This window comes from Dromaius novaehollandiae, chromosome 1 (genome assembly GCF_036370855.1).
Source record: "Dromaius novaehollandiae isolate bDroNov1 chromosome 1, bDroNov1.hap1, whole genome shotgun sequence".
Classification (NCBI taxonomy): domain Eukaryota; kingdom Metazoa; phylum Chordata; class Aves; order Casuariiformes; family Dromaiidae; genus Dromaius; species Dromaius novaehollandiae.
The window spans coordinates 43,304,670-43,448,848 of record NC_088098.1 but is presented as its reverse complement, the minus strand read 5'-3'; the positions used below and the strand labels follow the sequence as shown (position 1 = coordinate 43,448,848).

General features: G+C 35.7%; 1 long non-coding RNA gene across 2 annotated transcripts; it reads left to right on the top strand.

The window, feature by feature from the left end:
• The first annotated feature begins 59,291 nt into the window (after positions 1-59,291).
• LOC112981453 (uncharacterized) lies at positions 59,292-125,792 on the top strand. Of its 2 annotated transcripts, none has more exons than XR_010389403.1 (4): positions 59,292-59,439; positions 70,912-71,001; positions 93,426-93,609; positions 125,189-125,792. It is a non-coding gene; the product is annotated as an uncharacterized LOC112981453 (long non-coding RNA). The 2 variants fall into 2 exon arrangements; XR_003258715.2 differs by lacking the exon at positions 125,189-125,792 and adding an exon at positions 94,249-95,736.
• Positions 125,793-144,179: the final 18,387 nt, after the last annotated feature.

Sequence of the window (144,179 nt, the reverse complement as noted above, 5' to 3'; positions counted from 1 at the left end):
CCTCATCATACTTCCAGTTACTGAGGTGCAGCATAGGAAGATCTGTTTTTACTATCATATTTTAATGATCAAAAGGGTTTTTTTTCCTTGTCTATGTAAAACTGGAAATTTGTCAGCAAATACGTGTGTCAGACATGTTTTATATGTTGTTGGTTAGAAGCTTAACTTATATGCAGAGATACTGGGAAGGCAAGTGTCACCTCTCATTTTCTGGATGTGTTGTAAACCTGAAGTTTTCTCATTAAAAACTTTTTTGGAACAGCTATATCCTTGTAAAATATTTCTGATTTGATAAAAACCTATATTTCACCAAAGCTTCCTTCCACAAAATGTTCCAGATGGTTTTAATTAGGTATCACTTTTGGCTTCTTGTAGGCACTCACATTTTTTTCTGTAGGGTAATATTACTTGACCTGAAAATGTCAACTCAACAATAGAAGATATGATATCACCTGTAGGTAACAAGTGTTACCAGTTGACAAAAATCTTTCCTAATCAGAATCAAACAGGTACCTCTTATATTTGGGAATGTGCCCATTTTTAACTTAAATATTTTAAACTTCTGAAATAAGATCTTAAAAGACTCCTAAGTAAAGTCTGAAGCAAAACAACCAACTCAACAGATGATCCTCAAAAATTCTGGAGAGCAATCAAGTCTTCCTGGATATAATTTCATTGGAATGAAGTGATAAGATTTGACAGAAATATTTATATCCTTTACACTTTTTAAAAGGGCTAAATGCTGGCCTACTTTCATTTGTTGAAACTTGGAAACACTGAGACACAGGGCCCAGTGGCTGTCACTTTTAAGCTATTAGTCTACTCCAGTAATCTAATGAGACACACTGTAATCTGCCAGATGTTTAAAAATTGTAGTTTAAACCCACAGAATGGATAAGAATCAAGTAAACAAGGACTCTTCCAATCTGACATTTAAAATCTGTCCCAGAACCTAGGGCTGTTCAGCAGTTAGCCATTGGCACAAACTCAGATTCAACAGGAAAGGTAAAAAGAAGGCATGAACTAAATGAAAGATGGCAGAATTTTTAAATCTATCTGTTCTTAGTCCACTGTATATGTATTATTTACTGTATGTTTTGCTTGACAAAGTGCAGGAGGTATGGAGAAACTACACCGGCTCTGAGGATGACTGAGTATTCTGAGATGGGAAAATCTGCTGCAATGCAGCAAAAACTGAGAGACATAGCAAGGAGGGATATTCTAGCATGAGATGAGACTCCAAAAAGGAGCAGGGGCACTGCTTGCGACAAATGGTAGAAATGTTGGAAGGAAGATTAACTGCAAGGAGGACAAAGACAAAGTAGTCGGGGAGGGAGAGTGAGAATTGTTTCAAATCTCCAGTCTTGTCCCAAGCTGCAGATCAAAGTTCTTCCTATTTATATGGTCTAGTTAAATTTGTGTGTGTATTTTCTACAGAAGAATAGCCATTGCGATTGGAAACCTTATGGTGCCTTTTGGCTGGTCGCTTCAAGGAAACTGGGGTGAAAAAAGAATTTCACTGCAAAGAAATGGTCGACTCTGGATCTATCATGTTCTGATGGCATCTCAGTGCCTCTATAGGCAGCAGGCTATATAATCGGACACTCATTCTGTTCTTATCTCCAAAACAAACAGCAGCAGGTCAAGCCTATACTCTAAAAAGAGTGTACAACCTTCTCATAATTTGCAACATCCAGAAAGAAGCAATAACATTCTGCAAAGGCCAGAGCAACCCCTGCAATCTGAAGAGCAATGTGAAAACTGATGGGAAGATAACTGATGTGATCCCCGCTCGGTTTTTCTCCACTTTTCTGTGCTCTTCCTGGATCTATCAATGCTTCATGCAGCTTGGAATGAAGCATAAGTGTTAAGAGAGAAATGTTATTATTCTTTGCCTGAATGAGTTTGACTTTTTTTTTAGAAAATCTTGTCGTGAAAGTAACTGCATGACAGTCAGACATTTTTCTCCTGCAATGATCCTATAAAAAAGCTGAATAACTGTGGTAAATATGAAATATGGTTCCTATTCTTGTCTTGACATTCTCAACCTGCAACATGTACAAGGTGCAAAAGACTCAATAGGGACATAATTTGCCACCATGCAAAATATATTGATGGCCTGAAGGATTTCATGGCTGTATATGAAGCTAATTGGTGAGTTAAAGTATTGAAAATACATCTAATACAGAATTTCTGGTAAATAAGAATACCCAAGGACTACATTACTAAGTGGATAGACCCAACTGATCCTAATTCTTTGCTTCCCGTTCAATACTACATTAGTTATGCAAAGAACAGGTCAAAGGGGCAGACAACTGTTCCTTTTAGTTTTCCAAATAGAGTTAAAACACGAATGCAATTAGAAAGAATCTTGTCTTCTTAACATTATTTTTTTTCTCAAATATATCACATTATCAAAATAAAATTCATAAAAAGATAGTCTGAGTTCTACTACTGTGTTTCATTACTAAATCATTTCTGTTTGTACATATTTTTCCCATTAACATCTTATGGAAGCACTATGTTAAGGAAGTTTAGTGAAAAAGCTAACACAAATGTCAAATCAAACAGCATTTATCTCTGCTATCATTCATTGAATTTAAAGTAGAGTAGTACGTAAATTTCAGGTACTTTTACCAGTGTCGTATTTTGTTAAAACCCAGCTGTAATATGATGCTGGAAAGCTGGTGTACACATATCAATATCCATAATATGAGGATTAAGCAGTAATATTAAAATAATTGGAGAATAATGTCTGGGAAATTCAAGCAGTATGAAAAAGATCGGCACGAGATGAAAAACTGTGGCTAAACCACAACTTCACATTATTAATCCTCTAATTCAGGAGGTGTTCTTAGAAGGATGAGTCAAGGACTTTAGCAATCAAAATTAAGGTGAACAAGACATTCTCTAAACTGGCTATTTCTTCATCAGTATTAAGTACTGTTATCAAGCCATAGCATGAAAGGGTGTGGAAAATATAGCAGAAAAGGGACAGATATGATGAGAAAAATCTAGTGATTCCAAATTCCACAGAAGTATGTAAATGAGAATGTAATTTGTTTCACTCCCAACATACACTTAAGCATCTGTTACTGGCACTTGGAAGAATGACTTATTAAATCTATTTTAACTGAAAGAACATTTGGTATTCCTGATTTTCAGTGGTTTCAAAAGGATTCAAAGTTGCAATCACATTTTCTTCATCCTCATTCTTGTCCTGTGAAGAGAATGATTTTTGAAAAATAGATCTTTGTTTCTGTCCTAATACCTTTCCTTCAAAGTTCTTGATATGTCAAGCCAAATTCGTAAATTTGGAAAGGCCTACTCTTTTAATGTTAACATTCTGGAAATTCTTTCTTCTGCTTCTTTGCTGGTGTATACCATTTTTGAATGCTGTGGAGTCCTGACTGACTTATCCTAGGGCAGAATGCTGAAAAGGATGAGAAAAATGAGCATTAGACACTGTGACTGTTGTTATTGATCCAGCAGAGCTTCTTGAAAATAAGAAATAATAGTCCAATATTAAAACAAATCTCCAAACCGGCTCACATGCTTTCCATCTTCTGTTTGAAAGTGTTTATCTTTTTTAAGGTTTGGAAAGGCACTTGTGTTATACTGTGGCTCATTTCTCAGCCGCATGAATTTAGCTGGCAGCTGCCGTTGGCTGGTGAGTTTACTGGTACACAGGGGGAAGGAGGGAGCTATTTTACTGGAATTTGAGATGGTTGTGATGAACATTGATACACCACCAGGAGAAGTGGAATTCCTGAGATAACGAATGAGCCTGTGATGTAGCAAATTGCATCAGAGTTTTCTTTGCTGAACTTGAACTTTTTATAGTCACATCTCAACTACTCTTGAAAATAATTTAGCTCTTTGTGAACTTTCAGGCCATCTTTTGATTTATTTACTGTCTCTTGACAGATGAAAGACTACTGATGCAATCTTTAGAGTGTCTGTGTGTGTCTATATGTATACGCGTATATGCGTATATGTCATCCTTCAAAATAAGCAGCAAAAGCAGAATCTTAGACAATATGAATAACTACAAACGTATTTGATGCTCAGTGTGAACTGGGGATATCTGAATAATAAACAAGTTTCCTGAACACATGCTTGGCGTGCATACAAATGTGTGGAATGCTCAGTTTCATTACCAATCATCTTAATAAAAATCAACCAGATGTAACATCAGCACATTAAAATGAAAAGTAGAGAAATATGTAATACATTTTTAATCTTAACCATATTCTTTATTACTACAGTACTACAGTTCAGGATGCCTATTCTCACTTACATGGTCCCAATAAATTTCAAGAGACTACCAAAACCTGTATAGATAATTCATAGATTCCCTTTATCCTCTAGGCAATGGTCACATCAAGTTTCTCTTCAGCTGTGATTATGGACCTATTAAAAACTGTCTGCCTAAGCAGCTCTGTAAAAATGCTACAGAGATGAATCTGTAATGTTATACGATACGAACTACATTATCATAAAGGAAAAATAAGAAGTAAACAGATAGGATATCATATGAATCATGCAATCAACCTGAGAAAGTAGTTTAAGTAACCAAAACTCATCTGGGTCATTCCTTTGCCCAGTGCTAGATTTTTCTCTGAAGTGAATTTCCAAGTTTTAAATCACTGAAATGAAAGTGCTTTATCCTCTCCAACTGGGAGTTCTGGTTATTTCTTCACCATTCATTTGTTCTGATGCTCAGCCTAAATTTACTTTGTCTTAGTTTCATACCATTATTCTCAGTTATCCTGACAGGGCTTATAAAAGAAAACTTTAGGAAGAATAAACTTTTTTTTAATATGTTCATGCTGAAAATGTCTGATCTTCAGAACTTCACAGTATTTCCCTAGAAAAGAACTTTGAAATTTCTTCTTAAATACATTAAATTACTTGAAAGCAAAAATACTCCAGCTTCACACATATACAAACACATACACACATATACATGCATACATACATATATATTCAGAAACCCAAGTACCTCTAGTATCTAGTGGTTTTAAGGGAAATACAGCTTTCCTAGAAGAACTCACCATAATGTATGCTTTTGTTCTACCTATAGAGGAGTAAACACACATTTTTTCATACGTGCAGAACTAATACAAAAATATCTTTATTTATTCACAATGCAACAAGAAATCTGTAATGTTGTTCCTCCCTTCACCATATTCATGCAAGCACATTTGGTGAACACAGACATGAATATTGGTTGCTGTCTCTTTGTGATGCTGAAGACATATAGGGAGGTCACAAACAACGAAAGTGGCCTCTTAGGAGCTCAGACACAAGAAGGTGAAGTGGATTTAATGTGCCTGTGATATTCTCCTATCCACTGTAATAGATGTAGCCATCATACACAATATGCCAGAATTACTTTGTTGGTGCAGAAACCCAGGGGCAGTCATTGCAAGGTTGCTCAATTTAGATTATATTTGGGGCTGTTTTGGTATGCTGAGACTCGAAATAGAAACAAAAACAGCTTACCACTGTCATTTTCTGCCTGATCTTGAGAAAACATGAAAAGTGACTTGCAGTTTTGAATAGCCTCAGATGTTTTAACATTGGTCCCAATGTGCTTGCCTACCTTTTTTTTTTCTTTTAAGACTCTGTTTATCATAACATGCCCTGATATTTATGTTATGCAGAGTAATTTATTTCTCTTGCATTGTCTGCTATTGTATACATATGACTTGAGTTTGTGTGGAATTCATGGGTGGAATCCCATATTTTATATTGTCTATGCCAAACTTCATATTAATTTACAAAGAGACAAACTCTGTTGCATGAAAACACATTTAATCAATTATACTGTTCCATTTTGTTGAAATAATAACTTTGTGCTGGTATAACTAAAACAGGCTTTGGATGATGGGAGTATATACATACTCAAGAAGAGAATTTGAAATGTGCTGTTCATGTTGAAGATGGAAGAATGCTTTTTTTTTTTAATCAAACAAAACTAAATGAATTTTGTGAAGCATATGCATAGGCTTTTGGAAACAGAGCCAGGATAGTCTAAATATTCTTCAAAATTGTCTTTTATTTTTGTTACAAGGTCAAAGGACAAAAGACAGTTCTATTTTTTTGAAGTTATAAGGAAGTTAGTAAATGAGAAAAAATAAAAAAAGACTTCCTATTTAGAATAAAACAAAAAACTGAAAGAAATTCACAACTGGAAATAATCACAAAAATATTGAATTAGTTAAGAGAATGCAATCAAAATTTATCAAATCCTTATACAAAAACAGTAAGGAACATGAAGTCAATATGGCATCGTTTCTGAAGCATTCAGCTGTTCGGGCTGTTTCTATCCTGATACGTCTTTCCTCTGGACTAGCCATGAAGGGCCTGGGCTCGAGAATGGACCTTTTGTCAGAACAGAAAGTTGGAAACTCTGTTAAATGCCTCTGCTGGTAGTGCTTGCAGGGCATCTGTGCTCATTACTTGAGTATAATGGAATTATAAGGGATAACTCCACAGACATTGTTTCCCCACCCCTCTTTAATGTACCAGCTGTGGTAGATGGCCCTATGTTTCTGAGGCCTATTTTGAACCCAAGTGTGAGTACTTCTTACAATAACAGAATTTCTTTAAAAACATAGCTCTTTTAGGACAAAAAAAAAGATTTCTAGAACAAACTGTTTGCACTCCAGTTACATGAAAGATCATTTTGCCCTCAGCAGCAAAGGTGAATCACCAAGCTATCTATTAGATGTTAACATATATGCCCCTACAGGTAAAGCAAATTAAAACTAGCACATCCCACAATGCACTCAAAGGGCTCTTTTCACTTACAAGTTCCTACTAAACAAAAATTTGTCAAAAAAATAAAAAGTGGGTCGGTTCCTTTCCAGCTGCGCGGTTGTTGTTCGCATGGCTCTGTGCTCAAGGGAACAGGGGGCCCTGCAGGCCAGCATCAAGGGGAAGGTAGTGCCTCTGCTTGTGGAGCACCCCAAGACCCGTGGGCCTCGGTGGCACTCAGCACACGGCAGGCAGGCACTGCACCGCACCGCTGCTGCACTGGGCGAGGGCTTCCCTGTTTTGCCGCCTCTGTGCAGCAGTGTCAAGAGCTCAGAGCCCCGGGGATGAGTCACATGTACCCCGAGATCAGGGCGGCAGGTTAAAATAGTGCCCTGAAGTAAACTCACATGACAAGTTACATCAGAAAGGGAGTATAAACAGTTTAACAGATTAAAAAGTAAGGAGGTAAAATAGGGACCTAAGCAGACTTGTACACTAGCACATGCTTATGTCAAAGTTTTAGTTCCCAAAATAGTTGGCTTCACTCCTATATTCCTTTTATGCTGACTATAAGCTTAATAGGGCAGTGGAATTTAGTGCAGTATTACCCTGAGTGGAGCCTGCGATACCAGAATCCCAGAATAGCAGAAGAAGGGACCTCTGGAGGTGACCTAGGCCAACCCCAACTCGATAGGGTTACCAGGGCCTTGTCTACCCTAACTCTATTGACATTAGTGTCTCAGTGTTACAATATAGGGCAAAAGCCAAATAAACTTTGTGTAGTCTTCTGTTTAAAGAATTTTTCCACTTAAGAATTAACCTTGCTTTAGATGCAGTCTGCTAATAGCTAGTGGATGTACTAATATATGATAAAACTAATGTTTTATTGATTGTATTGCTTCTAGCGTTCATGCTCACGTATGTATGATGTGGCTGGTGTGGGAGATGGGATTTTTTGCAGCTACCTTCACATTACATTCTTAGGGTTTTATCTTACTAAAAATCTTTGTTTACTTAAAATGCACAGGATGCAAAGTTATTGGGAGGTTATATGTAATTTATACCAGAGTAAAGAGCCTCTGAATGGGATTCTCCAAAGCCAACAGGCAGAACAGGGTTGCCTCAAAGACTGTTCATACATGTTCTTCTGCTGCTCAATGCGTAGAGGTGTCCTCATGGGTTGTCAGAAATACTTAGGAAGCACAACACCAGGAGATAAAATTGAAACAAACATCTTCACACAGATACGTATTTTCTGTCTAGGTTTTCAGGGAGCTATGCGGCTTGCATATTGGGCCATGCCTCGTGCTTTTAGGAAAAAGGGCAAGCCCTACCTCTGATGCATGGATACAGAAGTCTACAAGTTTCATGTTTCCAATATTTGCTGCCTATGTAGAAAGCATTAATAATGTGCAAATTTTGTGATAGAAGGGGTATTTCTTGTCAATCATATGATAGTGGGGGATTTTTTAGGAGGGGAGGGTGTTGTTTTCTATATTTGTTTTGTTGCTTGAAACTTGAACTGCTGAGAACAGACTATTACCTACAGAACCTCAGCCTTCGTGCAAAACAGAAAGTTTATAGTCTTCCAGACCAAAAATAATAGTTGGAGGATAAACATTCTCAAGGAGGTACAAAAATAAACAAACTCACTAACCACTACTTGTGCTGTTTTCCAAATCTCATCGTTTGGGTGGGGTGGGTTCAAGGTGTGGTGCTAAAATAATTTTTGAGTGCCTTTGGCTGGCAATACTGAATTAAAACCTCACAAGAAGCGTTTACCCGCATAATGTATCCAACCTTATTTGTGAACAAAAAATATTTTAAATTAGCACATATACTTTAGGGTAATTATGCCTACTAAGCTGCAGCATGCTAAGTTTGTTAGTCATCTTTCCAGACAGCTCACTAGCTTCTGTTTTTCTTTCTGGCTTATATGGAAAATTCTGAATTTTGCAGATGGGATCATCAGGGACCTCACTCACACCTTGCACTTTACTAATATTGCAGGTACTTTGATTCTTACTGGAATGAAAGAATAAGCAAAATATGTCCATCATTCACACATTTCTTCTCACTTATATAATTTCGAACAACAATCCTACTTTCTGAAAACTCAGACCTGACTCCAGGAAAGTCAAATCAGGCTTCTGGGATATAGTAGTGTGTTTCCTTATGCCTCGCCTTCTCTGAGGTAACTTCCTTCCTGTGGGATAGTTATCAGGGCTGTGCATGCTGTTCCTGATGGGGCGTTATCAAGCATTTTAGACCTGTGATAGTACTGTTGTTTGTTTTATAGAGCTATTCCCCTGTTAATGCAGTCTTGAATATCTTTCCTGATTCCTTCCTTGCCGTTAAGATTAGAAACTGAAAGGTAATATCATTTCTATCATACAATTAATTGACTGCAATACTTGAAATGGCTGATACAGGATGAGAAGAGAATATGAACTACTAATGAAAACTCATAAGCTGAAACTGAAGAAAAAATGGATGTACATAGCACACTGTATATATTAATGTGTGTTTCTCTTACTTTTTGGATTATCAAATGCCCTCAAGATTACCCACTTAAATTATAATGCATACTTCTGAGGATTATCAGGACATTTTTGATCTTCAGACAACATATTAAACATAGATTTTTGTTTTCTTTGCTCTGTGAACTTTTAATTAAAACCTATCATAGAACTTTGCTAAGCATTTAATCACATAAGTAATAAAATTGCTAACAACTATATCAAAATTAAGTTAATTTTGATTTTCATCACTTCAATTTACAGATTACTTTTTGTTTAAAATAGATAGATCTCAAGAAAGCTCAGCAAAATTGATTTCTTATTTGGGATGAATCTGTGTACAGATTTCAAACAGAACTCCATTTTCTATCATCAGTTTTCAGCTAAGAACACAAAATTTCTAAAAGATTTTTAGTGTCTCACTCAGAAAACCTGATTTTTAAGAGCAATCTGAATGTCTCATAAAGCTTCCTAAAAAGCTTTCCAAACATCTGTACTTGACAACCAATATCTCAATACAAGAAAAAAATAGGAGTTCAGTAAGATATCAGTTTGCTAAGAAAAAGCTGATTCTTCACTTCATTGATTGTAATCTTAAATAGTGAGGACAAACATAAGAATAATACAAGCACGGGGAACAATATCAGAAAGGACATAATGGGGAGTAAATAATGCTGAGGAGGTCAAAGAGTTTTATGCCTGTTTTGAAACAGTCTTCACTAAAACAAGATTGATTATAGTGAAGTGGCTAATGCGATTAATGGTAAATCGAAAGGATGTTATTTCCACCTAGCATAGGAAAAGAATGAATTTAAATTTTTATAAAGGTATTGACGTTGTACCTCCTGACTTATTAAAAAAAGAGAGAAAAAACCACTGACACCTGACAAGATTTATAATGAGAAGAACATGTCTAAATGAAATTACTAGAAGGTAGGTTCATAATTAGCTGGACGATCACAATTAGAAGTATTAACAGCAGTTCAAAACAGAATAATATATAAGGTGGGTCAACCTTCACCAGAGGTGAGTCCTGGAGATATGTTAGTTAATATTTTAATTAATGATAACTACTTTTATTACTTATATAGAGAGTATTTTATATTATTTATATAGAGAGTAATTTTATTATTTATGTAGAGAGTAAACGTGCAGATAAACTTCTGGAGGCCAAGCTACACTTTGTAGTACAAGTGCAAGGATCTACATTTAGGTGGTAATTGACAGCAGAAGTACAGGTTGAGGAGCATGGTATTAGCTCCTAACAGGTTGGCTGTTTAGATTCATATGCTAAATGTAGATCAGCAATTTCATGCACTTGCAAAAAAGGAGTTAGATTCAAAACATTCAAATAATCTATCTTCTGTGTCATATGTAATATGTCATTTGTAATATTTGAGCTGCAGTCTTTGCATGTCAAGCATAAAGCAAACCAATTGGAAAAAAAGTGGAAAAGATCCACAAGAATGATTGAAGGCTTGAAAAAAACATGATTTATTAGAAAAGACTGGACTAATTGGGTTGTTTAGAGTCTACAAATAAAGACAAAAGGGAAACATGCTAATGGAATTCAAGTACATAAAGACTGCTTAAAAAAAGAGAAAGTGAATAATCTGTTTCTCGTGTTCATGGTCAACAGAAGAAAAAAAAAGAGCTTAAATTGCAGCAAGAGAGATTTGCATTACACTTTGGAAAGCAAAAGCTTAGACAAACGTTTCAAGCTAGCTATAGATATAATTGGCTGAGAGAGAAAAAGAATGACTAAGTGACCTCTAGAAGTCCCTTCACGCATTTTTTCCATGAATGGAAAGTTTATACCCCTCTTCTGAAGAACAGAAGCTCTGGGGGTCAAAAAGCATTTCTTTTCTACCTGAGAATATTCCAGGCTCTCCCTACACGGAGGTGTTACATACAAAACAGGTCTGTGCTGAAATAGTGCAGTACTAGCACAGAGGAATAGTACACACAGGCTATACAAGGACTGAATGATTAAATGGAATATTTGATTTACAAAATAGAGGAAATACAGAAAAGCTTTTTTCTAAAAAAAAAAAAGTTTATTTTTCCTGATATTTTTGATTATCCTTCTTACGAAAAACAATTCTCTAAGTCACAGCTCTAATTTAATATGAATATAACGAGTGGATGAATGACAGCTAGTAGTAAGGAAAACAGCCTAACTTTCAATAGTCTTAAGAATAAATTTTGTAAAAAGCAGACAATTCCTATCTTCATCTGGAATTTGATATCATTCATCAGCTTCATCAGATATGTCCAACAACATAAATGGAAGGCTATAATGTAGATAGCAGTAATAATTCCATATGCAAAAAAAACCCATAAAAACGGAGGCAGTGAAAACATGCATTAAACAGGTTTTTTTACATATTTGTGTCCACAATGTATAGAGCACAATTTGATGAAGAAAGTACTGAAATCTGGTCTACTGGTCTGGTCTACTAATGAAGACTTATTTAAATTTATGAATTTGAATAGTCTAATTAAGATTAAAGATATTTTATATTTATAAAATGGTCCAGGTACATGAAACTTTCCAAAAACAAAGGCTGGAAAAGGAAAAGGAGTGTAGTAGACAAAGTGATTGGAACATCTTGATAAAATTGTTTTGGAGGATAACATGTTTCATAATAAAGAGTTTGTTTGGCTTTTGGCAATGTTAGTAGTCAATAGTCAGTTGCTTTTCAGTCTTTGAAGCTTCTGTTTTCAACATGGAGAAGTGCAACCTATCTAAGATTTTTTAAGGGGCTAGAGGCCTTTCTGGGAGTTTCAAAGATTTAGCAGTCCTTAGGAAGGACGATTTCTTGCAACATGTATCCTGGTAATCTGGGCCTCTCACTGAACTTGGAACACCTGAAAATTGAGAAATCCAGAATCACAACTTCCTTTTCAAAATTTTGGATTAATGAGCTGTTTCTTAGAAACCTTCTTTTTTCATCTGTGATCCAACGATCATATGGTAAATGGTAAATAGAGCATAGAATGGCAAATTTTAAATGGTAAGAGACAGATGGGAGGAATAGTTTATATGTTTAAGTAGTGTGTCTAAGACACACACCCAATGATATATCCTGCTCACACAGGTTGGTCACTGAAGCTTTATTTATAAAACTAGTTTTGTATTTCGCAAGCAAAATTGTTAAATACTTAGTGTATGTTAATTATGCACTTATAAAAGTGTCTGGGAAAAGAAAGAAAATGTAACTGGTTTCTAAAACCACAGAGCTTAAACCGTTTTTACAACCATAGCAGGTTATATTCTCTCACAAAAATGAAGGTACTGCAAATAATAAACACAAAGCATTAACAGGATTAGGGATTATATTTTTACTACGGAGAGATATTATTGGTCTAAGTTGCAGATTTCATGGCTACTTTATGTCAGATTAGTCTCTTAGCATTAATGGAGCTATCCACACTGCCTGGCATGTGATGGAGATCAAAGACTACAATATTAAATCTGTCATAATTTCACCGGGTATCAGTTATTGTAATAATTTCCTCTATCTTTTTTGTATTCCTTTTATCTTACTTGTGTGAAAAGGGGAATATCTTTTAAGGAGTAGTTCTTTTCCCAAAATTCTTTATGCTCAAAGGTTGTTTCTTTTTTCTTAATCTGGAATTAAAAATAAATAAATAAATATTTTTCTTTTTTTTTTTCTTTAGTCAGAAGGATACCTGAGATATTTAGTTCTCATTTGCAATAAATACAGAAGAGAATGAATGTTTTTGAAGCTGATATTGTATGCTTCTATTTGTCCATGTGCTTGGAAAGGAGATATAGGATTACAAATCATAGATATCATTATCTGGTTTCCCTTCAGCACGTACAGTTCTGTGCTCATCTTCAGTCTAGACTCCAACTCAATCACAGTGGGGGCTGTTGCAGCTGCTGAACAGCAGCAGGAGGGTGAGGAACTACTACAGTTGTTTCAGTGGAACTGTCCATCATTTAAAGGGAAAGTCCATTTAAATAGTATATATTTTCACGTAACTCAAAAGGTGCTTTTTTTACATACTACACTATGTTTTGAGGACAGATATATAGCTCAATATCCTTTTCACCAAATGTTAATAAACTGAAATAGAATTAATAAGTTGAAAGAATTCTTTGCAAATAATTGCATACTTCAGAGTTAATAATTCAGTGTTAATAATTCATAAAATGATTATAGATAATAAATAGAATAACTTGAAATTACTCAGAATAATTGGATGTTGCTCCAGGAACAAGAGTATGATATGGAGAACTACTGGTGAAAATCTGTACCTCAGAGGCAATACTTTCCCTATAGGAATCAGTTAGGAACTGCTTCATTAAAGCAAGCGAAGAAAAAGAAAAAGCTGATACAAATTAACACACTGCAGAACAAAAGATTTGTCAAGGACATAGGACACTGGAGGTTCATCAGTCTGGGATGTAATGATGTGATATTGTATGTCCATGAAAATATTTTTTAATGTATTCCTTTTTCTGCTTTAATGTATTCTTTTTTCTCCTTGCTCCTGTAGGTAAAACCTTTGGAAGCAGGAGCTGGTTTCTAGTCTGGTTTTACTCCATGATCATTTGCTCCGTCAGGCAGAAATTATTTATAAATAAGCAGCTGAGCCCACTGTTATGGCTAAGGAATATTTAGAAGCAGTCACGCGTACAGCGAATGAGCAAAGTTCACCTTCGCAAGGGTTCCCCTCTCAAAGCTGTGTTTGACTTGTTCAGGCCTGCTGCGAAAAGCTGTTCTGAATTACTCTAAAGCTAAATATGTCCTCCAGGGCTAGAACAGCAGCTGGCAACCAGTTGCATGTTGGGGAACGCTGTCTGTATTCCTCGTACATTGGTCACCCCTTTGGTCTTGGCAGGAAGAAGTGCACTACGAAGAGTAGCTGGGTCATTAGCGAGTTTAGCTGTGCCGGCTCTTCGGTGCTCCGTTCTGCCGGCAGCGTGGCTCGCAACCAGCAGCATTTTGTGTGCAACCCGTGTGCAGCCTCCCGAGGCGGCGGGATGACTTCTATTTCGGTAACGCACTGCTGCTCCGATTCCCTGCACAGTAGCTTCTTATGGGAAAGTTCTTCAAAGGAAATTGTCAGAATTTCTCAAAAGGAAAGCATTACTGCTGTCAAGTAAGTGTCTAAAAAGACAAAACAAGACCATAAGGAGTGGATAATGAAAGCTCATCACTGGCATATGTGTAATCCAAGCTCATGTTTGAAACTATTTCTGCATTACTAATCAGCTAATTACATAATGTCTTCCAAATATGTGTTTTAATAAAGACCCTAGGGAGGTAAACAAAAGAAATTATTCCCTTTCTTTTGCCCAAGAGAGGCAAGCTTGCAGCAGAACCATTGTAATTCTGTTGCGCTTTAGCGAGGGAGGAAGAAGATCCAGTGAAACTGCAATCTGCATCCTCATTCTCTCTGCTCTTATGGCTCAGGATCTGAAGTCATCCCTCAGTTGCACAAGCATTTTAAGTAAAGAGCAATGGTGATTGCTCATCACTGTATTTCAGTTGACATAATTCTCTGGTGTGTGCTAGACCAGAGGTCAAACAGCATGATTCATGATGGCCCTTTGTATCCTTCTTAATCTATGGGCTTATGAAATCACTGGTTATTGTTTATCTTAGAACCTGGGTCATGCAGTATTCTTAATACTAGTGCAGAATAAACAACAACGGAAGGATCCCTGTTCAAATCCCATTTGAAACATTTCTAGGAACATGGCATGTTTGAATTCTAAAATGTAAAGCTGAGATCATACTCTGTAAGCTAAAACATAACTTTAGCAACAATTAATTGGAATAGCACTGCTGAATCAGTAAAATCATGCTTGGTATCCTCTTGCTTGGTATCATGCTTGACATCCTCTTCCAAGCTTGTTTGGAACCTGTTTATGTAGCCTTCCTTCAGGCAAAACTCCCATCTAAAAGGTTTATTTATTTTTCTGACTTAGTTTACTTATTAGCTACAAAAATTATCCTTCCAGTAAGGGGTGCTAGAAGGTTTCAAATAATTGTCATTAATGAAAGTCTTTATTCTCTTTAACACAGTTGATTTTAAGCCTGCCTTTCATTAAATAGATATTTTTAATGAAGTGGCTTGCTCCAAATTTAGTTCTTCCATACTTTCATTCAGTTATGCTGAGCATTTTCCCTAGGGTAAATACTCACCAGAGATGTAAACTGTCAATGCCAATCATTATAATTAAATTACTCTAGAGGTATTCTGTCTCTAGAAATATTACTCTTCATTTAAATTGTGCTCATTGAATACATATATTTCTGCTCAAAAATCCTGAGGTGCTTTTTTCACCCCAAAATGTGGATAATTAGAAATCCTAATTTTTGGTCTTTATGATAGGATGAACATTCAATCTTTAGCATTTCAGCAGCAGCATTGTTTTTACAAGGATTCGATTTCAAGCTGTCTGGAGCAGTGCTGTCCAAGATGTGCTTAGAATATTCCAATAACTATTGCAAAAACAGATTAGTCAGAATGTACCAAGTCCATAATGGATCAAATCTTTTTTTTTTTTTTTTTTTTTTTTTTACTATTAAAATTCATTAACACCTTTTACCACTGTATGTAATTTTGTAGTTCAGTTTCTTGAGTCAGAAGATCATGGCTAAACCTCATTTTAGGGGAAAGATCATTATAGGAAGTCAAAAATATCTCTGCTTGAGATTTAGTTATTAGATACAGTCTTCAGTGAAAACAACAGAAGCACTCGGATAGGAATAGATTTGATTTGTCTTTAACAGGACGATAGAGTAAATAGAGTATTTCAGATAGTTGTCTGAAATACTTGATATTCAGGGGCAAATCTGGAAAGCTGGTGGAAAGTAGAAAGTTAGGAATGAGTAGGGAAGAAACAGAGATCAAACTGAATCCCTTTTTATGGTACTGTATAAATCCATAGTTCCTGTATTTTATGCAGGAGTGGCCGTCCTATTCACATGTTATATAACAAAATAGGAAAAGATGTAAGGAAAGTGAATCCGAAGATTTACAGGTCATGTAATATACACCTGCAGAGCATGCAATCTACATGAATTTAATTGAGTGTATCAAATTCATACAGATACAAAGGTGTGTAACTTGTTTATTGGTGACTAATTTTAAATCTGAAGGAATCTAGTATCATTCCTTTAGTTGTTATTTTACTTTTAACATCATATTCAAAATATTATAAAGAAGATATCTTAATATGATATTTGGCCTACTCTCAGTGAAAAAAAAAAATCTGAACGTGAAGGTGCATACTGTTATTGAGGTTTACAAAGTCAGTCTGCGTCATGAGGTAAACATTTAAGTAAATATTTTAAATATACTCCAGTAATACATTTGTTGCAAATTTAAAGCTAATAAATTATGTCAAAATAATAGACAAAAATTCTTTATTCTGTCTAATTCATTTGATCATAAGACTCTTCACCTGACAACATGAAGAGTCCGGATAACTAGGAGGATATGTTAAGATGTCTGACAGATTGTTGTCATAAGTATGGGCAAATCATTTGATGCCTGCATCATGTTCTGTCTGTTAAATGGAGCATGCTGAATATATAAATGGTGCTTGTCCTTTTTACGCAATTTGATGCAAAAATTTTCAAACTGTGTGACACTGGAACACTAAACTACCTACTTCTGATGCCTGTCCTCAGAGACAGACCCGGAGCCTTTATATTGGCTTTATCGTGGGTGTAGGGAAAGTTAAGCACCCAGAAGTGGGGGCCCAAATCTTCAGCTAAGCTAGCCAGTAGGAAATACTGAGGGCAAAATTGTTCCTTAAAAGCTGCAGCAGAAATAGCTTAGTCAAAAAGTAGGATTCTGTGGTATAGTGATTGCAGCACTTAAAAGGCTCAGAAAACAGGCTTCTGGTTCCTGCTTCAGTATCCCTTACATTGAACTGTCTCTGAAAATAGATTTTTATTAAAATTGCAAATTATTGGTTTCCCATCTAATATGATGCAGAATCATTCTGCTCTCTCTCTCTCTCTCTCTCTCTCTGTTCCTTGCTTAGTGTTTCTTGCATGTTTGCTTAGAATGAGACAGTTTTAGCAGAAAAGGAGCTCAGAAAGGTGAGGAGCATCTCATATCAGGATACCAGTCAGGCTTAGATGTGAAATTCACACAGTCTGTTAAGTCCTACAAAAATGAGGCATTTCTGGGCATGTACAGAAGCAGAACTTCAGGAGCCTGAGGAAATTTCAGATAGAAATCTGTGTCTCCTACAGAGTTTAAGTTCCTCCAGGGCTCAGTGCAGAAGAACAGGGATTTTCAGGATCACAATTCCAGTTATGACCATTTAAACTCTGCCCAAACCTTTAATTTGATTTAGTGAAAAAGGTTGATTCACATTTTCCATAGAGCAAAAGGCCCATAAAACAAGACATTTTACTATATTAATAACTTTCTCGGCCAAAAGGCAATTCCAGAATGATTTACGTAGTGAATAATGCTTAGATACACTCATCCTCATATGGAACAGTATAGTGCACCATCTCAGACACTGACGAGGTCCCGAATATTAGTGATAATACAGTCAGTATGAATATCAGTGAGCTAGCTAAGCTGAAGCATGGTTGCCAGTAGCATGATGAAGTTGTGTCAGTTCTACAGATATTTCACCATTTATATTGAAGGAACATTCAAGAAAAAAATATATTTTCTTCCACTAAAAAGTCTTTTTCTCATGCAAGTAGGAGGGAAATAGTAATTCAAAACCATACTGTTATACATTTGTGTTCCACTGTGGTCTTTCATATGTTTGCTTCTCTCTGTATATATGTATATATGTGTGTATATATGTATCATAATATATAATATATATCTATATAGCACAAATGATCTTACATGTGTATATGTGTAGGTGTGACACTTTATATCATATCTGTATCTTTTACTGACTATTTAGCTACTATTTCTTCCATTGAGACCTAAAAATTGTTTTTTCTGGTGTGATTTATTTGGGGCAGAACATTTAAGCAGACAGTAGATTTCCACCTTTCTCTTCAGGATAACTGCCCGGTGTGGCTGAACCTTCCTAATCACACAATGCCCCGTGCCCACATACATTTCTCTCCTTACCCTATTCGAATTAGAGCTATGTCCTGTTCTGCATTTTAAATTGCATATTATAATGCCATATTATAATGAAGTGGACCACCCAGCATATTTTGAATGGAATCAGAACTGCCTGTTGGTGTTTGATATGGCCTAGCTATTGTTCACTCATGGAAGCGTTGCCTTTAGTTTGAGATCTGGTGGCCTTACATTTTGGAACACAGAGGTCTGCTATTGTGAAGTTCAGTCGGTGCTGCGTGTAATTATAAACTTCTTGTTTTGTTAAACAGAGAGAACAAGCCTATCATGCAATGTCATTAATATAGAATACCTTCTGATTTGAGGATTCATATTACAATGTTAATTTTTGAAAATATTACTATATGATTTCTGGTTTTCTGTGCTTATAAATAAATAACTATTAATTCATTTAAAATAAGGTTCTTTACATACCACCCTCACCTAAAATCTATGCTGATAAAATCCATATCATATATTGATCATAGTTTTGACTTATGCAATGCCTTAGGCAATGATCCAGGTATGATGCAGGCTTACTGTTTAATTTAACATTCCCAGTTTTCTTTCAATTGCTGCTAAGAAGTGAAATATTAATCAATCAGCAAACATAATAAAAATAGGTCTGAAAACAACCTTCAGTAAAAGCTGATATAGAAGCACTGAAGCATGAATAGCCATTTGCACATTAACTTAAATAGGCAGTTTAGAGAACAAGTTGCTCAGAAACCCCAAACAATGGCACCTAGAATTAGTTTTAAAAAAATTTTAAAAGCGCAGATACTGGGGTTCATACTATACTTTTATAATGTAATTTTAGAAGTATTCTTAATTAATTACATTAATCTCACTACTTTTTTCTTTTTTTTCTTTTTAACCACCGAGATACAGGCCATCTCTTTTGCTTGCATTAGGTCTTTTGTATGATATTAGTAAGTGAAGAATAAGACTTGTGTTGAAAATGTTACCATGAAAGATTCAAACTTGGTGATCACATATGCATGGCTTTTTAAAACAACAGATTTAGACAAGCAAATGAGAAATGAGAAAAATATACACGATTATAAATAAAGAAAGCTAACCTATCTTTCTCTACCAAAGAACCCTGAACAGAAAACTACAGAATCCACCTCAACTGCAAATAGGGGCACAGGCCATCTGTCATCCTTACAACTTCCATACTATTCAATAACAGTAACAACAAAAAATAGGGATACTAATCATTTGCTATTAGGAAAAGGTGTATATATATATGTATATATTTATGTGCATATATATATATATGTTTCTGCTTGTAGCTAAGCAAGCAAGACAAGTATTTTGCAGGCTAGAAGTATATTGACAACAGCAGCAGATAATTTGGGGAGCACTTCAGCCTTTGAAAACGTGCCATAAGAAACATGCTGATTTAGAAGAGCACAGTTCTTACATAATTTGCTCTACAAATAATTCTTTACTGACAAATTTTCTTAGATGTTTATTTTAATATTTCCCTTTCCAAATTTGTCTTCATAAGCATTGCCCTAATCATGTGAACATAGTCACATATGTAATTCATTCACGGATTTGATAAAATTAGTATGCTCTATTTTTCACCAATTAAAAATAACATTTACTCTTGGGAAGAAAACTCCGAGACTGTGTTTTTCCATTTCTTTTTAATGTCCCTTTCATCTGAGGACATGACCTTGTTTGAGCCAAACTGTCTTGGAGGTGACCAGAACAGTTAAGATGATCTTATTGTAAGGGACAACCTTGCTTCTTTGCTATGTTTTCTTATTCTTTGATCAACTGTAGCAGTTTTGTTAGCATGTGTGTGAACATGTGTACATGTATGCCTCCAGAATACGAGACCAAACATAGGAATGGAGTCAGTAGATTACCAGATATCTAAAACAATTCTAACAAATTTGCCAACAATTTTTTACATAGCCTTGGCAGCTTGTCGGCTGATATTTTTGCTGACTTCAGAATACTGATAAATGATCCTCTAATCTCTTCTAGTACTTCAGTTATTTCTACCTGTCCTGCAGGCTTTCTGCCACAATATGCAAAACAATAACAGAAGTCTATGTATCATGTGTCAGGGATTCCAAGAATGTATACTTTGCATAGTATTAGCATATATAGAGGTTATACTAAAGATCTTTTCATTCTGTTATGCAGATATAGCCCTAATTTACCTTGTAGTAAAACTGCACTGTCTTTTTTTCCCCTCTTTTTTTTCATACTAAGGTAAAGCTTATGCAAATCAGTGTCCTGCAGAAAGAAATATTTTTTTCACTATTTGTTACTTATAGAAAGATAAATATAAATTCTTTGCTATGTATGTCAGCCACGGGCTTGAAAGAATTAAATTTCTAATAATAATGTTACATAATGTACCCCATTAATAGGTGTTTTAAGCACAGACAGTTAAGTTAGCCCGCTTTTACCTCATATTGCAACTGGCTAGGATCTTTATATATAGTTACTTGTGTCTCTGTTGGGAATGGAGGAAAATAGCCTCATAAAGATATTTAATTTTTATGGAGCATGAACAATTTGTTGACAGAATGAAAATATGGACTTTTGTTATTACTTCCTTGAGACAGTTTTGCTAAGTTAAAATGGATGATGTTCATATGAAATATGTTTACTGAGTCTTGAGACTTTGAAAGTAGGCCATTCAAAATTTAAAGCGGTCGTGAACCATAATCATAAGATGTTGCTTAGCAGCATTAGGAGGTTATTATCTCAGAAAGATACAAGTGTTGTGGAGCTCACTGTGTCTAGTATCCTATTATGTCAGGAAAACATGTCATATGATTATATCATAAACAGACTAGAATCCAACTTAAAATCAATTAAATTTCCTCCCTCCCTCCCATTCTACTAAAGAATACTCTAGGAAAGCTGTTCCAAAATCTCATTCTTCTTTTTATAATTCTCAGATTGAACTGATTTACGTTAATGTTGTTGTCATAGAAAATGTTATCCTGTAGTGTGGCAAAAACCTTAACTCTTTGTAACTTTTAACCATGTCTGGCATATTTATATATAGAAGTCATACCTTCTAGTCCTTGTTGACAAGTTTAGTGAAAAAAGCTCTTTTAGTTTCCTCCTAGAAATATATCCTTCTTTGCGATCACTACTTTAAAGGGCTCCTTTTTATGTTCTGGTTCCATTTCACACTCATACTTCTTGAAGAGAACAGACTGTGCCAGGTCAAATCCCATCGGTGCCTTTTACAACATACACTTCTCTGTTTCTACACTCTAACTAACAATTGACATCTCTCCTTTCCTTTGCCTTTTCAACTGAAGATCAACCTAGTTTTAGAATAAATCTTATTAGTTCCTCCTTAAATGACTCAGTGTGTTACACTGCTGTAGTTCATCCCATTTTTCTCAGGTTTAGAGGCCATTAAGTGTATACTAATTAATCTATTCAGTGCTGGTTGCCTGAAACATTCTGTAGATTAGCAGCCATGCTCATCCCTCCTAATTATTCTGCAAAGCCATATTGCTAAATGTGTAATATGAAAGACAACTGGTTTCAAGAGGAAGAAAGCTGGAATTTATTTGTATCTATCATCTATGGTGTAATTCAACCACTCTCTTATATAAACAGGTGGAATTGAGAAACTAAGAAGAGCTGTATCAAAATAATTCTTAATAAATGTAGGTGATTCTTATTTAATCATTAATCTTCATGAAAGATAACAAGGAAGTAAACCCAAGAAATATTATATAAACAGGTGTGTGTATGTGTATTTTATATGTATATATGTGTGTGTGCGTGTGTATGTATGTGTCTGTGTGTGTGCGTGTACATGTATTCAATATGCATGCATATATAAATAACATATATATACATATAGACAAATAATATATGTATCTATAAGTGTTTATTCATTTAAATATATATATAAAAACAAACATTTTTCACCTTCAGATTTGTGTTAAATGTCATATATTGGCTCAAAATAACAATAACAGCTTTATTAATGCCAGAGGGATATTGGGATGATGTTCCCCAACCTGTGAGAAACAACAAGGTAAAATTTATCTTTTACTGCTATACGTCCTGATTCAACTCAGGATAATTATAAGCTTTTTATCACCTGAGGAGGAGAGGTGAGATTGTTTGAAGCACTTATCTTCCCATACCGCTAGCAAGCAATCCTTTAGAAAAGGATTTAAAGCTTTTGAATACTATGAATACTTATTAACCCTTTCATTTCCCATTCCTATTTCCCAACAGAAACTCTTCTGGCTCAAACCTTAGTCGAAACTCCATTTTCAAACAAACAAACAAGAAACTATGAAAGTATGAAGACTGCACTATCAGAGTTGAATAAAAGAAGAGACAGCGATACTTCTTCCTTATATCATGAGTCTAGTCATCTCACTTTTTCCCCTAGAAGCCACAGCATACTAAAATTATGAGTGTCAGGTTAGAAATTCAGTGGACTCCTATAGGCCAGAGTCCCAGCAATTGCCCAATATTACCTTCTGGAATATTTTTAAAGGCAAGAAGAAGCACTCTAGTCTACACCTGCCTGGGTCTATGGGTGAGGCAACAAAACATCAAGGTCATTGCTGACTGATGGTGGGAACTATATTTGCTAATCAAAAGTTGATGATAGGAATTATAAACCAATAGAAATAATACTCTGTACATCTTATCCTTTAGTCCTTGAGATCACAACAAAGAGAAAAGGAAATGGCAATGATCTAAAATACTACTTTTAATTCTCTAGTTACTGAAAAGAATGAGCTTTGTTTTCTGTTACACCACCTTATCCCCCTCTAAATAATTGTTATATGTTGACTCATGTCTGATTCAGATATAGAGCAATATTCTTAGTGGGTGGTGCATTAGCTTAGGAAATTATTGCATTGTTATGGCTTGTCAAGCTTGTATTTTCATGAAAACCATGATCAAGTTTATAAAAGAAAAAAATTGGTTTCATAATTACAGCTTGAAACAGTAAGCTCAGCATAAATTAAAAAAAAAAAAAAAAAAAAAAAAAAAGATATTCTCATTTATAAGAGATAGCCAGTGTAAAAGTGACCTCTCTGTTGACCTAGACTCCTGCTGCCGAAACTCCTAATCCTGGGTACAGGCATCAAGGTCTACCTCTTGAATAATCTGTATTATTTAGACACTGTAATGTGGCAGAGCACTGGCTGGAAGCAAAGTGGAATTCATCTCCTCAGCAGCTGGTCTGCTCTGGAAACTATTTATATGTATTTTTTATAGAAATCCCTATAATACCAATGACAATAGTATATATTTCTACTCAAAATATATACATTTGTGGCATGTATCAATGCTATCACTTAACATATTATTGTTATTATTAAAACACAATTCAACATTTATACCTTATACAACCCAGAACTTCAGATTCTGAGTTCTGGATTCCCCCCCGCCCTCCAAATTATTTTCAGTCATCGAAATAGTCCACCAACTTTTCTAATGAAAGCTACAACTCTCAAGAAGAGTGGACAGCAATATTTTCTTTCCTCATAATGTCACTCTGCAGGATACCAATATGAGATTGGCACAAAATAGGCAAGGCAGCACTTTGGCATATGTCGATTCTCCACAGCAGAAGCGCTCGTGAGGTATGTGCTAAAGCCTTTCTTTATACTGATTTTAGATAGTACAAGGCAGTTGGAATAGGATTTAAAAAGGTTGACCAAGACAATTTCTTTGATCCTTTTTTCAAGAATAAAACATCTGACCTTCCAAGAACAGTATTCTGATCTGTGGCAAATGCAGAGGTGACACAAAACAATTAATAAGGAAAGAGGTAACATATACTTACAAGCTGAAGCTCAATTAGGAAAATATCAGGACTATTTTTGAGTGGTATAATTGCACTCAGTAATTACAGTCTCACAATTCAACGTTTTGAACCAAGCATTGTCTGCACGCATTCTGCATTGATATGGTCCATGGGTTATAATCCTATTCTTCTGATTTGAAAATAAATTTATCTTTTTTTTAACCTGAAGCTAAATATGTGATTGGTTGTATGGATTGATGAAGTTATATGAAGCATTTCTAAGATTAAATTTCTCATTCTTCACTAAATTGATCCAGTGGGAGACAAACTTAACTTTTCCAAGAAAAAAACATCTAAATAGCCAGAAAAGGGAGATGAAACTGGATTCTACAAAATCATAAAGAGGGTAGGGGAAAAATGTTTAAGTATGTTGCATCTCAAAAATACTTCTGTAAATGGAAGCCTATAAAACTGCTTCTATTAAATTTGATTTTATCTATTCTCAGGCTTCTATATGTTTTCTCTGTATGATATCGGAAAGCTATAAAGACACTTGGATACAGAAGGCTGAAAATGCACCAAGTGCATTACATCATAAAATATATTGCACTTTCAAGAACTGCCATTGATGCTTAAAATTATCTATTGTATTTAAAAATGTGCAATAAAATGTGTTTTAAAAGTGCATAAGTCTTACTTTCAGAAGATATGCACTGAAAGTCAATTGATTTTTCTCAGCTTTTACTCATGCTCTGTAATCATGAAAGTAATTGTTCCCAGTATATTATTTATCTGTACTAATCACTCTTGATCTTTAATATCAGTGATCCAAATGAAAAGATAATGGGTATAAAAAACAATTATCCAGAAAGTCTACTTGAGTTAAATGGAAGCTGAATTGAAATTGAAGACTTTGCCCGTTTGAACAAGAGTAAACTTTTAAAAATGTTATCAAGAAAGAGCATGTTCTTACAGTGATTTGGTTTAAGATGGGACATAAAGGTGTAGAAAAATCAGAACCTGCTCTTTCACCCTGAAGCACAATGAATATTTTCCAGATATAGGATACTTAGTGCAAAATATTTTTATGTACAGTATTGTTTTCACTAACATCATGTTGTTTAAAATGAATCATCTCTTTTTAAAGAAACGTAGCAGATAATAAAGACTTTCTGTTAAAAAAAAGTAAAAATAAAATCTTTCATTGACAGATAAGGAGTTTTTGATCCGTTGATTAAGCTCTATTTGGACTGTGTATTCCTTGTGGTCTCCATGGGGATCCAGGTAGTTGCATATTATGTACGGTGCCGAACCACAGAATTAACCTAATTCTAGTATATTTTGTGCACTTTGGAAGTTATTAAAACAGGTTGCTATGGTAATAGATGTTGAACTCCAGAATAATCAAGACAGTTACAGACTAAATTGGTTCTAACAATCAGAGCTAGGAACAATTGTTCCCTGTTTATTTGTGCAGTGTGACAGAGTCGCAATTGCCAGAAAGCCAGCCAGCCTCATAATCTTTAACAATACTCCTGGGAAGAAAGGGAAGTGCCACTTTGTGGGTGCGAGACTGGAACACGGAGAGGTTAAGCGGTTTGATGGTGTCACAGGAAGTCTCGTGGAGCAGGGGATTAAACACAAGCCTGCTGAGCACAAAGGTTAGTGTCCAAAGCACTGCATTATCCCTCCTCTCATTTAGAGAAAGCATGTGTAAAGCCAATGTCTTCAATTTCAGGGCAGCTCAAAATGTTTTAAAATTTGTGGCTCTGAACGCATCTAAAAGCAAAAAAGATTTAATTTGCTGCATTGATTACAGCTACACTAGTAAACTAAACTGGGCCAGAGAACAGCCTTGAGTTCTTGCACACAATTAACTGCATTTATTAACAGCACCGATGCAGAATAAACTATTAATGTCCTGCTTTGTTATTTGACTGTACAGCCCCTGGCATGGTTTGGCCCAGCCCATAAGCTCTCTCCCAGGCAATGTCCAAGCATGATTCAGGGCACCACAAGGTCCAGGGATTGTTCCCAGCACAGAAGAGAAGAGGCCACCCTGTTTTAGAGGAGTTTCACCATTTGAATACAAGCTCAGCCATTGTGCTTGGCCTCAGGACCACAGGACTGGTCCTGGACTGTTTTATTCATGAAAGTAGGCATAGGCATTTGCACCAGTAAGCCTGAATTTTAAATGGCATTTCTATTCAAGAGTCTAAGCACATTTTTATAAGCCTAACTTCAGACACTCAAATACGAAAAGTTTGGTGTTTGTGCCTCACCTATATTAAGATGGTTTTACTTTGAAATGCCAGCTGAACTCTGTAAAGATCATTAGAAAAAATATCTAATGATCCCATTCCTGTCATGATACATGAAAACCATTGCCAGATAATAAGATTTCATACAATCAGAAGGTACAATTTACCAGTGCAAGTGAAATAGGGAACTCCCAAGAAGGCTTTGTTTTTACTAAAATGAAAAAAGAAAGAAAACTTGTGGTGAAAACCTCTCTGTTGGTAAAGCAAACAAACAGACTGTTACATGCAAAACCTCTCCATCTCGTGAGGTGGTGGTGGTTCAGTGCAGCCAGGTTCTTTGGGCTATATCTATATTCTTTCTGAATGTAGTAGAGAAACACTGTCTATACCCCATTCAGATTTTAAATCAATAGTGATGTTGGGTGCCCTTGGTTCAGAGGCCCTAAGGGTCCAACATCCAAAGAGTCCTTCTGCTCACATGGTGTTCAGCAAAGACCTTTTGAAAATTAGACCCTTTTAGCATGCTCTTAAATTTGGACATGCAAAACCACTAGTAACTTCAGAAATTTTGGCTGCAGTGCAAAACAGTAAGCATGGAAACACCTCTTTCATTTGTCAGCATAGTCCATTTTTCTTTTGTTTCTTGTGTGTAAGAAGAAGCAACCTTAGAGCATATTACATTTGCAAAATCAAGAACACAGAAAAGAGAAAATACCTGAAATGAAGTATCATGGGCCTGTTCGACCTCTTTGTTGAGATGCATAAATATATACTGCCATTATAAACTTCATAATTATAGATTTTAATTACTTGAACTTATTTTTTCCCACAGGAACCCCAAAGTACCCACACCCACACAAACTTGTTAGCTTAGCAACTAAACAGTATAAAAGATAACTCCCTGAATATGTGAAGACTGAAAGTATTTTGTAGATGGATTGCTTAGGATAGTTCCAGGGCAAAAAGAGAAGTATCATATTGATAAATGACTGAGCTATCATTTGGGAAAGGGAAAAAAAAGATCTATATATATACGTAAAAGAAGACTTCCTGACAATGGTATTGATTGGACTGAAGAACTCTCTGACTATATGCAGTTACTATTCAGTTATCAAGGTTAAAACTAAATCAGTCAAAAATAAAATATAGGATAAGCCTGCCAATTTGGAAATGGCATGCCACACAATAGGTTTTACAATTGTCCTTCCTGAGATTCTCAGAAATTTTCACATCTTCTTCTGAGTATTGGATTTGTGTTTCTTAATGAAGAATTTCTAACAAAAAATACTGCTATTAAGTACCCTTCATGGATTTCAAAACAGGGTCAGATTTTGTGGTGATTTTAGTCTACTTGTTTGTTCTCTGAACAGGACAGATGCATTTCATAAAACACTGGCTCACCAGGTCTGCACAGTGGCTGCAGATAAGGCACCACAGAAGTATGATAGAAGTCACCTTGTGAAGCAAAGTTCTTATGACAAAAAGAGTTTTATATTATTGCCATGGCACAGAAGAGTAGAACTGAGAAAAGACAAAATATTGCATGTGCTGCAGATGTATTTAGTGTGTGCTGTACCTGCATTTATACTGAAAATTATTTATACAGTATGAGATCTGGTGAAAATATTCTTTCTGGGAAAACAAAATTCCTGAAAAAGGCTTTTTGTGCAAATTTCATTTTAGTTTAGTTCTTTTAGTTCTAGAGAAGGAAACTTTCTCTTTGACCAAACAAGGGTTTTCGCCTTGATTGCTAAACTCACAGTGAAAAGACATTGCTCAAAGTTGCTGACAGTGTATCAACAGTGGATTTCACGAAAACTCTTAAAGTGTGCTTTGTAGTCCTAAAGTACTGTCCATCTACAGCATCATTAATACTAGGAAATAGATCCTGAAAATCAGTGCTATGCCAATCATTTTCTCTGTTGTTGCAAAATAAAAATAAAAGAGTAAAAACTCCCCAGACCTTAAAAACTCCAAAAGCAGTACCTGCTTATCAGCTGGCTGATGTGAGTGCTACTTTTATTTAAATAGAGATTTTTTTCAGTCTTTTCTTGCTCAGACTGCACCCTCGAAGATTTTTTCAATAGCAGGAAGAGGACTCTAAAATATCATTTGCTCTACAGCAAATAACATTTTGCTTTTCCTTTTGACTTGTAACAGCAGAAATTTTTAAAGTTCAGAATTAAGCTGATTGATTGACTCAGTATTGTAAATTATTCGTGAACAATACAATTTGTTACTATGTTAAAAGTCTCTGACTCTTAAGATGAGTTTTTCTTCACTGATGCTATTAAGGACAAGCACAGGGCAATATTTTGTCTGCCTAAGATGGAGTCCAGGAAAAGAAAAAGATTTCTTATGGGATCAATAGACTGGTTTAGGACTGCAGGTCGCTTCCAGCAGCAGCCCTTTCTGTTGGCCTAGGCAAGGAGGAGGTGACAGACTTTGCCAGTTGCATGAACCCTACGGAGATCTCTTGACTCAAGAGCCTCCTCCCTCCCGTTGCACTGCTAGAAGGAGCAGTGTGTTGGCACCCTCCGAAAGCAAAGGGGGAGCAGGGAGGGAGGTCCACTGACTGCAGCAGCTGGCTCCATCCCAGCACTGGCATTTGGATACCGCCTGCACAACTGTACTTTGTTGTCCTTTCCTACGTAAGTGATTCCTGACCATCATGATCACAGACATGCCAGAAGCCAGACGGATTAGTGAAGAAGTTCTCCTTTTTCATTTTTCATTATGGCCATGGGCAAGTCACAAAGAAATTTGTAAATTTGTAATTTGGAAATTTGGAAATTTGTAAAATAAGAATCTGTGGTTTGAGCAGTTTTCTGTTTGGAAACAGAGCTGCGAGACCAGGGACAACAAGCAGAAGAAGTCGTTTTATAAAGAACTATGTATATTCATACCCCCTACTAGAATCTGGAACAAAAGTGTAGTTTTACATTCTCCTTCTTACCCTGATCATCTAGTTGCAAAGTTTTAGATCCGTATTTTAAAATGAACTTTGCAGGGCGGGATGAGAGGAATGAGGAAAGGCATTGATTTGGTTATTTTATTTTATTTTATTTTATTTTATTATTTTTTATTATTATTATTTTTAACTTTCATGACTTTCTCAAGACTGTGCCCATCAAAATCATTTCAGCTCCTCTTTGACTCAAATGAAACAGGAGGGAGGTGAAAATGGGTTGAACACTGGACCATTAATGGGAATTTGAATTTACTCTGGAGAACATGGAGAAAAAGAGTGAAGGAAGTTTAAGGCTCTGCATCGAGGACTCCAGAGTAAATTTTATGTGCAGCATTACAACTGGTTAAATGGGCAAGTAGATAAGAAAATCTAGATTTTATATGTTAGGGCTACAAAAAATGTGGAGTATTTCTCTTCAGGGTAAAATTTCAGGGTGTTTGGACAGGCTGTCTTACTCAAAGATTTTACCTAGTTGATGGTTTCTTCTTCCTCTAAATTCTGTTCAATCCCCCAATTTTCCACTGTAACAGCATATTACAGAAATATATTTTTAGCATTCTGTTAATTTAATCTATAGCATAAAGAGCAAATAAGTTGTGTTTTCAGCATATGAGCCTGTTTTAGCCAGGGATGAAGCTAGAGAATGAGTACACGAAGCTTATGGGGGTTTATATGCATTGTACTGAAAGTGGGCTCTTGAAAGCAATAAAAGCAGTAAGTATTCCTCTGTTTTTCAGGTGTGAGATAAGCAGCAGACTTGCTGACTTAATCTAGAGCATAGTGCTAGAACGAAGAATGCTGTGACTTAACTAGTTATAGAGTAGAATATCCATGAAAATTAATACCTTGTAAAACTTTTGTCACTCAAACTCTGTTTAAAAATGGTATACTAAGACTGCGTTATTTTGATTATTTTCATATGCAAATTGGCAAGACTGGGTTGCACTTATTACATCATGGTGGCCTAACTATTGCTATTCTATAATTTCATCAAACCCAAATTTCACACATCTTCATGAAATTGTTTTTGTTCTATCCAAGTTGTGTTTGAAAGGAAAGTAGATTTCAGAAGAATAGTTCATAAGAGCTCACAGTCCTATCTGTGAACTACTGAAAATTTATCATCCATGAAGACCCATCAGAAATGATTCTGAACAAAGCAGCACACTGAAAAACTTCATATTAGCACAGTTCTTAGGGGCACTGTTCCTTAAAACCACAAATACCTTCAGGCTTTTCAGCTTACTTGGAGATCAGTGTTCTAATGAATGTCAGCGTTCACAAGGCTGTCCTCTACAGCAGCAAGTGTCACTAGAGGACATTTTGTTAGCTGTATCTTCTACCCAGAGAATGAGAAGGAGGGTCTCCAGATTAACGGAAAAATCATTGCAGGCACCCTCTTTTTCTTTGACATTGCAGAAAATGGGTCATCCTTTTGATCTCCTAGGACACACAACCATAGAAGAATGTTACCATATGATTAACCTAATAAATCTGACTAAATTTTCTGTTATCTCATGAAATGCCTATTAAGGTTTGAATATTATCTAGATAATACAAACAGTTAGGGGGAAAAATGTTTACAGATGGCTTATAGACAGACAAGCTACTAATGTATCACTGTAGTTGTCAGGAAATGGATAGAACTAGCAAATTTTGATTACTTATGTAAGCTGAGTCAAAAAGCAGTTACCAATTTATGTATATACAGCTGTCTGAGCATGCCAAATGGTAGGTAATGCTTTTTGAAATAGAAATCTAATGTTCTACATCGCTGGGAACATTGATCTAACGGTCCAATAGTCTTTAGTGCTTGTAAAACCCTTTAATGCATGCTGTAAGGACATACAGTTAGATATTGCAAGTCAAATACATAGAACAGTTGGATATCTTAGAGTCAAAATGGATTTAGTTATTGTTCTGTATCTTGACTATCCTCAATTAACCTACTTAAAAAAAAAAAAGGAAGAAAGAAAAAAGGGAGGAAGGAAGGGAGGAAGAGAAGGAGGGAGAAAAGGAGCAAGGGAGGGTCGAAGGAAGGAAAGAAGGCTGGAGGAAGGAGGGAGGGATGGAGGGAGGAAGGAAGGAAGGAAGGAAGGAAAGAAATTCTTCAGCTATTCTATACAAACTGAGAAGAAAAAAATTCTGAATGGTGGAGGGGACTAAATATTCACAGCAGCACCACACGATTTGGACCATGCACATAAGGCTGAGTGGAATTAATGGAATGACTATAACCCTCTTAGCATTTCTTAAATCCGTCCCATTTCCTCCCTACCAGTGCCCCTACTTGCGACTTAGAATATTAGCAATATGTTGATTTTTACCTCCATCACCCCTGTGAGGTCACACAAATATCTCCTTTTTCTGATGCTGGCTCTTTTTACAAAAAGATCAACGCATAAAAGCTCAGTAAATTTATATCATACAGATCCCTTGTGTTTTTAGAATATCAAGTAGTGATATTCCACCCATATTTTAGGTTCTAATAAACTTCTGTGGATTTACATCATTTGCTTGCCTATATCTGACCATGTTCAAAATTCCTTGAATTCATAGTCCTGCTCACTGTAAAATACTGTTCTTACTCAGTTAAGAAAAATTAGCTAGCCTGTGTTACCTAAATGTTCTAAAATTAAATTCCAGTTTTAAAATTGGACACCAGATTTTCTCAAAGTTTTTCTAGTTCTATATTTCCATCAAGGTGCCATGTTGTTTACATGATGTTTTCCCTAGACTTCTACTTTTAGATACATAAAAACATAATGAATATCTGTAATGTGAAAATATAATAGGTACAAATAAATAAAAAATGCATCCTTAAACAAAAACCAAATATCTCTAAACTTGGTATTGAGGTGTTGCTGTTAACACTTCACATACTATGGATATCTCATCATGCCATCTTTTTCTATCAATTGGTTTCTCCAGAGTGATTAAATTTACCACAAAGTTCAGTATAATCTAACCAGGAGAGGAAATGAGGGGAAAAGAGTTGTGACATTTTCAAAGCACATAGAGGTACGATGACACTGACACTAGAGTGGCTTTAGAATATTGCCCTTACAATAAAGTTTTCAGCAATAATGTTTCTGTTTGTTTTACTCAGCCTTATCCATGTTTATGAGAAGATGATATGATTGTCCCTGAGATCCCAAACAAACACAGAAATCATTGTCTAAGAAGATGAAGCACCCCATCCCTCTAAGACAGGGAGACAGTACAAGGGACAAAACATCTAAGCAGCCACATCTGGGACATAACAGGAAATTAGAAACGTTGAGATGCAACATATAGGTCACAGAGATAGAAGTTATACTGATGTATGCACTACAACTTGTGTGAAGCTTTAACAGTTGAGAATATGTATGAAGACACTAGAAATAAAAATAGCTTGATGAAAAGTTTTGGGTTTTTCTTTTTTTTTTCAGGGACTAAGTAATTAAATGCCTCCATTATGTAAGCATTATAAATATATTTCTTTTCAAAGTCTTATAGTCTGAATCAGGTATATTTCCTCAGTGGTATGACTATTTAATATTTAAAATTTGAGAAATTTTAATTATTCCCTGTAATTCTTATTCTATTCCCTGAAAAATAAAATATTAATGATAGCTGAAGATGTAGATGTTGTAAATTTCTTGGAGAGAATGAATAATTCTCATCTCATAAAAGATACACATAAAATCAGGCAAAAATGCTTAATCTTTGCTTCCTTTGCTATGAACGCAAAAGACTGTGCCTATTCTTTCTTTCAGCACAGCCAAAATAATTTTGTAGGGATGTGCAGTTCCCATTGCAACGGGTGTGGTCTAGCATTTTCTGGCTTAACTAGCTCTGTGCCAGGGCTCTGGCAACTTACTTTGGGAACCCTGCTCCTCCTTATGTCCCATCCCATATAAAATATATAGAGTTCATTGCAATTACCTCGCTGTAATTATCTGTCATCACTTCAGCCTATACTAAGAAATGACTTGCTCAGCCTTAAATGTGTGGACAAGATCAATCTGTGGCTCATTTAAGTGTCTATCTAACAATATGCTAAGTGCTCTGGACTCAATCCAGCAGAGCAAGTAGCTTTGGACTCAGAGTTAAACATTTGAGTTGTCCAGCTGAATTCAATGAGACATCCCTCTCATCCTTGAGGCTAAACAGTTGTTGTAATTGCTGGGCCTAATTATTTTGCTGGATCAGTGACAGCATGCTCAGCATTTTGTAAGATCAAGATTTGGCCCAGGAAATTTTAGAACTCAGTCCTGTAGTTTGTTTTCTTTTCCAGTTTTTCAGTACAACTCCAGGAAGAATGCCAGCCTTCATGCGAGGAAATAGGTATACTCAAATTTTCTTCAAAATGGATATAATTGGGTGCATGAACCTTTCTAAAGCAAATTAGATTTTAAATTTGAACAGGACTTTACAGAAAACATTCATTTCTGTAGCTGTAATTCCTCTCTGCAAAGGTACACACATGCATTGTAGAGATGTAAACACAACACCATGTGTGATATTTCTACACGGGAGTCTGAAAGGGACGTACTTCAAAAGAAGCTATGTCTCGTCAAGATTAATCCAGTTCTGACCCTAATACCTGTTGCTTTGCCTGACAATTTTGTAAATACAAATAATGGAAGATTCAGGAGAAGAATAAAAGGCTTAGTTCAAAGCAAATCTCAGAGTGCTGAACACAGAAAAAACTGGTTAGAGCAACTGCGGGAAGCATCTGGTCTTTGTGAACTTAAAATTATGTGGAAAATACATCTGCCCAAATATTAAAATGCTGGCAGCTGTTCTGGCCAGCTGTTACTTTGTCCATTTAAAGAAAGAAAAAAAGAAAAGGCTGTTACTTTTAATTAACCATTCTTTACTCCTACTTTATCTCCACAGTGGAGAGTGCAGTAACTCAATCATGTTAAGAAAACTGTATTGTAGATAATTTCTAACATGAAAAACATATTAAATCCAACTTAGGTCAATTCTGTAGTGAACATTAGTTTGACAGATAAAGATTAATTTATCAGGTTATTAATAATTAAGGGACATATGCTGTAAGTGTAATTACAAGGGCTACAGAGATCAGATTTGAAATTCTTCTTAACTGAGGACTGTTCACAAGTTTTCTCAGCCAAACTGTAGGAAACAGCCTGAGCAATTGCTGGCTCCTAGAAATTATGTTAGCACATCTGCTTCTTTGCTGTGCAGCATAAACTATAGACCTGCAATGAGCTCTCTGGATTGCAGAGTAAACTGAAGTCTTTTAATCATGCAGCTCAGGCAGGTTCAATCTACAGAAGAGCGTATCGTGTCCAGAAAGGCAGTATTCTTTGTTCGAAGGCAAAAAAGCTCGGCAAAATGGGGTCTCACAGCATCTTAGCTTTTTCCTAATATCTCTTCCATATCCCTAGAGACTCACACTTAAATGTCTTCTCCAAAACTATACCATTTATGTAGCAAAGTGAAGATGATTATAGACTTTCTTCTCTTTATCTCTGTTACAAACAGCAGAAGGAGGTAGTAGGAATATGTAATCAATCCTGCATTTATATTCTCAGTGACTGTTTTAATTCATGTTTTTCCGTTAAGATAAGAAGTACTGTAGTTTTATTGTGTTTTAATGTCAAAGATCCTCAGTTCTCAGGTACAACTTGTCCAACTATGAAAGGATACAGTTGTGCTCTTCAGATAAATGAAAGTAACATGGAGAAAGGTAGAGGAAGTCAGAGGAGAAGAAAAATAGAGATGATCTAACTTGAAAGTACTAGTTTTCCAAAAATCCAATATTCAACACCAAAGAAAATTCCCTAACATTCACTTTCAAACTTAAAATTTGTAACTGAATCATATATCTAGGATATATACTTTTTGTATTTGATATTTTTCCAGTATTTTTGAAGTGTTAATTTAGTATGATTTTTTTCATTCTAAAACCCATTTTTGTTTTAGCTCTCTCAGATAACTAGGACAGAACTAAGACATAATTTTATTTTTCCATAAGGAAGTGAAATTAAATGATGTTATTCTTTTTTTTTTTTTTTTTTACAGTCAGCTAGCTACGTGTTAATCATCATACAAAAGATACTACATCTTCCTTACTAGTGAGATGATAGTAGCCCTGGCACGACTCTATAAAGGTGGATCAATATTAATTTTTACCTAGTGACCACTTTGTAATACTATTGCCATGTAAAAGTTATTAATGCCATTTATCAAATTTATTTATTATTCCTTTATATATCAAATTAGAACACAAAGCTGTGTAATTTTTGGCAGATATTTTTAATTATTGTATTTCTCTTGAGGAAAAGTTTTCTTTCATGGCCGTAGCTGTTTTCAATGTCAATTCACTGGTGATCTAACCCATTTTGAAGCTTTAAAACAGAAAACTCAAAATGCATATGGAAGGGGTCTTTTGAGAAAGACATTCATAAGACTACCACTGTTTTGAAACCCCATTGAACCTCCATTGTCAATTAAGGACAAAAAAGTGTTTTGCTGGATCGAGTTCCTTGTTGGTCTACACACATCTATTTCAGTGTAATTGCATGTTTTTTTCATAACTTGAACCCAATTTCATGCTGCAGGATGAAAAAATTGTCTAGCGCCAACAAGGGCTAGAGGCAAAGACAGCTGCAAATTAAGATACTTCAAGGCCTTTATTGATTTGAACTTCACAGCAGAATCCAGGGCTCAATATTAAGGTTGGATACAGTACACAGGAAAAACTAGAGGCCTCATGGAGGTGGGGTGGGGGGTCCAAAAACCTGTACAGTGCTTGGAGAGTAGCTTAGAACCAGTCACAGAAAAATGCATGCATATAGCTGAATTCCCTGTCTGGAGTTTAGGAGCTTGACTCCAGGCTATTTAGTTCTACCCAGACCAGTTTTTGAGCCCTAAATACTGTCCTTAAAGCACATATGCCTACAAATATTCTTCCAAAGAACTTAAGTAGACCTTGTTTTTTATTTAATCTTGGCCCCTGAAGAACGAAGTGCCACCACCTGCTTTTTATACAGTATTCTCATTAGACTACTTGACCTGAAGGAGTTCAAATCCCAGCCCAGCTAGCAGGAGAATATCCAGATTACCAGGATAGAAGGTATGTTGATTATCTTCTCTTTTGCATGAAAGCACAATTTTTAAGTAAGGCCACTCAAGAGAGACCTAGAATGGATACCTCAGTATCAGTTGCATTTAAACAAGGTGGGGGGGGGGGGGGGGGAAGCCTTAGAGTAGAGAATTAAATCCAGACTTTCCAATTCAAGAACAATGCTCTAACTAGATACCTACCAATCTAGGGTCTTTTTATAGTCCTATGTATAGTGCTATTAAGGGGTGATTAATGAGTACTCTGAATTGGAGCACATAGCCCTGATAAGCCACTACTATTACAAGTAGACTAAGACATATTAGGGGAAAGAACATAGGTTGGGGGGGGGGGGGGAGGGGGCACTAATAGGCCTTAATGGCCTTGACCAGCCTCACCTGGCCTTCCACGCACAGCCTCTGCCCATGGGTCCAGGAGCCCTATCTCTGCCTGGGTTATGTTTTAGGTGTGTCTGTCTGTAACTCTGCTTCTGTCTCCTGGAAGGACCCCTCAGACTTGTGCTGTAGGTAGCTTGTCCCCTAGATGGACATCTGGGTGTGTGTTGCAGCTTGTCTCTAGTCCAATCTCTGGCCTTGTCTCTTTGCTCCTGACTGGACTCACTAGATGGCCTTTGCACTGGATTTGTTGCTGTCTGGGTGTGGGGCTGTCTGTAGAGCCTGTTACCAGCACCTGGCTCTGCCTGTGGTACTCGGACCTGTGGGACTGTGCCCAATTGATGAAGGCACTGCCTTTCTCCTGGCTCACCTTTCCTTAGGGAATAACTGGTCCTTGCTGCTCCCTGGTACTTAGAGAGGTTAGGAAGAAAGAAAGAGCAATGATCTGCTCACCACCTAACAACGAGGGACTGAGGGACCATCAGTTAATCTATTAAGTGAGTAGTTAGCTTTGCACAATTTGTTTTTTTGTGTTTGGTTTTTTTGTGTGGGGGAGAGAGGGGTGCAATGTCACAGTTTTATCAGGAGGGATGAAGGGCAGTACCATCATATAGCAAGGAGACTTGCGTGGAGATGTGAGATGTGCTTTTCAGCCCTCTCAGAATGACTGGGAAAATGGGTTAGTGTTGTCTTTTTTGGACAACCGAAATTATGTAAAACGTGGTCACCATCGTCCTTTCTTTGGGGGCTTTCTCTTATTCAAAAAACAGTGGTTACACAAACGTTTTGTAATGGTCCTGATGATACCAGTTTGTTCTCTAGTTCCATCTTTTAATATGAGGGTCCTGACTCCCTTTAGAAGAGGACAGAAACAAAGCTATTAGCATGAGAAATCCCTCTGTGTAGAGAAATCCAAAGTACCTCACACACAGAATAGAACAAGGCAATGCCTGAGAAGCTCAGTGTTTATGTGGAAAGAAATATACACAGGAAGAACTTAAACTCTTCATTTTCACCTAAGCCATGCTTTAGGTGTCTATTTTCTTTGTTTGGTCTAGCTCAGGACAGTATACCAAGTTGTACTTAGGGTGAAGTTCTATAACCTCTCTAATGCCTAAATACCTGGATTCTGGCATGTAGACTTTGCCCTTCTCCTCCAACAACAACAACAAAAGAGGATCAGCTGCTTTTTATTTAAATATGTTGCTCTGAATTTATAGACAATAATTTGTCTATCACACTCATGGTCTAATGATCTGAATATAAATGCAGTAGTCTATATAATGAGCCATACAAAAACGGAAAATTATTTCTGGAAATAAACCATTTTCAAGAAAACTTATTGGGGTCCAGGATATAATCCATGCTAATTTAGGCACACAAATCACTTTTCTAAAAGCTCTGCAGCTAGTTTTGACATCTGTAATACACAAATAAGAAATCACAGCAATAGGTCGAGTATTTTGCAAATGAGCACTTTTACTATAACGTTTTCTGTTGACATTTTGTAGAAGTTTTCTTCTCATTAGAAATAAACATAATTGGAGATATTTTAAGTAGATTGAAATTAAAAACAACATATACATCATGTGCTTTGTGCTTCATACATGGCCCTTAGATTTAGAGAGACATATGCTTAGGGAGCACTTTGCATGCTTAAAGAATATATATCTTGTTTCAAATTCTAAAATAATGCTAACATCCATTGTACTTTCTTCATAGTAGTTGCCAATTGCTTTTGTAATTTTCTTTCCATAAAATTTTTCATGCACATAATGATTTCACCCAGGACCTACACTAGTGAAGCTGACCCTATTTTGTTTAGACATGCCTAGCATAATGTAACTTCTTTCTTTCTTTATTTTGAGTGTGTCTTACTAAAATTGAACTGTTAATTAAAACAAAAAAAGAAAAATGGTTCAACAAGGAAATACCAACAACTCATTAACAAAACAAAATGAAAACAAAAGTAGAAATCTTCATTCTCTCCCCAAGAAAATGGATTTCTTTCACTAGTAATTGGGGAATAACATTTTTAATGAAAGGTTAATTTCACAGAATCGAGATCCTCAAGTTTCTCTAATAGGCAGTCTTTTTGAAGCTGTAAAGACCTACTTTTCTGCAAATATCTTGTTTTATGTGGCTTACTGTGTAGTAAAAAGTTATTAACCTTTTCTAATTACATGGGCAGCACCTACTGAATAAACTTCACTTTTATTTTTCTCAGTAGGACAGACTAAATTCCTTTTATTGCTGGAAACCTGAGAAACTTTATAGGTACTAGGTTTATTTTAATAGGTCTGCTTTTATAGTTATAACTTCTAATAAGGTTTGCCTATTTTGGTTTCCAGTTCTGAGTTTTCAGTTCCTCACTTATGATCCCCCACCTGTAATTATGCTTATAAAAATGTTTTTCACTTCAGAATCTGCAACCATGTAGAACTTTTCAATTTTGTTTTCCTAAGAAATTTTAATTTTGGAAAAAGTGTAAAGTTAAAACTAGAAAACACTTGAACAGAAATATCTCCTGGAAAAGTTCAGTGTCTGCTATTTCCTTTCTCGCAGCAAAGTGAGTTGCAGTGTTCCTACTTGGCTTTCAGTGTTTTGTTTTTCTTGTTCCTCGTTTCCTCTTTGCTTTCTTGACTTGGTTCCATACACAGGTCTGCACACAATGAGCAGAGTTTTTCATTTATCATAAAATGAGTCCTCTCTGACAGGATCCTTTCTATCAGCAACATTCTTTTCCACTTCCTTCTTTGTACTTGAGTTGTCTCACTGGTAAAATGGAGATGATGGTGCTGTCTAACTGGCCCCATGTTTTATAGCTGGCAACAATGACATAAAACTAAAGAGTACTATTGAGAATATTATTCATGTCGTTAGTCCTATGCAGAAACAGAGTATTTATCTTGAGCATTAGATTAGCAAAGCTGATGTTGTATTCTCATCAACCACAGGTTTGTTGTGCACTTTGGCCTTGATCTTACTGTCTGAAGGCACTCGTTCAGAAAGACTTCTTTCACTTATCTGCTGAGATGTGGCATGACACGCTCTCCAGATTAGCCTTTGTTCAGCATGGTAGTGGTTTTCCTTTGGATGGGATGAGTGGAGGTGGACTGGTATGTGTTCAAACCTTCTTCGGTATTTCCTGCTAGCTAGCTTGGACAGATTTCTAAGTGTGTTTGGAAGCTGTGGAAGCTGTGAATCCCTTTCCAAGGAAATAAGAATTATTAGTGGTGAGGTAGGGAGCTTTGTGCTCTCAACGGCACTGTGCTACTTCAGAGACATAGATTTTCCTCTGGTGAAACAGTTACCGGTAAAAATGATGTGTTCTGATACTAACCGTACCACAATTGGAAGGATTTTTGTGCATCTGCTGCCACAGTTTTCTCTCAATTAACTAAACTCTGTAGCTACTCATTTCCATTAGCATATAGCTTCCAACAGGAGAGCAAAAGAAGGAAGGCAGGCCGTGGAGCATCTGTCAGCAAGGTGGCTTTTGAAATTTTGCAGTCTATGGGATGCTGATATAGAAAATGTCATCATTAGATTATTACTGTTTGCCCTTTCATTACTCATACTAGCGTCTTGCATTACCTCTCAACTATCAGATCATAAACATGGCACTAATTATCTTAATTACTTCTGTATGAGTAAAAACGTTCAGTGTATTCATCAGCAAAGGAAAAGTGACATTAACTAAAGTATTCATCTTTGATGAGGTCAATTCTATAGAATATCCCTCTGAGTAGCTCCAGTCCACACAACTAATTTCAAAGCTATCTAAGACTGGAGCACATTTTACTGGGAAATCTCTTCTAATTTTCATATTACTAACTTCAGATTATAATTCTCAGATATTTCAGATTTTTTTTTCTCCCCAATAAAAGTAGTCTAGGTAGTAGTAGGTAGTGGGGCTACTGTATAGAAATGAGGATTCAAGTATGTTCTCTGACGTTATTATGACAATGAAACAGAAATACCACCCTAGATCTGAAAAGTCTAAATCAAAACCAACCTGTTTCCAAAATAAACTAGTTTTGAAATTTTGGAAATGAATTTGAGACTTGAGAACTGAAATTAGTTTTGAACTAATCCGAGTAGCTGTTTTCATAACAACAGATTTCTTCTTAACTACAAGAGTAGCCATTAATTTACTTGTACAATACCATATGTTTGATCCAGTCTTAGGAGAGTCAACTGGAACTGAACATCCGTGAAAAAGGTTACAGCTCCTTTGAGGTTGATATTATTAGAAATAAAACTGTCATTGAAATTATTTACATGCTGTTTTGATGGCAAGGACATTCTAAATAGATAAATAGATAATAGATAAATAGATTCCATGCCAGGGCATGGAATAAGTTAGCTAAGTTGTATGACAAAATAAGTAAGTAGATGCTCTGTTAATGACATCAACTAACAATGCCTCACTGTGATTTTTTCCTTCCTAGTAAAGCTTGTGTAAAATTGGCCAATCATGAAAGGTTTTGTTGACTTCAGGTACCACTGACGATGGGAATGATGATGAGAAAAATGTAGAAATAAATATGGATTCTTTCTCCTCCAATCAAGTGTAGTAGTTTCCCCCCCCCCTTTTTTTTTTTTTTTTTTTTTTTGTAGAGCTTAACTTTTTTTCTATTGTTATTATTTCTATTTTGCTTTGAGGTTATGCAGTATTTGTAGCAGTATCCATAAATTTAACTTATAAGACACTATATAAGTAGGATTTTGGCCAAAATCATCAGTGTAGATGCTAGGCAGAGGCAGGTGTTCAGCAGACTGAAAAGGGAATGTTATATGACTATAAGAGCTCAATATAAAATTTGAAATTATCCTAAATTCAGTGTATGGAAAGCTATTTAAGAATACAATATTCTTACAGTCCTGGCTTAATAATATGAAAACTATTCTCACAACAACAAATTATGTATTTCTCTGTATATAACTACATAGATCATGGAAACAGGCTTATTTATATATATGTTTTCTTGATCTTTATGGTTTTGAAACACATCTGCTATATAAGTTTCCCACAATGGGAATGATTTTTTACTGGCCGCATCTAGGACAGTATGTTAAACAGGAGCACTTTGGTGCTTGTACTTTGCTTCATTCTCTATGGCACAAAATTTTTTTGAGTGTCCTTGTCCTCTGCTTGATTTTGGCCCTGGCCAGCTGGTGATTTCCCAAACAATTCTTAAATGGTTTGGAAGCTAGAACAACTCAGTGATGTTTTCAGGGTAAGTGAATTTAAAAGTATGATTCTCGTCAATATATTGAAGTTGACTTCAGTACCAGAGAAAAATCCCAAACATTTATTCTACCAATAAAATAGTATTAGAGGCTACAAAGATGTAGCCTCTAGGGAGACCATTCTTATTCTAAAGACTGTATGGAGCAAAATTTTTTTTTTTTTTATGTGTAGTCTTGACTTTAATGTGCTCAATATTGTTATATCTTGAGCTCAGTTTATGCACTCTAAACTATGCTACATATTTTTCTATTTAAAAGAGATGGTCTTAGGTGTAGCAAGCATAATATATTAGTGTATCAAAAAATTTTGGCAGTAGCAAAGTTATTCTCAATTTTCCTGAAATGATGTGGCTATACTACCCATATCTTAGCCATATCTTTAGTACCTACTGACGAGCTGATTTGGGGAACCTTTTTATGCAGGAAATCATTTTATGAATAGAATTTATTAAGCACTTTCTTAACATCCACCCATAATTTGGAAGAACTCCCTCTCACCTTGAGGTCTGGGAGACAAAAGACTATGATCGTGTTTTTCTGTAATAAATGTGTGCTTGTTCTGCCACTAGTTCATATCGTTATTTCTGGAAACTGTTCGTTTTGGCTTGGATTCACTTTACTAAAAATTGTAGTGACTTTGGTGGACCTGGTCTTGGTGAAGCATGCCGCACTCCTTCACTAGCCCCAGCACCTGGTTATTTAGATATTTAGCATTACTCCGATAAAATGCCTGGTAGTAAATCTTTTTAAGAGGTTATCTTTTATCCGATTATCTAGCATATTTATTAACATTATCTCAAAAAGAGACAATTAACTTCAGGTCTTTGTTGCCATAATAACAGTGAAGGTACTTAATGTAACCTTAACCTAAAGGCCCAACTTTAGTTATTTTTACTGATGCTTCCTCTTCTCTTCTCTTCTCTTCAAAAAGTGTTTTCAGCATGTTTGCAAGTCTACTGTGTATCATCCTGCCAGGATTTGTTTATACCTTTTCTGGGAGGTCGACATTGTGGTGAACATGGGGGAAAAAATAAATATTATTAGATAGAAGGGAGCAGTCAGCATAGATTCTGCTGGGAAAAATAAAATGAAAGAGAAGACAAGGCTTTTTAAATTGTCAGGGCAGGAAGATAGAAGCTTGTTGGTATTTGATATGTATTGTTCAAAAACATCTGATTTGAATGAAATATCATCCCTGTTAGTCTGTCAGAAGGTTTTAGCCTGAGTAAGTGTAATCCACTCAGGCTACTACTGTAGGATTCTGGGTGGCGAGAAATCATTCATCTGTAAATTTGTTTAATCCAAACTTTGCAAACAATTTAAAAGCAACAACTACCATTTAACCATGTGAATCTTTGGTGCCTTTGATTTTTCTGTCCCTGTGGTCAAGGAACTGCATCTTTCCCTATATCTATTTGAAGTTTTCCTATATGCAACATTCAAATATTTGATAAGGGAAACAGTAGACTTAAGTCAGAGACCATCAACACAGTTAAATGAGGAGGTAGTGTGTGGGGTTTTTTTTAAGATCTTTACTATAGAAAAGTTTCCACCAAAAACAATTTGGCTTTATTTAAGCAAATGTATAGTTATCATAGACTTAAACTAGATTAATCACACACCAAAAAACTAAGTTCCTTAAAGAAAGATTAGCTCCTGATCGAAAACAAAACAAACAGGTTAATTAGACATGAAAACTATTACATGATTTAATAGAAACACAGCAGGGAATCTTATACAAAAAAAATATATACAATAAGTCACTGTGTAGTTATCAGATATACTCAATATCATTTGCTAATATTCAGCTATTTTCCTTGAAAATATGGATAACTAATATGTAGAAAACACTAAAATTGTGTTGAATACGTACATGCAATCATTACACCAGTGATGTAAAACTAGCATTTTACATGTACTTTACTTTTCATGACATACCTCTTAAGAGTGGCTTTGTTTCTATGGTTACCACCTTGTCACATAATGGAGGTCTGAATCATTCAAGATTTTTAAGGCTGATCTTATAACACTTCAGAGAATTAAACTGTGATCTAAAGTAGATCATTAGCATTAACATCCATTATACGGGTGTTTAGCTTGCTTATTATATAATAACTTGGAACTCTTACCTCAAGAAATGTTAAGCACACATTGAATCAGTAATCCCAAGATAAAGACCTTGTTTCAACTAAAAACCAATAAGGATAACTGACTTGGTTTTAATGCTGAATGATAGTTTCAAATTAGAAGAGTCTTGTAATGTACTTTAATGTTAAAATTCTTAGACTATCAAAATTAAAGGAACAAATCTCTTCCTATTGGTAATATGTTATTGTTCAACTGGGCCTAACCCTATTTTGTTTAAACTAACAGTAAGCTCCAGGTTACTTTAGCAAAAGCAAGACTAGGACTTGAGACCTTCAGGTCAGCCCTGATCTTGTGGAAATAAACTGCTTTGATATTTCTTTAAAAAATATATATCTGGTGTGTGAGTGTGTTCACATGCAACCAAAAACAGGCTTAAGAAATCATGTACAAACAGTTTCAGGTGGTGATCCTTCTTAAGATGACAGTTGTTTTACTAGAAAGTAAAAAGGCATTACCCGCTACAAATTGTCCATCCTCAAAAAGGTTACACAGCATTTAAAATTCTCAGTTTTTCTTCGGAAAAATATTTGTAGTAGAATTACGACCATCTCATTCATCAGGAGTAATATATTACTGAACATTAAGTTCATCTATGTGGCAGGTGACTTTCTAATGCTTGGAACACTTGGGTGTTTAGGTGATCTACACAAGTTTGTATTAAGCCTCAGACAAACAAAAACTTTTCTTTTGGGAAGCAGGAAAGATCTCTAAATTTATTATACTCTGTCAGCTTTTCTAGATGGCTGCAGACAAGTAACTACGAGAGCTTTTTGAAGATACGTAAGTGCATCTTTCCCTATTCTTTCTGATAACTGGTCTTAGATGTTTTTTTAACATTCCATACTCTGAGGTCATTGGTGACATATGTATCTCAGAACAGGTTTTGACTCCATCCAGCAGGTACTTTAGCAATATTTTTCAAGCATGAAAATGCAGGTTTTCCTGGTCAGCCTCTAAGCATGATGAATGATGGTGAGATACTGTTTGTCATCAGAGGCTTTGTGGGTCTATTTGTGGAGTACAGTTTTAAAAGTAGATAATGTTTGTATTTTTAAGTTCTTCTTGGAACAGACAGAGGAAAAGAAAAGAGTTGTTAACAAAAGCAAGGTTAGAATAGATGAACAGGATCAGCAGATTCCTGGAAATAAGAAGTTTGCCTCATTTATAAGGTTGAATGAGGTAACGATTTGGGTTTCCTGAGCGGCTTCTTTTACATAACTTTGGTTTCACATGACTTTCATGTGAAAAAGGGAAGAGTGTGAATAGCACTGAGGTGAACCAATATGGGTCTAAAACAAATCAAGCAACTTGGCTTTCAGGTTAAGGTTGGTTTGTCTGTTTTACTTTTTATTTAGTGCATAGATTTAAAAAATGATCCTAACTAAATATAAATTTGAAAACAAATAATTTTATTTAAACATAAATTTGAAAAAGATGGGATAAAAATATTTCAAACATACCCAGCTGATGAGAGGTGAGAAAGAGATGGAAACTATTAAAAACCTTGGTTAAGTCAAATCCTCCATTGCCAACAGTGGTGGCATATATCTGTGATGTAACATGACTGTGGGTGCAAGTAAAAACCTGGTACCAAGTCTGGGTCTTGTAATATTCTAGATGCACACAAGGATTGTCTCAACCATTCATGGTCTCAATGAATTTTAACTTGACAAGTAAAACAACAGAAAATTTTGGATGAGAAAAACAGTTTAATACTGATGGCATTCTATAATGACACTTTATTTCTGAATATTTCCAAACCTTTTAAAGGTACTTGAGTGAATATTTCTTATCAAGTAATGTTTCATTAACTAGTGAAAGAATTTAATGACATCTGTTTATTGGCTCATTAGGGCAATAACTTTTTTTGTGACTGGTTTGCAAATTCAGATGAAAATCTCTTTTCGACTTGATGCTGTAATAATATCCAAGAACTCCATTTTAAATAGAAGCTGTTTCTACTTTGGATTATTTAGTGGAGTTCTGAAGAAATTTTAGGACAAAAGAAGTTTCCTGTGTTAAATTGTGATGAAGATCCCCTCTCTTCCCCTCCCCTCCAAATTGAAAAAATATTTAATAATAACTCTTATGAGAAGCCTTGAACTGTCTCCAAGATGTACGTTCATCTAGCGTATTTGGACTACAATTGCATATAAGCTACTATTTTTCTCCGTGCAGATGTCTTAAATTAGTTTGCTTTTTTCCAAGGGAGGTATACTCAGAATAAGTGAGTAATCCTAATGGAATATCTATTCTTGGTTTAACTTTTTGTCCTGATTAGCAGTGGTATCTGTGGCATAAGCTGTGGAAATGTAGGCAATGCAAATGACATACTAATCTGTTGTTTCTTTTCTGGTGGTATATTTCTAAAGCCTCACTTGTACTCCTCAAACTTCTCTTTGTGTTTTTTTAATTTAAATGAGTTTTTACATCCAGATTGAAAGTCATTAAAAGCAGCTGTGTCTCATTGGTGTTGTATTTAGACTTCATGAAATCTAATTTCACTTGGTTTCAGAATCCTAGCCCCTAAACACAGAAGTCATGCTCAAAAATGGGTAGAGGCTTGGTGAAGAAGCACTTTGAATATTGCATGTGAATGTTCATTTGACTTTTAAAGAAATGTGAGTTTTGAGCTCCTCTCTGACACTTATTAACGGGCTAGATAATCTTTGCTCTTGATGGTGGCGTGAAATTGCATCTGCATTACAAATTTAGAGTTTGACAAACGTAGATTTGGAAGCTCACTATGAATTTGCCATTGACAACTTCCCGGTACCAATATGGGTTTTTAAAAGACTTTTCAAGGTCGTCTACCTGTGGGCTGTGGTTGGACTATCCCCACAAACTGACTGTTTGTTGGCGGAGATCAGTAGCCTTTGCTACTAATATAGGCCAGTTGAGACTACAGAAATCTAGGAAGCTTTATTGACCCATTTCCACTACTTGGAAAGCACCCAGTTGCAGAAACAAACTTGCTGCTTCTATGATCCCTGGTGGAGGAAATGATACATGGTCTTTGTTACCCCTGCCCCTACTTCTTCCCTGTAGATTGAGTTCTGCTGAGATGTCCTTTAACGAAGTCAAAGGATAAATGTTGAACTAATGCTAATGGAATGCTCCATGGTTATCCACACACTGTGGGTGCTAGATAGACTATGTGTGTCTCTGCATAAGCATGTCCATTTGGACAGAGGTGAGGGGTTTTTTTCCCCCCTCTCCCCTGAAGAGTGTCTCCCAGTTGTTCCTACTAACTGTGCTTTGATTTGTATTGTAGATTACTCCCAGGCAGCACTGACTCAATTTCTTTTGGGTGAAACTGAACTGAAAAATGTGATCTCACTGCTATTGAACACTCAGTACATATAATTAAAGCCTCAGGGAGCAGATAATATGGACATCAGGTCCTCAACAACAAATATGATGTTTTACAGACCATTCCTATTGTACTACGCTATGTGCTAATGCAAACATAGTCAATGACAGCTCAGAGTGGCATTGGCAAAATCAAAATACCCTGTATCCTTGGCTCCACAAATTCTATTTATTAAATCTGAGAGGGATATGTTAATATCTTTTTTTATTGCTTTATTCATATCTTTTAAAAACAACATGACTTGTACATGTAATCAAAATGCAGCACACTTTTTACTAAATATGAGTGCTTTGTCAGCTGATGCTGATGCTTGATGAAAAATTTAGAGCACAAAATTAAGCAATAAGTTCTTAAAAAAAAAAAAAAGTCAATTACAGCAGTGACAACTCTCATCACAGATACAATAATCATTTCTTATCAGTGATGTGGGCCTGAAACCAATCTATTAAATTAGATGGGAAACTTTTCCAATGATTAGCTTGCAATCAGACTTGATCAGGCCATAATGGTAATTATATCTTGTTTTGAATTGCAAAGACTTTTAGAGATAACATGACTATCCCTTATTTACCTCAGTTGGTGCAGATGAAATCAGACAGGGGGAATTGTGTAAGTATTCAGAATGTTCCATTGCCAGATTTCATGAGTTTGACCACAGTGTGAAAGTTACAGAGGTGATTAATTGAATCTTTTGTTCTCACTGACTGTGACTAGTGGCAGGCTTCCTTAAACCTGTATAAAGCTATCAAACAAAAGAAAATTTCCTTAGGGACAGGGAATTGATAATCAGAATATCATAGTTTCTTATTTCATTCAAATCCACATCATGGAACAAAGGTGAAATACAAGGGAGGACATAATCTGATGTGTTGTGTTTTTGCTGGGCCTTTGCTTCAAAAGACTTGCAGTGGTCACATAATTTATATAACCTAGATCTTATTTTGCTTTTGTTATTCTCATTTTAAGCATTAAAGTATATTTTTGGTCCTGCAAATAAGCATTTTTCTAATGTGAATATTGTTAACTAGCTTTAAAATCCTACTGAAATATCTCGATCTTATAATACACCTAAACAAAACTGAGAATGATTGGAGTGTCTTTTAAAAACTAAAAGCCCATATCAGTCTGAAATAATGTTCTTCTGGCAAACAATTTTACTCAATTACAAAGTTCTGACTCTTTGTAGCTTTTTCTAAACTATTTTATTTCATTGCCTTTTCACTTTTTTCTAAACTGCAGATAGAAATGGTTTGCGCTGTGTTTAGTTTCAGTTATCATGGTACCTATAAAACTGAAATTGTTAAACTGCATCTATATTCACTTTGTTATAATGTATAAATACAATAAACAAGATAGGCCATAACTGCTTCTCAGTAGCTCAGTCTTGTGTAAAACCAAAAACAAGCAGATCATGATGGTAAGTTTTCTGGTAAAAACAGTATTAGGAAAATATACTCAATGTGTGAGCTTAAAGAGAAAAGGAAGGTCATCTCACTCTAAGTAGTGTCAAAGGGAGAGTAGAATGGATAAGATAAAGTTTACTTCTTGTACTAGAGGCACATTTGCAATGTTCTTGGAGGTTGGACAAAAGGTTGGATTAGGTATGAGGCTCTCAAGATAATAAATTGTTCTGTCAAAAAACCTCTCTGCTGAAATGGATATTGGACTTCTGAGGATTAAGCAAAGTTGCTACTTGACCTAAGGCAAGATATATAGTTTGTAAAAGGTTTAACTAAAATCACATAGATTCTAGGGCTTTTCTTAATGTCATGACCTATGTAAATCAAGTCATGTTTCATCTTACTTGAGAATTATAAGTCTTATAAGAAGTGAGTAGTATTACTGAAAGTTGAAAAGTCTAACTATATAGGAATGAAATTGTTTTTTATTTGGAAAAGGAGATTGAAACCAAGGGCAAAGTTAGAAAAACAGAAAGCTGTTACAGTGGTCAAAAGTGACAGACTTGGAGCCAGTAGCTGTTTTTTGATAGTGATGAGATTATAACCTCTTTTCATTCTTACCTAGACAATCAAATTGGGTAATTTTTATTTCATTGATGGTGCATTTGACTTAAATTGTATTTTCTTGTGGCTAATTTAATATGTTTTTGAATCACTGTAGCACTATCGTACATCTAAAGTCCATTCAGGAAATTGCTTTCAATTCGCAAGAAGTGTTCTGATTTACTTGTTATAATTCAGCTTCAGATATATATTACATTTTTACATGTATACTGCCTGCAAGAATTTCTACCCAGGAAAGTTCTGTATGGCTAATTATGTAGAGTTATAGAATAAAAAACTTTATTTATGGATACATGGATAAAAGGATTAAGTAAGGATGTTATCTGGATGTTTGAATAAAGAAAATCTTATTTTAGTATTCTCTCCACTGTTGATCTTGTCCGGTTGGTTCATCTATTTTCTGGAAGAGGAACAGATTAATGTTTCAATTCTTGTTGTTTGGTTCATATCCTCAAAGCATTTCTGCTTTAAACTGTTTTCTTCCTAAAAAAGACAGAGAGGTAAAGTTAACAATGGCACCTTTGTGCCTAGTGCTATGTTTTCCTAGGAAAAATTGAGTACCTCAAAAAAGAGAAAAAGCAGGGTATTATTTTAATCTGCCTCAAAATGCAATATCACTGAAAACCATAACTATAAAAGAGAAAACAAGTCACCTTTTGGAACCAGGGAACATTCAACATCGCATAATTTGTTTCAGTCCTTTACTATTTTTATTTTTAAATGGAAATCAAATGGAAAATCAATTTTAAATTCTGTTAATAATTATAATTCTTCCTTTCAAGTTTAGACATGGCTTTGAGTCAGTACTGAAATACTGATACCTGCAGTACTAGTGAATGTAGCTTGCTTAGGATCATCTGTGAATCTGCAGTCAAATCTGGCTGAAGATAAAATGCTCTCTGGCTAATCAGTATTTTTCAGCTACAGACCCAGATGGATATTTTGCTTGACTGCAATAAGTTTATAAGATGTGAAGGAATTTAAAATTGAGAAGTTTGATGTGAAGATGACTTCAGACGCTTGCTTTCAGAGCAAGAGGATACACAAAGGTTCAACTCCATTCATGGTTTACACCTCCTACCTTTTCTATGCTTTAAGCTTCACAGAAAAGAAAAATCAGTATCTGGACAAACATAGTTCAGCTAAAACTTGTCCAAGGGTGGATGGCTGAGGAAGACTTTTCATATAGCTGAAGGCCTTCTGGGGAGTGATCTTGTAACTGAACAGAGATTCCTGCATGCTCTTGAGTAACAGCTGCTACTTTGAGTCCTTTATACAGTCAGGTTCTGAGTATGTATCTTATACTATCACAGAGTACATTTTAATTAAGACTTCAGTCATCTGAAAGTAGGAAAACTACCACAGAGATCCAAATAAATGCTCTAGCATTTGATTCAACCAAAGCTAAATCCTGGAAACTAAGAGTAACATATTTAGAAGGTTCATTACGGTATCTTGCAATCTTTTTGTATTTGTTCATTTTTAGTATCTACTGTAAATAATGTAATAATGATTTTTCTCTCTGAAGGAGTGTGATTAGATGGGAAGGTGACGGCCAGAGCCTTGAGGTGTGTCTTCCCAGATCTTTTCCAGATTGAACTCCTCGGGCAAGATCTAAGAGCTCTGAAAAGCAAAAAAGCTAGATTTCATTAGCACAGAAACTAGATTACTGAAATTCTTGAGGGAAAACAAAAAGTCCAAGAGACTACTAGAAAAGAAAAATGAAAGTCTATGGATGTCTCTTTCCCATTCATTGCATCCTTGTGGATGGGCTTGTATTTCTCAAAAGCTGTATGCTGTGTGGATAAAATTTGCTAGTCTACTTCTGAAATAGAAATGTTTTAGGGTTATTAGGAACCAACAACTATTTTTTCTAGTCATTGAGTTTTGTTTGTTTAAGGAAGAGACAGAACAATGTAGTTAAGTGAAATTACTAAATTTATGTACAGAAAAGCTTTGAGCAATACAAGTTATGCCTGAGACGTTGGGATAGGCATTTATATCTGAGAGAGAACTGCCTTGGGGTATTTTAATGACCACAAATGCTCAATTTTTTTTTTTTCTAAAATGGGTTCGTGATTGCCATTGCTGACTCTGTAGCTCTATCATAGGTTCCATATACATTTCAGAGGGAACAGTGCATAATTCCAGGCTAAAATGTCCCAGAAAGCAATCTTAAGAGGTTATACCTACTATCAAAAACCTATTAAAGTATGTATTATATACACATAGCCTTATTAAGTGAACAGTATTTATTCTGAAGGCTCTACAGAAAAAGATAGGACAATAGACATGGGCACAGAGAAATAAAGGGTAACATTTAGCTCATACAGTTTACTTATCTAAAATTTAGATAGCTAAAATTTAGAGATTGCCTCTTTCAAGTCTGCTTTTATAGTCAATGGGAAGAATTAATTACTTCTGGAGGGTGTAATCTGACTTCTCTTAAATAAACTCCAGAAGTGCCCATTTTTGTCCTTTGACAAGAAAGGAAGCCTGGGGTTACCAGTTTACACACCGGTCTTAGGTTTTATATAGGTCTTAGGTTTTATATAGGTCTTAGGTTTTATATAGGTCTTAGGTTTTATATAGGTCTTAGGTTTTAAATTTAGATGCTTCAGTGAATCCCATTCAGGAGTACTGGATAAGCAGTCATATGTTAGGGAAAGTGGCAGAGATGAAGCTAGAAGCTAAGTCGCATGATTGCAAGCTCGGTGCTTCCTTCACTAGCACATGCTTATGTACTTCTCAATTTGCTACTGTCTTTGATTTAACAATAAAAATGGTCTTCATATGTCTTCTACCCGAACATATGAAGTCTGGACTTTATAATGAGTAAGACTGCCACCTATTGAAAGATCAATGTCATTGTCATTTTTCTTGACAATAACCAGCCTATATAGGATAAAAAACTAGCCCATCTGATGTCAACAGGCGACATGATGGTCAAAAGTCACCTTGCCATTTTTAGTACTACAAGTAATGTGCCTGCATTTTATAATGAACAGAAGCATTGTGTTCTTTTAAAATGCACTTCAAATTTGCTTTGTGTTCTCAGGAGGGCACTTCAGTTGGAGAAGAATTAAATCAGGCTGGCTGGAGTAACATGAGTGGAGCTGTTGTGAAGAGGTTTTACTTGTTTAAATCACACTTCAGTACGAATTTGATGGGTTCTTAATGATCCATGCAATGGCATGGATACATTTCAGCCTAATTGTTATTTAAAAGCAAAGGTGCAGAACTTTTGTGATTCTGTAGGGCTAACAGAAGGCTATAAATAGCTCCAGTAGTTAAAAGACCAAATATTTTTGTGTTATTAAGATTTCTCAATTTGCATTTTGGAGATGAAAGGCTTCTTCATGGAAAGCTGCAGAAGTAATTTTAAGTCACATAGCATAAACAGAAGCATTTGTCCTTTCAGCTGACCCGTTTAACATGTTAGTTCTGTTGGGCAGGCCCTCTCAGACCCTCTGGTCTGAGGCCAGGAAGCCAAATCCAAGCAAGATACTTGAAAATTATTACGTTTTCCTCCAAAACATTCTATGGAATGAAAAGGCAATTTCCAGCAGGTGGAATTCCTTTCCTTCCGAAGTGAATTTCTGTTCTCTACCAGCTTATGAAACATAAGAAGTTGATCAGAAAGGCAGCATTGCAGAATAGATACAGTTACATCAGAAACAGTTCAGAAACAGAAGTTCAACAGTTACATTAGAAATGTGAGGGGAGAAACTTTTTTGTATATGTAATTTACAACCAGTAAATAACTTATTCACTAGTCAGTAGCCTCGTTCTTAAGGCTCAGTAATCATCATGTTATCTGGTGGATGGTTGTTTTCTTCCAGGTGAGATTTTCTCTCTGTTTGTCTTTTCTGCATTGAAGTTACTCTTTATCTTTTCTCATGTGCTCCTCTAATGGGGATAATTGTGTGCCTACAGAGCTTGTGAAATGGAACGTGGCCAAAGAGGGAGACCAGCATGCACAGACCTGTAAGTATTGTGTGGAGTAACTTTGTGTCTTAGAAAACTCCAACACTCAAATGTTAAGAAATAAAAAGGCATGACTTCAGGTTGCATTTCTCAAACAAAGCTCACAAGCTTCATCATCTATAATCTGACAAAATAATTGGCTATAATAAAAGCTTCATTTCATTAGCGCTTGCAGACCTGGCACACCTCAATGCTTGCTGCGTTTCTGGTGTTTACAGCTTTTTTCTGTCATCATATAAAGGAGATTTAATATAATTTTACAAATACCAGATTTCAGAAAATAGCATGCTGAAGGCAACCACTTTCTATCTCCACTCAGTTTTAAAGGGGCCTCAGTAACATGCAGCTGGTATGATTCAAGTGAGGCCCTTTGATTTCTTGTAACAACTAATTCTTCAAGTGTCTTTTCCAGCCGGTGGCATGTTTCCCTGGTAAGAGCAAATCATAGTGACTGTAGTTCCTGGACAAGAGAAATGTCAGTTATGAAAACATAGGAGTTTTAAAATAAATACATCTCATAAGTACACCGTTGCATGATGCATATGTTCTATACTCTGTGTCCAGAAAGGGAAGTCAGTGTATTTTCATATCTATGGCTCAAAGTTAAGATACTTCATTGATATTGTGACGGCCACTTTATTTTCCAGTTTTCAGATATTGTGAAAGAAAAGAAAATTTAATCCTAACTTACGTGAAAAGTAACTTGACTTTGAATCACAGCTGCATGCTTACTTTATTAGCCTAATGAGAATTTGCTTTAGGAGATGTTTCCTCTCTACACAGTTCTTCTGTGAATATGAACATAGTGCCAATTAGAGTTATTTTGCAGCATGACATCTTTCTTAGAAATTTGCCTCATAACAAGCAGGCATGTGAGTTACTTATGGCTTTGCATATCTTTGTACGTACCAGGCATAAATATTTTTCAGGAATAAGCTCAGCAGCTTGCTAATTAGGAGCAATCATTCAAGTAAAGCCTATTTCTCTGTACGCTTTTGGATTATGACAATAACCTACATTTTTGCATTCAACTATTTATCTTTAAGTGCATTATAAATGCTCCTCACTACATATTTGTTCTTCATTTTACTGGGATATTTATCAATGAGTAGTCATCATCAGCCTTTGAACATGCTTCTACCCAAATATGTAACCCACCTCACTACTGCTCAGTACTAACATGTCCATTATGGTACAGTTCAGCATCACACTGCTTGGTTCTGAAATCAGCTCAGATGTCCTGCTGAACATCTGCAGCGGGGTTTAGAAGCTTAAGTATGGTCCCACAGCAACCCGGCAGGGCTATCCGTTTTAGTGCTGATGCCATTACACTTTCATTTCATGACAGAAGCTGGTACCCAAAATCAATCACTGGGATACTTGCACATTATTACATTTGAGCACTTCCCTAAGAGTGAGAAAATAAGATGAGAAAATGAATGATTCCAGTACGATCAGGCAGTTCACATAAAAGCTACCCCCAACAAATTAGCTTCATAAGATTACTCAAAAGTTGGAGGTATCAGAAATTGGCCAACATACTCAAAAAGTTTTCATTACTCGAAAATAAACATCTCATACAGTGGAGGGTGCAGTATACAGGATATAGACAAACCATAACTGCGAGTTATTTTTGGTGTTAAAGTGAACTGTTCTGCTTAATAAGAGCTCATTAGCTTTTGTATCTGAATTCGGCTGAGGTTGTTATTTCCTCTCACCTAATATTTCTGTGAAGTTTCAGTTGCATAGTAAGGGTGTGAAAGAAGTGCTTGCCATGCCTGTGCAGCTCCAGTGTTTTTTGGAAGAAGAAAAAAAAACAAAGGGAAATCTAACTCTTCAATAAAAGACTGTAAAATGAAAGTGGAGAACAAAGCTATACATCGTGTATGCTCACTGACTTTTAAATATGATGAATATGATGACTGCCAAAGCATTAAAGAGGTTATCATAGGCATGAAAATCCTGGGTGGTTTTTTTTTTTTTTTTCTTCCTTCTATTTTTAAACAAGTGACAGCATCTATCACCTATTTAAAGGTCACTCCTGGCTACATTTGATAAATGTAGTGAGATACATGACCTTTCCCATAGATCTGTTACTAGAGATCTCAAAGGACTGAAAAAGGGAGAAGCATTTCCTAACAGGTGTTTCCTCTCTGAAAACATGCAATAACCCTCACTGAAGACAGAAAGATGGGATGTGACCACTTGAACTTGCAGTGGATACAGCTGACAACTTCACTGACATGTTCCCTCATATGCAAATAGTGACAGTCAGTGTAGACTATCTGCTTTCATGTTTCTTCCAAAGGTTTTGTTGGGAGAAATTAACACACCCCTCCATCATGGATCATATGAAATGATGATATTAATGGAACTTTTATTTCAAACCCAGGAAAAATTAACATACGGAAGATAAAAATATGCGGAGAAAAAAGGATGTTTTCCATTCTGAGAAGTGGCATGTTTTCCTAAAGGAATTGCAGGAACTGCAGATATGCTGCAATGCACTTCAAGAAGTGGAGACTTGCTATGTGTAGTTCAAGGTCAGTGTAATCCCCCAGTGCAGATAATCAGTTTGGGCTTAAGACTCTAGTCAGTGAGACTTCTTTTTAAGGCAGCCTAGGAGCGATCGGCAGAAAGTTCAGAACATGTATGTGAAAATTCCTACATGTTCCTGGGAGCAGTAAAAGGAACTTGTTCCAGTCCTTCAGCATCAGGATGATACTAGACTGGTCCTGTCCAAAGTGTGTCACCTTAGTACACATTAGTGGGTAATATTTTCAAGTCAATCAGATGGATTTTGGTAATGGGATTTTCAAGGACAGTATTTATCGTCCTAATGAAAGATGGAATGAAAAAGGAGGAGGATTTAAACATGTGATCTTCCCAAACTCTGTCAGGCCTATGAGCAATGCATGTATGGATAAGTATATTAGCTGCAAAATATGCTGTGTTCTGCCATTTCACAGGACTAGGGAGACCAAGTGATTAACCGGAAAGTTCATGAAGCTCGTGGGCAGAGTTTGTGAGGGTAGTTTGTACAGGTCAGGTAGTGGTGAAGTTTTGTGCCCGTGCTCTGCGAAAGCCAGTCCGATTGGTTTACTCTGCTGTACAGTTGCAGGAAAACAGCAGGAAAAAGGAAGTTCACCTGCTTCCTATATCATGCACAGGAGGATAGTGGCAGGTACAGCTGACCACGCAGAGTGACTGCACTAGCTAATGCAGCACTCGGCGCACTGTGCACATTGGGGTTAATGTAGTGGCAGTTTTGCATCTGTGAGGAAATAGCAGAATGCTATATCCCAGGCTTGTACTATTTCATAAGTCAGATACAAGCAAGCTTTTATCATTTTGACTTAGAATAAAAAAGTGAGGAAAATTCCAGTGAAACTAATTTCTGTGCACAGTAGGGCTGTAGAAATGTGTATCCATATAGACTGTCCAGAAAATAATGTCTTAAAACATCCTATTGAAAGAAAAGAATGTCACATTTAAAATGGGTGCAAAAAGTGAAAAGGTAATCAAAATAGGTCAGTGCTATGTTCTGTTTAACACCTCTGAATCTACATTTCCATGTCACATACTCTCTTGAAGTGCACATTTTCAGGGAACCGGCTGCAATCCTGTTGGGTCTGCATTGCAGAGGAGGCCATGTATGTTCCTAAACCTCAGGCACATACAGCCACGAGATAACTAACAAATGTCTTTGGCTATATGGTACATTGGGGGTGAAGGGAAATCAAGCGGTAATGTGATGAGGTTTGAAGGAAGCTATTTTGATACTCATCAGTCATCGAATCTGAAATATTTTCGATCTAAGGCTGGCTGAAAAAGTCTGGTAGTCCATGCGGCTTGCTGCAAAGTATTGTTCAAGTGAACTGAAGTTATTGCTGAGTGTATTGAGGGGGAAAATGAGAAAAATAAAAGGATAAAAAATGTTTCATTTTGGCATTAAGGAAATGGTTTGGCTTTTTATTTTCAAATTAATTTGAGCTTAAATATACCTGTGGTTCATCTTTATGCTATTTTAACTTTCTCACTTTCATATCTCAAATGTCTAATCCATCTGTCAAATTGAACAATCAAACACTTGAACTTGCAATAACATGAATGTGGCTACTGTATGCTGGTTCCTGTTATTCATCTGTTTGTTGTCTTGCTGTTGAATTCTCCAGTCACCTGGAATAACTTTTCAGTCACTCATCATCTTTGTTGCAGCCTTAGTGTTCCTCCCTGAAGCGTAAAAGCTGGTAAGATTGCCACCTGAAATCTATGACTATATCCAGCAGTGCCACCTCCTCTGTCCTTTTCTAAAACAAAGGATGTTTAGTTTGCTACTAATGATAGAAACTGTGATATATCAGAGCTAATTTATTAGAGAACTAACAATTATCTGTCAGAAATACTCGGATGTTTAAGGTTTAAGCACATGCTTAACATTGTTAGTTTTGAAATGTTATGCTATAGCACTTTCTTTTCTGTCCTGAATTCTTTGAGGGGAGGGGGAGAGGGACTAAAATTTCCATAATAAAAGTTTAAAATTAATCCAAATGTTTTCAGAAGTCTAAAAAATTAATCAAGTAGTCCTTGGTTTAGCTAAGGTCAGAATTAGAGTTTGTATAGCTAAGTGGCTCTTATAGCTATTGTGACTGTGATCAAATCCCTCAGCAACTGCAAAAAAAAAATTTTATTAAGTAGAATTTCTTTTTTTATTTAATACCAAGGCAACTGAGGTAGTTGTATGAGCTTGTAGTCACATATCAATGATCCATCCTAGTTATTATAATAATCAATTATTTTATTTCCATATGTCTTCTTGGTTAGCTTTTGCAACTCACGTTTAAAGAAGATTACTAAACATTTATTCTCCAAGATCCAAATGCTATTACTTAAAATCTCCTTATAAAATAGATGGGCTTATATAATAATGATGAAAGAGATCTCCATAAATTAAATATTGGAAAGAAAAGGTATAATTTTGAAGCTGTAAATTCATCTTATTAAAATGCCCAGGAATTTAATTTGTGTAAACAATTGTTCATAGATTCACTTGCAATAGACAGCATTAATTAGTCTTTCATCTCTTTAATATTTGATTTATGTGTCTGTCTCTAATTAGGTGATATTAAATTGCAGTATTTTTAATACTGAACAAAAGATGTATGATATATAAGAACAGTATTCAAACTCATGGATCTTAAAATCCAGATGAGACCATGATGTTTATGTAAGAAAGCCTCAGAATAACATGGATCAACCAATATACTCTCATAACTTAAAAGCATATTTGATAATTAGTGTCAGTTGAATATAAGCCTCAAGTGTGGGGTGTATAGCCTCCTTATGAAAAGCCATCCCTCAAGTTTATTGATTCTGTCTGTTTTTGTTGCATTTTTGAATGGTTTTGCTTGGTAGAAAAATACCACATTTATTTTAGTTTAGACAAGCTACAGTATTTGTGACAGCATTGAACAAATCCCTTATTTAAAATTCTAGTCAAAGTCTTATGACTCTGCCCATTTTTCTTCCCTGGCTGATTCCTCAAGCCTTTTTTTTGCCTTGTGTTTTGGCAGCTCTTTCTGTGTCTTTCTTGGTATGCTAATTTGCTAATTTTGATTTACCCACAGTGTATCCCATTGCATGTACTTTTTACTCCTTTGTCCCGAACTTGCTGAGTCTTGCTTTCAAAGTTTCTAGCTACTGAACTGCAGAGCAGATGAAAATCTCATAAATATTCCCATATGGCATATTTGTAGAAAGAAGATGGATGTACAAGATAGGGTAAGTGTTTCTCACCTACTGTTTGAAATGGTATATTCATGTAATTGATAGTTATACTAGCTTGCCTTGGCCCATTTGATGTTCCTAAGAGCTAGATTCCCCAAGTCTATTTTAGGTCAAGGTCTAAGTTCTAGTTAGACTCCAAGACCAAGTTCTAGTTAGACATGAAAATTTATAAATTTATAAAAATATAAATATATATAAATTTATAAATTTTCATGTCTATATATCATATATACATACACTTATATATGTAATTACTTAATCATATTTAATTTATATATACAATTTATAATTACTTGTGTGTACATATATATGGACTAGCTCTGCTGTGATACAACTTGATACTACCGTGATACAACTTGATATTACTTATTTCTCTTACTTTCTGATGTTTGATCAGTAACTTGCATCCTTCTTTTCTTCACACTTTGTCATTATTAGTGCAGCTTTTTATAGATATGTGTGCACATGCATGTGTGCACGTGTGTTTGTTCTGCAGCACCTGCTGTTTGAAAAGCATTCTTGTATCCCCCCAACTTATATGTTGAGTGCTTCTGTAAGTCAATGCAATGACTCATTACCTTCAGTGTAAGATAAACTAGGCTCCATGTCCTCTTTCTGCTTCATAATTCCAAATTCCCTTGGCTATAGCTCTCTCTTTTTTCATATTTTAACTTGGCTCTGTTAAGTGGTTTTGCAGTTCTTTAAGGAAACGATAAACAGCAGTAGAAAACTTTTCCAAAAAACCACAGGGGGCTGTGCAAAAAATAAAAAAATCATACTGCAATTTATGGCTTGTGCATACCATCTCCAAGATGATAAACATTCACACAAAGGGATTTTGTTAGGAGCTGCCAAGAACATTTATGTAAGAGCATAGCAGTCGTGTTCACAGTTCGCAAGTCAATCTGATAAGGCAGAACAGCATTTAAAATTGTAAAGTGTCAGCAAACAACTCATGGAAAAGTGGATAAAGCTATGGGACACTCCATGTATATATCAAGCCCAGTCTCACCCTATACGAGCACACCTCAGGCTCAACAGCATAGCATGTCATTGCAGAGATGAGTGAAATCATAATAGTGATCATAACACCACGTAGATTTAAACAAAGTTTAGAAATAACCTACCCGTGTCACCATAAAGCTCTACAGAACCTAATTCATCCTTCTACTTATGGGAAGGTAAAATATGTGTGGAGAGTCTGTCAACAGAGTGTGAGCATCTGAGCAAAAAGACTGCCTTTTCTGTCTGAAAATCATTTAGTACACTGGGTGTGCTACCAAGGTTAGTTTCTTAATATATTAGCTGAATTATTATCTCAGTATTATTGATGACTACTAGTTCAGGTAATGATACCTTGGAAGTAGAGTTAACAATGGGGAAAACAGTAAAATAGTATGGAAGTAGAAAAGTATCTTCAGTAATGGCAACCAGGTTAAATTATCAGAAAGTGGGAAAGCACTCATACTTTTCCCTTTTACTGAATTTTGTCTTTCTTTGTCTTAACAAATCTACTTTGAACTAGTTATTTTAGATATGGAAATCTTAAAAATGTATTACGTAGAATAGGATTATGGCGCTGTTAAGGAACTCTTTTGACTGACCTGCTTAGTACTGTCTTATGATGCCTTCATTCCGTTCATTGCTATTTTGTGTGTGTCTTCAGATGCAGTGACTATGGAATTATCTAAATATGTGGTTTTAGAGAGAGTCCTGAAGGCCAACAAAGCCTCTGAAAGTTTAAAGTTATTTAGGTCTATCAGAGGCAGGTGGTAGAGCTATCTCCAGGTGAGAATTAGTCAATTAACAGGTAGTTATAAGCTTTTTGCAAAAGTAGAGGCATAAACTACATGAAGCCTGAAGTATTTCTGGAAGCAAGTCATCTAATGCAACTGAATGGATAAACAGCATTTAAAAAAAAATAGTAATATAAGAGCTGGACAGCAGAACAGAGTTAAGTAGCTACATTTGTTATCTCCCTATAATATCTAAAGATCAAGAGCAACAGATTATATTATGGTAAAGAAATAGCTACTTCTCTTGAGATGGAAGAAACTCAGAGGCTAGAGTCATTTATGTCAGGGTTTTTTTTTTTTTTTTAAGGGAAAGACCTGGAGGTTGGCTGGCTTCTTAAAGAGTACCTCCAAAATAGTTCTTGTAATTGGCTTTCCGCTAATCCGGTGTGCATGACCAACTGGAATGTCACACATTATTAACTATGATGAGAGGATATGACAAGTCTGCTAAATATGAATAGTCTAATATGCCTGTTCTCTGATGATGGAGTTGGACTGAAATTGCTCACTGAATATTTGTTTCTTTGAGAATTAAATTGTACGGATGAAGGAGCTGAGTTTGACACATTACAGAACTTCTACAAACCTGCAACAAATCTAATGTGAAACACAAATGAGAAGTGTGGGCAGGATATTCATTCTGAGTGATAGTCTTCCTGTCTAAGAAATGGTCGAACCAGATGATCTTACCTCTCCAGAGCCCTCTCAAACCGGATTGTTACCTGAGGTTAATAAATCTTGATTAGTTTGTCTACCACACAAAACAGCTCCATCATTTCCTTTTAACTCAATGACCAACTAGCATCTGTTCAAGATACCTTTTAAATCTATTTTATCTCCAATTTGAACTCAGTGGAAATCATCTCTGCAAGATGATAAAGTTAATTTTTCCTCACATGGTTCTCAGTCTATCGTACATCACATTTGTTATTGTAAAAGCCTGAGATGATTTGAAATAGAAAGTTATTATATGCACTCTGCAGTTTTAGACAGTCAGCCTGAATGCTTTGCTGATTTGAATGCTCACCTAATCAAGCTTCAGTGCTGATCAATGTAACCTTGTACATTTTAATAAGCATTCTACATACTTGACAATTAAGCTGTTCATTTTGGTTTATGATTAGAAGAAGATTAATTCCTATTCATTGTGGTGTTCATTATTTCATAAAGGCAAAACCGGCAAGAATTTGAAGAGGAAAAAGTTCAGAATTTAAATAGAGGAAAAGTTTAAATTTTGATTTTAAAAGGTTTTTATTTAGCTATAAGAAATTTAATTTCAATGTATTTGTTGGAAAAAATCCTGTTGCCAATGTTCACTATTTTAGAAAGCCTGTTAAATCATTCCAGCTCAATATTTTTAGCTGTGTAATCAGATTGGAAGATTTGAACAAAGAGATCCGTACATTTCTCTGCTCCTATTTTCTTGAAGTCCAATGAATCGACCCAATTCTTTTCTTCTCATTACAAGGAAAAAACTGTTCTGGGAACCTCTGCAGAAAAAGGTCATCCTGCTAAGATCTTAGGTGCTTTCAACCTTTTACAATCTGCAGCAGTAGTCTCTAAAATGTGCGGAGTGTTTGAGGAGCAAAAGACATGTAGAGTTTTAGCAAATTAACCTGGAAGATAGAGCAGACAAATATGTGCTATTGCACCTAATAACAAGATAAGATGCCACATGCAATAGGTAAGATTTCACATGGAAAGACACAAAATGATCTGATACTATAAATATTTTAAATGGCATAGTAATGCTAACCATGTTAGCCTAGAGGTTTATGTAGACTACTTGAGGAACCAATAGGCCCAAATCCTGCCTGGATTTAAAAAAGCATTATCCCATCATTAAATGAATGGAACTTTGTTACATAAATGAAGGCAGAATTTGACTAGTAACAGTGGGAAAATGATCTTAAAGACTTCTTTGTGGGCAAGAGAAACCTCTTTAGCTGCTTGTACATAGACTCGTTTCTTAGTGTACCTCTTAGCTCTTAAGAAGACCTGGTTAAACTGAAGATAAGTGAGAAACACCTTTCCGCAGTGATATATCACAATGACTCAAATTGCTTTCTTAGGTACAAGCAGGTTTTATACTGCTACCCCATACAGAAACCACAGCTTTATATGTCAAAGACTTAATTTCAGCTTTTTTAATTTGTCAAATTTGATATTTGACAGATACTGTGGATGGGATTCTGTCTGCAATGAAAACACACAAATGTAGATGTTAGCGTATGTGTTGACATATTTATTACAATTAATGAAGATCGACTGAATGAAACTTACAGAATTATTCAGTTCACTCTGAAGTGAGTACGTAGTGACCGGTCAGCTAAACAGTTTCAAGACTACACTGCCTGTACAGTTTAGGATCTTAATTGCATTATCTAAACATGTTTCTAGCACTGGCACCATCTCGGATGCTCTTGAGTGTGAGGCATTTTCATGGGGCTAGCACGTACAGGTCACAGGACCTACAGGAGATCTGGGTCTTTCCGAAGGGGCAACCAGCACAGCTCAGATAGCACTGAATATCTATGCTTAGGCAACTGCCTCACATCCTATTTCTCTATTAATTTTAAGGGAGCTCAGGCACTAGCTCGGCTTATAGGCGCATAGATCAAGGTGGCTTAAGCTGGAGCAGAATTCCCAGACACATCTTTCATACGAAGCAAGAGCCTGATAGATGAACGTGATCCAATGCCACTGAAGGAAACTTTTAAGAATATATGGAGCATGGTGTAAAGCAAGACTTTAGAAGCTGACGTGCTCACACTGGCAGGGAATTTTCTAGGTCACTGTGTTAGTTCCTCCTGAACGTGTGTGTGAGACAAGGATGTGCGTGAGAGAAGCACAAAGTTACAATATGGAAAGAAATGAAAGGAAATACACTGATCACAAGCTCTCTCTATATCTTGCATATGTTTATGTAAGTTTTAAGCTTAGTTTTACGTTTTCAAGCCTCAAGGAAGGCAGAGAGGAGGCAAAAAAATTGCATAAGGGAAATATGAGAAAAAGTAATAGTAAAGGGTTCTAATACATGTATATATTTATCCCAACAAAAACTGTCTGAAAGGAGAAAGTCAGGAAAAAAAAGGAATATTCATATGATTAAATAACATTAATGTAACTGCTGAAAGAGCACTGCAATCTTGTATCATAAGAGCATTTTCACTCTGAGGCTTCAATCTGCTTGTGTCACCTACCCTTCTTCCTCCTCTTCACTATCCATAGGCAGATGTAATGGCCAAGTTAAGTACATCAGTTTTGAATCTGATATAAATGGGAAACCATTCACTTGGTAATGGACCTGGACCAAGCCAATTCAAGCCAATTGCCCACTTACACTATTGGAGTAGTTAAGCATTGAAGAGGTTTTCTTGATATGATTTTCCTTACGTTACCTTTGAAAACTGTAAATCAGGAAAATCTCAGGAGTTTCCTGTGCTTATCCATTCTGGACTTGGAAGGAAATGAGCTTTCTCGTAGCATCTTAGCTTCTGGGCAATGCTTACATTTCAAAACAGAGTTGTCAAGAAAGATGAAAAAACGCACAGTAGAAATTGTTTGGAAAGGTCAAAATGTCAAGGAATTTTTCTTGGGAGATCAGCTTTAAACATGAATGAATACTTGGGAAAGATCAGGGAATAACCTTTATGGTTGTTAATTTACTATCTTTAACAGTGACAGTTTTGAGAAGACATAAGCCTCAGAGAAATCTATACTTTTTGTTTTCTAACCCTATGGGAGAGTCATAATGAAGTCAAATTTTGTCTGAAGAATGTTGCACAAAAAGCTTCATAACTGCACAAAAACTTGCATATTTCTATTTCAACCTATGTAATTTTGTTAAATTGCAAAAATTGCCTCCTAAATTCTAAATACAGTGTTTTTTTTCTTAAGTTTTGTTCAGTTAAAATTCTCAAACTCCAGATGTTTTCCGAAGATTTTTGTGGTGTATATCTTCAAGCAATTGACAGCTCAATTCATCAGAATTGTTGTAAATTCTCAGGAGCGAAGTGTGCTACTCAGTCAGCAGTCTGTTTATAAAGTACAAATGAAGCTTCAGAAAATAAACAAAACCACTGAGTGAATAATTTACTTTAATTCTCTTAACATAGAATTTAAACAATAACTACTTACATTTAACAGTGTTTATGAAAAGGCAGCATTTCATGAGTTCCAATTTGCAGAAATAACTTTCTACTTCACCTGTTCCATAGAACCAAACTGTCTGGGGAAACAAATTTATACTTGTCTAGACAGAAAATGATAGAAAAATATCCCTCAGGTCACTATGATTATTTGTTTTCAGTCCACTCTATTGTAATCACTACTAAGTGATGCTTAGAAAACTATAGCATGAATTGTATGAACGATGACATTCACTTTTACCTAGGCATTCTTTGAAAGACCGACATATTTGGTGCAGGCAGTAAGACAGCCCCTTTCAAGCCATTATTGATGGGGCTTGTATTTCATTGGATCAGAACAGTTTTTGTATCTGCTAAAACATTTTTCCTTTCATTGTGTCAGCTTGCTTATTAATCAGACCTCAACACATTTTGCTGCAGACAAAACTTATGCAATAGTTTCTTTTACAAAGAGACATGAATGTGAAGGATTCTTTTCCCCCTTTGCATTAGATATCCTTCTGTTAAAAGTGATACCTTTCAACTTGGCCAGGAAATGTGCATTTTGATTTCTCACTATTGTGAAATAACCTCTTCATTACAAGGAACAGCCTGTGCAGCTGTGTTCAGGTGCCACTGCAGAGTGACCTGTACTTCCTTTGCCAATCAGAACAATAAAGAGAGAAAACAGATAACAGGCAGAATGCTGCAGATAACTGAGGTAAAGAATTGCAAAGGGAATTATTTTTGGCAATGATAATCTTTTCCCTTGATTTGCCAGCCAAAATATGGCTAAAATTTTCCACCACCTTGTCATAAATTCCATGGAAAGTGACGCTGAGCTCTTGGTGCAGAGCATACAGCGAGCCTTTCCAGATTTCTCTGGAGCCAACAGAGGTTGTTTCACTTATATATTGCAGTCATCCCAGTGAAAAAAAATATTTAGAAAATAAACAGTGGTCAAAACTACTGTGGGTGGTTTTAATCAGGGTAAATGTATGAACATGTTACAGAATTAAATTGTTCCCTAGCAACAGCTTTGGATTTAAAAGAATGGATTGTCATACAGAGGAAAAAAAAAAAAAAAGTTGTAACTTCTCCAAAGCATTTAGTGAAGTCAAACAGCTCATTTCAATCTAATAGATAAGTTCTCAAAAGGACTCAAACCTTTCTATTGCACAGCACCAAGATCTAAAATGTAGAATGATGATATATGCTAGAAAATAAATTTTACTAGGTAATGCTTATGACAGATGTTAAAGGTCTATAGTATTACTTAGCATGTATTTTCCTCATACTTTGCAATGTAAACTGGGACCATAGAAGGAAGAATAAAACCAGTAAGTCTGATATCATGCTTCACAAAAGCAAGTATAATACTGAACTAATATGTGTCACCATGTGACTCTTGTAACAGATATTATTTATTTCTAGAGGCATTCATTTGTTTTTGAGTTGCTTTTGTAAGATGCCTGAGAAAGGGCTAATCCTGTATTGTCTGTCTGCTGCCTAAGGACTGGGGGACAAACAAGTAGATCATGGACATGGAGGAGAAAAAAAATGTTAAGCAGCTCAGTAGTGACTGTTCTCTGTGAATGGTGAGATCATACAAAATACTGATTGTCATGGGGAAAACAAAGCAAAAATGGAAGAGATCGATTATGGTAAAAATATCTTTGATTCAGTGAATTATAAAATTTCCATTTGTAGAAACCAAACTGAGGCGGAAAGGAGTATGCTTATACAGCTAGTTGATCTCAATATGTCAGTGGAAATCCCAGTGTCTCCAAAAGAATGAATGAAGACCTTTAAGGTTTACTGGTGTTTAGAAAAACTATTATGTTGCTATGTGCTACGGAGACAGCCCTGATTAGCATCAGTGTCTGAATGACAAGGTGGGGTTTAGTTCACTGTTTCTGGCATAAGATTTTCCATAATTATGGCAGAAAGAAAATCTTGTATAGAAGTAATGAAAAACAAAGAAAGCTACTATTCCATGAAATTTTCAGGGAATTGTAAAGGGGAATTAATTTGCCCTAAATGAACAGTTCTTTTACAATTATATTTTATACAAATTTTCTTCAATGCAAAATAATAGTAAGGTTGAGAGTATGGAAAAGCATGTTGTCTGGCTGGGTGCCAACTGCACAAGAAAAATGTTATATGAAGCCTTTAGCCATTTCAGCTTATATATTGTTTTCAGACTTTTGGTGGTGCCCTAGGTAATACTTATGATATAATTGTAATGTAATGAATGTAATTGTGTTTAGCTGACTTTCTGCACACAAATTATAGGTAGAGATTCAGTTATTAGCAAGAAGGCATAAGATGCAGGAGAAACGCACAATGTTTTATCCTACTTCCGAGAATATGGAATGCCAGCATAGTCAAGAAAATTGAGTGCTTTTACAATGTAGTAGGTGAAAGAAGATAATTACCATGTATTTTCCTCACAGAGGAAACAATGCAGAGTTGTACTGAATAATAGAAGGAAATTCTCATTTTTTGACTGAAAATATTTTTCTTCAGAACTTGTATGTGCACTTGAAGGCTGTTGTGATGTGTGCCTTTATGAAATCTGAATTCTCATTTAATTTCTCTTTGGGATTCATTCATTATTTCAAATTCAATTACATCTTCAGGAGAAATAGCATTCTGAGCAGACCTTTTTATTTTCAATTTATTTCTATTTTTGTGCCACTGGACAAGTCAAATATGCTCTGAGTCATCTTCCACCTGAGAAGAGATATGACTTCTGACTTCATCTTCCTCAGCCAAACATTGAATATGTTTTATTCATAAAACACATTATACATTTTCTGCCAAAGAAACAAAAAAACACCTGGAAGGTGGTTGGAAGATGACTGAAAAGGTACAGAATCATTGAAAATATGTCTGGAAGAGATCTCAAGAGTTTATTTGGTTCATTCTCTGACTCTTTCCAGGATCAGCTATCATCTCTCATAAACATTTGGTTTGTCTAACTGACTCTTAAAACAAAAAAACAAAAAAACAAAAAAACAAAAAAACAAAAAAACCCAAAAAACTCTCATGATAGTGATTTGAAACTTCCCTGAGCAATACATATTATTAAAAATTTGGTTTTAGTATTTAACTCAAATATGTAATTTAAGGCTTGTGTTGTAGCTTTTAAGGTTGTATCCATATCTGATGCCAAGAACATTACATTTCTTTCTTTTGTGAAGCTATGTTTTACACACTGGAAGACTGTTAGAATAGAAAAATGAGAGACAGTATGCTAGGGGAGGGTCAGTCCATCTTATTCTGCTTCATATAGTCTTTCTGGAGCAGTCCTTATTGGCCAGTGTAAGATTGAGAAGGGTAGGTTAGGTGGACCTTTGAATCCAGTACAAATCACTTCAGTGTTACGCCTCCTTTGAGTCCTCTCTAGACACTTCCCTTGTCCTTTCCCCACATGAGACAGTTTTCAGATAACTCCCTGTTCATCATTTTGTGTGACATTTCATCATTCTTATTCTTTGTCTTGTTTAATATTATTGGTTTTGGACAATATTTCTAATCCGTGAAGCTTTCAGTTTTGCCCTCTGATCTACTTGCAACACCTTCTGTACTGAAGTTGTTGGAAATCTATTCATTATACAATTTGTTAATAACAACAATGGTGTTGATCCAAGACAAATGTCTGCAGTTGTCATTGGATACATGACTGCAATTTCATAAAGAACTGTAAATAACTATTATTTTACAATGTATCAAGGTGTTCTTTTTCAAATCAATTTCCCATCCAACTTAAAGTGGTATTTAGCTATAGCATGTCTCTCTACCTTGCTTGTGAAATTATCATGTGAGTTAGAGCCAAAAGTTTATGGATGTATATATAATATACATGTATTCCCCTTTTCATCAAAGATTGTTTTCCTGTCACTGAAGGAAATGAAATTGTTTGGTTTGTTCTTATCATGTGCCAAAACTATATGAGTTGATTCATTGCCTCTGGCCATTAGAACTTAAATTCTGCATACCTATCTGAGGAGAGGCTTTTGTTCAGATCTCTATAAAGTTTCGGTAATTACTCTAACCTAATTTTCATTAATGCTTTTTTTTTTTTTTTTGTTTAAATACTTGAGTTTAACAGAATAGTAGTTGCTTTTCAGATGCTATTTATGTTGTCGTCACTGCCTTACTGCAAACTACTGGTCCTCACTGAGGTCCAATTTCATGTGTATTATAGGCATATTTATATAACATAAAGATCCCACATGACCTAAAGAAAATAAGACATAAAAACATTTAGTTACAAACCATGCCTTTGGTCATTAGTTTAATGTCACAGTGAAAGACAAAAAGTCTCGCTTTGAATATGTATACCACAAATCTCATTTTCATTGCCAGAATGGACCAAACTTTGAAATGCAGATGGCTTATTCTTCCTTCTATTCTAGGAAACAAGAAATTCACATTTTTTGAGATACAACAAAATTTGTATGCAAATAGTGTCCCCAAATGCTGTGCTTTCTTTACTAAAAAATGTTTGTTTTTATAATAAAGAAACTGACAAATTCTCTGGCTTCTTTCTGTAGTCATGTGCTTGGCTACATTAAGAGGTAAAACTAGCTGCCTTGTTACCACTAAGATGTGACCCTTTAAAAAGTTAATTCATGTTAACTACCCCTCAGAAATAATGGGGATTTTTGGCAGGAAAGTCAAAATATTGTGCCTGATTCCTTATTAGTTCAGTCATGGGACGGATCTGTGTAATAAATTGTCGATAATAATTCCAACCATGACAAATTGTACTTGATTAGAATAAATATATAACTATATATTTTTTTGTCATGGTTCTTTATTAGAATATCAGTAAATTTTACCAGAATAAATGCAGATACTACATACGATTGACTGAAAACAGATTTCTGCATGCACTCAAGAACATCACTGGAATTTTAAATAGAGAAAGGCAGAAGAACATATTTACTATAGATACAAGAATTAAGATGATAATTTCCCTTATTTTCCTCTATACACATCCTTCTTTCCTGCAATCTGTCTTCTTTTAAGCTTCTCTTTTCTGAACACTGAGGTAGGTATGAACTAGACTCAGCCAAAAGGCTGTGATATGAAAGCCCCAAACAGGTAAAAATATACCAAAACTTATTATATGTTTCAGACCAGGTTAAAGCAGGTTGCAGGTTAAAGATAGGTGCAACTGATTCAGGTAAGTGCCAGTTCTCTGTAAAACTAACTTCAAGCAGAAGTTTGACTGAGGTTCCGAAATGTAACTGCTGTCACTTCGCAGAGGTTTTATATTCCAAATTCTTCCTGGAATCAAAAGTGTGGCTGCTTTAATGATAGAAAATGGCTTCTAACCACACTTAACTACTTGAACAAGCTCTCGTAGGTAATTGTTATGTCAGAATTATCTCCCAGCATTTTGCAGAATTGGGTGTACTAAGGGTCAAGATGGAACAACTGCTTTTCTTAACCGTGTCTTTTTTTATCAGCTTTGACCTCAAGATGTTTTACTTGACCCTTAAGGACAATGATTTTTCCTTTTGCAGGTTCCTTTTATGTCTGTTGCCTGAGAAAAATAGAACTATGTTCTATGCCCTGTGTATTTACCTGTTGTTGAAGTAAATATCTCTTATAAGGTAAGAGGCTGTTCTGAAGGATCTAATAATTCAGACGCATTAGTTTTCAGCACTTAAGATATCTTTATTTTTCAAAAAATTATTCCATTTACAGCATCTCAGGTTGGAGTTCAAAATCCACTACTTAATAAAACTGAAGATCTTGGCTATATTTTTTCTTAGATGCTCTGCCTCAGCTATTTCAAAACTATTTGTTCTTGTAAAAATCACGGTCAAGATTTGCAGATTAAAATGCTTGAATCAATAAAGTAACTGTAAGAATTTCGAGTTGTTTGTAAGAGTCAGCTCGTGAAATGCGCCATGTTTTCCATCATTATTTATACCTGCCTCATACTTTGTTTAACTATAGCTGACAAAACAAAAATGAAACAGTGAAGAAATTTGTGATTGGAAGAAGGTTTTGACTTGCTTTAATTATCCTGCTGTGTGAATGAAAGAGCTGTCTAACAGATTATTTCTTATTTATTACAAAAACACTAAATACAGTGAATGAAATCTAGTGTTCAGAGATGTGTTCCCAGCTTGGAAGCTCTTGCTTTTAAATCTTTCCTTGTTGTTTCAGTCTGGGACAGCTACTTTAAGCTTTTGCGCCAGGTTCAGATTTCATTTTGAAGTATTCTGTCTTCTCAGGGCTGGCTTTTCAGTTTTCTGGAGGCTAGATATAAGCCTTAGATTTCTTGTCATCATTTAATTGTCTTACTTTTTCATGCTTTCTGTTTTCCTTTTTCTTGTGTTCAGTAACACTGGCATCTTGACTCAATGTTTAGCCTGAATGCTCAATATATGTGTATTATAATTTCCTCAGTTTGAGTTTAAATCGAGTTTGAATAGCTTTTTCTTAATCCAATTTTATATCTTTTTCCAATTCCCCCTGTCTCCATAAGGTTTAATGGCACAGTATTAGGGTTCTTATCATTCCTTATCTTAGTTTAATACATTTGTAACATCTGTATCCTATTCATTTCCCACTTGCCTATTGGCAGTGGCCAATATATATGTTGGTACAATTGGTGTTATAAATATTGTTCCATAAATTGGTTCGGTGTTATCTTCCTCTCTTTTTTCACAGAAGCTCTGCAATTTCTATCTGTTTAGACAATACTTCTTTCATTATTTTGTTTCTTTGTTTCACTTTAGTCCACTAGTGAGTAATTGAGTTAATCATTCCCAGAAAAAAACAAAAAACAAAAAAACAAAAGCTTGCCTCGTAATCCAGTGCTCTTTGGAAAAGCTTAGTTGCTCTCTAGCTGTATTCTCTGTTAGCTCTTCCTGAACTTCTCATGCACCAACAGTGGAATTGCACAAGCAGGAGTTGCTCAATTATAGTTAGCTCCAGCTGTATAAATATGGACACTGGAAAATCTTATCTGCAAACCACTTGTTATTGATTACAATAGAAAAGGTGAGTTTGACTATCAATAATTCAGAGGGGTGGCGATGGAGATCTGAGAATCTGACTTCACTCCCTCAATTCCCAGCTCCGTTTCAGGTTGTGACTTGCTGTGAAATGAGTTACATCCGGAGGCGTCCGTACCTCTGTGTCCCACAGTAACTCTCGAGAGCGTAGCTTTCATCAGCAGAAACCCACGGTTTGGAGCTTGCTGCTTTCCTAACAGAGGAGCAGAGGAGAAACCTGCATTCCTGTTGAGGCTGTTTTACCAGGCTTTTAAGCACTCTTGTGCGTACATACTTGCTTCCACTTCAACACAGTTATGGTTTTAGCTAGTGATTTCAGGGTTTGTTTAAAGATTATAGTCCAGTAACATTGCCAAGTAATGAGAGTTTCTTCCTGAACATTCTGTGCAAATAAGCACTTTACAGCCGGGTTAATAGCACTAAATACACCTGCTGATATTTACCTTGCTTTTATCCAGCCTGGAAATGATTGTTTTCTTGCCATTTTACACAGAACAGTAATAAGCACTGACTGCTGCAGTATAAACATGAAGGGTGGGCACTGTTTATTATCTCATCTTACTTTTACAGAGCCATTTTGCTGTGTTTGTATGGGTAAAGAGAGGGGGCTATAATGAGGTGAACTGTAAGGACTGCAATGTACTATTTAGTCATCAAATATGTTTACTGGCAATCCTGTATGCACACCAGTGCTGTGTAAAATAATCAGTGAGCCATAACCAAGAGAGAAACTTAGCTAGTTTGAAGAGTTCCTTATTCACTGGCTGGAGGTTGTGCAGGAGGTTTTGGCCTCTTACCAAGTGCCTTTTCCAAAGGGCAACTTAGCAAAATGCAACTATGAGCTCTTCTTCCCTAGCTAAATTGCTAAAGACCAAGCTAAGCTTTTCAAAGGTTTTTTTTTTTTTTTAATATCTAAATTTACACTGAGCCTAAACATATAGTTTAATCGCATAACTTAGTTATATTTTAAAAAATCCATGCCATCATTTCAGCAACTGCATGCTCATTTTACCTCGACTGAAAATCTTTAAAAGGCCAAGGGAAGTATTGAACTATTTAATAAACTTGGATGAGGCTGGCGGGACTAGGGAAGGTATCAGAACAGCAGAGAGAAAGCTAGATGTCCTCACCTCACTTACTGCAACAATGAAAGGTTCTTGTACAAGTTTTGCCCAGACTTTACTGCTTAGGAAAACTGAGCAAGAAAACAATATTTTGCAACTACTTTTTTTTTGCCATAAATCAGGTCAGAGGGGGCAAAAATACAGACAAGCCATGTTTCACACAATTTGCCTTTTGACAAAAGTTAGGATTGATAGAACAAAAGGGAAAACAGAGCTGGATATTCTAAGTCAATCTGATTAAAGCAATAATGTAATTACATTTATGTACCTGCTTATAAATATGAGATACAAAGGGTTGTTATATCTGTAATGGGTTCAGGTCAAGAAGGTGAAATGCATCATTCCTCGTTTTAGCAATCTCAAAAGTAAGGACCAACCTAAGAGTCACCCAGCTTTTCTCAATGGAGAGGGACAGGCACCTGCGCGGTGTGATTCATAATTTAGACGTGGCATGAATCAGCTTCCAGCAGTATCACTGACTGTAGACAGAGCCTATAGGATGAGCTTAAAGCAGATGTCTGCCTTTTAAATGGAGGAAGCTACAGGAAGTGAATCACAGGTTCAATTTGGGGTTCAGTTACTTCTAATCTAGTATAAGTAATACCCATTTTACCACAATCATTAATGTGTGTAGACATCATGAAAATCAACAATCTCCTCCTTACAGTGTGGAATTATGAAGCCTCTGACTCAAAACAGCACACAGTTTAGATTTATAGTTATAAGTAAATGGTTAATAGCATAGCTTAAGAACTGCAGGATAAAAATGAAAGACTAAAACAATATATTTAGCTAAACAATATATAATTAAGGCATTAAAAACCATTAAGAATAAAAGAAAAAGAACAAAATAGGATTGAATGCATGGAGCTGTGAGGAAAAAAATCCAAAAAAAGCATTGTAAATATTTTTACATCAATTTCCCTTCTTTTCTTTTTCTCCTACCCTTTCTCCCACCCAGCATATAACTCGGATCAGTTTTTACAACTGCCAATAACATCCTTGGGCTGTTATATTATGAGGGAATTGCCAGGAGACAGGAATCCTAGCCATGTCTCCTTTCTTTTTATCAGACTATGTTGCTGAGGAGAAAAAGCACAGTCTACCTAACGACTCTGCTAGAATAGTCTTCTACAATGGATAAATTGTTCCTGCAGTACAGGGGGTGTCTGGTGGAAAGGATAACGTGTGTAGTTGTTTCATTAGGACATGATGAAGTGTAATGCAATTCCAGTCACGTTTTGTTATTTTGCATGCATACATTATTTTGTATGCATACATTAAGGGCATGTAGTGCCGTTTGCCAAATTTTGGTGTTATCTTTGTACACAGAAAAATGTTACTTCCTGTTTCAAACTGTTAGTTTTGGGGCATAATTTTAAACAGGAAATATATAGGCATATGAACATTTTTCTAGAAAGGTCACCAACTCTCTATGATGAGTGAGTATCATTTTCTTAAAAAAAAAATGTTTTTTAAGAGCATAAGAGAGAGGTAGAATATGTGAAAACTTTTGCAATAAACTGTTTTTTTTATTTTTGCTGTTGTTATATTTCCCATCATCACAAGCCAACTTCCTTCTCTCCCCAGTTTGGACCTGAGTCTCGCACTGACATTACAGGTCTGCCTTCGTGCAGACTGTAAACCTGTAAGCCTTTTAAAGAGCAAATATGCAATAAGAGAAAGAGAAAATTACAGTAAATTGACTCATCCACTTTACGTTCAGTCTTTTCATATATCCCAGTAGAATCTTTAGTGTGTGTATTAATAGAGCAAAAGTTAGAATACTTATATTGCTAATTAAACTAACTAAAATAGGTGTCTTATGAAAGATTATTTTGACTGTAATTTCATTTAGTACAGCTGTTTGCTCATAGAAGAATTGAATTAGAGTTTCTGCAGAGAGTATATAAGTAGTTTATTTTTTCTCAGGTATAATTAACCTTTAGAGTATTAAATTCTGTATATATTTAGTGAGGCACTTATAATGTGTCAGCTTAGAAATCCCTAAGTGGTGGAAGATTTGAAGTGAAGGGATTCTTCTCAGCTTTTTTTAGGTCTCAAATTAATAAATTTGCTTTATCTAGCAGACTAAGCTCATTTTACAAGGATAGTAATTCTCACCATATTCTAATCCAATGATCAGCCACAACTAATGATTATAAAAGTCTGCAATGTTTCTAGAACTTAACTGTATACTTGGTCTTTTGGAACCAAGGGTAAGCTTTCTCTAACATACAGATTATACTTGGTTAAGTGATTACATGTTTTCTGGAAGAGTCGGAATGAAGGATTTTAGGCATATGATAAGGAGCCCTATAGAGCCTGGTCAGATGAAGAAACAGAGATTACTAAATATCTGATTTTTTACCTCTCTAAATTGTACTCACTTTTCAGAATTACATAGTAATGTTAGAATTTCTGAGTTTGAATTTCTCACTTCACTGATCTTTGAAACTTTCTTATGCAAAATAAAACCTTTTGATTCTGACTTTCACAGACCTGAATATCCTGAAGAGCTTATTATATTTAAAACACTCTCAACTGAAATTACATTTAAATGCAGATCTTTTATCTTGAAGTGTGATGTTAGAAGCATGATATACACATTTTTGTCATTGCAAAAAAGAAGCAGCAAATGAAATGAACATAAATGATTTTATGTAATTATTGATTGCTATTTGCGCTGTGGCAGTGCTTAGGAAATCATTTCAGACATCTGTATATATTGTACAAACAGAACACAGAGAGCCACTGCCTCAAAAGCATGTGTAATTGAATGTTAGATGAGGCAAGAGGCAACAGATGAATGCAGACTGACAGGGAAGTACAAGGAAGAAGTGATTTGGTCAGCGTGATAGGCAGTGGTCTCAGCAGCCTGACTTAAAAGCTTCATGTCAAAGAGATCAAACAAAAGTTATATGTGATTATTCAGCACATGGTGAATCTTTGTGCTAAAAAGTTCAATAGCCTGTGGTTTGAGAACATTGGTCTGTGGTAAAGTACAGATCTTAAAAAAGAAGACAAAAAGAAATATACCACAAAAAGAAAATGTTCTTTGATCTACATTTGGATCCTTTTGATTTCTCAATTCTTTGTTTTCCCTTCCCAGAGGACTTTGATTTGAATAAGGATTGAAAAAAAGTATTTCTGAATGATCCCAAGTTAACCAACAATGTGACAAAGGAGTCAAAGAAAAGTTAGTGTCAGTTTTAAAATATTATACCAGCAATTGTAAATATCATGACTATTATGGCTGGATTCAGATGCGTGTAGCTTGAGGAAAGAATATCTGAAGTGCAATGCTTATATGATACAATTCATTTAATTAACATGGTGTTGATCCAGTATGCTTTTTGTAATCTATGTGCTGAGAACTATGTTCCAGCTATTTGAGCTTAGAGTTTTGGATTTGCTCTAAGGACAGAAACACAAATACTCAAAGGCATCTGAACTTCACCTAAATTTCATTTGGGCCTCTCCTTCTTCAGGTAACTTCAGTGCTTGAGGAGCCTCCTGTTCTTGTACAGCAGTATCTTTAAATCGCTAGTAAAATGGTCCCTAAAAAGTGTCATGGAGACTTAACAATCCATTCAAATGGCTTCATTTTGATATCATCTCACTTGTATATTTGTTGCAGTAGAGAGCTTGATCTGCCATTTCCAAAGATGAATGGCCTCAAAATAAACACTTAAAGACATATGTAGATTTCAGGGTAGATACAACAATGTTCAAAGAAATGCCTACTGAAGCCAGCAGCAGTGTCATGCACTCCGCACAACTGAGAGCTGCTCTGCATGTTGGGGGGAATAAGCTGCATTTCAGCTAACTTCAGAGAACACCTCTTGACATATTTCTGCATTACTGCATGTCATCATTACTTAATGTCATATGCCTGGTGTATTTTTCTTGTTTCTATGCACATTTTCTGTACTTAAATGCAGGCATAAGCATTGCTATTACCTAAATCAGAAGGGTCATAAGTGCAGGAATCTGGTTTATGAGTTGTTGGCTCTCATTTGTTTTCTTGTTCTACTGATGAGCATTGCATTTGCTACTACTTTTAGGTTTTTCTCTAAAGAAAGATGTCTACAGTTTACTACTGTAAACAAGGAACTCTGCTATTTCATAATGATATATTTTATTTATTTTATTTTAGATATAGGGGACATTCAAGGCAAGTTCCAGTGCAAAATTTAGGTATCAAAATAAAAATGTGAGCGTAATTTTGGCTGATGAGGGAAAACTATGATTCTAAATTCCTGACTCACCTCCTAAGCTGGAGACACCTAATCTCTATAAGCTCTTCAACTTTTGATGTTAAATCTCTTTAGGTACGTATTAAGTCACTGCACGTGCCCAGAACTGTCTTATGCTTGGCAGGCTTAAAAAGTTCAGCACTTAGATCATGTCTGAGCTCAGTTTAGATTGAGAAACTAGGAGGAGTAAGGCCTGAATCACCCAGAAGCTCAATCAGTAAATAGTTCCAGAGGCCATGGAACATAACAGGACCAAGCTCCTCACACGCTGCAGATCTCGAGTAGGGAGTTTTAGACCACACCAGAGAAGATATGAGAAGCCTTTCCCTTGATTCTCACATGACATGTTGTGTACTGGCATACCATTTAGTGCACCCACCAAACAGGCTGAACTCATGGATTCAGTTTTGTCCTTTTCCTCAGAACTCTGATAAGCACCTTCACCTTCAAAGAACATGTCCTCGTCATCAGGCTATAGCCTAATGAAGCGTGGGAAGGCAATCTGCATGTCTCTTTTGAAGATATTCCCCCCAGGCAGATGGAAATTCAGGATATATTGGACCAGAGAGGAAGCACAATGTGAATTTGACTTTGTAGCCTGGTGGATAGGCTACCTTAGAAGACCTTGGTTCTGGCTCAGGCTGCCAGGACTGTCTTCTTATTAAATGTGAGATGGTTGTTACGTTAAACCCTACATCATTTTTTGGAGCTGCCCTTAGGCTTCTAATATCTTAGGATCACACTGTAGATTCCTTCTTTGTGTGCTTCTACTGCTGTCACTAAAGTTATATCAGAAAATAATTTGCCAGCTGCTCATAACCCATGAAACATAAGACAGGCTTTAACTAACTTTAACAAAGGTTTCAGGCATCTGACTCAGCACCTTAGGTGGTGTTAAAGGAGATCCATTTCCTTCATGTTCATTTAGGACAACTGAGAACTTGGCCCACAGACAAACAATTCTAATTTGATTAAAATTCAATTAAATAAGATGGTCAACAAAGAAGCTCATTAGTTTCTCGGACTCTCTGCATCTTACATACACATGAAAAAATAGATCCAACTGCAAACAAAACATGTAAATAAGTATGGTAAAATATATAATAAATTAACACGTAACACTCTTAGCTATAGGCCAGCTGATCTATAATTCACTGGAACTTAATTATAGCATACACAAATTACATGCTTCATTCTAAAGCCTTTAATAAATAAAAGAATTTCTTTAAATATATCCAGTTAGGTATATTATCTGTTCTGGTTTAGCTCCTTTTGGCTCCATAATGAAAGAGTGGTGGAAAACAGCTTTCTCTTCTTGTATTCCTGAACTATATAGCCTGGTGTCCTGTTGAGTTTCCAATACAAATTAGAGCAGTACTATGTCTAGACAAGTTTTATTGGTCTTAGTTTCTATGAGTAGACCAAGTCATGCCCACTAGTTAAGCGCTTTGGAAAATCTATATGCATGTAAATATACATATATCTGACAATAGCCATAGAAATTTTCTACCTATTCATTTCCCCAGTCCTGCCACCTGTTCTGAAGCCAAGAAAATAAATTCTTTAGGACTGATATACTGACTGTCCTTTTTCTCAAGGAAAGGAAAGATATTTCCTCCTTCTGAAGAGTAAGTGCCTTGTTGTACTGAAACATCACAAGATGATCGTAGTGCCATCATCTGCCTTTCTGCAAAAGCTCAGTTGTCTTCACACAGTCATAAAGAGAAGTGTAATAGGTCCTAGAAATGGGAGTGAGCTGTTAAATCAGTTCAGACATATTTCTGACAAAAAAGCTTGAATACCATTGCATATTTAATGCCATATTGTCTTTTTTTTAGATTTTTCTAGATAAGATCTCCCTACACAGACCATTGCACACCTGGCTGAATATATATTTTAGATTTCATGTATTCACCTGAAAGCAGCTCAGAATGATAACTGTCACATTCATAAGGTTATTTGCATGCTGATCCTTTTGGATTTATTTGAACTTTTTTGCTCATCTTTGGTATTTGGATAAGTCCTGCTCAGTCTTCTACTGCATCAGGGGAAAGCATTTCTTTATGCGAAACAGTGGCTTTAGTAAGCACAAGCAACCAAGTAGTGAGTGCCATTTCTTGAATTTCCTTTCCTTTCCTAGTCTTTACAGATTTACCACCTTGTTCTTCATTCTGAGTTTTATTGCTTCCCTGATCTCCCATTCAGACTCCAAAACTACTGACATAAATGGATCTTGTTCTTAATTTGCCTGAGACTTTGAAACACTTGTTTTCAAGCTATCAGAAGCACATGTAGTTGACTTGTTTCTAACCTCCAACCACAGGAAAGCATGTGACAGCTGTAGATGCTGTTAGGTTTATAGAAGGCATAAAGGAAATCCTTGAAAGGATGGGAGAAGTCACAGCATTGTGTTGTCTAGTATTGGTGTCTCTATTTCCCTCACCTCCATCCTCTGTTATCCACTGGTTTCTTTGGGCTTGCCTAATAGAAGGCATGTGGAATAGCTGTACAGGAATACTTTTTTCCACCTAATTTCAACTAGACAGAGTAGAGAGGGGAGGGTAAGCAGTATGTTCATAGGTAAGGAATGGCTTCCGTCTAAGTAGAGATTAAATGTGTTAGGACTCCCAACTTTGAAAAAGAGATAATGGAGAAAGTTATGACGGAAATCTATCAAATCATAAGTTCTATGAAGAGGATGACTTGAAAAGGATAATTTGTTTTAAACCTGCAAGTTAATAATTTCATTGGGTGTACCTGTGTTATAAGAAGTAGTAATCTGAGAGAAGATATTTATTAAAAAAAAATAAACTTATGAAGTGTTGCCACGGATTATTATAGGCACACACACACAAAAGCATATAGATTCAAAATAGGCCCGGGCAAGTCAGTAGAGCAGAGCTGGATTTACCTTCTGACTTTGGAAGTGCCTGAACTGCTGATTACAAGGAGCTGAGGGTAAGAAGCATTTTGTATATGCTTATTCTCTTTATTTTCCCTAAGGGTTCACCACTGGTCACTGTAGAGGACAAAAAAAGTGAAAAAAAAGTGGGCAAGATAGATTGATTCATTCTGACAGTTTCTTGCAGTATAGCTGCCCTATAATGACAATTTATTCTTAGATAAAGCTGACTTTATTTTGGAAAGTCATTTCCACATGGACAGCTTAGATAATAAGATTTTTAAGAGAGCTTTTTTTTTTTTCCTGGTACTCTCAGCAGAAACATAGTATATGATTGGGCTTTCAGACACTTCTGCTATGCACAAAAAGTTAATCATAGAGTTTTGAGATAAATTACTTATACTAATGAAGTCAGATGGAAAGTTTTTAATGGAGTCAGGGTTTCCTCTTTAGTATTGCAATTTAGTATTATTTAGAATATTGTTATGCAAATTTTACATATAAAATAATCCAAATAAAACATACAGCATGACAGCTGTCTGATCATGGAGTCCAGAAAGAAAAATAAAGAAAATTCACAGCATTTTGAAAGCTTTGTTCCATGGCTCGGTTACTTAGCAAATAACAGCAGTAAATGAATCTTTATGACAAGTACCCCATTTGTTTTTCCCACGCCATATTTCAGCAGTGGAAGTAACTGAGAAATACCACTCCCTTCTTTGACTGACATGCATTTTAAACTCCTTGTTAAAACTGAATAATTATTTAAGTAGCATAAATGTTCCTGTCTTCAGATTTAAAAGTAATTTGGAACCTAAAAAACTGTAGTGTGTGTGTCTATTTGATGGAGAGAGAGGTTGTAAAAATGTTCAGAAAATAAAATTAGGATAAAAGAAAACTTGTTAACCTGACAATACTTCTTTGCCTTTACATTACTGTAGGTGTTATAAATGAGAGCACTGAAAGACTAAGTTTGGAGGTATAAGGCTCTATTTTAATTTTTCTAAAGATTTGCTAAATTTAATTTTTTGTCCTGATTTTTTTCAATAAATTTCAGCAACCACAGTTAGCTGCTTCTCTGAAAAAAAGAACTGGGGGAGCAAGAAAATGATGTTTTGACTATGTTTAAAAAAAAAAAAATCCCTCCAACTGTGCAGCTGAAAAGTATTTTATGCTTTATGCTCCTGAACTCAAGTGGTCATCCTAGAAAATGATTGGCCTTTGCTATCAAAGGGATGTGGCCAAACCTTTATGGAAAAGTCAAGGTCTTTTGAAGATCTCTGATATATGTTCAGGAGGCGTGTCTTATTTTAATAGCCAAAAGTCTGTTAGGTGGAAAAATAGCGTCTGACCATTAACATTATAAGCCCTGCTGTAAGGTGTATGAACAGAATACAAGTAAACTTTGTACAAATGACTGTAATGCTACCTTTCTTTAAAGATCAAGAGTTTGACCTTGAGCAATTAACATTTTCTATTTTTACATGTAATGTTAAGGCTTTTGATTTTCTATTCCTGTAGTTTTCAAGTAATTACATAATATAGGTTTCAAGGTGAGGATACCGTGAAGTTATCATTTTGTTATAGAGGAAGGTTAAAGTGGTGCTCTCTTTAGGAGATAATTTCTGCAAAACTGTAACATTTCAACAGCTACCCCACTGCATTTGCTTGCAGAGTCTTAGCATACGCAACTGCAAAAGTGAAAAACTTAAAATTGTAGCTGCTTCTGTATACCAAATTTCAGAATAATGTTCCAGTTAAAATCACTTTATAATAGATGAACTGACATGGCTCATGTCTGTATCGTGCTGAAGAACTGATATGTATTTAGTTAGTATAGGGATTAGCGAGTACACAGAGGAGGGGTGAATAGCCTTCAGAATCTGAGGCTATAATTAAACTATTTTTTACATGGGAAAAACTGTTTATACATGTGCCTGCTTCTAAGATACTCATAGTGGACAGCAGTGCATGGTATATCTTTGCAATTGTTCTATAGGATAATACAATACACCAGATCATTTAAATGAGGCAGGATAGCAATATTTGACATCTTAAAATATTCCCTTAGGTTAAGATAAATTATTTTGTTTGGAGAAGTAGCACAGACAACTTCTAGATGCCTAACTTTTAGACAGTTCAAGTTAGATGAGATGTAAACCTTAATGTAAAACTTGATTAAAACACTAAATAAGACTGAATAAAATTTGGATTTTACTTTATACTATTTCTCAAATACAGATTGACCTTGACTGCAGTAGTCTTTCTTCCCTGAAACAAACCGTCACTTGCTCTCCTTTCTGATTATTTATAACTATAAATTTCCACTGATCACTACTTCAAAGTTACCAGATCTGGACAATTTTCTACATCATTATTTCTATCAAATATTTCCTACTTATGAATTAGAGATCAATTTAAATTGCTAGTTTGAGGACTGTTTTGCACTTACAGAGATAAGGAATCCAATAATGATATCTTCTAAACCCTTTTTTACTCTATAGTTTCCATTTTATGTGCCAATGTATAGCAGACTTGAAAGCTTTGAAGCAGCTCATGTAGAAATCTGCAGACTATGAATTATTTACTCACAAAATTATTTACCTTTTCTGTGACACAGTTAGTTATAAGGAAAACAGAGCCACCTTCTGCTCTAATTATGCCTTGAAACGAAATTTTTAAGAGCTAGGACAGTAAGGAAAATGATGCATTGACACATCGTTCAGAAATTTGAAGAAAAAAACAACTTGTAATTTTTTTTTAATGACAAAGCCACCTTGCAAGTATAAATGCTTTGCTATCACCTGGTAGGGCTGAGGGAGGATAAGAGCTAGTTAGAAACCTCTGAAACAGCCATTTGTAGCTTTCAGGTTGTAGCTCAAGTGTTCTTCTTTCAGACTCTGCTTTGCAAAAATGCCTTTAATGGAAAGGACATTCTCCTGGAAGCCAGCTGTGAGAAGGTATTTAATGCTGCACCCAGAAACAACCTGGGGAGAAGCCACTTAGGAAGGATGCAGGATGCCTGCCTTTTCTTTCCTTTGGTCCCAATTTAAGGGCTGGTTCAAGCTTTCTTTAGGAAACTGATTTAGGAAAGAAGCTGTCCAGGGTCAAATAATCATTGTATATTCAATCCCTTGTGTTGGTGGTTCAATAGAGTCGCTGAGAAAATATAAAGGAAAAACATTCAGTCTCTTAAAAAAGATTACTTCTCCCCTCATTCCATGGTCAGTTCTGAAGTATTTGAACTGTTTTTGAGGCTGATAAGGGTTTAGACTTAGGTATTTGACATCAAACCACCAACATGAAGGTATTTTATTTGCTTTACACTCAGATCTGATCAAGTTATAGATCTGGACACAAGTATGACTATACAAGGAGTTCTGTATCAAGCTTTTAGATGGTACGCTAAATATTTAATAAAATATTAGAAAGCATGCAGAAGTCACCTGATAGTGGCTAGGATGACATGCAGACAGCAGGATGTTTTGGAAGTTGTTTTAGTTTGTTTTTTATCCAAAGACTAAATAAAATATTGCTTATTTGATATTTCATTTTGATTTCCCTTCTAAAAGTGGATAAGAATGAGAACCACATATCTGAAAATTTCAATTTACCTCAACTAGGAAGTCAACTGTCTTCTGACAGGACAAGCCAAAAATAATATTCCCCTTCTTATTTCACTTTTTCTTTCTCTTTATTCCTGTTAAGTGAATGTCCTGAGTGTATCTGCTTTTCATCAACACTTTTCACTATCTCAAGATTCTTCTTTTTAAGTTGGACTTTTCCAACGACTGAAAGAAGTTTATCTCCACAGAAACCTTGAGTGCGACATGATGTGATCTGTACTATTTAATATGTAATTTTTCATGGCTGTCACTCAAAGGTGTGAATTTTATTTTCCCACAGCAAAGTTATCTCCTTTTTACATGATGGGACAATATTTTTTTTGTCAGTGATTAAGAAATACTCATTTCAGTTGGTTTGATTTTAGACTTTCGTGAGCTTTAGAGAAAAGCTTTGATTAAGTACTTCAAGATTTAGCATGACATACAGAAGTTTGGCATGTATGTCAATCTCTGCTCAGGATACTTATTTATTTATTTATAGATATTTGAATGAGAATTGGACAGACAGCCTTACTCTGAGATCAACTATTTTTATAAAAAGTAAAGAAGTGAATTTTCCTTTTTTCACAGTATGAATAATTGAACATAACAGGAAATAAGCATCTTAAGTCTCCCTTGATATCAAATATGATTCAATAAGTGGTCAATGGTGTGCACTTACAAAAAAGAGAGGTAAATAGTCTATTTAAAGACCAGAAAACAGGTTAATTGCTTTTATTGACCATTTTAAGTATTCTCTTTCAGATACTTATTTGATAAGAAGAACGGCTGGGTGGAGCAGTGGAAGGTTATTTCTAGCAGACAAAGATAAAGAGACAGCTTGTAGGGACTGAAGTCCAGAAAGACTGTTGAATGGAACTACTGCTGCTGGCAGAAATGCTATGATGGCCAAACATATAATCCTAGATTACCTAGATACACAGCAAGCAAGAAAGGACAAAATTAATAAGACAAGAAGGGTGAACAAGACTATACAGTGCTGTATTTATGCACCTAATTTGCATGTATACATGGTCCTATACAAGATAGGTCAGAATGAACTGCAGCACTCGAATCTAGCTACATGACAACAGCAACTTCAGCAGCTGTGGTAGTCTCTTACTAGCAAAAATGCACTTATAGCCTCAGCTGTGATTCTGATTTTCTGCTGAAATGTGTCATTCTTATTCTTTGAGGCTCACAGCAAACAATACCATTTTTTACTGACCTTATCAGGAAAATCTAGCTATCGACTGTCTTAAAAGATAACTAGGGCAAAGCCTTCTGATGGGCAACAGAGATTTCTGCCATGTCTTCCCTTATTTTCTAGCTGGAAGTAAGGTAGACATTTTCCTCCCTTTTTACAGAGTTCTGAATTTTTGCTTTATACAATCTCAGAATTCTCTGGATAGCTGCATACACTGATATCCGATTTTGTCTTCCAAAAATACATATGGAGTGACAGGACAGACAATGCAAACTGAAGAATTAAGTATATTGTGCTAGTATCTGAAAATTCTTGCCCTATTGGCTAAAAAACTACATGAAAGTCCAACAAGATATTGAACATTTTATGGAGCAGGGATCATCTGTAAGTATCACTGAATATTAAAAGGTCTTGCTCCATTATCTGCTAAACAAAGACATTAGTAGTGACATATTCAGGAGGGAGGGTGGAAGGAGGATGCAATTGTAATTAATGTTTCTGCTTAACCATAGTAGCATCATTTTCCACACACTTCCTTCCACTTCCGAAGAAATATTGCTTCTTCATTGATCAGAAAATTCACTACTGTTTTCTCCCCTGAATTTTTTAAGGTCAAATTTAAAGTCAAACGTTGCAGGACCCTGAACATCACTGAAGTCGATAACTGATCTGGAAACAAAGGGATCGTAAACTCAATCTACAGCCATAACTGACGGACCTGAATTGTTACAACTATGCCAGTTTTGTTCCCAATGGAAAGATTAGAATCAAGGAAGGACTCACTGGGCTGCCCTATGTAACAGCTGTAGAACTGTTCACTCAGACTGCAACTGAACTAAATTCAGGACCTTCCACTGACTTCAGTTCCCAACACCTTTGAAAAGTCAGGCGTATATGTGGTGCTTATCATTAACTATAGTAGGCTTTTGCATGGTATCCTTCAGAAAAATTTCCTTAATCATTTGTAACAGTAATTAAATAGCAACCTAAAAATCAAATTATATCTGCAGCTGGGTGAATATTTCAGTTAAATTAATTAGCCTTTTCCTGTTTGTGAATGATTTGAACACCATGGCATGTGTGTCTAATTCAGGAACATTTGCCACATGGTTGTGCCAACAAGTTCCAAATTATGGATGGAATAATTAGTCACATCTGTCATAGGTGTTATGCTATATTCCTGATAATTATGGTCTATGGGGGACCAAAACCAAAGAAGTTTCTTTCTGGTGAGAATTATTCATTGGATAATCATTTGAAGTAAAAATAATAACACTTTGCATTTACTAAAATTTTCATAGATAAATAAATAAATGTCACCATCTGAAAAATTATATTTTGCCTGAAAAGCCTAAATGTTGCTTATGTACATGGAAAGAAAACACTGAATGCAAAGACATGACAAAAATTACTTGCATGCAATGCAAGATATATTAGAGGCATGGTTATTCAACTGTTATTCCCTGCAGATGTAACAGCTGAGGCACTGCTTTCACTCAGCTGGGAGAAAAATAGTTTTTCAAATCCTTCTGGAATTAGGAAATTTTATCCAATGAGAGTCTGTGCTGTGTAAAACAATGAAACTAAGCCTATGTAACCTAAAAACATTAGAATGTTTCCACCAAATAGTATAGTAACCACAGTTACTATTTGGGGGAATACTCCCTCCTGAATAAATGGAACCTATTTCAGGGCATTTGCTTGTATTCCTTGTCTGATTTCGAAAACAGCACCTACCATTTCTTAGGCACTCAAAAGCCCCATGACTTCCAAAACCTGTGCTGAAATGATACATAACCTCCTAGAAATCTGAAAGTAGCAATTTCTATCCACACCAGACAGTAGCTTTCCATTCAGCCAGGGATTTAATGTGGCATTTAAAGCAATCACCAAAGATGTTGGAAACAAGTTTTCGTGCTGCCTGAGAACACAGGAGTCCTCATTTCCCAGTAGAATATTGGTTGGGATAGAGAGGATCTCAGGCTTTCCAATTTAATCTGTCCACTTTGCATACAGTAGTCTTTAGGACAGCATCAGAGATGCAGTTCTTTCCCCATTCAGAACATCCCACCCACCCATTATCATGCTTTTGCATTGCTTCTTCCTTTCCTTTCAACCTCATTACATGAAATAATTAAAAATAGTATACAATGGAATGACATTAGAAATAATAATTGAATAAAAAAATCCTTAGACTTGTTAGCTGGTAGTTAAGACACTATCCAGTAAAGTGAAGAAGAGGGATTGGGTTCTTTTTACCAAGAAAAGGGATGTGAATCTATGGCCTCTGCATCTCTGTACAGCTCTTTAAGCATGGATCTACACACTTAGAGGAGACCCTTGTTTATAAAGGCATCTAACTCCAAAAGCATTTCAGCTGGTTATAGTTCTGAATTCAAAGTGGAATTAGATATCTAGTTCCATGAGCCTTTGTTATCCACCATGCAAAGAAGCTCCTTATTCAATAAGCTGGCTATTGTGGGAACCATTCTTGGACATCAAACTATTCATCACTGTAGGGAGACCCTGGATCCCTCATGCATGGTTGTGAACATTTTGTAGCACAGTGAATAATGTGCCTCCTGGACCAGGCAGCCCTGCAGTACCTGCATCCTTGGTGTGAAGATAACTCAGGCTTTCTGGGTTAGTCTCATTCCACCAAAGCTGTGTCTTTTCCTCTGACAGAGTGTTTTTTCCTCTCTGTTCTCTTCCTCCACTGACTGTACAGGGAGCCAAAGGTGATAACACTCTTAAATGAGCTGCATCAGTTGGATATCCAAAATTTCAGGGTGGGGGGGTGAAGCCTGGCCACTGAGGTTTGTTTCTCAGTTTATGCAAAGAGGATGCCACAGCACTTTATAGGGGGTAGTTGTGATGGCTCTGTGTATGGCTGGAACAGAGGTCACATAAGTATGTGAGGTAAAATTATTCTATGATGTGCCCCGTGAAGTGAATATAATCCATGTCAGTAAGAGATTTAATTTATACTTAAAACCAAGCATAAGTTCACCTTTGGCTTTGATTAGCATTATAAAATGAAAAACAGTTTCTTAAGTGGAAATGTTAGCAGAAAGAGATGATCTTTAGAGCTGGCAAAAGAACAGTTCTCCACTTCTGGGGAGCCACAGAAAACCCAACAAACCCTGAACTGCTCACCTGAACTCTGATTCACTACAGCTTCTGTTGGCCCAGGGATTTCAAAATGTTTGATAGGAAAAGACAAAGCACTGCCGGGAGGCAATCGTACGCTGAAACACTGAAGGAAAAAAAACCCTCTAGGCAGGCTGTACACTGAGGACCACAAATGAAGCAATAAGATAATCTCTGAGGGGTATTAAAACATAAATTTGAAAATGGAGGTCTATTTACATGTTGCAACACCACTGTTGACTCAGCCTTGAAGTGTTACACAACCTAATGGCAAGCAAGTGCTCGATGAGTCCGTGTAAAAAATTGAATTGAGTGCTAAAAATAGCACATACCTGAACTTTAAGAAGCATTTGTTTTCCCTGTGACAATATTTTTCCAATGATAATGCTGAAATATATTTATTGGCAGTAGATTTAAAATTTTAAGTAAGTAAACTAATAAAGTAGACACTAGCTGTGTCTACTTTCTCAGCTGCTCATTTGGATTAGGGGTCTTCTGGAGACTTTATTAATGTGTAGCTCCTGAATTAACATTTGTTTTGTAAAAGCACTATATAATTTGCTACAGATTTTTCAATGTTGTATTTCAGTAAAGAGAACTCACAAACTCACAGAAAATATATTATATTGGTCTATTAAGTGGAATGAAACCTATCTTGCTTTTAACCTATGTTGTGAGTTCACTTTACTGAAGTTTGGCCTATTTTTCTCTCTTTAAATCTCAAGTCATAGAGACAGAGACATGGAATAAATTTTTGATCTATGGAGAACGCAGTTAACACCCTAATATGAGTATCTCCTTTCTGACAGTGTCTGTTGTTACTTACCTATACAATAAGTTTACCATTTCTCTATTTGAATATTACTTCTCCCCAGGTTTTCTAAGCAATTTAGTGAATGACCTCATATTTTTCACTTTCCTGCATCTTTGTGGCATGATATGTTGAATTAACTTGATTCAAAAATTCTTTGGTGAATAGAATTATCCTTAATAAATCAAAAAAAAAGAATGAACACAACAGTTAAAGATAAAATAAAAGCCATAAGGTCTGAAGGCTGGACTCCAGGAGACAGTCGGCATGACACGGATCGTTAGATGACATAAAGATGCATAGAATGAAACACTAGTACATCTGCCTATTTTCCTTTTATTAGTATTTCATTGTTCTCATTTATTTAAACATTCTCCATATAGTATGAGCATACAGTTTATATCCAATGTGAAGCCATTCTTCATTTAGGTGGCAATTACAATAAAAACAAGTATAGATATTTTCTAGCTCTTTAGATATTTGAGTGAGTTAAATACCATTTGCTAAGAGGCAGATAGAACAGATACACTGCTGTTTGAAATAAAGAATATTTTGAGAATCAGATGTTTTTATAGAGTTGATGAACAATTTAGTATATTTTTCTGAGCAGCTTTATCAGAGGGAATTAACACATTCATATATCATGCTTAGACAATAGTACTTTCTAAGAAGTGTCACAACCCCATCCTCTTCTTCAATCCAATATATTTTATCATAGTTTTCGTAATCTAAGATTTTTTCTCTTTAAGGAAACTATGAAGTCAGCTGAAATGAGAAAACCATAAGGGTGTACTCTCTTAAAAGGATATATTCACCATTTGCAAAATATACTTCTCCATTTATGCTGTTTTTTAAACTTGTGTCTCTTTATCTTTATGTAAAGGCAAAGCAGGTGTTGCAGATAATTTGCCTGTAACTAATACTTAAGCACTTAGCAGTAAAGATCATTAAATTTTGGTCTTTTGCAAATATATCCCCTTCAGATGTATGCTACATGACTGGTAGAACTATAATTCAGAGGAAATGGGACCTAGATTTTATATTGCTTAAGCTTTCATTGCATATACATTAATGCAGAATGATATGGACATTAATTATTTATAAATAGCTGAATTCAGATTTAGGATAATAATTTATATGATTCTAAAACAAATGTACTGAAGTAACAGCTATAGAATAACCATGTCCACTCAGACAGCAGAAATATAATGGAATTATACATTTTGTGACTTGTTCATTGTCTCAGATTAGTAGGAAGAAGTAAACTTCAGCTTTTCTTAGGTTCATAAGTTTTCTTCCAATCACTTCTCAACTAAACCTGGAACCTCATCTGCTCCTCTATTTCTTCTAGCTAGAAAGAAAAGTTAATACAGCCTGAAGACCTTTCTATACACTGTTTTGTCCCTAGGTGGAGGGGGACAGGGTCAGGATTTTAGTGATCTAGTGAAACTGGTGCAAAGACACAGAACTTTTCAGAGAAACATGTCTAATAAATCCAATATTTTGGCACTTGTAGAAAAAAAAGTAGATTATAGATTAATTTTATTCTCCTAAGGATTTTCTTATGCTTCATTTGCATATGATGCTCTGAAGAAACATCATATGTGGAACTTCTAAGGCTTTCTCTTCCAGTCTGGCAAAAGGGATATCAGCCATAAAGCATGCACCAATAAAGAGACTTAATCTCTATTTAAAACTAATTTATAAAGCACTATCTAACATTCATATGATCTCTTCTGTCTTATCCCAACACCTTTTTCTCAAAGCATCTAGGTCCCATTGTTCTTACAGAGCTTGAGTTATTCTAAAATATCAAACACCCACCTAGAATTCAAAAGCTTGTCTAAAATGATGAAGACTTGGTCAAATGGAATCAGAGTTCAGCATAAAACAGCCACCTCCACTCAAAATTCTTGGCTCTAGCCTAGAAGTGTAATTTAAAAGAAGAGACTATTTACTGTCAGATATACTGGAAAAAAAGCAGCTGCTACTTGAAAAGCAGAGTATGTACTTTGTTTTTAATAGTCTAAAACTTGTTTGTCCTGTAGGGCCTATTCTTACTTCCACTGAAGTCACAAGCAAATTCATATCAATGTTAACAGACATGCAATTGATAAATATTTGTACAAGTAATTTAACCATTAACAAAACAAATCAAACCAACAGATGAGGACAGCTCACCCGTTTGGTCAACAATAATTAAGCTCATGGGAATGAAAATGGCAATGGCATGGATGGAATGACTGGAATTTATATTTCTACATAAGTCAATGCCAACTTGATACTGGTTCTAGGTATCTAGTTGTTCAAGGTAGATAATATTCAAGCTCACACTGACATTCTTCTGCAATGCTGTTAAAGTTTAATTGCTTTGAGCCAGTCACTATGTTAAAAGTCAGAATGGTTATATTTCCCAATGAGGAAATTGTGAGGAGGAGAAGAGGGGAAATACTGTAAACTTCTCCATTTTGTCCCAAACTGACCCTCTTAAATGTTACAGTTTTATTGTCCCCATAAGATTTCAATTAACTTTTATGCCTTTCCCTAATTTCCCAAAACACTCAGTGGCAGCCTCAGTGGAGAAGCTATGGTATTGAAGAAAACTGATAATATCTAACTAGAAAATTCCACTTCAGTGGCTGAAAACTATCCACAAATTTTAGTAAACTTTTCTAAGCAACAGAGATATTATATGCTCTGATATGATGACTAGTATTGCTTATAAGCAAACTGCACACCTCCTGTTACACACAGCTCTACGAAAGAAAGTCTCCACAATAGTTTTCTTTTTTTTCCCCTTTTGCCAAGATTTTCTTCCTTTTGGTTCATATACATTTATATGGTCTTAGATCTTTGCAAGAGCACTTTAGAAAGCAGGAAGAGATGGTGAGATAACCTTCATTTTATAGTGACAGAAATTACTCCAGAGCTAATTACTACACTGTTGCAGAATTCAAAACAAGTTCGGTATTGATCTCGTCACTGTTCAGTACCTGTTCAATTCTTACCTGGTTACAGCCATTAGGATTACAGTATTCTGATATCATTCCTTTTGACGTCACCTCAAGTTTTCCTTACTCTTTTGAATCTGATTCTGCACTCTATCAAAACTAAAATTTGGGTAACGAAAATAGAAATGCTAACTTTTTATTTAGGTGTTCACTCTTAAAAAAGATTTTTAGTACTTTGCAGAGAACTAAATGGTACTGAAATATTTCTTCACAATAGAATAGTCACAACACCAAGACTGTCAGTGTAATTTTTGACTTGATTTAAATAAGAAGGAGGAAAAAGCCATAAAAATATGATAAAGCACAGTCTTTGAATCAAAATGATGGGCCAGCCTGAGAAGAAAACAGGATCTGAAAATGTAGTCCTTCTGCTTACTAGAGAACAATGGAAGATAGTAAGCTTCTCTTCAATTTAGTGAAAATGTTTGTGGTGAGGAATTCAGGGTCAGCATGAAGAATTCTGTGATTGTATCCTTAGAAAATGACAGGATTGAGAAAACCCTGCCACAAACATGATGGACCTAGGTTGACCTACTTTGTTGTCAACATTTTTACTCTGTATTTAGGTGTTGCTAATATGATAATGATTGTATCATTTCATCAGAAAATTTAGTAAAAAAAAATTATAGTGAACAGTTTAAAGTGAATTTGATGATATATCCTAAATTATCATGAGGTAATTAGAAATTTTCATTTTCAGTTCCTAGAAATAAAGGGAGGAGGGGTGGTTAATGCATAGGAGGGATTTATAACATTTTGTAAAGCCAGTGGACTGAATGAATAGTCCATAATATTCACTGGGTTGTTTTGAATCATGTCCAGCTTTAAATCTAACCTTTCCTTGCCAAGAATAGGCAAGCTTAAGGCTTTTTTTTTACTCTTTGTCTTTAAGACTGCTCTGAAGGATGACTGTTGCAGCAACTTTCTGTAATTTCTTAGAATTTCCATAGAGACCAAGAGGGTGGATCTAAGAATCTTTGGAAAGACTCGGAATAGGACACTAGCTGAACAGAACTTTGGTCCTCAGTATTGGAAGATGATCCAAAAACAAGAGAAGATAAAAGCTGTGCCAACTAGCAAGTCCTGTCATTACCAAGCAATAAGGAGAAAGCAATAGATTTCTGTGAGTACTAATCTGGCCTTTCAACTTTTGAATCCACATTAATTTCAACTCTACTGTCTTGGAGTTTCCATAACATTTAGGAGCCAGCAGAAATGAAAGGGAGAATATACACTGAAATAAAATGTTGCCAACAGTTACTGTGAAATGGAATACAGTGGTTGGCATACTACTGTATGTTTATTTTCATTATACTGATATCTAGAGGTCTTCAATCTTATACGTCAGTCATGGCCATGTATATTGCCAGTGTGGCTGAGCTGCAATATTTTGTTGCTTTATTCGTTTTTAAAAGTTGTACTCCTGATCTCTGAAGAATTACAGTTAACTCCTTTTCTTCTTTACTATTTTTTGAGTAAAAGGATAAGCCATAAATTAAACAAGATATAAAACAGTAGACGACACATCCTGTCCTGCAGCAAGCAAATGAGTGTACCGGCAGTGTTCACTGTTGTGTCTGCAGGCCATTTATTTTTTCCTAAGTATTTTATTCTTTGATTCATTTGCTGTTTAAGAATGAAGGCAGCAGATGGCTAAGAAGGAAACATATTCACAGCTTAATTTGATTTGTTTATTCTGTTGGTAATTCGTTGCATGCATCAGGGCCTCCTGATCACTTTCTTTCCCTACCTTTCTCTGCAGCTTTGGAGACTGACTACTGCTAGAGAAGAAATACTGGATTAGGTGGGCTTACGCTCTTGGCAGCATTGAGACACCTCTCAGCTGCCTGGCTGGTGTGTTTTGCTCATATACTTTAATTCACTCAGTCACTAGATATTGAGTTAGGACTTAATATTTTCTCCATATCAGCTTAGCAGTGACTTTCTTTGCTTGTTCAATCTGGGAGAGGATTTTTCTAGTTTTACTGTCTTTGGTGATACGTGGTATTGTCTACTTCCTAAGAACATTTGGGTATTTTCAGCTAAAGAGAACATTGTCAGTACAAGGACTTTGGTGAGGAGTTTGATCTTTCTTCTTTTCTTTTTGTAGTTTCTGTTTTCTCCTGTTTAACAGCAATTTTCTTAAGTTTATAATACTCTGCTGAAATATTTTGGTGGTGTGAGTCATGAAGCATCAGCTAGATAACCTTCACCTATATCCATTAAAATTGCTGTCAAAACTCAAATTAACTTCACTGTTCTGGGATCAGAACAAGCATTTGGGATGTCTATAAAGAATTTGAGTTAATACCTGAATTCCTGAGATCTTAATAGTCAATTATCTTTTTGAAAGTTTCAAGTTCTTATTACCCATGGAAATGGTGATTCATTACTGATAATTACTACCAAAATCATGTAAACTCCATCCTAAAACCTGACCATTTTCTTATCTGATTTTTTTTTTTTTTTTTTGGTGGGGGGGATGTTGTAGAACCATCTTATTAAATATTTAATACGTCGAATAAAAGTCTGGTGTAAATTTAAAGGTTTTTATGAGCCTGCAGCAGTGCTGAATTTGATCTAGTAAACAGTGTTAAAATTAAATGAAATTATCTGTGCCTGAATATAACAGCATTAGCACAACTGGATCTGCTCAGCAAGATAAATTAGATGTGAAGTACTCTTGAGAGACATTCCATCTCTTGGGACATTTAGTAAAAACTAAACTAGTTATAGAATTGATAACAATTATTCTCGGAGCCACAACATTAAGATCTAACTCAAACTTTCCTAATATATAGCAATGCTAAGAGTTGGGGTTTGATTTGAGGACTACATTTGGAGAATGAACTATATGGAAGCTTCACAGAAAAGTTTTTGAAATATTTTTAGTGCAGGACTTTTCATTCTTGAGATAAAGCCTCATGATAAGATGCTTATGGAAAGACAATGTGTTCTAGTCAACTTGTAAAGGTTTTATCTCTGTGATATTTATCTCTTTGTAACATTTTACTCTAATTTTTGGCTGAAAGCTTTTTTACTTTGAGATAAGAAATGGTTTAAGAAACAACATTTATTTCTCAAGTCTGTATGTTTCCTGAAAAGACAACTATCACATTTGTATATATATCTCATTATTTAAGGAATAGTGCAAATGCTGAAAAAATTTAATTGTATCATCATGTCACACAGATAGGCCTGTAAGTAAACTCACAAGACTATATTTTTCCCTACTACTCTATTACATTTCCCTAGAAGAAGTGTCTCTTCTAGAAATTGTGTCTTCTTTATAGCAAACTGATACAGCATCTAATGAAATGAAACTGAAGTCAGACAAATTCTAACATGGAACAAGGAATGAATTTTTAACACTGAGAATAATCTACCTTTGAAAACAATGTATTATGAACTATAATAGATTCTCTATTGCTATACATCTTACTCAGAACTGTGTGTTCTTCTGTAGCTGTGCTCTGATTCAATCAAGAACTGATGAAAACTCTATAGCCTATGCTAAGAAGATCAGACTGTATTGTCATAATGTTCCTATCTATAGTTAGAATCTATGAATATTAATTATATCCAGCACAAAATACAATCAGAATTGAAAATGCATCAGCACTGAGACCATTGTCAGCTAATGTTAAGGGAAATAACATTAGCTGAATTCCCTTTCTTTCATATGTGATTTGTAAACATGTGCACTAAGAAATACACTACCATGACAAGTAAATATTGCCAGTATGGTTGCTACATTACTGCTATTATTACTCCTATATTACATTTAACCACAGATCAAGATCGGGGTGCTATTGTGCTACATGTCTTTCATCTGCTTGATCAGCAGCAGATCATTGGCTAAGCTTCTCAGACAATCCCACTTTGTGCCAGTCCCTTCTTACATTAATGCATGTTCTTCCTTTAGCATACATGCAGTTTTGTCTCTCTTTCCTGCTACCAGCATGGAGAAAAAGCTTAAACAGAAGGTATGGTCATGAGTGGCCTCAAATAAAAAACACAATAAATAGTTTGTCTGACTCAAGTTGCCAAAAAATAAGGGGACAACATTATAATATTGCATTAAACCTCTCAATGTCAATAAGTCCATAATGGACTTAGCAACCACAGAATGACTCCTAAATATTAAAATTTAGGCTTATTTTTATTCAGGCAAGGTATATATAAAGTGGTTTATTTCTGATTTTGGTTTGATTTGGTTTGAGGAGGTGTTTTAAAGCAATGTGTAGTTTGAGTTCAATTAATGATAATTATCTGATTATTTGAATGTGAAGAGTTTGAATACCTTTTATTCCTGATATAAGGTAGCATTATGAATTTGAATACCTTTTGTTATAGATCTAAGGTAGCATTACTTGGTGTTTGGATGATGACAGTAGTTATATGGTACTAATAAATGTATTTATATGTTTATAAAATGTTGAACATACATCGGTTTCCACATCATCCTGGCAGCTCTTTTGAGGATAATGCGAGGCAGAAGGTGATTCCTAGGGATATTCTACAGAACTTCTGCAGAACAACAATGTCACGTCTCATAACAGCATAGATGTCTCAGAAGGATCCACATCCTTGCCAGAAACAGGGACAGAGCATGTGGCATTATTAGATGGCTGTTGTGGGTGGGTAAAGCTCAGAAAGCGCAGAAAAAGGTGAAATAGGTTGTGAAGCTGATTTAGTTTTAGTATGGCTGCTTGAGGAAGACAAAGATTATTGACTCATCTTTGGTGGAAAATTGGCTTGCATCATATGTAGATTTATTAAAATGATATATTTTTTTTTTTTTTGATGGAGTAACCTTCCCCAGGAAGTAAGGGAAGATAAGCTCTGAATTCTTTCTTGATTAATATTCGTTATGAACACCTTCTATATTGACTTAGTTTCTAATGGATGAAAACACCCTCTACATTTGTTGATCATCTCCAATGAGTGGTAAAATTGAGGTGGGATACCAGGTAGAAAATAAACTTAGACTGCTGCAAAACTGCAGATAATATCCTGCATGGATCAAGTATTTCTTAGTGTTCAAGATCTAGTGCTTGATAAATGTGTATTTGCAGTTTGTATTTCAATTGTATCAAGAGGCCTCAGCTAAGACAGAGGTAACAGAAAAAATAAAAAGCAGTCCCTACGGAGGGCATCATATCTACTAAACTTCAGTGATTATTTTGTTCTTTTAATCAAGCATGTTACAACAAATCTCAGCTGTGTGTGGAAAAGAAGTCTTAAGCTCTGTGAAGCTTCACCCATATTCAAGTTTATTTCTATGAGAATCTGTATCATATTGTCATGAAGTCCACTTATTCCCTTTTTGAAACTTCCCATTCAATTACTAGATAAGATAGAAACAAAGTAGGATTTATAAAGTATGCTATAAAAACACTAATATTTTTGCTTTTGAAAAGGAGTCTTTGTTTCAGATATCTGAATAGTTGTTACAGATTTCACTAACACTATTAGAGTTAACCAAGCAGGGGGAAGACTTAGAAAAATGTCAGAATTAATAAGTATGCAAATGATTACTTGTCTTGCAAGAGCTCAGACTTGCACAAGTTATTTAAGGCAGGTGTGATCGTTTTCCTGATAATAGTTAGAGAAAGAAATTGTCAGATTTGTGGTTCTAATTGTGTTGCTTTCAAGCATTCAAGAATGGTAACAACTTTGTTCCAGAAAAGGGCATGTCTTTTCAAATGTAACTTTAATCCTGACCGTAAGAAAATACAGACTTATTAATGTTACATCCTCCTACATCATCCCATCTCCCCCAAACTTATCATTACCTTGAAGCAGCAGGAGTTATGCCATTTAATACTCCTGCTCACTCTTCACTAAGGGAGCTGGTGACTGAATTCCCATAGCCTCTTTCACAAGCTTGTCTTCAATGCCAGTATGACCATTACAAATTGCTTCACATAACATAATCAAAACCAATAGACACCACCGCAGGCGCTGTGATCTTTCCAGAATTCACACATTAAATCAGATTGGAATGATCACTGTCTGCCAAAGGAAGCGCCAAAGAAAATGTTCTCCACTACCCTGTTTAGTCAACTGCAGAAAAATGCCACCTACTCAGGGTTTAATCACACACAGAAGTCATACATTTTTCCCAGTTTTTTCATGGGTAGAGACTCTACAGAACGCAGTGGAAACTGGCCTTGCTGTGCTGTAAAAAGGAGACACTTTTTGTGTCTGAGCAATGTGTGATCATGGTCTTCTAATCCCAGTCTTTTCCTTGCATAATTCCTCAAACTGAGCTTTGGAAGGACTATTTAAACAGTAGTTAAGGAGATGCCTTTCTGGGAATTTGCAGCCCCCACAATGTTTTCTTAAAGCCTGCTCCCTCCATCTTACCAACATGGGCCTAACTCCACTGCATTTAGATACAAAGAGAGGTTAAAGTTTTCCCACCACATACCATTAAATGAACTAGGAAGAGACAATGTATGTGGTGACTCAAATGTTATTTCCAAGCAAGATCTCCAAAACACTATAAGGATGATAAAAGAGGAGCAAAGTGTTCAAAAATAAAGGTACTTGACGCAAGAACAAGCATGAGCCTGTCAAAGAGTTTGGATGTGTGTGGTGTGCATATAAGCTTAAAATTAATTGTATTTCAAAGGTGTAAAGGTGGAATCTGACTCACAGGTGAGACTAAAGGATGCACTGATCAAAGGTGCATCATTTTGATTAGAAAGAAATGTCTGATGAAGGTCAAGAGGACATGCAAGAGAAGTCACAATGGAATTACAAGTAAATGTGATTCTATTGCTTGCGCTGAATGATGTTTTCATTGTTGTATGATAAGAGGGTAACCAATGAGCTGAATGCTTGAGCAGACTACCTAAGGCTGACCAGGAAAACATCAGAAAATTTGCTTTCTGAATCACATTTTCCATGTCTCTGTAAAGTAAGAGAATGTTACCTAAGAGAATTTCACAAGTTAACCAGATAAATCAAGCTATACAAATAAGTCTGATCAGGAAAAATAAATTTCCCCATTAATGATTTTTGTTTTTAATGAGAGTAAAGGCTTATGTTATGCTTAATGTATTTCACTCAAGCAAGACTCTCACTGACACTTTAAGAGCAATTTCAAAATTAATGAAAGAAATGAAAGTGGCTGAGAGAAGTTTCAGGTTAATTCATGCAATGCTTATTTCTTATGATAAACTACATTACAGGTGACTGACAAATAGCCTTTTCTGAAGAGTGCTATGATGTCAGTTATAGAAAATCTTCAATGTAATACAAAAACTTAAAGAATTATAGTTCCAATGGCATCCTTAGCATACATAATTATTTTCTGAATGACTTTAAAATACTAAAGAGGGTAGAATATCAGGTGGGAAGTAACAAATATACAATATACATTTATAGTGAATAACTCAATCTGTCTTGGGTGCACAGTGAAGGAAAAAAAATGAAAGAAGGAAAGAAAACCACACAGAGTATAAATAATAAAACTGAGCTCTCTCTTCCAGTACCTAGTTATAACACAATAGAAAAAAGCACAAACAGGTAGACACACAGGCATGTTCCCGATAGCAGTTTTTCCATTACAAATTATGAATGAAAGGCAACAAAGGATATATCTTAAAATGGAGTATGGTAACACTCTTCTCCTTTGTCACAGGCTATGGTAGATAACAAGAAGTCTTAAATACAAAAGCACTTTTTTTGTATGTTAATAGTAGTGGGAAAATTAGCACTTTTGCTTCCAGGTATAGGTATACGATACTGTTTCCATTTTTCATCTGACGCTAGCCTTAAGTGACATTTGAAATGAAAATGATGTCTCTAAACTTCTCAGGCAGTTTCTGCAATAGCAGCATAACATGATTTTGGTTCATTTGGTTGCTTTCTCATGAGAGATGTTTGTTTCCATGGCAGTTGAAAACATAACTACAGACCCAAAAAGAGCACAGAGGAAGGGTCCAAAGAATAGTACTTAAATAAAGTTACAGTTATAAATGAATCCATCCAACATTAAATTACATACTTCTGAGTCCTATACATGAAAATTAAAATAGCAGTTTGCCTGGGTGAAGCAGTGATTCTCCCAGGGAGGAGGAGGAGATCTGTAGTAATGATTACAGACTGCTCAGTGGACACTGCTGAGGAAGAAATATTTCCTTTAGGCAAAGTCTCTCAACAACCAACATCTATTTCAACATAAACTTTAACCCATTTAGCATGCTGCTTGAATTGAAGCACACTTAATATTTTATTTTTTGGCTTAAAAACAACCCCCCCCCCCCCACACACACACACACACACTACATGTTAAAATAAGGGGGTTTGTATATCCAGTGCAAGGAATGTGAGTCTAGATTTGGTTTGTTACAAACAAGAAAACAGTAAGACCAGATTCCAGAACAGACAAATGTGTTTGCACGTGCAAAGCCACCTTAACTTACAGAGAGTTCAACACAAGCAGAGGGATAGGCACAAACTGTAGTCTGCCCAAAGGCCAGCATTTCCAAAGAGATTTTTGTACCAACTTTTGCAGTGTTTGGGCTCACTGTGGGACTAAGGCTTCAGGTAGCACAGATTTCGATTTCTTTCTTGTTCGCAGTGATTTAGGCTATCTGTTTGTGAACAGCTTCTGTGATCTCAGGAGAATTAAAGACCTATATTTTGTTCCGATTTCTATAGCAAGCCAGTCACAGCCATAATTGTGGGCTATAAACAGAGCAATACGTGACAAGGCAACAAAGCCCTAATTTATTAACCACCAGCTGATAACACCTTTAAATTATAGGTAATGGTAAATAACAGCTTTAATAATACTCCTAATTACAATTCACATCTTTTCTGCTATGTGTCTTCTAGCACATTAGATAAAGTCAATTAAACTGAAAAGAATAGAAAATCCAACAAACTAAATAGTTGCCTCTTCACTCTTAAAACAAGTATTTTTAAAAGAAAAAAAAAGTATACCAAAAAGTATTTTGTCATCTTTAAATTTAAAGTAAAAGACATCAGATTGTTTTTACTTCCTTCAGATTTGGAACAGTGGAGGTTTCAAAGATGGGGCTAGTTAGGGTATTAGTGAAAATTTTTTCCATGATGTTATTTCATTAATGTTTCCCTTTTTCCTCCAATTCTGGTTTTCTAGCTTTATTGAAATTCTAAAGTTCAGTTATACCTCATATACATGTATTTACAGTGAATAAAAGAATAAAAAAAACAGGCCTCCAAAATGAAAATAAAAAAATCTAATTTTAGTACCTAGGCTTCCCATATAGAATGAGCTCTGAGAAGTCTAGCACAGTTCCTAGGGTTAGCTAACAAGAAATACACAAAGAAGTATTAAATTTTATAGGAACAAAGGAAAGCCACATTGAGTCAAACCAAACATCCTGCCAGCCCAACTATTTTGTCTCCAACTACGCCAAAAAAGCAGATATTTAGGAAGAAGTATAGTCATAGGGCACCTGTACATGAGATTTCTCATAGTGTTCTCCCCACCTGTGACCAGTATCAGCTCAGAGACTCCCAAGATACCTTGTTCTTTTTGTTTTGTTTCATTTTTCTCCTCTGAATATTAAACAAGGTTCTGACTTTTTCTTGTAAACTTCCCATGATTAGTGCTGGCTGTGTCTGCCTTTTCTATAAAACTTTGTGGTTATTATTATTCAACAGTGACAGAAAGTGGAGACTGCAGCTAACTTCAAGGACAGATAATGGTTTTCCTAGATCATCTTTGCTGCAAGTTCAGGCAATTTCATCCTGTCCTACCTCCCTTTGAACATGGAGAATAGTTTTTTTTATTAATAAAAATATTTTAGATGTGTTTCAATGGTGAGGATGTACAGTAAGGAACATTTATATGTAGCTATATGATACTAATAATTAACCCTCTTTCGCTAAAATGTATTTATATATTTATAAAATGTTGAACATATACCAGCTTTCAGATCATCATGGCAGCTAACTCGAGGATAGTGTGAGGCAGAAGGTGATTCCTAGGGAAACTTATTGGATCTAAGTATCCTGCTCTAGAAGCACTGCAGATTTCTTATTTTCAATCTTCAGGAATAATACCACATCTGATAACTGCCCAGAAGTCTCAGAAGGATCCATGCCCTTGCCAGAAACAGGCACTCTGGCACTAATAATGCCAGAGCACGTGGCATTATTAGATGACTGTTGTGAGTAGGTAAAGCTCAGAAAGTACAGAAAAAGGCAGAATATGTTGTGAAGCTGATTTGGTTTTAGTATTGCAATCTTCCCCACACACACACCTTTTACAAGAAAGATGGTTCTCCACATTAGCTAAAGCCTCAAGAATGGATCTTTGAAGTAAGAAGATTATTTGTGAGATTATTACATTGGAGATTATTTAAAGTATTTAGATATAAGAGGTATCTGCTCACAGGGGGAGAGGGGCAACCCAAAAACTTATTGTTGTTGTTGATTCTCTGCAACAGTAAGGATGTTTTAGACTCTGTCCACCATCTTTTCATTTCCTGTTTTCCCAATAAGACTTGACTATATTCTACCAGCAAAGGATTTGATTAGCAAGGACTTCCCCAATACCAGCTGTTCTGAGGCTCAAGGTCGGGATGCTCCACAGAAGCATAATGCAGCTACAGAGAGATCATTCCAAGTCCATCGTGCCTCCCATTCTGTTTACTCACTTTTCATTAATTTCCAAAGTAGAAGGTTCCCTGTGAGAAAGGAAAGGAAGACATGCTGATACAGCAAAGCATTCTGCTTTTATGCTTTGAAGTGGCTATTGGCTTGTAATAATATTTTGTAGAGTCCTGCGACAGATTCAGCAATCTACAAGTTTTCTGTTATCCAGATTTGACCTATGGTTGGACCAATCTAATCTATACAACAGTTCTCCAATTTCCTTATGAAATTGTCAAAGTGTGACGAAAATGAAAATATAGCCACACCTAGAGAACAATCTAGAAATCTAAGATGGACATCAAAATTGGAATTTTACCAACATAAATTAGAAAAAAGTGATCTAGAAGGTTGCAAAAAAAGCCCTGCAGAGACAATTTAACCTCTCCTTATATTCAGTTCTAGGAATTCTCTTTATATCTAAATTTAAGCTTAAGTAAGTGCTCAGAATATGTATTTTGAATTAATATGCATTAAGTGAGGGCCTAAGTTTAATCACAATCCAAAAAAACAAGGCAGATTGCTCAAGCCCATGGGAAAGACCTCCTAAAGCACATATCTTGAGAAGCTACCTAAGACAGATAGCACTGAGAGTGACAAATAACAAAAACAAAAACAAACAAAAAAAACCCAACAGTATCCAGAGTCATATTTGTTAAAATTCCTGCCATCTTTGATGTGATCATTTACTGTCCAAACCCTGTCCCAGGAGGGGAAAGGATTGGTGTACACCATTTCCAAGCCGATGGATTCAGACCCGCATTGCCATCTTCCAAGAGTACCCCAGCCATCAAATTACAACACCCTGAGTGGGTTACCTGGTGGGAGCGCTCTGCACCAGTACTGCTAAAACTGGAGCACTCAAAAGCCACAACTAGGGAAATGGCTACCACATCAGCTGAGAAAAACTCAGTATGGGTTCCAGTTCTATTATCAGGATTGTTGCTATGAGGCAGTCACAGGACTAGTAAAACAAGTGACCCACCCACCACCCACTAATGCAGTCAGCTGTTCTGTTCATTCCGTAAAAGCAGAGATTTGTTTTGAACTGCCACAATTTTCCCTGGATGAATTCATTTTACCAAAGAGTTATCACAGGTGTCTAAAATAAAGTATAATGCATTATCATCTTCTGGATACACATAAATCAGCCCCCTCACCCCCCACCGCCCCCAGTATCAAAGTTATGCTGATTACTATAAAAATCACAAGTCATGCCTTTCTACTTTTTTTTTTAAAGAAAGTATGATGTTTGCCTTCTTGAGACCCCAAGTTGTTCTCATACTACATATTCTCAGAAATAATGATTAATGCTTCAGTGAATATTTTCACTAGTTTAAGTACTGCAAAGAGACTTTTGATCTACTGGTATGAATATATTGAGTTTATATAAGTATGTTTTTCTAGTTAATCTGCTCTCCTAACCCTTATGGAAAGGGTCATGTATCTAGTCAAAAGTAACTTTTTTTTTTTTAAAAAAAAAACTAATATTAAACCAGGGAAGACTATAAAGACCTCAGTCCTATTTATAAAATTTGTTCCTTCTCCACTAATGAATTTTCACTTTGTCTTTCTATTACATGTCACTATTTTTAAGAAAGGTAAGGAGAATATGAAATTGCCACATACAACTCATTTGGATCTTTCCAGTGTAATCCCTACATACTCAGACTATTCTTTCATATTTATCCCTCGTCATATATATCATTGTTTCCATTTCTCCATTAACCCTATCTGTAATATTCAGATCAATTAGGAGCTCCTCACAATACACCGTATTGGTTTTCCACTTAGTTTTCTATCCTTCCTTACATCTAGCAGTTTGTTATTAAGTGTTCAAAACAGTTTCTTTGAGAACCTGTTAGCTCCCTTGCACTCATGTCCCTAGCATGACATATTCTGTCTCTGTCTATCAGTTCACAGATCCTCCGAATTTTGCTTTTTTGAAACCTATTATCTGTATTCTGCTTTCATTACTGACTTTTCTTGAAATGGTGACCTCTGTCTGTCTAGGATCACCTTTTATTTTTGTATCCTCAACTGTCAGACTTCAATCTAAAATAGCTGCTCTCCAGTAATTTTCTCCATTTCTTCCTCCGTATTCCAAAACTTATACAGATGGCAAGAGAGACTCAGAAAGATGGTGGGAGAGACTGTTGTGAGAATAAATAACAGAAGAATTCTATCAGCACATTAGTAATTAGTATTCTAGAGACAAATTAAATTAGTGTAGCATTTTAGAGTGGAAAAATTTATAACAAAAATAGAACACCTCTACTTTCAGACTGCATTTTTCTTTACTATACTTTTGTATAAAACATTTTTCTATCCTAATCTTGTATGCTGTACTGTGTTTGCAATTGTAAATTAGAATATACTTGTTTAATTTTTTAAAAAACATACATGGTAATGTTTGTTGTCCATTTATCACCGTTTCTGTTCATGAAATAGTTTCAGCCTCTGGAAATGTATTATTGATGTAACAGTCTGAATAAACAATTTTCAAACTGCAATTTATTCTCACACCATTTACTTAGACTGTTATGGTCTTGCTTTTTCACAGTAATGAAAGGTATATGCATTATCTTACAATCCTTCTGTTTGGACCAAAGTATCTTTTGTGATAGGTTAAAGAGAAAACCTGTCAGACATATTTCCAACATAATTATTGATATAAATAATAGTTCACATGTAGAAAAGTGAAACTTCCAAGAACAAGAATGCATGCATACTGCCTAATGAATAATACTGTACTTGTGTTCTACAAACACAATTAATACTTCTATTCAGTAAAAGTAATTTTGTTTTACACATCTTGATAGTAGGCTATTTCCCCTCTTCCTCCACAAAAGAAAGCAATACAAAGATAAAACAGCACTTTCAGCAGTTTAAGTAATATTTTAGACAAATTTAGATATTGCATAAGAAAGCAATCTCTGAGTTAACTATAAGTTTACCAAAGTAACTATAATTGCTTACTTACCTATTTCACAATCTCCAAGGTAGGCTGGTAAGCAGATGGAGATAGATGTAGATGTAAGCACATAGTTGTCTTTATTATACTTAATGAAATAAGTCGTATCATTTTTTTGTCTTGAAAAGTCATTCATAATATAAGATTCAAGTTCAATAATTCTCCTGTTATTTTCATAAACAAGCGATCTGGCATAAGGAATAAAAAACCTTATATTACTACAAACTGGGATGTTTACCTTCTCAAAATATCATCAAAAATCATTAATATGTTTTAACATATTTTAAGCATTCTCCTCAAAATTAGGAAAACTACAACTTTTGGTATTGCATGCATGTTTGACCATCACTGTTTAGATGTATGTACACAGTGGCAGGCACCATTTTATGAAATCTTTTATGAAATTTAAGCTAAAGCTTAATACAACCTATAAGAGGATTTCCTGCATCATTTGGATTCAGGAGTTATTTCTCATCTCCTATGAGTTTCTATCCATACAGACATACGCAGGATTATACTACCTACATGTCAGTATAATCTTCACCACAAGATGATGTGGATGACCACATCAGTGACTTTCCAAAAAGGAAAAATCTAAGATAGAAAAGAGACAGAGTGTAGGAAATATGCATTAACCTCATGTTATTCAAGGTAAATTGTGAAGCTGGGAACACCCCTTCAGCATCAGCATTCCTCTGCTGCTGGTTGGTCTTCATTCCACTCTAGAAGAATTTCCATTAGTTAGTAGAAACACCAACAGTGCATGGCCTTTAGGTGAGGTGAATGATCCATGCACTTCCTATAAGGTGGATTATTTTAAAATAATATATTTAGTTATTTTATTTTTCTGGTATTTAACAGTGTAGAAGCAATGGTGAATTAGAAATGGAATAACAGACAAGACTGGCCTGATTTTTGATACTGCTTATTTGTATATTCAACTCAAAACTAGAAAGAAAAGGTGATTCTCCTTTTTAAAACTGCAAGTAGTTTTCCCCCCAGGATAAGCACATAGGATCTCAGGCTATAGGAGAATCAAGAGTTTCAAATTAGGTATTAGCAGCATGGCAGGCAGGTGGACAGGAGCCACACATGCACTTTCCCCAGCAACTCCCAGAAGTCCAATACCAGCTCAGCGTACAGGAGCACTACTGGTTCTCAGCAGGCTGTCAGCCCAGCTGTGCCAAGAGAGACAGTTCCACAATAAGCTGGATATTTCTTTCTTAAGACTGATAAAAGACAACATATGGATTTTTGTTAGAATCCCCCAAGAATCCATTCTCTTTTAAAATGGAAAGCTTTCTTCCCAGAAGACAACACAAGGATCTTCAAATTTTCAACACAAGGATCTTCAAGTTTTCTGTACTCTTTTAGATGATAACAGGCTCACTGTAAGTTTTAAAAACAAAACAGACTCTTCCCTAACGCTTCAAAATGTTGCCCTCACTTTTTTTGACTTCCATGAATTCTTGTCCAGTACAGCAAAATTAACCTCCTCCATTAGGCCTGCCAAAGGGAAGCAAGCACTCCCAGCAGCAGGGCTGTCCTCAGCAACACAGGCTCCTTTCCAAACTCAAGCACTAATAGCACCAGAAAGAATAAAAGGACATCAGCCTCATTAAGCAACTGCATGAATGCCTTCTTCCTCCTTCCTCAGGCTCCATCAAACACTCTTACCCTCTTTCTCTCCCGATTAGGGGTGATTGCTCTCACCTGCCAGGATACAAGCACCTCTGTTTTGGGTGACTCAGCAGCTAAACACTGTTTTCTCTCCCCAGCAAGATCTTTGTGATTGTGACCCTCCCCGCTTATTGGAGGAAAAGCAATTTACCTTGACAATTGTTTGTGTTGTAGATATTTGAGCTATTCATCAGCTGGTGCTTTGCAGAAGGAGAGGGAGACCTTTGGGGGGTTATTTTTTATGAATATTTCCCCACAGATGGTTTAGGCTGGAGCCTCACTAAAGCGTATAGACAAAGGAACGTTTTTTACTTTTATTACAAAATATTGTATGTAGGCTTAATAGCTTCTGGGAAATTTCTGTGTCTATAAAATAGTTTCAGATTGTAACAGATAGGGCAGGAGAACAATTTTAAGTGTATGTACAAATTCAATTAAATTGCTGTAATTATTGAAGAGAATTTAATCTCTGAGGGGAAAGCAAACTATTTGGCATATCTACAAGGGACAGGAAGCAAATAACATATCCAGTTACATTTCCTTCCTTTTAAATTCTTTGAAGCACCTCCACAAAGTATCTTTCTAACTTGCTCCTTATCTAATACATGCATGCTGTCAGCTGATTTTGAAAAGAGCTTAAGAGGTTTTTTTGGAAAAGACAGAAACCAAAGCATTGAAACTGTCATGGAAATAGCCTGGTTTCAAGATATGTCCTTTTGTTTCTACTAGCAGCTGCACATTTTCCTGCTGGTTGTGTACAAGGGTTTACAGAGTCCGTGATTCTGTAATTCATGAGAAGGGCAATCCTTGCACCCCCCAAGTCTTCTAGGCTTTCTTCTATAAAGCTAAAAATATAGAAAACCAGAAAAATCCGTGTACCTGGTCAGTATTTTAAAGCTACTGTTTCTACATAAAAGAGCACAGAAACTGTAAATTTTATGGTACATTCAATGGTTTTTCTGAACTGAGGAAGGATTAAAGACAGGTCTCCTAATTGCACTTCAGAATCTAGACAAAAAAGAAAGGAGACTCTAACCATTGCAGATGGAGAGTCTTCAGCATATAACACAAGTGTAACCAAAATAGCTTTTGACACAGCCAACAGCAAAGGTAGAGTTCTGGGAGTTTTAGTAGGTGTTCACTCAGGCCACTTTAAATATCATCATTATTAACTTTTTTTGTTCATCCGATCATATAAAAAAGAAAGTGTAACATTATAAAATTTGCCAAGACTACTCTTATCAGTAAAAAAATCCAAAGAGTTGTTTTCATTTTTGAGATCTAGAAAGAATTCTTTCAAAGCCCTAGAAAACATTGTGTTCCAGAAACACGATACCATACAAGCACCTCAATAAATACACAAATTAGTGTGAAAGTTATGCCACTTCAGACAAGTGTCCTAGATGTAGTCTCAGGTTTGGTGCCTAATTCTCCTCTCAGAATTCAAAGGGACACTTGTCAAATCCACTGAAAGAGAGAGAGACATTTATCTGCTGCATCTGATTTAGGATTTTTGAAACCTCTTGTAAGTTCCACCTAGTTAAAAGGCCACTTAAGGGTTTGCTTGCATTTTATAATGTATGCATTATAAATATAAAAAGACAGTATGTATTTCTGAAGAAGAGCTACTTTCTAGTAACAAGATTCTTTAAAAAAGAGCTTAAACCTAATATAACATCATGTACTTCTCCAGTCTCTCTGTATTGGTTTGAGCAATTCATTGTTAGCTGTGCATAGGGGTTCCTAGTCTACAGCTTCTAATGCATGTAATATTTTAAATTTGATGTTTTGAATACTAAGAGAATAACATGGAAAGGAAAAGCAATGCTTCCTTTTTTGGTAGCTGATTCCTCAACTAGTAATTTCATAATTCAGCCAGGTGAAGTTACAGTTAGCAAGTGCTTTCTTTTGTAAAACATCCGTTACACCAAAATCTTTAGAGAAAATGACATGTTTTTGTAAGCCTGTTGAATTAGTGCAGAATATGAGTTTTATATAGCACATGATCATGACAAATAGAGGAAGCAGAAACATGGGCAAGCCTATTTGTCAAACAGCTCTTATTGCGAATTTACAATTAAATTCAGAAACAAAAATCCTTAATCTATTTTCATTGATAAAATAATTATGCAAATAAACTATATGTATAGTTAAATGGCAGGATAATGTCATTATTTCCAGTCTTAGGATGGCAGTGTTCATAAATAATGAACTGCCCAGCAAGGGATAATTAATTGATTGAGCTTTCACTCCTGCTTTCATCTGCCATGCTACTTTACACTACTGCATATATCAGAGACTTCTAAAAAATGACTGAGTTTTATTTGTTTCAGCTACTTCCGTCAGAACTGAATTGAAATGGAAACTGTATAAGGAAGGGTAGAATTCAGCTGAAGAAAAGAAATTAGATTCTAGGAGAACAAAAATTCCTTTGCTCTTTTTTCTTTCTCATTTCCTGGTGCCACTGTCATACAAATCTTCAGTAATAAAATTGCACAAAACCAGAAAAGATCCATCAGAAGAAATGGGAGCTGGTGTTTTCTTTTTACCAAAGAACTTGAAAGTCTGATTGCAAGGATAAATAGGGTGTCATTCCAAATCTGGGGAACTGTACTGTTTTAATTTACTGATCTCCTTGTTTGTAGTTGTCACTTCATTCCTCTCCAGGAAGAATGAATGGTATTCATCACACTTGTCTTAAGGCCTCTGCAGTGTAGCTGTCTACATATGATATGTGACATAATGAACTAGCCATTAAAGGATACTCTTACAGCTACTGGGAAAAAAACCAGATACTTTCAAAGAATCTTCATCTGGCCAGTTTTAGGTGTCTTCTAAATAGGATGAAATGTATAAAAATGCAGAAGTTCTTATTTCTCTCCAATGATTTAAAGAAAGTCTTGTTTAACTTGTTTAGTTCAGATATAGATGTCAACATTATATTAATCTGTAAAAGAATAACCGAATCCCAGTCCATGCAACTGCTCACAATCCTTCTTGGGGTAATAATGTACAATAAACAAAATCATTGCTGCTTAAGAATGTAAATGAGAAGTTGTTTCCCATTTGACAAAATTTCAACGTAGCAGATTGGTTGCTTTTATCAAGAGTTATGAATGTACAATTACAATATACTCATAGTTACCTCCTTTTTCTTAAAGCTAGTATAGAATTTCTTCTTGAGGAAATTGCAGGATTTTGCAATGGACAACTTGTTCTCCTTCATGTGATGTAACTTGAAGTGGTTATATTATGTATACTTTAGAATATTCTTCTGATAAGTTTCCTGGACTGTATTATATCCTGTCTTATAAAATATAAGGAAAAATGTCATTGCTAAATCAATTGTTAATTAAATATACTGTCAAAATATGGTCAAAATATAGTTTGCTGTCCTTCAATGTTCTTCAAGAGAAGAGAAAAAATGTATCAAGATGAATTCTAGTTAAACAAAATGGTAGATTTAAAACCCATATCAAGTCATTCTCTATTTCATTCAAAGTAATTTTATTTTCTTAAGTTCAAATGATAAATTAAATGCATAAAAGTCTATTTTCTCTCCCATGATAATGCATAAATTCTTTCTCAAAAAAGTTTAATTTCTTAATATAATTCATATTTTAGCCTAATAGTGACCTAATTTTTTTTTCAAGGAAAATTCTTTCAGTAGTTTTTTACTTTTAGTCATTTTTATTGATGATAGCTTGTGATTTTATTGATAAGGATCAACTTTATTGATTTTTGCCATAATATAAGTTAGTCAAATGTTTACTTACCTTAATATTAGGGTGTCAAATGATAAAGGACTATCTTCTCTTATTTAATAGCTCATTAAAAAAATGTTTTTCCGTAGCAAGAGATAAGGTTATGAGACAAAAAATAGTAAAATAAGGGTCTGGAATAACATTTTAGAGGTTCATTCTTCTAATAATATAATGTAAATGCTGTGAGAACTCCTTTTTTATGGTGCCACAGTTGGGAGCTAGTCCTGCATAAGTAAGCACATTAATTTCTTATTAAATCATTTATAGTCTTTGTAAGAAGAGAGGAAGATATGTCATGGCTTCTAAAACATAATCCATTTCATCCACATTAGACTGTCTCCCTAAATATCTCTGTATCTGCAGAGAGGGAATCCTGTTAAGTATCTGTCTACCCGTTCTGTTTTTTGTACAGGGAACAAACAGAAAATATCAGATATCTCCAGAACTTTGGATATGGGCTGGAGAATATTTGATTGCTCATACAACCGCACATCCAGGTTACCAACTGCCTAGGAGTTAGGGTACTCTCCAGTGTTATGGGAGTCAAGTTCAAGAGTGCCCAGTCAAAGCAATCCTTATAAGCCAGGTTTCTCATTTTCTGTGCATGTCTTTTAGCTTCTAGTATAGCAGCTTTTAAGGTTTTTATATATTCTTCTTCACCTTCAAGATACATTTTCAATAGCAGTTCTCCAACTAGGGAAGAGTATATCCATCGGAGGGAGTCTGTTGCTAAGGAGTGGCTGAGAGTGGAGCACATATACAGTGGAAAGGGTTTGCCTGGGCAACATGGGGAAATGAAGGACCGAGAAGGAAAAGGCCAGGAGATGGAAGAGACCTGGCTGTTGGGAGCCATGCCACCCCCTCTTAGGATCTGAGTGGAGGCTCCAGGATAGAGTCAATCACTCAGCAGTGAATATCCAAAAAGGTGAAATATTTCCCAGCAACAAAGTCCCAGCCCTTTCCCAAATGTTGTAGATATTCCCAACAACATTTAGGTGGCTTTTGACTCAAAATTTAGGTTGCATCAGACTCAAGGAAGGCATTTCTGAATGTGTAAAGGTGCCTAAACTTGTCCTGAGAGCTTTCAGGCCCAATAATATTAAAGTGCTGGATGTCTATCTAGTTTAGCAAGACACTTCAGAGTCTGATTTAGGTACAGCCTAGACAGACTTAGTCCTATCCCATAATATCTACTTTCAAAAGGTAGAAAATGAGTAGTTACAGAATTACAAATAGAAATTCAGTTTCTAGAACAATACAAGAATAAATATGAATAATAAACCTGCTTTTGGAAAATATCTAGAATGTAATGATGTGATAAGAAACAGTCAACATAGATTTTAAAGAGCAAGTCATATCAAAACAATTTCATTTCCATCTATGACAAGATAATAGACCTTGAGGACTTTGTACCTTGACTCCTGTAAAACTTTAGACTTTGTCTTATGTGATATTTTCATAAGCTATCAAAGGAAATACAGACTACCTATAAGGAGTCTGTAAAAATGTGAAATCACTGAAAGAATACTGTTCAAAACATAGTTACTAAGATCTCTTTTAAGTTTAAGGGCTATATGAGAGGAGTTACGTAAGAACTGTTCTGAACTTGCACATGTGGAAAAGGCAAAAGTCACAGTGGGTTGCTTAAACTGGATTGGCATCAGTACAAGACACAGAATAATCCTTTTGTTCTAGTTAGCAGTGGAAAGGCCTCATCTGGAGCAGTATACAAAGTTTTGGAGACATTACTTGAAGAAAAGTTATGTCTCAATAGAAAAGCCTGTGATCCATTCAAGAGGCCGGGGAAAGCACAGAGTGATCAGAGAGTGGCTAAAGATCAAGAAATAGTAAGTGGTAAGGAAAATTTGAAAGAACTGGTATCTTTTAGTCTACAGGTGAGGCAACGGAGGGCATATATTTTTAGATATGTGAAGAGGTAGAAACGGTAGATATATTAAATATTGTGTTTATATGTAGATATGGTACTGCAAAAAGGAAGGACCTGTTCTCCATAACCAGGAGAACAAAACAAAAAATAATACTCTTATATTGCTACCAGGAAGATTATGTTCGATCTTTTAAACAATTTATCCTGTCTACAAATTTTCCTTTTTGGCAGAGAGGGTAAACACAGACCGCATTAACTATTCTGTTGGCCATCTTTGCTTTGCTTTGTAAGGTGACTGGAGACACCCAGTGCAGACACATCTTGTCTGTCACGCACGCACCCAGGAGAGCTACCAAAATTAGGCACAGCCATCCCAGTTTCTGTTTCTTTTTTGAGTCTTCTGGAATTTCACACATCTTTTGTTTTAAGTTCTTAGAAATAACTAATAGTAGCTCTGAGACTTATGAACTTACGATGAAAACGAACTTATCTGGACTGGTATCTGAAAACATGCTGCTTATTAAAGTCCCTAGCCAGCTCTTTTCCTGCTCTACATGGTATTCTTATTATTTGAACTTGCATTAATTGCAACAGTTATGTAATTTTTAGGATGCAATAAAAGATTAATCAGCTTCAATCTGCAAAACATTTATTTCCCTATTTATAAAGCCAATTTTGTGTGTGAAAATTATGCAACATCCTCCAGACTGGGAGGAAAAGACCAAATGTTCCTGCTTACTTTATATTGGCACAGCTTTTTTAAAAAAAACTTTTATTTTCTGGAAATATTTGAAGCACAAAAGGACTTCTTTTAACACAAGTTTTTATAGTGCTGGAACATTGGATATCTTAAAGTTCTCCCTGGCTTTGGTTCATTTATAGATCTAGAAAACCACAGTTATTCAGAAAGATGACTTATAATGCAGTTCTTGGAAAAACTGAGAGATAATTATTTGGGACCTACTTAGCAGATTAATTCTTTTTTATGAAGTGGATGATATCTCACGCTAAAATTTAACAGGGGTTGGAGAACAGATCAAAAAGAACAAAGAAGCTACTCTGGACAATCTAAAAACAATTTTCATGACTCTAAAAGCTTCATTTTAGGAACTGGACTTTGAAAGAAAAGTGAGAATCCTGTTTCATTTAAATCTGTAGGGAAAGTACAAAATGGACAGAAAAGTTTCAGTGCACCACTGGGCATTCTTTTATACAACTACAGCATGCTTTGTAAGTGATCTATGAGGAAATAAGTGGCATAATCACTGCAGGAAAGGAAGCTTATTGAAATGTGCAAAGAAAAAAAATCACCTTTTATAAAACAGTGCTAATGATTTTCATGCTGTTTTTCCCTTTGTCACCTTCAGTACCTGTTGTACCTCTCTGTGTGCCGATTAAAAATAATACCAGTTATTTTACTTCATTTAATGATCCTATTTTGTATTCTACTCGCATATACGTTTCTACATTACATATATGTGAATCTATATTGATTACAAGAAAACCCCAGCAAATGCTCAGAGCAGACTTCAAGACTGATTTATGGTACTTGTAACAGAAATTTTGGCGAGAAACACATGCTATCATCATTTTTGACTTTGAACCAAAAAAACGTCACCAGGACTTTTAGATATTTATCTGGTGCCAGTCACTGGAATAACTATGCTGATCTCTGCAACCAACTTAATCTCTGGGTATAAATCTAATGGAATGAAATCAGAGGGAATTTTGAGTGAATTGCTCTATATTTTAATCATCACTTACTATTTAAATAGTTAATGAAAAGTCAATTCCACAAGGAGAAACTCAGTTTCATGCAAGACTTCATTATACGTTAATTTTTTCTCACATACCAAAAATCAGACTGCTCTGCAAGTAGTCTGTTAATCACCTAAAACTAAACATTAATCCTGTTAACCTACTTCCAGCGTTTGAAGCTTGTTAAGTTATGTTAATGTCATAGCAATAAAAAAGAAAAAACATAAACCTTTTTGCACTCTCACAAATGTTTTATTCCTCAGAGAGCTATTCATCATTCTCAGAAAATACAGTGTATTTGCAAATCAGAAGACTGCTTTCATTTATGTTTCCAGTACAGCTAAGCTTTCCCTTCCCCCTCCTTTCTTTCTTTTTTTTTCCTTTCAGCTTTCAATAGGCTACCTTCCAAGAATCTGCTAGCAAGTACTAACCAAAATCAAGATCACTACTAAATCTGAGGCACATAGAACAATCCCTAAAATCTGTTTACATTGTAACTTCAGCTCACCTTTAGCAACCCAAATTAATGCAAATTAATGTAATTGGTTTACATATACAGAGCTGTGTCAGTAGCATGCACTATGCTTTCAATACAACCATGTCAGTGATGTGAACAGCTTTTTAAGTTGTTTTAAGCTTATAACGTTGTTTAATAATTTTTATTCATGAGTATTCTAGTCGGAGGACAAACCATATGAGGCACAGAGCCTCGATGAAAGTTATTTGTGAAATTTAAATCTGTTTCTCAGCTTTCTAAATCCCCTCTCACTGCTTGTTATTCATGAACTTCAGCATTTACTTAGAATTTGTCCTTATGTTTCCAAATAACTTGGCTAGCCATAATTAATTTGGAAGCAAGATGGAGAGCCTTTCTCTGTGTCCCATGCTAGTGTATGCCAGAGGAGGCAATAGTGTATTCTAGAAATAACTTCATGTTTTCCATAGCAATGAAGCCTTGGAGTGCTTAGAACTGTCTCCATCAAACTCTCTGGAGTTTTTTATTTCATAAATATTTTAGCATATTTTATTCTACTCTGAAAGACAGAGAATGAAAACCGGAATCATTTTCTTTGCTGTAGGACACTGCATGAAGAATGACATCATTTTATATTGTGCAATCCGCTGCCTCTGTGCTTTTTTAAAAACTGGGAGCATATGAATAGGTGCTATATGTTGATTAGTTGGAGCAGTAATGCCTGCTGTTGTTGATATCGTCGTTGTTGTTATTACCATTTGTTCACTTTCCTCTGTCCATAGAAGTCAGAATGGCATAAAAGTGATATTCAAGCAAAGACAGTATTCAGTAGAAGGCTAACAAATCCATTGTTAGCCTATTAATTGACAACAATCTTTGGCTGAAATCTGCCTTCTTCAGACAAGTAAATGTCATCTTTTTTTTTTTCAGAAAGACTCCATACTGTGCAAATAGATTAAGATGGATTGAATAGACTTCTGAGCTGTGTTCACCAAGCCAACTAACTGAGCTTCATTTCTCCTCTCTCTTGCAGTCAAACTCCCTTCAAGCCACTGTTTCATGCATTTAATAATCCCATTACCGGGACCTAGAGTTACCATATGCCTATGATGGATTCTAAGTGTAACAGAATTGAGAACTTAGATACTTCAATGTACTCATCTGCAGTAACCATATAGGTGGACAATGAAACACAGAGTCCATCAACAATTGATTTTCCAGTGCAAAATGGAATAAGGTGGGAAATGGGCTGATGAGATGAGGAATTTGGGCCTATCTGAAAATTGTAAAGTATGGGGAAAATGGACAAAAACCATTTTTAGAAGTTTCAGAAAGGAAAAAGTATTCTTCAGGAGAATCGGCATTTCATGATGTGGTACACTTTTGGTTTGACAGTCTAGCCATGCACTGATAGCTTTGGAAATCTGCTTTTGGCCAGAACGTAAAGAAATGAGCTATGGATTTTCTTATCTTTCCTGTTTGCTTTGAAAAACACTGAGGCACTCTCAGTGCTAGCCAAGAGTGGTCTTGCTATTCAGTGGACTCAAAGAGGGGTAATGTGGCACCGGAGATGGACATCTGGCACAGAAAGTAGCATGTGGAAAGCTTTTGTGGAAATCCCCCCCCCCAAAAAAAAAGGTTTGTGTTTAATTTGTGGGAAAGTTAATCTAACTCTGCGTACTTGCGTACTTACTTTTTGTTTCTGAGCCAGCTTTCCTATTTCTATTCTCGTGCTTCTGACAAGATCTTGTAAAACTCAAGCATCCTACGGAAAATTTTACATTTTACTTTCTTCCAAAGCTCCATAAATCCAGAGAACTTGTTTTGAACCTCAATACAAAGAAGCCTTTTTAATTATTTTTAATTAATAAACTTAAGTAACCTCTTGCAAAAATTCCATCCACAAATACTCACAGTTTTTAGTTCTAATTGGAACTAGCTTTAGATGATATGTTTCCACGTCATTTTATCTTTTGAAAACCAAATGACTCCAACTGCCTGCATAGAGAAGAGGACAGATATCTAGCTGTTAGCTTTCAAGGAGCAGTAGCTGCACAGGAGCAAATTGCTGGTGGGATTAAAACATAAATGATAAAGAAAAAAATCTAGTTATTTTAGCCTTGTTCAATATTCTTTGTTGAAGTATCTGAGAGCAGTAGAGGAATGATAGCAAAGCAGTACCACCTATTTTATAGTAATGAAACAACTAGATGTTAACTAATTTCATGTTCCTTGAAGACTACCAAAGTTTCTTCAGACTTTTAATTCTAAGTAGTATTTTGATAAAAATTATCACTGGGGATAAAGCTCTCATTTTATAAGAAATCATTTTGTATATATTCACTTGAAATTACTGGGGGCACCATTTCACAATAATATAAATCTTCTTTTTTTGATTTCTTCTTCTCATTTTTTCTTTACCCTTTTTCCTTTATTTTCTTTTTCTCAAATATGATAAATCACAATAGGATTTAAGGGGAAGAAAAGTAGAATTTCCAACAGAGAGCATTCATTTCAAAGAGATAGCTCCATCTAGTGTCATGGTTAGACACCATGATTTTAAATCTATATCATATTCTTTCACAAAATAGATTCTTTCATTTAAATAATTAAGACTTAAATTATTGTCTCATACTGGAAGAATAAAAAGAATCCCAGTTGAATGTGGCATCTGAAATACACAAAGGCAATTGTATAAACACATTTGACAAATATATTCTTCCTGAAGGTGCTGAATTTGCACCATGACAAGTGCTTCTTATACTGTGTCTGCAACTAATTTTAGGATTCTCTGGCTCCAGATGCTCTTGCTATGAGCTGTGGCAGGGAATATTCTGCTGGAGCAAAACATTCATCATCAATTCGCTAAGCCATCACGCCCCATTTAGTTTAGAAATGCTTTAGGATTCTGAATGTGTGTGGTGCAAAGAAATCGTTCTAGTGTGTTCAATAAGGACTCTGATCAGCAGCAGCAGAGTCAGCAAAAGAGCAAGCCCTGACCTGAATATTAGGTTATGATTCTAATATATTTAAGCAATGGCATTCTAACATTTTCCATCCTGATAAATTAACTTATTTATAAATAAATTAATGGTAGAATAATTTGTTTGTCACATCATGGATTTTGCTAGAACATTTGATAGCGTCTCACAAACTTTTACCAGTATAATTAATCGTATTTGCCTTGGTATAAAGGCAGCCATATGAAATGCAAACCACCTGAAGGGGAACAAACAGCAAAGCTACAGTGCTTATACAGTATAAACTTTTACATCTGAGATCTGCAATGAAGTATTGCAGAACTCTGCAACAAAACCCATATTATTTAAGATCTTCATTTATTTTCTGGGGGAAAAAAGAAACAGCACTTTTAATCAGGTTTGCAAATGATATTAAACCAAAAGGTTTGGGGAGCAGAAGTGGGAACAGGGAAATAATGCTAAAGGAACAGGGAAATAATACTGAGGCACATGAAAAGCTAAAAAAATGGGCCTCAGAGGAGCCAAATGAGATTCAAAATATCAAGTAAATAAAATTTAAATGGAGTAAAAAAATAGAAAACAATATTACTGGCAGGTTTTGTGATTGTACTGACAGCAGTTTGCTTTAGAGAAAAGTTTGCAAACCAGAATTCAGAAGTCCTGCGTAAGCCTTCGTCACATATAAAGGAAGGTGCCAAGTTATGAATGAGGAATGTGTTTATTTCCTTCTGTGAAGCTCTGCTGAGGTTTCAGTTCAGGAAACATTCAGTTTACCGACTGTAAGCTTTGACCCTCTTCTGTAAGGGCATTAGATTTTCTACAACCTGCAAAGGGTATTGAATAAAACTCTTCAACAACAGCATTTTGAAAACTGTTCCGGTTGTCTCAGCTGATTTCTTAGAGGCTGTAGGCATGATAAAATACAGGAATAAGTAAACATTGAGAAAGCTTTCACTAAGATTTAAATACTTTTTCCCCAACTTTGGAAGAGTGTCATAAGGCAACATTTTTAATGTTAACTCAGACATTATTTGTAAATCATTTGTTCTAATGTTGGTTTAGATTAGATTTATTACAGAATACACATGGGAAAGGCATGATATAGCCCACCTTACAGTGTTGTTGCACCTTTGCCTACAAATTTTCCGGTGCTATTTAATGCTACAAAGGAGGAATATCCAGAAAAGCTTCTCTTTCAAGAGAAGAGAAAGAGCTTACCACTATGGATATTTAAAGTTTCTTAATTGCATACAGCTTCTGGTAGCTGAATAGAACATAAAGTCCAAGTGGTTTTTAAAAAGTGTCCAGGTGTCTATGTCGATTGGAATTAACAAAGATCAAATCCTCGGTAATTTTCAAAACCTTTTCCACCAACAGGTTGATGCCCTGAAATACAAAATGTGTACTGCCAGATCACAGTAACATCTTATTTATACTCCTTTGTTCCAAGATCTGCCATTCGCATGTATAAATGATAAACTTACACTCGTGACAAATAACATGGCATATATATGTCTAATTTTTAAAGACACCAACATATTACAGTTGGAAAAAATAGTAAAGAGCAGGAGGAACATGAAACTGATTTTTGTGGAAAGATTATAGCTTAAGCAACATTATATATACATATATATATGTATAAAAGCATACACATCATACCTATGAGTAATTTACACATGTACATATTATATATAAATTCACATATGTGCAGCAAGCTTTAGATATCAATTAGAAAAACAACTATACTTATAGACTTGGATAATTTACTGGTATATGGGGAAGGATCACATGAACAACAAAAAAATTATAACAAGATTTTGTTTACTATAGTAATAGTAATATTACTGTAGTAATATGACTTAGTAATAGTAATATAGTATAGTAATAGTTTGTTTCAAAACTTGCTGTTAAAGAGATTTAAATGAAAGATCACACTGACGGTCAGCAAAGTGTACACAGGCCAGCTGGGAACTTTGAGCCATATATGTTAACCATTAGGTTTCTACCTGTAGAATTTCAGTCAGTCAAGGTCAATGAGTAGCGTTTGTCTATATTCTAGAAAATCATCTAATTTTAAATGAAAGACACCAGGAAAAGTAAAATCCACCTCTTTCTTTTCTACCACATTCATGACACATATTCATACATACATATGTAACATATATACATACATATATGACATACATTTCTGAATAGAATTTCTGTACTCTCAGGTCCCAGACAATGATATTGTAACATTTTTCTCACTTAGATTAATGTGCTTTTAATATCTGACAATTTCTTCCTGTGACTACATTATCCAGCATAATCAGATCATCTATCTGTTTTCTCTTTGAGAAAACAAATATGTTTAAAGATATTGACTGACCTAAGTCATTCTAACCTCTATAAGGTTTGTTGTTCTGTTTTGTTTTTGTCATAGCTTGTTTTTCAGCCTCAAACCACTTTTATGAATCTGGTGCACCTTCTCTCATTTTTCAGGGTTCTGTTAAAAATGTAAACAGCTTTTTGCTCATCTTTTAGGCTGTAAAAATGAATTGAAAATAAAGAAAATAGCAGTAGTTTCAATGTGTGTTGTGTGAATGCCACTGTGTGCTAATGTATTTGGGGAAAGGAAACTTTCCTTTGCATCAGAGCCCTTAGGGAGGGCTCTGAAAACATCTGTTGTTTCTTCCTCTTCTGGGAAAATTTACAGTAACTTGTATATGGTAGTATAGTCTCTAAACTAAAATGTAAGTCTCCTTGTTAGGGTCATGAGCTGTCAGTAAGGTTTTGATAGAATGATCAGAAGAACAGCTCTCTGCCTGCCTACCTAAAAACTATTTATTCATGTTGTTATAAGAAGAAAATGAATTTTAATGAACTTTAAATGATGAAATGTTTTGTAAACAGCTCTGCGTTGGAAGGTGCCTGTCTAACATTTAGAACTTATCACATGGTATTGAAAGAAAATACTTCTATGTTTTTAAAATGATTTTGGTGTAATAAGAAGCAAGAGTGCAAATATAGAATTTCATAGAATTAGGAAATGTTAAATATACTTTATATAGCATTTGTTATAGTAAATGTTATCACTTTAAAATACAATAAATTCAATTTTTTATGATTTCCATAAAGAAATCCTGTGCTGATAAAACAAACTACTTCTAAGGAACATTAAGATAATGATAAATGATTTTTACAAAGCATTTTTATTTCTTCTTCTAAAAAACAATTCTACAGACTAACGATTTAAATCCACACAAGTACTGCCAAGAGTATTCAAAAATATCTAATTAATGTGCTTATGCTTTTACGGTATTCCCAAAGACATTTCCTATCATATATTTTTTCTTCCTTCCAGGTACTTGTCTGAATATTTTATCTATAAAGATATTTCAGAAAAAGTGAAAAATGTTTGTACTTTGCAGAAAAGAAGATCTTACCCATCTTGGCAAATTCTCTTTGTAAGATTCAATGCTAGAGTGCGAAGACACAAAGGTCTTAATAAAAATATTGACAACTAAAAATCTAAATTCAGTCCTGACAGTTCAGTCCTGACAGTTCAGTCCTGATATGTCAGGAATCAAAGTAGATGAAGTCTTGTCCTGGGAATTTACCAGTTAACTCTATGATTTTGTGAAATATTTACTCAGATGCACAACTTCAGGTATATTGAAGCCTATGAAACTACTCATAACATTAGCGCGTCCTAAGTAAATGAGGACTCAAAACAAGATTGTCAGTGCAGACCACAAATAGAAATATGATGGATAGCTGATAGTTATATGTAGTACACAACTGAAAGAGGAAAAGTGAAGCAAAATTGATGGACATGATCTATATTATCTATATATATGATTAGAGGTGTCATTTTCAGTGTTCAGGCTTTTTTATAACTATAGGTATGACACAGCATTCCAAAAAGTGATTGGATATTTCCATTTCCATACTTAAAGAGATTTCCATTGCTGTCACTGAACTTCAGGTGTAAGAATATTTAGTACAAGGTAAGGAATTAAAAGAACAACGTATTTTACTTTTTTTTCAGTCTTCTAGCCTGGCTAATATCAGTAAGCAGCTAATTGATGGGTATTTTAACTAATAAATGTGACTATTTATCCAACTGTAGTACTTAGCAAACTGCAGAGAAGTACTTGAGGTTTTGTCATGCTGAGCTGAATGTATCTGAAATTTGGGTAGCAAGTCTTATTGAAGAAGTGACTTGCAGCAGAGAAAGCATTTAGAGCTCAGATAAAAAAGTTCTATGACAGACTTGCAATGTCTCAAACTATAGATGATGCATTAAACATTGAAAAGCGTAAGTTTCCAGAAAGCTGTGCCAAGGAAGAAAGAGGCCTATCTGAGTCCCAGTCAGGTCAAGGCTATTTTTCATTGATGTGGAACGGCCACCCTGTCATTGCCCAAATCTTCAAAGGCAGGGGAAAATCAAAGACGTTTTGAGATCTCCATTCTTTTGAGTCTCGAAGAGCTGTGCTTTGAGGGCAGGGATGTTAGGGAAGCTGTGCTGTTTTTACTTTTTCCCCTCTGGTTTTCATAAACAAAGTAGTCAGTATGGGAAAAAGATGCTGAAGAAACTCACCTTATGTATACAGCAATCACAAACATATTTTAATTTCCCATTTCATGCAAATAGTGTTATGTAGGAAAAATCTCCTGTTGCTTAAATATTCTTCCATCCACAGCTGAACTGAAAAGTACACTTTCAGACAACATCATTTCAGAAAGGTACAAGTTACCTAGTTTTGTGTTTGTCTTGTTAGTGTTTACTAACATGAATTTTTCTCTTAATTTCATCATTTCAAAACAGATATGGAGACATGTAAACAAAACTGATTTTTCAATTACATTTGTTTTTCTATTCAGCAGGTGACCCGAAATTTCTTTAAGTAACTTGAAAATTTATTTAATCTTAAATGGGATACGAGAGGAAAGGTAAGAGGGGAGGGATAAAGAAAGAGAAGGAGGAAAAAGAAAGACAAAACTGTTGAAGACACTTTACTTCTTCTGCTTGAGGAAATTTAGAACTATATCTTTTATCATATAATTCTACAGACCTATTTCCTAGATATTGACTATAGAAACATAGAAATTCTAAACTGTCCCAAAAACTATTGTACTTTATTTAAAATAAATAATTGTGGATAAAAAGTGGAATGGACACTTTTTCTGCTGGTTTTAAAGTTAACTGTCCATTCACCAAATAATGAAACAGTCAGATTCCAGTCCTTAGTCTGTATTTAAACTAAGTGGGACATAGTTTACAGTAGAGGCAGAATATACCATCTCCCAAAATGCTTTTTAATGTGGTGGCTACGGAGTTTTCCCAAGAAAAGAAAGATGCAGATTTAAATCTCTACAAACAGAAGAGTGAATTGAATCTCATTTTTTAGGATATTGGGCGAATATTTTTGCTATTAACTTTTTCAGAAGGAGAGAACACCTGCTGAGTTCTTATGCTATTTGTTCAGCTAAAACTGTTCAGTGAAGCTTTGTGAAATTTATGAATGGTTTTTGGACAATATGAACAATATTTTTAATGAATTGAATAACTCTCTAATTTTTTAACCTCATTTCTAGTGAAGAGTCTTCCTCACCTACAGAAATACCTGAACTCTTTCTTAGCTCTTCCTGCCAGACTTTTGGGGTCTGTAGTTTCAGAGTCTTTCTTCAAAAGACAGAGAGAGCACCTATGCTGACTCTACATCATGTACTCCTAAAACAAGATGGTCTAGGGGTATTATAAGGCTTCAGAGTCATTCAGTAGATAAAAAATCAATTCCTGGATATGATAACTGGTGGGATATTGTAATCCTATTTGCATCATTGAGACAAAGGTACAAGTCCACTCTTTGAAGCTCTGCAGAGCTGAGTAAACTACAGGATGCCTGACCTAAAGCCAGTGGAAATATTAACATAACTTGCTAACAGAGTTTGCATATTTCTGACAGACTTTCTACACGGTGCCATTTTTATGTCTGTAAGAAACAGACAGAAGCTGCAAAACAAGTTTTCATAGGCTTTTGAACATCCGTCAGTTAGTAATCCAGCTGGCAACTACTGGTGTAGATTATACTTAGATCAATGGCTTACATGGAAAAAAGCGCTGAAGCAACCCAGCTCTGTAAAAAGTTACCTTTCAAAACATATATTATTTAATATTGTAGCATCTTGTTAGTGCATTTAAAATGCTGCCTGGCATTTTCTAACTTCTCTGAGAACTGCAAGACTGAGGAAGTCCTGTGCATGGGTGCTCAAGGGGGCTCTAGACGGCGTCTCTGCCCAGTGGCAGCACCATTCAAGTACAGCTCTGCGGCTTCTCAAGGCGAGCCAGCTCTTCAACACGGCACTGTGCCGTGCTGCGAGAGCTGCCCAGCTACTGATGGTGCTACTGTGAGAGTCTCTGTGTTGCCTTCAAAGGCATGATACAAACATGAGTTTCATCAGACCCAAGTTTCTATTTCAATCTAATAGGAGTCTATTTAATATTTATTTTTCGCTCTCTTTCTTTCCTTCTCTCCAGTCCTCCAAGGTATTTGCAAGGACTTCTGAACTCTTTTCCAAAACCAAACCTGTTTGGAGTAGCCTAGAGCTTTTTCTTGCTGCTGTATAATGAATTTTCTTTCCAGACTGCAGCAAAGCAAAGAGGTATGGGGAAACAGACTTTTTGAACGGAAATATGCAGTTTCAAGTGAGTGGAAATAACATAAAAACTTGGATTGAACTCCCAAACAGTTTTAATGGAAAATAATGGGAGCAATAGCATAAATATTTCAGTTCTCCAGATCTTTATCAACCAGGGTCTTTGAGCTTTGTACAAACTTGGTGCCAGCACCACTAAAGTTTGAGAGACTAAACTTTTAGACAGGATGTCTAGATGCTCAGGTTCAGCTACCTCTTGCATTTGATTTGAAGTAGGTTCTTCTATCTGTCTTTCCCTGATAGAAATGTTTTTCTCTTTCCATTTGCACATTGAACTACAAACAGAGATTATTCAAACAGCTCCACTCAGAACAGTGGTACTGCAGGAACAATGGAATTATTTTAGGCTGATTACAGCCAACAGTAAATGCATGGCATAAAACATTTTGACCTTCTCAAACCTTATTATGCTTAGGAGAATATCTTCCAAGAAAAAATGCCATCAGGTTAGACTTTTGTTTTTCTAATGCTTTTAGTCACTTGTTTAAAATTAACAATAATAAAAGAGTGGGATAACATTAAAAAGATCAAAATTACCTAATATAATATAATATATATATATAATACTAGTATAATGTATTGTTAATTGTTAACAAACAATATATTGTATTACTAATATATAGTAATGTCTAGCAGTATATTAAGTATATGATTTTATTATATTAAATAAATGCATCATATAATTAAATATTGTGTATATTGTATATATATGAATTTTAAAGAAAGCACAAATGATAGCAAAAGCATTAGAGAAAAAAAGATAACAGATAATATCAAAAATATAATATTCTTCTTGCCCCATACATTCCACAGAAGGGCAATGCTCTTATAGTAAACTTTATGCATATTTTGTATGGCTGAGAGAAATTTACCTAGAAAAATCTTTATACCTATTCTATAAAGAATATTTATTACTGCCCTTTATTTTCTGTCTTGTTAGAAAGCAAGTAATCCTCTAGAATTTTTCCTAAGACTTGATCCCAAACTAGTAAAAAACAAATGGAAAAAAATTCCTTTTGACTTCCATGAGCTTTGGATCCAGCTCAAATAAGTGCCCATTTCTCTCAGCTACATACAAAAATGGTTAATAGGTCAAATGTGCAAATTGCTTAAGGAAAGGAAACCCCTTGAGTAAGGGAAGTGTTATTAGTAAGTGGAAAGGATAAGAACATACACACTTCTGGTCACTGTTTAAAGTTTCTTTTCAAGTGGCATTGCCAAGATTAAAGCTTTATAATTAAATTCCTGTTTGACAAAGACGTCAATTACTTTATTTATCAGTTTTATGATTTAATTAATGGCTTAAGACAACAGCTTATTTAAAGCTTGAGCCATTTTTATGGTAAGGTATAGTTTACATGACTAATTTCTCATCCCACTGGGACCACCCTTGTGAAAGGGCAATTCACTGTAAGATTTCCTTATGCTCAAACCTGCTCTCACTTCGTGTCATGTGTTTTATAACTTAGTCATGTGGTTACCACACAACAGTTTTAAAAACAGCTGTTCTCTTCTCCTCTTTTTTTCCACATTCTTCAATTTTGTTCCCTCTGGAGTTGTGGTAAAGCTGTCACCATCGAACAACACTCCTTAAAGCAAAATTTACCGATGTGTACCAGTGGCACAAGAAAGCAATAGCTTCCTGCTTCTGTAATTACTCCTTGAAACATCCACTTCAATACGATATACAGAAACCCAGACAAATAAAAATGTGGCCAACAGCTGACTTAAGACATATTACTCTTTTTCAGGCAGTTATGTGGTATCTCTGCAGTCACTCTCTGTTTTTCTCTTTACACAGGTTAGAGATTTGTCATTTTTCTCGTTAAGCCTACTCCCATTCTCATGTGACAAATGACGGCAAAGATATGACGGCCTCACACATTTTTAATTTTCAAATAAAAATTTGTATCCTAAAGATAAGTGCTATATTGTCTGTGTATGTTACAAAGAATGCATAACACACTGGCACTAATAACTTCACCTGACACCAGGAATATAAGCTGATTCCTGACAAATAGGAAATGAAATGCGCTTACCTGAATTGTCAGAGCATTGCAGAAATAAACTGGATTTTCTTTACAATTGGTGCCTCTTATTTTTAGACACATTTTGTGAGTTTCTTGTAATCCCTGATAAATCAGCATTTGTGATCTTCTTTCCTTGTTATTAGTGATTTTCTTTATTCAGATGATTTTTTTTCCAGGTTAAAGTCTTTTGTTTACTTAGAAAAGCTCACTTCTACAACTACAGTAAGGTAGAGACCTTTTTGACAATCTTAGAGCTCCATCATTTTGCTCTGTACATGAGTTTATGCACAAAATACATCCAAAGTTGTGACAAAGTTCTTATTATCTCCTAATACATAACCAGAACAAAAAAGGATGATGAGAGTTTGCTTTGGATTATCCCTGAGGAAAAAAGAGAATAGAAATAGGCTCTGATTGCTCAAATGTAGATTCCTCAGGCAATCGCCGTAGATGGGTAACTGCTGTAGATAAAGGGCCAAAACTGAACTGTAACCCAAAACTGGCCAAAGGTGCAGGTTTTAAACTGTTTTGTGTCTATTTTGTGTTCAGTTACTGAATAAAAGGTATCTAATACAAAGGCCAAAAATGCAGAGAAAGAAGTCCGTAGGTGGAGAACATGAGATAAAACAGTCGTTTTTAATTTTACCTGACTCGAGTTGGGAATTTTAGCTTTTTAATCATCCCTTCAACTTTCCTCAGATATATGTATAATTCTGTCTTTAGTAAATTAATAGTATTATTTGAAAAGAAAACAAAAAGATGATTTGGGTTTTTTTCAGGAGAACTTGAGTCCAAGGTTTAATGTTAAACAATAAAACATAACAGGTTTGTATTCAGGTTACAAGAAAATAAGGATAAATTACTTCCTTATGTATGCTAATTCATGTTCTATTCTATATAAACAGAAATGCTTCTCCAGAAAAAGAGGTAAAATTGAACATTTCTCTGCTGGTCAATAAGATTTTCATGTAGCATTATTACACAGTAAACATTAGTCACGCACAGGATGTAATTTCCATCAAAAAGCTGGGAGACTTTTCCTTCACTCCATGTGCTTTGTAGACTTACTATACTGACATTATTAGGTCCTTGAAATCATCAAGACTATTTCATGCCATCTTGGAGGGTTTTTTTGTCTCAATTTACTCTTTTCGTTAAAAGCAAGAGAGCTCAGTTAGACTCATTTCATCTGTATCCTGAATATATCCTACGCATAACCTGCATTTTGTGTATATTCAACCAACCAGTAAAGCATACTAGCAGCATACTGAACTCCTTGCTACTGCAAGAGGAAAAAAAAGGCATCTCAAAATAAATAAGTAAATAAATAAAAGAAAGAAATATATTTGTTACAGAAAGTATTTCACTGAATTTAGAGATGGTCTAAGTCTAGGACACTAAGACTGATTATCTTCCATAGGGACTGCAAACTAGCAATGAACACATTGCAGTGTTTGAGGGGTGTGACCTGTTTAGATATCCACTGCTTATTTAAATTCATTGTACACTCCAAAATTATCCATCTCTACTGCGTATTCCCTACAGAAAGATAAATGATCTTAAAGTAACTAGAAACCACTTCTGAAAGCCCAGTTGTCCTCTGTTGTCCAAAACCTGGACTCAGGGACTGTAAGAATAGCATATTTCATTTTCTGACAGTTTCCAGTTCTTTCAGTTTATTGCATGGCAGGGATTACTGTTAGATGAATTTGCCCATATTGGTGTTTCCAGTTATGGAAGAAAAAGTATAAAGGTCAAAAACTTAAAGAAGGGGAAACAGACCAAGGTGACAGGAAAAAAAAGAAAAAGTTACTATGCCTGTGGTTTTGGAAGGGCTGTTACTATTTTCCCCAGCCTTACTTGTCCACTCATCCTTTCCAGCAGGATAGACCTCATTGAGATCTTACATGATGTAGTACACCCAAGCATGTAGGCTTGAAAGAAGATGTTTAATGTCAGTGTGGCTTCTGCTCTCCTCAAGTCAAAGTGATGCTTTTATTACTGCTCTTAGGTTGCATATGGAAGGGAAATCTCCAGAGTCTCTTTGTATCCTCCTTCAGTGAGGACAAATCAAAGCACAAAAATCTGTGGGCCTACACAAGCACAAATGTGAACTACTGTAATTAAGCCATATATTGTGGTGAGCTCTGGTTTATTGTTCACCAGCATGCAAGATGCTGCTTTGTTATCCAGCAGTGATTACAGAATAACTAGAAACTTCCAAATAATTCTAGCATAAGTCCCTGTTAGGGCCCTCAGTTGTCTGGACTGGCCTTGCTACCAACTGCGGCACCCCTGTGCATTTTGGTCCAGGGGACATATTTAACCTCAGGCTTGGGCTTGCCTGAGCTGCATCACAGCTGTAACTGCTTCCAGTCCTGTCTCCTGCTGATGCCAAATTTTCACTTGCCTTTCCTGGATTGACCTTGGACCTTTGCCTGATGTTACCTTTCCTTTGCCTGATGGTCACGGGCTTGTCTATGGGACCTGTTGCTATCACTGCCCTGGTCTGCTTGTCCTGCTCAGATGCTGCAGGACTGCACCTGGTTGATGAGTCACTGCCCGGCCTGTGCTGGGTCACCCTTCGCTCCCAGCTCACCTTCTTCTGTGGAGCAATCTCACTTTTGCAGCTCCCTGACAGTCCTCAGGTAAATGTGTCCACACCTTGATGATATCTACCAGTGCCTGTTCATAACCACAAATATAACCTCAAAATGTACAAAAAAATGCACCTATCTTGTGTGTACAGAAATGGGGGAAAAAATGGGTAAATGACTTGGGCTTATTTCTCCTTGTTTCACTTACTAAAAAGTGTTTATTAAACCATCCTGAAGGCCCCAGCTAGAGTATCTGCACTCTTCCATACCAGCGATGAACTTTGGAAGACTGCTTCAAGCAGCTGAATTCTGCTCCTTTCTCTTTCCTAATCAATTCTTCTCAAAGACTTTTCAGTGCAAGTAGGCAAATAGTCCTACCTGTGGTGGCAGGTTTTTGTGTCTGACTTTTAAACAAGAAATGGTGCTGAAACCATTGACAGCCTTCAGATGTGGTAGGCTGTTGCAAATTTGTAGGGTGAATATGATGTTTTTACTATTGCTTGTCTGGATTCATACCACTGTCTAAGGGACTTTTTTCTTTTTTCTTTTTTTTTTTTAAGAGGTTGTATACCACTACTCCATCCTGGAGCCAGCCATTTTGCCACTTGGTATTTCCTTCAGTTTTACTAGTATAATTTATTTGACAGGTTTTCATGCGTCACCCAGCGTTCTGCCAAATGTGGTGTTTGGTGTATCCTGCTTGTCTCTCACTTCATTTTTAGAGGAGAGTAAGTTATTTGCAAGGAATAGTACTGGCAAAGGAAACAGCTGAAGCATTGTACAGTCAGCCAGGAAGAGTGGTTAGCAGACTCACTTATCTGTCTCCTCATTCTCCATGTTTGGATTTGTGATATAGAGTGCAGAAGCGAAATAAGAATTAAATTGTGATTGCAAAAACACCAACAAAAATACATTTAGAGTATTAAGTGTGCATGATTACTATATTCTCATGGAACATCCCATCTGACATAGCAGCGGGTAAATTCTGTAATGGGAGCAGCAGACGAAAAGACTGTTTAAAATAAGATTACCACTTTAACACTGCTAGAAGGGTAGAAACCCAATGTTTCTGCCTTCAGATTTTGTATACTGATCACATGGTTCCTCCTTTCCCCTTTCCTTCTCTTGCATTATTTATTTATTTTTTTGTAGCTAGGTCTTTCTGATGCGGAGGCTTCTGTTTTTTGGCTCTTAGTTGCAGTCTTGTTGGAGCATTAAATCCTCACCAATGCACACAGCTCCCCAGCTGACCCACACAGAAACAAGAGTTAATTCAATTCAGCTAGCATATATCCCTGTATTAACTTTCAGCTACTTTTGTTGATCTTTTCCTCCTTGTTTATCTCTGCTTTTTTTTCCCATTGCCATTCCACAATGCTGCCTCTGTTAGAGCTCAGAGGAAAGTAAGTCAGACCTGCTGGATGCATTGATGCCAAGGAAGTGGTCTCCCTAGCAACAAAAACAAGGTGAAAGCTCCCAGAATTTCTTTCATTAATTGATGTAACTTCTGTTCCCAGCTATAGGCTAAGGAAAGATATAGAAATGGATCCATGAACTACCCTGTTATTACATCTTGTCACATATCTCAAAGAGCTCAATTTTAACAGTCCAGTTTCCCATATTTTAAAGCTATCTTAGAACACACACAAACGAAAATGGCTTTTAAATTATTTCTGCCACTTTGCTGTCAATAACTAATAAAATGATAACTCATAATAACTATATACATGCAGCACTCCATTCACATGCTGTTCAAATTGCCACAGGAAAGAAGAGGCCCACAGATAAGGAATAGCCTGTGCTCTCTGGCTATCCAGCAACTAATGCAGTTTCTAGAACTAGGCTTTTTTATAATTATTCAGCACTAATTATGATGAATGTTATTTTTCTAAGGGTAAAAACAATAAAGACAAGTTATTTGTCTATTTGCCAAGTTTTATAAATAGCTTTTTTCTTAGAATTTGGCAGGGAAGAATCCCCACCCCATCCCTCTCACAAGAAGCAATTGTGCCAATTATGAGCTTTGAATATTTTTCCAATAGCACAGAAGTTAGTCAGTGAAAATTATTTTGTCAGAGAAACCATTAAAGCTAAGCATAAAACTAATCATAATTTTGCTTCCTAAAATGCTCACTTGCCATGTGTGCTTTTTAACAGGAAAATGACCCTTAAAAATGACATCTTGTAAACTCACTTACACGATATGCCATTAGATTGTATCTGCTGCCAAAGCTGAATTTGAGAGCTATATCACTGTTGAAGAACAATGTTCATTTTCTTCCTCACTCAAGCTCTGTCAACATAATATTTCCTCAACTCATTATCGGGATATACCACAGGAAAAGCAGCTTGCTTTCAAGATAGCAGGTGGAACTTTCTTTCTCATACATTTTTTTGATTACATAATAGATGTGAAACACAAATATCATTTTTACATTTCCTATGAAGAATTTAATCCTCTGATAAAAATACTGCTTTGATATGAATACTTTAAAATACTGTGTTTTCTGCATTGCTTATGTGGAATGTATGGATGTGTTGATTTGAAGGAAAAGTTATGAGAATACCTTCAAAAAAGAAAAAGAAAAAATAGCATTCATTTGCATTGGTATTTACACCCTCTAAAAATCAAAATCTAGGAAGTTCATTCAAAAAATGGAGATGTAATCATACTGATATCTAGTTTTTCTTACTATATAAACTTCTGTACAAGATTAAGTAAACTGGACAACTTTGACACTGTTGAGTCGAAGATGAAGCAGATTAAAAATGTATTTTGGGATATATGATCCTTAGCTCCAGTTTAGTGCACCTCATTCAGATATGAGATTTTGTTAAGAGCTGCAACAGATACAGTGTAGCCAGAAATGAAGGGCTGTATTTTTTGGGAGTATGCAGTGACAATATACCTAAAAAAATTACCATTTCTGTAGCACTTTCAGAATTCCCTCTTTGCAGCAGAATTTTATTTCTTCCCTAATTTATATTACACTTCTGCTGTTCAGGTCCCTCTCAAGAAAGTCTGTTTTGGAATGTTTTTCTCATCTGCTGCATAATCTAGCACAGAAAGAAAGGGCCTAAACAAAGAAGTTAGACCTAGTGCATAGCACAATGTTTACCAATATTTTCCTTTGCAAGTAGTTATTAAATGAATGCACCTTCACCACATGCTTAGAATAGGATTAACTGGAATGTCTCAGGATATTCGTGCATTAGCATTCCAGTTCAGATCAGTGTGCTTTTAAAATTAATCTGCTGTGTGTCGCTATCTGAGGTGCTTTGGACTCACATCCTGGAGAGTTCGCAGTGTGATAAGTGGATTTTTTTCATATTACATTAAAGAAGATATCCTTAAGCACTGCGTCTAATGCGCTCCAACTATTAGTGGGCATAGAGTCCACACGGATAGACTAGAGTTAATCTGAAATAAATATCCTCAAAATACACACACCGTGGACATCAGGATCAGCTGTTTCAGTACAGATCCACCCCTACTGTGTGTGTCATTACTTGCTAATGTAGACACAGCTTCAGTGTGATGTCAGCTGTGAGGCTAAATGTTGTCTTTGTAATGGTGAAATCCACACATCACATCAAGGCTGTTTTAGTGTCACTGTAAACATGCTAGGTTTGAATCTGAAATAAGGCAAAAAGTCTAGCCAAAAAGATACATGAACAAGAGAAGCAAAGTGTAATAAAATTTCAATTCACTTTATTGTCACCATCAGACTGTAGAGGAGACATTGATGGAAAAAGTGAATAAAGCCACACAAAAATTTTGCAGAACACTATAATTATTGTTGATTATAGGCTTTTTGCTTGTTTTTGTAAACTTTTTTGTTTTGCCTGTTTTGCTTGTTTTTGTAAACTGATTTCAGTCATCAGTAATGAGAATCCAATCACAGAATCTAAACCTAAGAAAACAGTTTTAAATGTGTTCTTTAACTTGCCTTTTTCAACACTCTTCCATTTGTAGCTGAGTTTAATAGGAGGACATTATATTAATACTGCAATGTTATAGGAACACCTAGAAACCTTTATAACTTAAATAGGGAAGAGACCTGCCAAGTAGGTGTAAAATACAACAGGAAGAGGTAAAAAAGTAAAGTAAGAGGACAGTCACAAGCAGAGCATTGTAATAAGTGGGCCACAGATATCAATGAATCGGTGAATTATTGCCTATCAGGACTAAAAGAATATGTTAGGGAATGAGTGTCTCCACAGAAAGCACACCAGAAAATAGCAGCTTTTCTTAGCTCCACTCTGCGTGATTCTGTGAGCATCAGAGGTGCTAAATTGCATCAAAGTACAGCCAGACCATGTTTTGTTTGTCCAGAAGCTCCCTTAGTCTCACGGAATAGTTCTCTGACTCCCTTTTCTTATTATTATATGTCCTTATGTTGTGAGACCATTAACGTTACAGGACTTTGATAACATTACATTTACTGTTCCACTTTCAAGGACACAAAAGAAAAACTAACAAAAGTAAAGTTCTCCAAACTATGTAGAAACCTTATTTGTATTGGTTTATTTGTTTAATAACTCATGTGACCAGTAATTTTTCTGTTGTGCAAAAGATTTTTGATACTTATGTGGGGCTCCCCTCTTCTGACCAAAACACTCCAGAAAGAAATACAGGCCCACCGATCATAAAGCACAGCTGGTGCAAACCTGATACATCCAGGACTCTAACATGGTCTCTGGATGTTAAGAAATCCCAGACAAACGGCCAAACCTTTCTCCAGGTGAAAAAGAATATATTTCCAGAAATTCAGACATATAATATACCTATATTCGGTCTATATTGCTTGATGAAGAACACGTCCATAAGTTTCTTGTTTGTTCTAGATATGTCTAGATAGAAACTAGAAATGTCTTTATAACAACATTATGGGCTTTGAAAAAAGGTATTATCTCCCTCATAAAAGACTGCAATGTTCATTTGCATCTCATCTGCATCAACATATTTTTTTTCCTATAAAGCCGTAGAAGTTGTCTGAAATTTGCTGACAATAGGAACATGAATGTCAAGAATTAGATTCTTGTATAGGAATTCTGCATTCCCTCTTGTGTTGGAATATGCAGATTGATTGAGACTCTATCAATGTACATGAGAGGCCGTACAGCAGTCATTTACACCCCTGAGAGAGGCAATATTTCTTCTAGGTAGAGGATGAGAGAGGATATCTGAAAAACAACTTACTTTGGGAGTAAAGATTTCAGTACAGATGTGGTGATTCCACAAGTTCTTTTGTTTCATATCAAAATCTTCTCTAAGAAATCCTATTGTGTGTTTTTTTTTCTTCTACTAATAGCTGAATTGCAAATTATCCTGGCAGTTCTGATTCATGTCCTGTCTTGTATATTATAGAGGCATGCATGCCATATCTGTCACAATCTAGCTATAAATTTGTTTGTCAGGGAGATTTTAGAACTCCTTAATTCACATCATGGAACGTTGCCCTAAAACCCTCTAATCTGTAATGCTGCAGATGTAGTACTGCCAACAAGAAGGCTCGTCACAGATACATGTCATAAAAAATTCTCCTAAACAATTCTTCATGCAGGTAATGAAAAATAAATGAGCATCTGAAACTGAGGCTACATTGTTCCCCATTTTTTTCTGTTGTTTATTTGTTTTTTCTTGTTGTTGTTTTTCATTCAGAAGGTTACCTATGTTTAAAAGTATTATTTGCCTTTTGAGGAATAATGCTGAATATACCATCATCAGTGGCTGGCCAGTCTCAAAGCTGAATGGCATTGTTTTGTTTCCAATAACTGAGCCCTTGTTGACAAGGTTCCTAAGGGGATATTGTCTTAAAAAGGTATTTAATCCAGGAGAAAGTGCTTGGCCTCTGTAGATTTTCAAGGAGTGGCAAAGGTGACATGGAAGAAGGCACAAATACAAGAGTAAGAGAAAGATGCAAAGGGCTTATTAAGGGAAATGTCATAAGAGCAACACAGATAACAGAAGGAGAAAAATAAGAACAGAGATGGAATTAGATATGATCTAAGAGATAGCTTCCACTACGGCAAAGCACATTGCACAGGGAAATTTGAGCTTATGTTGCCATAGTGAGGGAGTATAGTGATATAGCATATGAAACATCCAGAACCTGATTTTAATCTGTCCTGTTACATTCATGTAAATAAATCACTAGACCAGGTCTGGTACACCAGTGGCTGCTTTTCTGACAGCCAAATCCACTCTTCTTGTTCTCTTCAGAAGGTAAAAATATGTTAAACTCTTGAGAAGAATATTATTACAGTTCTTAATAAGTACTAGATGCTTTTGATAGTGCATGACTAAATGAATAATAACAGTCTGCCATTGCTCTATTGCAATTTAATTGAGTAAGTGCTGATTGATTATTACCTTTAATAACTTTAAGACACTGGGAGCTTTGTACTGGAAGAAAAAAATAAAGGCTAATCTTCCATAAACAAGCTTTCTTTTTCTGCAGAAAGGAGGGCTTTGCTATAAATTGATGGGTTTTTAGATAGTAGTCTATATGCATCCTGGTTTTGTGGCTCACTAGATGGTGCTGTGCTCCAGGAGAACATCTCAGCATCCATGTGACAAAACCCTGCCGACAGGCAGATGCAGGCCCAGCTGAGGGTGTACGGCACACACTAGTCATATTTGGCAACCAAATGATCTAGGAGTCTACGTTTAGGTACCTATTTTAAAAACAGCAGCCTAAATTTGGAGTTTGCGGGCAGCAGCTCAGGGATAAGAAATTGGACCAGTTTCTCAAGCATGAGGAGTGTTTTTGGAAGCAGGCAGCCTTTCTGTTTTCTCAGTGAATCTCTTGAGTTTTCACCGGTCTATAGAAGCTGTCCTAAGCTTTGAGCTTACTGCATGTGCATACAAAACTATTGTTTCCTTCCTATTCTTATGACAACAATGATTGTGAATGTATTGCTCAGTAGCAATCCTGCTGAGAAACTGGAGATACCTTCAGTACCAGAATGCACACAAACTCCTTGTTTTGCACAGAATTTATCTGTGGAGAGTGTGTTGTCATTATTCGACATACAGGCTTTAGTTCACCCATGGACCTAAATGTCTCACTCAATCAAAACATAAGAGAAAAAGATGAGTTAGTAAACATCAGAACAAGGTGTTCTCTTACCCCTCATTGAGTGTGCTTTTATCTCTTTCCAAGCATGTGGCAAACGGCTACCAGGAAATTTATAGTTAAACAAAGTTTTTATTTTCAGACTGAAAATTCTTTGACCAGACTGGTTTCAGTCTAGCAGCATGGTATAAATATTTGATATATGACCTCTCTTGGAGTCTTTTATATCATGGTCAACAGCCTTCATTACTTTTTATCTACAGTATCTTTGACATGGTTCACTTGAAACAAACTTGCTGGCATGCTCTGTGGCTTGACTGGACTATGAAGGCCATATCTACACTGTTTTGCTTTAAGATCTCAAACATGTGATACTAGTTGCCCTAGCTATTCATACCATCTAAATTTTGGCAGCTGTAACACTGAAGGCAAAATCTTGGGGTTGCCATCTTTCTGTAGGGATTACTCACCAGAATATTGACTATCTATACAATATAGTTAGCCTGGGAGACCAGTGGAAGGTTTCAGTGAAAAAGATAAAGGATATATGCTTGAGACAAGATGGAAACCACTGCTTTAACAGGACAAAAGAGGAAACCCTTGAAGGTGAAAAATGAATGGCACAAAGCACAACACTGTGTGGATCCTATTGTAAAATAGCTACTAGCTCCACAGAAATCACTGTGGCAATGCTTTCCAGGGTAGTGTAATTCCATACATGCCTCCTTGTGCCTACCAAGACCCATTTTCTACTTCCATATCCAGATATTCTTGCAATATAAACCTCTTCTTATACTTCTGCTGCTGCAGTGAGACTGGCATGGTGTATTTACTGTCTCAGTGAATCGTGACATGGGTGAAGCAGATGACTGATGTCTGATACTTGGAGTAGAGCAACCATATTCTAAGTGCGGAAATATCTCATAGGTTAGTCAAGGATATCCCCTGCAGACATAGACTGAGCATTTGTCAGGAACTCCAAAAGCCTACTACACCAAGTGGGGCACACTACCATAAAGAACCTTAGAGAACAATCTGGCAAAGTCCTGTATTCATCCATCTGGTGTTTGTTCAGGAGTTTTGTTGACCTGGATGCTACATTGTTACTGAATATGCACCTAATAGCAACTTTGAGCAGCCTATGTGGACTTTTTGAGAGAGGTACAATTTCTGTTTCGAAAGCATTCTCTATGTGTTTGCCATCTCAAAGTCAAGCTGGAAAATAAGTGCTGCCTGGATCCATGCAGCCTGCATATCCTAACATAGTGTATAAAGCAGCCATTGTCTTCATAGCCACCCTCTTTTTGGACTATAAACAGGCCGTAGTTCATAACAGTACTCTACCCTAGATTGTACTGACACCCAAATCAATTTTCAGGGGATGATTTTTATCTGCAGAGCCAACCACCATTACAGTCCATATCTGATGAAAAACATACTCACTTGCAAGGTTCATCTCTTTCTTTGGAGGTTTTTTTTTCTCCAGAAGAAATGGTAACAGGAAGCATGCCAGCCGACTGCTATGGTGGGTTAGTAAGAAAGCATTTTTTCAAATGAAAAGGAAGGAATTTCTGTGCTCAGTATTTATTCTTCAAATAGTATATACTTTTCAAATATATTGCTTGCTGTTTAGGTAACAGCCTAATACGTATTAGTTTACAAAGATCATGTTCATTGGCAAAATTTAAATATCTGATCCTCTATACTTATTTTGTTGTCTTCTATTTGTTCTAATCCCTTTATCAGGATTTACCATCATAATTGCTTTCTGAAGAGCAAGAGAGTAGCCTGGAATAACCAATTAGCCTGACTCAATCCCTCTTTTGTGTAAGGATCTTTCTGATGAGAATTGCAGGGTTCGGTACCCTGCAGAACAAGGGTGGAAGCTTACAGAACAGTTCTGCGCTAGGAAGGAGGCCAGATATTACTCATAAATGGCTTCACAGAAATCTCAGGAAAGCATCACTTTGACTTCACTGGTAGAGAATGTCTAATCATTTTATAAATTCTGTTGAGTTCCTAGCATCAGAGAAAACCACTGATATGTACCACGGGTTTCTACAAAAAAGGACACTTTTTTCTGATGTGTCATGATGCCTTCTGGTGGTGGCATTCTGGAAATAATATGCCTCAGGCTTTACCTTCTACTATGAAAGTTAAGAGGTTTCAAATCTGGTACTGAAGCTTCCCATCTTTCTTTTCAAATGCATTTGTATATATTTGTACAGATATATTTATTTGTATGTACATGTATATGTATGTATACGTTGTATAAAGTGAGAGAAACCCTGCTATTGCAAACTACTGGAGCTAGGATTTGATATTGTATCTAAAATGCTTAGTAGTCTCATTTGTTTTGCTTACAAACTGGCAGAAGCTTTCAAGGCACGGAATAATCTTACAAAAATCAGTTGTATGCTTCTGTCCAGTCATGTGCTTCTGCCCAAAGATATTAAAATGAACAAAGTAAGAGATCCCAGAAGCCTTTCTGTTTTGTGTTTGGAAAGCAAAACTCATTGTCTGACACTGAAAACTATATATTGTAAGTACTGTAATGTGCCCGGTCATCTCAAATAGCGTATTCACAAAGCAGCTTTGAGTTGTAGGCCATAGACCTGCACAGTGCCAAAGTAAAAGAGAGTCGGTGTTCTCCAGATTGATGCTAAGCGACTGACACAGAGTGCATAGTAGCATACGTGTGTTTCTAAAGCTGAGAGCTGGTGGCGACTCTTATCCCCTTAATCTGGAAAGTGAGTTTTCACTGAAGTCAAACTAATGAAAACTCAAATGTAACTTGCACCCTGTACTCATCTTTCCTTTCTTTTCAGACTACAATACTTGACTTATTTCCTTCAAAGGGAACCAGCACAACACCAGAAGCTCTTAAAAAAAAAAAAAAAAAACAATTACAACAACAAAAACAAGTCTGCTTGTTTTATTCTTTGAATGAATATCGTGATATCCATCCTGTTGTGATTTATTCCTTAGTTGTCGTCTAAATTTTCTATACTTTCCTTAGCACAACTTACATAAAATTTATGCTCAGACTTGATGCAATTAATGGAAATTCCTACAACCTTCTTTTTAAGCCAGAGTTAATTGGAACTTTGTGCAGCATTACTATCCTATTTCCTTGTTATTTACATGGTTTGCACAATAATTTTGAGGTCACCTTTTTTTTTTTCAAATAAATGAAAACATCAGACCCCCAAATGTCCAACAGTGATCACTCTTCTAAGGTGAAAGTCTTGTCAATAACACTCTTGATAATGCATTTATTCTAAAGTACCTGAACCTCAAATCCAACCAAAATTAAGTTGCACTGATTGAAGAGAGGCATTGTTCAGATAAGATTTGCACAGATTTTAAGGTTGCCTTGTTCTTTCTCAACTCTGACTACGAAAAGTCTGTTAGCAGAGTAGCCTGATACTCTTCTACCACTAGACTTCAAGAAAGTCAGGTTCCCTTCAAAGAGATTTTAAGGGTCATCGTCTCATCTCTTCAGCTGACTAGACTGGCTGCCTATGGTTCCTCAGCTTTGTCAGTGCTAGTGAAAAAAAGATCTAACTGGTATATTCTATTAGGACAAAATAAATGGGAAATTATTTATTCCTGCAATTGACTAGCATACAAAGTCTCAGCACAAAGTTGAGATAGTTCATCAGAAAGGTGGAATCCTCTCTACACTATGTTACTGAAGTTCAAGACCAAAAATCCTGCTTGGACATAAGAGGCATACATGTAAGAGCTTGTGAAAGCTGCAGAATGTAGGCCCAGTGTGTATACAAAACCTCAACAGGACAGTGGTATTTTGGTAGGGGGAAGAGGGAGAAGGGAATCATTTCTCAGAACCCACTACCTCGTCCTTATAGAGAAAAGTACTGGATGACTGAAGAAAATCTGAAGCTGCACAGAAAGTGCTCAGTTTCCATTCTGAGATTGGTAAATAGCAAAGAAGCATTGTTTGCTTTACTGTCAGTCCATATGAACACACCCAATGTGTTTAAATCCACTTTATTTTTGTGGCCTGAATCTTTTAAAATTAGTTCACCTTCGATATAAGCAGCAAAAAAGGGCAAGGGTGGTGATAGTTAGTGTAGGATGGATGGATTGGCCTTCAAATTATGCCTTCAATTTTACATTTTAATGGATTTTTCTGTTGCTGAATTTCCTAATTCTGACCAAAGTTGAGCAGCAAATGATCAAACCACAGAAGCTGGCTGTGCTCTTTGTAATTGCAATATGGCCGGATATGGAATGCAGAGAAAGTCTCATAAAAATTCTCACTACCTTTCATATCCTAAAATTGAGGAATTGTGGGCAAACATCCAGAATAACAAACAAACAAAAAAAAACAATAGTCCCAATGATTGTCTAGACTATTAGTTGGGACATTATGTATTAGTGTGTGAAAAAAAAAAGAAATGTAAAGGAATAAAAGTGAATGAAGTGAATACTCCAGGAAGAAAAAGTTGTTTGAAACGATCCTTTACAAAGTGCAGTCTGTGGCAAAACATTTCACTAAAAACTAAGCTACATGATTATTGGCTTTCTTTTCGTTCAAATATTTTTTCTCAAGGATGTAGTAACAGTCCATGTAGGTGGGAATCAGATCCAGCTGCAGCTGCTGCAGGTGAAGGGAGTAATGCTGTGATTTCCGCCTATGAGTCACCTGGGATTCCTGTAAGTTGTTACTCCATGACAGATGACTGACAGCTTGGAGGCAGAGTGTGTTAATGGAAGGTGGGAGGTTGAAATGATGCAGATGGGGGAAACTATGATACATTTCCTCTGAAGTGAGGTAAAATGCATTTCCCTATTGCAAATATTCTGTGATGGTTGAACCCCAGGATCTATTCCCAAATCAAACATTTCAATGAAACCTTCAATCTTTCTGAAGCACCATTAAGGAATATTAAAATCCATTTACAGTCTTTCATAGCAACAGTCTATTTTTTCCTTTGCGATCACCTTCAGGCCTGCTCTGATAGTTATTGAGGTGAAAGCATCTTTCCCTTGACCTCAGAGCTAGACTGGACCTTCAGCAAGTACCATTATCCCACTGCAGTGTCCTGAACCAAATATGAAATTGATGCTCTAACGAACTTTTATTACATATCAAATTCAATGTCATTGCCTTATGGTGACACCTAGTGGAGAGAAAAGACACCAGAACTTTAACGATTTATTGCTCATATCTTGTTTTTGAAATAGAAAGTATTAAAGTTGTGTTAACTGCTTGATATAAAATACAGATCCACAGTAAACCTAGCAATATTTTTTTTCTTTCTACCCAAAATTAAGAAAACTTATCTCTAGCATTCACAAAACCTGGCTGACCAAAACTCTGCAGAAATCAAACTCCTGCACCAAAACATGTCTGAAGGTAGTGCTTCCTACCTTTACTAGTAATTTGTCCCAAAGATGTAATCCCTTTGCAGTTAAGGCCAGTCATAGAATTTGGCAAATCCTTCCTATATAAAAGCCTTCTGTTTTCAAACTGTTTTCATAAATCATCCATTGAAAATTCATGTCTATCTACTTTCATATCTACTTTTGTACTCATATGATGAGAATTTCCCAGTTCCTTCCAGGATAATATGCTGTCCTTTGTTTAGCAAGAGGATAAGTGTGAAAGCAAGATATGATGTGTTTAGCAAGCTATGTGCAAAATCAGTATGGTCATCTTGTACCAGTTCAAAAGCAAGAAAGGAGAGGAACAACTAGAGTAAGAGCTAGCAACTACTATAGCTTTATTTCCTATTTGTGTGTTTTTCATTGACTGTATTTTACCTTTTGCTTAGGGTAAATTAGAGTTTAATTATACACGCAATCCTGCATAAACATGCCCAATAAGACTGTAGAAGAGTTTCCACTGTAGCTTTCTATACTAGCTATAACGTCTCTACTCACCAATCCATTTTATAATGAGACATATTTTATCTAACTTGAGCCAGAGTAATTTATTTGTTAATTTATCAAGAAAGTCTCTTTTGAAACAGAAAGGCACCGTGATCCCTGCTTAGGATGCAAAAGGAGAGGAGCTCACAAAGATCCTGGTTCACCGAGAGTCTCAAACAAGTTACTTTGCCACTCTCCTGATCTCCTGATTCCTTTGTCTCGGCAACATCTCTCGTGACTTCTGTTGTTAAAATAGTTTTTAACTTAGCTACCACATTCCAAAAATGTTTTCTTGTGAGGAATAATGGTTGGTATGGCTGTGCAGTCACCAGAGAGTTCAACTGCCAAGAGGTTATCTAAGACCTACAAGAACTGTTACACTGTTTTTATTGGCACTACATGAGCATGGGCTTGAGTTAACCACATGGCAGAGTTTACACAACTTGTGTTCATTCTGCTAAGATAGGCAGGATCTGAGTATGACAAATAATACGAGACAGATCTGAGTATGAGTATGAGTGCCTGAAATTATGCAGTTGGAGAGCTGGCTTGCTCTGAGGGTGAACAGACTTGTATACAGTATGTACGGTTGAGGTGTTCTGCCTGAGACCCGAACTAATATGATCACATATACAACAGTGGAGACCTCAATCTTTTGGTTGGGCTCTATGTTTCCTCACTCACCCTCTGACTGCCTGACTCATATTGCTAAGAAACTCTTCTATCAAAGAAACAAGGTACTTGAGCTTGGGGAAAAAAGATTTCTACCATAAGTTACTGCTGAGAGGGAGAGAAACAATTTTTCCTCAAGAGATTTTTAGGCAAAAAGTAAGAGATCAGCAAAGGGATACAATCAGAGATCAGAGATGTAATCATACTCTTTGCTATCAGAAAGCAGAGCTTCTAGTCTCTTTACCCCTCGGGACACACCGCATGTCCAGAGTCTTCGAAAGCTCCTTTGTAGTGGTTTCCACACAGTCTGAAGAAAGCAGGAATGATGCTATAGCAGCCACTCTTTCCTAAGCCCTGATTCATATCTGCAGCTGAGATCATGATCCCTAGATGCTACAGCAATAAGTTTACCTTTTGTGCAGTGTTTTGAAGACAGGTGCTAAGTAAGGTCTACTTTTCTGACTATTGCATACTCTCAATTCGGTGGGACCCTGAGGGTTCAACATGTCTGTAAATCAGGCCATTCTGTT